The 111,725-nt window shown below is 43.9% G+C and overlaps 12 protein-coding genes, 1 long non-coding RNA gene and 2 pseudogenes across 20 annotated transcripts; 5 read left to right on the plus strand and 10 right to left on the minus strand.

The window, feature by feature from the left end:
* Positions 1–3,599: 3,599 nt before the first annotated feature.
* Positions 3,600–9,433, minus strand: LOC100837424 (CBS domain-containing protein CBSCBSPB3). 2 transcript variants are annotated; one of them, XM_010239594.3, is made up of 14 exons: positions 9,087–9,433; positions 8,829–8,988; positions 8,146–8,278; positions 7,063–7,233; positions 6,697–6,775; positions 6,488–6,601; positions 6,323–6,389; positions 6,130–6,235; positions 5,994–6,052; positions 5,728–5,837; positions 5,527–5,654; positions 5,355–5,437; positions 4,417–4,506; positions 3,600–4,246 (listed from the first exon to the last, which is right to left on the minus strand). In XM_010239594.3, the coding sequence occupies exons 1-14, from the start codon at positions 9,275–9,277 to the stop codon at positions 4,067–4,069; spliced, it is 1,671 nt and encodes a 556-aa protein (XP_010237896.1). In that variant the 5' UTR covers positions 9,278–9,433; the 3' UTR covers positions 3,600–4,066. The 2 variants fall into 2 exon arrangements, with proteins under 2 accessions (XP_010237896.1, XP_014757305.1); XM_014901819.2 differs by having other exon boundaries at positions 5,728–6,052.
* Positions 9,434–15,892: 6,459 nt separating this feature from the next.
* LOC100845115 lies at positions 15,893–17,674 on the minus strand. The gene is made up of 4 exons (XM_010240973.2): positions 17,313–17,674; positions 16,956–17,139; positions 16,494–16,703; positions 15,893–16,347 (listed from the first exon to the last, which is right to left on the minus strand). Exons 1-4 carry the CDS (start codon positions 17,606–17,608, stop codon positions 16,123–16,125), a joined length of 915 nt encoding a protein of 304 aa, XP_010239275.1. The 5' UTR covers positions 17,609–17,674; the 3' UTR covers positions 15,893–16,122.
* Positions 17,675–27,429: 9,755 nt separating this feature from the next.
* On the minus strand, positions 27,430–29,883 carry LOC112268674. The gene is made up of 4 exons (XM_024454608.1): positions 29,593–29,883; positions 28,935–29,478; positions 28,543–28,816; positions 27,430–28,261 (listed from the first exon to the last, which is right to left on the minus strand). Exons 1-4 carry the CDS (start codon positions 29,881–29,883, stop codon positions 27,430–27,432), a joined length of 1,941 nt encoding a protein of 646 aa, XP_024310376.1.
* Positions 29,884–37,076: 7,193 nt separating this feature from the next.
* LOC106866713 lies at positions 37,077–39,982 on the minus strand. Its single transcript, XM_014902364.2, has 2 exons — positions 38,299–39,982; positions 37,077–38,140 (listed from the first exon to the last, which is right to left on the minus strand). Exons 1-2 carry the CDS (start codon positions 39,735–39,737, stop codon positions 37,273–37,275), a joined length of 2,307 nt encoding a protein of 768 aa, XP_014757850.2. The 5' UTR covers positions 39,738–39,982; the 3' UTR covers positions 37,077–37,272.
* Positions 39,983–40,738: 756 nt separating this feature from the next.
* Positions 40,739–43,869, plus strand: LOC112268676. Its single transcript, XM_024454609.1, has 3 exons — positions 40,739–41,023; positions 41,124–43,688; positions 43,759–43,869. The coding sequence occupies exon 2, from the start codon at positions 41,150–41,152 to the stop codon at positions 43,667–43,669; it is 2,520 nt and encodes an 839-aa protein (XP_024310377.1). The 5' UTR covers positions 40,739–41,023; positions 41,124–41,149; the 3' UTR covers positions 43,670–43,688; positions 43,759–43,869.
* An 802-nt stretch (positions 43,870–44,671) lies between these two features.
* On the minus strand, positions 44,672–47,451 carry LOC100836194 (fructose-bisphosphate aldolase, chloroplastic). The gene is made up of 6 exons (XM_003577737.4): positions 47,200–47,451; positions 46,335–46,604; positions 45,834–45,943; positions 45,664–45,754; positions 45,280–45,549; positions 44,672–45,178 (listed from the first exon to the last, which is right to left on the minus strand). The coding sequence occupies exons 1-6, from the start codon at positions 47,344–47,346 to the stop codon at positions 44,900–44,902; spliced, it is 1,167 nt and encodes a 388-aa protein (XP_003577785.1). The 5' UTR covers positions 47,347–47,451; the 3' UTR covers positions 44,672–44,899.
* A 929-nt stretch (positions 47,452–48,380) lies between these two features.
* On the minus strand, positions 48,381–51,069 carry LOC100821552 (integrator complex subunit 3). The gene has a single exon (XM_010239595.3). It carries the CDS (start codon positions 50,727–50,729, stop codon positions 49,263–49,265), a length of 1,467 nt encoding a protein of 488 aa, XP_010237897.2. The 5' UTR covers positions 50,730–51,069; the 3' UTR covers positions 48,381–49,262.
* A 205-nt stretch (positions 51,070–51,274) lies between these two features.
* Positions 51,275–55,744, minus strand: LOC100835577 (calcium-dependent protein kinase 24). The gene is made up of 8 exons (XM_003577735.4): positions 55,162–55,744; positions 54,422–55,063; positions 53,473–53,616; positions 53,230–53,382; positions 53,001–53,116; positions 52,213–52,380; positions 51,888–52,112; positions 51,275–51,778 (listed from the first exon to the last, which is right to left on the minus strand). Exons 2-8 carry the CDS (start codon positions 55,038–55,040, stop codon positions 51,647–51,649), a joined length of 1,557 nt encoding a protein of 518 aa, XP_003577783.1. The 5' UTR covers positions 55,041–55,063; positions 55,162–55,744; the 3' UTR covers positions 51,275–51,646.
* Positions 55,745–55,944: 200 nt separating this feature from the next.
* On the plus strand, positions 55,945–58,909 carry LOC112268767. Its single transcript, XR_002960214.1, has 3 exons — positions 55,945–58,279; positions 58,359–58,436; positions 58,648–58,909. It is a non-coding gene; the product is annotated as an uncharacterized LOC112268767 (long non-coding RNA).
* Positions 58,910–61,505: 2,596 nt separating this feature from the next.
* On the minus strand, positions 61,506–68,096 carry LOC100846336 (FHA domain-containing protein PS1). Its single transcript, XM_010240975.3, has 7 exons — positions 67,670–68,096; positions 67,110–67,306; positions 66,971–67,030; positions 63,588–65,669; positions 63,342–63,492; positions 62,338–62,735; positions 61,506–62,227 (listed from the first exon to the last, which is right to left on the minus strand). The coding sequence occupies exons 1-7, from the start codon at positions 67,956–67,958 to the stop codon at positions 61,952–61,954; spliced, it is 3,453 nt and encodes a 1,150-aa protein (XP_010239277.1). The 5' UTR covers positions 67,959–68,096; the 3' UTR covers positions 61,506–61,951.
* A 283-nt stretch (positions 68,097–68,379) lies between these two features.
* Positions 68,380–91,814, plus strand: LOC100820954 (receptor kinase-like protein Xa21). 4 transcript variants are annotated; one of them, XM_024463085.1, is made up of 6 exons: positions 68,380–68,636; positions 69,727–69,813; positions 70,391–70,436; positions 70,526–73,245; positions 91,334–91,681; positions 91,792–91,814. In XM_024463085.1, the coding sequence occupies exons 4-6, from the start codon at positions 70,557–70,559 to the stop codon at positions 91,797–91,799; spliced, it is 3,045 nt and encodes a 1,014-aa protein (XP_024318853.1). In that variant the 5' UTR covers positions 68,380–68,636; positions 69,727–69,813; positions 70,391–70,436; positions 70,526–70,556; the 3' UTR covers positions 91,800–91,814. The 4 variants fall into 4 exon arrangements, with proteins under 4 accessions (XP_024318853.1, XP_010237898.1, XP_024318851.1 ...); XM_010239596.3 differs by lacking the exons at positions 91,334–91,681; positions 91,792–91,814 and adding exons at positions 73,349–73,720; positions 73,882–74,369 and having other exon boundaries at positions 68,386–68,636; XM_024463083.1 differs by lacking the exons at positions 68,380–68,636; positions 91,334–91,681; positions 91,792–91,814 and adding exons at positions 73,349–73,720; positions 73,882–74,369 and having other exon boundaries at positions 69,654–69,813.
* On the minus strand, positions 77,071–79,912 carry LOC112272407. Of its 4 annotated transcripts, none has more exons than XR_002966173.1 (3): positions 78,372–79,903; positions 78,213–78,295; positions 77,071–77,598 (listed from the first exon to the last, which is right to left on the minus strand). XR_002966173.1 is itself a non-coding variant. In XM_024463086.1 (2 exons), exons 1-2 carry the CDS (start codon positions 79,872–79,874, stop codon positions 77,537–77,539), a joined length of 684 nt encoding a protein of 227 aa, XP_024318854.1. In that variant the 5' UTR covers positions 79,875–79,912; the 3' UTR covers positions 77,071–77,536. The 4 variants fall into 4 exon arrangements, 1 of the variants encoding a protein (XP_024318854.1); XR_002966171.1 differs by lacking the exon at positions 77,071–77,598 and having other exon boundaries at positions 77,722–78,295; positions 78,372–78,501; positions 79,253–79,906; XR_002966172.1 differs by lacking the exon at positions 77,071–77,598 and adding an exon at positions 77,722–78,118.
* LOC100846639 lies at positions 81,490–83,185 on the plus strand (annotated as a pseudogene).
* Positions 91,815–93,166: 1,352 nt separating the features above from the next.
* Positions 93,167–97,136, plus strand: LOC100821135 (annotated as a pseudogene).
* A 7,927-nt stretch (positions 97,137–105,063) lies between these two features.
* LOC104585052 lies at positions 105,064–106,569 on the minus strand. Its single transcript, XM_010240977.2, has one exon. The coding sequence runs from the start codon at positions 106,567–106,569 to the stop codon at positions 105,064–105,066; it is 1,506 nt and encodes a 501-aa protein (XP_010239279.2).
* Positions 106,570–111,725: the final 5,156 nt, after the last annotated feature.

A 111,725-nucleotide genomic window follows, 5' to 3' on the forward strand; every position in this document is an offset into this window, starting at 1 on the left:
CTGGCGGTGAATGAGTGAGAATTTGAGATCAAACTTAATTGGTTACTTAATTACTCCAATCTGATGGCAGTAGCTTTCGCCAGCAGCAGAAAGCAAGAAAGGAATAGTGGGTGATATGTACTCGAAGGATAATGGTAATGTTTGCTTTCTAACAGAAAGCAACTGAAATTAGGTAAATTCCCATGGAAGTTCGGCACTAGTGTACCTGCTATTATTGTCAGACTTAATTTCCATCTCTGGATGGATGCACTGGCACCATATATATATTTGATATAGTACAAAATTAAGGATTTCAAACTACATTTGTGGGTAGTTCTAAGTGTTTGGTCTTGCTAAGCTATGAAATCCCAAATTAATTGTCTCATCATCACTGCAATCTGAAGGTTTTTATTTTCTTTTCCAACAAGGATCACACTGCAATCCGAAGAATTGCCTTTCAAGCTAAGGTATACAGAAGAACCCCAAAAAATTGCAGAAGATAAAGAATTCATCATGAGATTCCACACTTGTTCATTGATCGATCGATTGATTGATTGAGTTGTTGTGTTGCATATGGCACAAGCACAAGAATAATTAAGCAAAGGAAAGACAAGACCACACACACGACGCATGAATAGATAAAGCTCATAGGAAAAAGAGAGATTGGATTCCTTCACTTGCATTGCATGCAACCCCGGCCATGAGAAGAAGGGGACACCTCACCTCCTTCCCATTTGGGCTTCCCGTTTCTCAGCTCCCATCATGTCATTTTGGAAGTGGATTAGTGTGAAGCCCCCCACTCTAATGGCGACACTAAACCTTTTAGGAAGAAGATAGGACTAGGAGAGAATCAATGGAGATGGTGACATATGATCACTGATCTGATCTGATCAGGCACCTTAAAATTGAGGCACCAGCTGTCTACACACTATTCGTATCTCATTATATTAAACGGGGATCGATAATGTATGTAGTTTTCCTTCTAAAAGGAAAAGATGATGTATGTAGTTTGATCTTCTCTTGGCACAACTTATAAAATGTCTTATATTCAGAAACAGAGGTAGTGCTAACTGCTAAGTACGATTGATTACAAGCTGTCGGTCACGGGCCCATTCGATCGACGACTTACGTTGGACAAAATTCTGTGACTTACTTTTTTCATGTGAAAAGAAACACATTTTAGTACTTTCTGAACTAATTCTCGAAAAAAGATCCAGAATTCATGTGTGATGTGTGATGATTACAGGCATGGCAGTTTGTCAGGGAGAAATCAGAGTAGCAGGCTCTTTATGTTAACATATAGTTTTTTTTTGCGCACAAACATATAGTTTTTTCGTGTTGTCAGATACTAAAAGATTGCAAGTTTGAAGGACAATGTCAAGGAAAATTCAGGATATTTAAGGTGCTCTATGTACCTAAAATGCGATACATTTGCGAACATAGGGAGAGTATATACTTGACATGGCAGCTCGAAGGATAATTTCTTCGTGTGATCCATGCACATCTTGCATCTCTAGGTATATCACACCGGTGTTTGTGCCTGTTTATTTTAGGTGTCATGTGGAAGCTAAACTAGCTTGTGTCATACTCCTCTTGTCATGTTGCTACTCAACAAAGAAAGCTCTGCTTTCTTAATTTTGTGCTCTCGAGGAAGGAGAAGAAGACACGCAGTAGCTTCTCTCCTAGGTCTCCATAATTAATCTTTTATTTTTTCTCGAACACTGAGTACTTGAAGAACACTCCAAGTTCATCATCGGATGCTCTTAGCTAGGAGGATCACTTAGTTTTAAGAACAGTCTTCCACGGGAAATTAGTTTTAAGAACAGTGCGTCGAACTCGATAATCTCTTCTGTGTTCCCTTTCGCCTTTATGAATGTTGATCTGCCTCATAGAAAAGGGGCCATCCAAAAAAATCTTGCATAAATATGGTACTCCCGATCCAATTTAATTGTCGCAGGTTTAGGCAAAGTTATTTTTGCAGTACGAAGATAGTATATAAACTACTAGTCTATCTTTACCAGCCAGTTGTAATATCTCTCTTTGTCCTTTGTTGTTAAAAAGGTTTCACAAGGTACATCTATTATTGGTCGATCAATTGTACTCCCTCCGTCCAACAAATGATGTCTCAATGTTGACTAAATTTGAATGCGTCTATACACTAAGTCATGTCTAGATACATCCATATTTTGACAACTTGATACATTTTTTGTTGGACGGAGGGAGTACTAAATCAGAGTACTAATGGAACGGCAACAGATTTCATCTTTTTGCAGTGTATAGTCGTTGTTGGTACCTGGACCCTGGTACCGTAATTGTCCCGGAGCTGCTAACTCATCACAGGAGTCAGGAAATGATGAAAAAGTAGCCAGTCAGCAGCAAAAAAAACATTCTCCAACTGTGGAAACAGATCGAGTGGTACTTAACTGTGGAAACATTTTGATGCGAGAACTTTGGCAATGTATTCTTGCATAGAACAGCATGAACCAGAGTTAGCAATTCACTTATTAAAGAACGTGGAGATAAAGAAGGAACTCAAAATGTTTCAATTTGATTGTGCCCAACCCGGTGGGTATCGACGGGAAAAAGTGAAATTTTAGTTCAACTTTCCTCAAATCCCTCTTTCCGACGGTATGGTTGCAACCAAACACGGCCTTAGGTTTTTTTTCCAGAACATGGGACTTATTAGAGAACGCTTATGAAATGTTATTCATTATGGAATTTCAATGAATTTTAAAATACAGAAATATCAGAATTGGTTCGATAACTTACGGGAAGTGACAAAGGATTTTTGGAGGTATGCTTTTCGAGGAGGGGGAAGGATTACATTAAGCTTCTCGAATTAAAAATAAAATTGAGGTTTGATCTCATAATTACCTTATGTAACTGGGGGCTACATAGATGCATTTTTATGTAACTCCTTTCCTACGGTCCAAAAAACTTGCCCGAAAAATAAAAACAAAAGTGCCTGAACATTTCACATTAAAAGTAGTGCAGTCCAAAAAAGACCTCGTTTAAAATTTTGGCTACTTTTTGGTAACAAAGAGCTTCAATTTATTCGTTAAAAGCTTTCTACTGGCCTCAAACCAAACAAAGCCGTACAACCGCTTTCATGGGGTCCCTTCCAACTTTCCCTGGGCAAACTGTACTAAAATGAAGATGGGGACAAAGTTTTCCATAGTACAGAGACAGGTAGGCACCACACTGAGAAGTGAGGGCAGCCCAGTGCAGAGACATCCTGGAGGAAAAAAAATGTCTCACGAAGAAACCAGGCCAAAATGAAACGGATCAGGATTTTGATGAAAGTACCTTGCATTTTATGCTTCTATGGGGATGTTAAAAAAATAGATGGTGAATTTGGTGTTACTGCAACTCATGATTCAGCTATTTGACATGTTCAACATCGAGATAGGTCTGAAAGTATAAAGTCTAGAAGACGTCCTGTAGAGAAAATGCCTAAATTTGGGCATGCCTCATCACAGAAAAGGGAGCAAATGATCTGATATAATAATATAGAAAAAAAAAGATACTGGTTCCTTTCAGATTTGAAAGAAACATGAGGAACATAATCAACATAGCATTATTGTCAGCAAGAACATAAAAAATGGCAGCAAAACAATAAGTAGAAAAAATTGGGGGCGAATCACCATTTAAGAATAGGCATGAGAGGCATAGGCATTAATCTGACAAGTGACAGCCACAAGGGAGATAAATATATTCACCCGTTTCACAAAGTCGCCGGATCCTTCCCAAGTAATCATCCCTCACCACCAGACTCGGGGTGATCAAGATATAGCTAGCTATAGACAGCACATGTTTCGCCACATTCGTGGAACCGAAATTTAGTGTGCAAAATGGACCGAAAAATATGATAGTACCATGATTCCTTCCTGCGTAGCAACTGAACTCAGTTCAACAAGAACTTGAGGTGTTCAGCTGATTACTTTTGGGACTTCAGTGCATCTGGCTGTATAGGCATTGATCTTCTTTCATCATCTTAGCCAGCTGAAGAGCCAACGCGTCTGAGCATTCTGACCCTATTAATTAGTCACAGAGGTGAGGATTGGAGTTTAATTATTCCTAGCACAACTCAGACTTTTGAGCGTTTTAAGTAAACCGTCACTGCGATGCCTGTCAGGGCAACCACACCAGCCATCAGCCCGTAATGAACAGGCATCAACTGACTTTTGTGAGAAGATGCCAGCTCCGGCATGGATTGCTTTGGAACTTCAGAATTGGAACTCGACTCTTCAATGTGCAACCTCAGGACCTGTCATTTCAAGTTTTTCTCTAGTGAGGCAAAGGAGACAAGCAAATTCCCTATACACCTGCCGGTGACAAAAGCAAAAATAATCCACAGTGCAACTTTACTGAAGATGATACCCAAATGGCAGTATTGGAAGCAGACAGAAAAGTTTCCAAATCAGAGAAAAGAAATACCTTCAATCCAGATGATTTGGCATGGATCACAGCACTGGCAAGATCAGAGTCCGTAGTGAGCAGCACCCTATCACCTTCATCATCATCATACTACATAACAACAGAACGGAATATCATTGGTACTAGTGCAATCTGGATACTGTAACTCAGGGTAGTCTATGTAAGTCACTAATAATACAGTTAAGTATATATTAATTCATGGGACTAAGTAGCTAGAAGTACCACTCAAGGTAGCTAAATGTTTTTCTTTGTGTTCGTCTACTAGTTACAGGCCAAATTTCATATATACTATGTAGGTTCTCAATCAGTGTTGATGGCAACTACAGGTCTTTCGATCTTTTTTGGACTGAGAGCAGATTGCATAGAAGAGAATGGTTTCTTGAATCACAAAGGATAGCACGAATAATGGCCATCGTAATGAACTTTTATTTTTCTCTAACAAGCACTGAAGACTGTCATTTTGTATTAGAAGAAGGCATCGTCATGAGACGAGCCATACATCAAGACCTCACTACCTTATTGCACAAGACGTTGAACATAAAAGAGGCTAATGAAATCATCAGTTAAACATCTTCGCTTCGCCTAACCCGACTGCCTTATTGCACAAGACGTTGACTGACCCTACCTTATATGCTGCTGCCTGCCGCCGCTGCTAGTCTCCACTCTCCACTCATAACCAATCATGATACTAGTATGTGTGAATCCAGAACGCATCACGAATAACATGATATAGAGAATGAGGTGACATGATATAAAGTGGATGCTAACTAGGTACTTCCGTACTTGCTTCTATCTTGGAATCATATCAGCAAATTGTTCCATCAAAGTAACAGAAATTACAAAGCACTCGAATTTTAGGATTAGTCACAGGCTCCTAGGTTCTTCCTTTTGATATGCCAATGAAAAGTTTAAACACAGGAATATTGAATGAAGCTTACCAAAAGTTGAATTGGGCCATTTTCAACACTAATTCCTAATCTCTGGATTGCAGAAGACATAAGCTCATCCAAACTCTCTGAACCTGCAGCGGTGGAACACAAAATGTTGTTAGTTGGCAATTGGTACTGCAACAACAGTTGCTTCTCATCCAACTATGAAGTGAGTACGCACCGCAGGTAAATCTATGCATACGTCCCTTATGATCCTGAAGCTTAAAGGCAAAAGAATTGCCAACAACAGCAGGATAAATGCTACTCCTGCCATCTCCAACCTCTGATGGAATCACTAAAGATATTTCGCTGAGCAACAGAATAATGCAGGTAAGCATTGCATTTGAGCAAAAGGAACATCACAAAGGAAGCATCAACTAACCTGTGGCTATCAAATTCCTCATCTGGAGGCTCCAAAGCAAGAGCTGAATCCCAGAAGTTCTGCATCACTGTGTTCGCCACATCATTTGCAGCTCCAGGACCTCCTTCAGCCTTCAGATAAAAGATGTTAATGATCAAAGTTCCCATGAATATCCACAGGGAAGTGTTCTCTTTTTTTTTTGTTCTCTCAATATAACTAGAGGTAATGAATAAAAAACAACAGTTGTGCATGAAGAACAGGAACGGGGAGGGGGGGGGGGTGGTTACCATCGAAATGGCGGCATGGGTAAGTTGGAGAACATCCAAGCAAGCAACAACTCTACCATCTATTCATGGAGAAGTAAAATTCTGTTAGTTACAAAAAAAAACAAGGAACTCTTAGACTAGAAGAGTCAAGTTTTACCTCCATCAACAACAGGAATATGCAGGAATTTGCCATCATGCATTATATGTAGAGCGTCAAGAATTGAGGTGTCCAATGTAGCACAATCGGGATGTGCAGTCATTACCTTGAGCAGTATGGTAAATAACACTCAGTCTAGAATGAATTACATAAAGCTTCACAGCATTTCAAAACAGGACTGGGAGTTATAAACCTTTTCAACTAGAGTTAATTCAGGAGAAAGATTTTGTGCCACAACACGCATAAGAACATCCTTTGAGCTGAATTCCACAATAACACACCCATTAATAGCTCGGTAAGAAACATAAAAAGAAAACAACAAATAAAAAATTTATAGAAAAATTAGGGCAGTGCTTACGTAAAGATCCCTTGCAACGAATTTCCGTTAGTTATAACAACTGAATTGACGCGTAGTTCACGCATTTTTTGGGCTGCTACATAAACAGGATCTGAAAGTGAAACCGTTGCTACTCTGCAAGTTAATAGAAGAGGTAGCTCTTGTCATCCAAATCACCATTTTGCTAACAACCAACCAAGAAAAATGAATAAGAGAAGACAGATAATTACTTTGTGTTTTCTGTGATAATGGTTGACAAAGAAGGTTTGAACATCCTTTCTCTTAGAGTTTCTATTAAAGCGTAAGGAGCTGTAACCACAAATAGTCAAAATATTAGTTTGGTCAGCAACACATGACTAAGAGAAAACTGCTAATCAGGTACAATTATTAGGAAAAGTACACATATCAACCAAGAAAGACATGGTTCCAACTTTAAAGTTGTTCTATGACATGTAAAAGAAACTTGCTATTATTAACTATGCACAAATATAGTTCACATAGCCACAACATACATGTTCTATTACTTCTTATTTGTGCACCATCATGTAAATCAATAAAAAAGAAAGAGTTAGCCGGCACAGGCTACAACACAAGACCTGTGAAGTTGCCTCCTAATTGGCGCTCAACCCCTTCTACAGCAGCTGCAAGTGCACTTCCTTGTTCTGCTGCCTTTTCCAGTCTTGATATTGCATCATACATGCATTTTGCAATATCCAGCATGGCGATAACCTCACCATTTTCAACCACTGGAAGGTGTCTAAATTTCCCTGAAACCAGAAAATACCATGTTAATTTCCATGAGAGGATGCAAACGTCTCTAGAAGTAAGCTTTATGTGAAGAACATGAGTACACTCATCATCAACATACATACATCTGTCCTCACAAAGCTAAAGAAAATTAGATATGTAACCACATCTAAAACACCCATTTAAAATTTCATCAGAAGAAAAATAGAGCTAGTCCTTTCATTAGGCCACTTTTCAGTTGGAAATTTCAAATATATACAGATTTATTAAGGTGTCTCCAAGTTGTAACAATCAGAACGCACCAAATAGTTCACCTCGAACCATAATTCATAAACATGTTAGTTCCTAATGTTTCAATTACTTCTTTATTAATATGTCAATTAATATTCTCAGTATACACAAATCACTAGGATTTTCTACTGGTCATATTTCTCCCAGTTTCTTTTGTAGAATCTTAACTTCTCGAAAATTATAACTTTGTTGGTTTTTTCGCCATTCATGATATGAGTTTTGAATCCAGATCCATCTTCTTAGGAGTTATGACTACTAAATGCTAATGCATAGGGGATTGAAGCTTTGCATAGGCTAAACCTTTAAAAAAATAATCCTAGAGATTTTTTTTTTAAAAAAGCAGTGAGAAACCAAATAACGAAAAAACTCAGAGTTATTGCAATAACATAATAGGACGAGAAATATGGAATATTTTTAGGTAAAACTTAACAAACTCTAAGAAATGAGAAAAAATGGGAGGAGAATAGTTAATGCAGGGTCTTTGACTCTTGCTTAACCAGTCTGAAAGAGGGAATGCATTGTAAGCTGTGACGCTGAAAGATCTTGCTGTCGATTCAATATCTTAAGGGACTAAATTATGGCAAGTGGAAAAGAGACATGCAACAAGCTGAAAGTTTACTGATCATTATGGCAACAATTACCTTGGACCATTTTCTGCAGTGCCTCGATAGCAAGTGTGTCAGACGAAACATACAGAGGGTTTCTGGTCATGATCTTGGAGATGATTGTGTGCTCAACGCGCAGCCCCTCGGCAATAACCCTTGTGGCTACGTCCTATATCAGAATACAGAAGAAAAAGAAGAAAAAGCAGAGCATGTCATTCATCTCAGAAATTCTAAACTGGCAGTAACCATTTCACATGTAGCAGTCACAGAGACTGCTGAACCAGTTCCAGAAATATGGTTGCACACATTCATGCATCAATGAATCAAATCAGCTTACAGACCTTTACCAGATATAGACTAAAACCACTGTTCCTAAACATCCCCCTTTTAAATCCAAAATAAGTGAAAACAAGCATACAGCATCAGTTTGAAATTCGAAGCATTACTCATTAAACAAGAACAAAGGAACACAAACATAGTCCAGTCATAAACTAAAGCTGTACTATTAAATAACAATCAAAGTACCCTAGACAAGCCATTACTCTAGCCACTCATTGCATGCAGAGTTACAGACACAAGCAATCTTTATTAGGGCACGTAGAGTACAGTTGAAGACAGCCCACTGTTAGTACCTAGAAATACCCTACCATTCCATTCGAGCTCGAAAACCACTAGACAACAACAGGCAACGAGGATCCCCAGACAGAAAAAGAGGTCACCTTGTCTGTGACAATGCCTGAGAGGAGGCCGTTGGCGTCGGTGAGCAGCACGGCGTCGACCCGCCTGGCCGCCATCCGCCGGCACGCCTCCGACACCGTCGTGCCCTCCGGGATCGTCAGCGCCTTGGACAGCCGCAGCTTCTTCACCGTCCTCTCCCCTCTGACAACAACCCCAACATTTTTTTTTCCCGTCAGAACTTCCATGGAAAGGAGAATTCAAAAAGGAGGAAAGAACTTTCGGGGGCTTAGTATCATTACGCGGCGTGGTTGGGAGATGCGGGCTTGGAGGAAGGAGCCTTCCCGTTCCCATTCCCGTTCCCGTTGCCGTTGGCGGTGGTGGCGGCGGAAGCGGAAGCGGAAGCGGAGGAGGGGTCGTCGGACTTGCGGGAGGAGGCGGCGGACGGCGGCCGGCTGCGCGTGCGGCGGCTCTGCGCCACGGCGGTGTTCATGGCGGCGGCGGAGGAGCAGGGGAGCGTGTGAAGCGCTAATCAGGGGTTAGACTGAGGTGCGGGGATCGAAGAGGGAGGCCGGCGGGGAGGCGGCGGCGAATGTTGGAGGAGGGAGGGGAGCGGTCGCTGTAGACTTCTGTGTGGGTATTCGTGGTGGAGGCTTTTTACGTTCCAGACCTTCGATGCTGCATTATTTGAGTTAAGACGTTCGTCGTGTCATGCTTCAATGCTTCGTGCTTGGTGCATAAATGATAAAAATAAATACAGAAATAGGAGTACTACTTGTAAGTACACCGTATAATAATTTCAACCATAAATACTTGTACATTAGTATAACGGAATCAGGAGTAAGTAAATATCATAAAACCCGACCTTTGAGGCTTCTGTATCCCAAAAATCAAATTTACGAGGATTAAATCACATAACCACATTTTTAGGACACAATATAACAACTTACTCAAAACTCAGTATTAAGAGGTTTTATTTTCATTTTTTTGGTGGGGCCAATTGGTGGGCCTTATGTGGAGCTACAAGTTGCTACACTGGCCATCTAACATGGAGGAGACCTAACCTTCATTTTCTTGTTGCACATTTGCCTTTTCTTATGTGGCAAGATTTTCGAAAAAAAATTTGATCGAGCGAAACGATAACATAGATGGCCATAAAACATTAGTCAGAATACTGGACGACGAAGGAGGTACAACTAAAGTAGGTATCATACATGGAAAACAAACACTAGTGTCGAAGGAGAACGATGATGACCCTCGTTTTGGATGGAGTTGTGGCATATTTGCAATTAGTTGGAATTCGTACACCCGGATCTATGTAAAGCCAACGGCTATTTAGTATTAACAAGAGACAGGATGCAGCAAGCATACATCTCATGGGTCGTTTTTGTGATACAAAATCATGATCATTGGATGATCCATGTTCAAACGGCACTTATTAATGGAATAATCATTGGCTCATGTTTTACTTTGAAAATAATAATTAAAACAACATATATTGCAATGGAAGGAGCATTCATTAATTAAAAAGGATGCTATTTTTATCACACCTTGCAAACAATGTTGCTTGTGCACCCGTTCTTCACGAGCTCATAGTGAAGTAGCGAACCAGCCGCGGCAGAAATTAATCAGTGTCCTTGACGCCACAGGGACGTCCTCGTGATAACGTGACTCAACAGGGTGCAAAACGGAAGTTGATGCCATGATGATATCGGTGGTATACGTATATCAACTTGTACGCTTCCCAGTTGACTGCGACCGGCCTGGGGAGTCACCGGACGGTGGAGCCAGGTTCTGACAGCTCTATGGGTCCCTTTCCACGGATTGGCTGGGTGCGCTCGTCCTGGTAGCTTTGTCGCGCCGCATCGAGAGAATCGATTCGAATTCTTCCCACGTGCGTAATATTCAAGCACTTTTTTCTCCTGTTTTTTTTTTAAGAAATTGAAAGCTGCCTCTCGTGTGGCCAATTATAGTTGCCAATGGGCCATCGTTGTAAAGATGGGCCTTTTGAGGCTTCATTTATTTTGCTTTGTAGATTGGAGTGGGCTGAACAACACATATACATGCGTATGCACTGGATCTGTCGGGCCACATTCTGGGCTAAGCCTTAGGCCATCGACCCCTTCGGCCCTGTCTGTCGTCTCATGGCCGTTCCTGAGTTTCCTTAAACAACAGCTAATGGCAGTGCATAAACCCTGTACTAGCCTAATAAACAACTACTACTACGTTGGATTTATGCCGGCTGTCAAAAAAAAAGGTTGGATTTATGCCGATACTCTCGTTTTTTTTTAATGTTTTTGGTTGATTGTATAGAGCAATCCGGGCCAATGCATTTTATGAACGAGGAGTATGTGTGAGGGTGGAATTAGCTTGCGTTCGACAAGATTGTCCAGAACATACTCCGTCAGTTCCGTATTAAATTGATGTTGTGGAAAGCTAAAAAGTCGATCAAATATTTTGGAACAGCGGTAATACTCTAAAAAGCATAGATTAAGCTACTCTAAAATGTAATCTCTATTGGTGTGTGGGTCTTATTTTCTAATTTCCAACATGAAGTTCCATACTGCTGATGATTTATGCTGCGTACAGACCAATCGAGTGGATGTGTCTCTCAGAATTAACAAAGAAGCCCACAATGGTCTTGTCCGCCGGCGCGGTATAGCGAGTAGAAGGTTGGTTCCTCGGTGCTCCATAAGGCCCATACGTGGCCACGTCGGTGATAATTAGAAGTTCAACTATATAATCGTCCAAAGTTGCCACTGATATTTCCTTGACAAACTCGGAAGGGCCAAACTTGATCTGCAGATAGCATAAAAAGAAACAAAACATTACTGAAGCGGTCATGCAATTTGCCTATAAATTAGTTTTATTGAGCTGCCATTTTCTTAACGAACCAATAACATCGAGTGAAGGGGATAAAAATATATATTTAAACGCGCGCACCGTTCATGTACTATAGTGAAAGTCATCGCCCCAATGACCTGCTGTGTGAACCTGCCCATCTTCACCGATGTAAGTAAATGAAATTCCATCAACATTACTCCCACTCCAGATTGTCACCGTTTCTAGACGTTGGGGTTTTCCTTCCATTTCTTGAAGGGAACCGCCAGTTGTACCCCATGGTGAAAGATCGGTATGGTTGGGTAGAGGGGGGTGAATAGACGACTAACAAATTTTAATCTTTTTCTTTTCTAGAAAGATACAGACACTTAACCTAGGATTTACTAAATTCTCTAAAAGTAATGCAACCCTAGGATGAAGTGCAATAGCCGAAGTAATAGCCGAAGCAACTAGATAACAAGAATGTAAAGGATAAGAATGGATACCACACGAGAGACGAAGATTTCACCGGAGTTCCACCGATTGGGGTAGGTGCACGTCTCCGTTTGGAGGAGTGCTCTACCACAAAGGTAGAGACGCCACAAAAGCTCACTCTATTCTCCTCTCACGGCACCACAAAGGTGAGTGAGCTCCACTAATGACTTCCTTGAAGGCGAAGACCGAACCTTTACAAACTTGACCGGGGCTAGCTCCACAACTCAATTGGAGGCTCCTAATCTAATCCTCAAGCTCCACAATCCCCAAGGAAAGAGCTCAAGGCAACCACTTCCGTCTAGGGCTCCCAAATGCCTAAGAGAAATGAAATCCACAAGAGAAACAAGGAGAATCAACTTTGTGACTTAGTGAAACCCTAGATCTAGGTCTTCTCCTTCAATTCTCAAAGAATCAACAAGGAGAAAGCTTTATGGAGGGAGATCTAGTAGAATGAAGCTTAGGGAGTTCTTGGGAGAGAGGGGGCTGTTCTTTGCTTCGTGCTCGGGCAAAAAAACCGTTGGGGACGAAGGGGTATTTATTTGGACTTCACAAAATCTAACCGTTATGCACCGCGATTCCCAGGGGCGGAACTTCCACTGGTCACCGGAAGTTCCGGGTGACAGGAAGTTCTGGCCCTGTTCCGGCTGAACTTCCGGAAATCCACAATGGATTCCAGTAGCGTTGCGGACCTGGTCCAGAGGTTGGGCGGAAGTTCCGGTCTACCGGAACCCCACCGGAACTTCCGGACCTGGGCAAGCAAATGCACATCAGTTAGGCTCTATAGTTGGTTCTCTCTCACTTTTTGGGTAGGTTTTATGTGGATGCAAGATGTTTGTTTGTGTACGTGAAAAGCAATTCACCCATTACCTTCCCATGTGGACTCCCTCTTAATAGTACGGAGTTCCAACGACTCAATAACCGAAAAACCCGCTACCACTACTCTTCGTCTTCCAACTTGAGGGCATCGAATCGTTTTGCGCCATTTGATATCAAATCTGAAATACTTAACGCACGATTAGTCCACACCACACGTTGTCATCACCACCAAAATTAACTAGGAGAGAAATGCCCTTTCACATGACCCCACCTTTGTTGGGGCCGGAAGTTCTATTTGCACATATAATGGAGTGAGCAACCATTGATATGCAACAAATAGTGTGGGAGTAAAAGTATAGACATAGACAAGAGATTATCTACCGAAGTTTTCGTTAAACTTGTAATCAGTTCTCTCCATCAACATCGGGAAGTAAAGAAATTAAAAGAAAATTAAGATCGAATTAACCGACCGACAGTTAACACCGACACACCAATTGTACGTAGTGCTCCACGTACCCTTCATTGTCTATCACCACGGAACATACGCACCCTTTCTTCTTCTCACATGTGCATCTACCACCACATCTCTACCTTGCTCACCCTAGCTATAGCATTCCTCCTAGACCACTCTATATCCTGTAATCCATTGACACGGTGGTGGATGCAGGTTGTCAATACCGGTACGGCAGACAGTGTATGAATTTTCAATATTGGCCGGTGGGCCAAAGACACTGGGATTCTATTAATTTCTTCCTTTTGTGTTGATAATTTCGACCAATGTCTCGTTCCATGCTTTGCCACCTTGTGTTCTTGGGGCTGTTTAGATTTTACTGTAACATGTTCCGTTCTTAATTAGTATAAACCTCACAATCTGCAATTCATATTTTCCTCCATGCGGTCTATAGGACGTGGACAGTACGCAGCTCCACTATGGTTCAACATGGACACGGCTCATATATCCTAGCTAGCGGTTAGAAACTAAGTGCAAAAATAGTTACACTTCAAAACGTCAATAAATGGAATTGTTCTGCATGACTGTTGCAGTCTGAGTCTGTAATGCTATATTAATGACATGTGTTGCACACATCCATGCATGTACTTAGTCACCCGGCCTGATAAATAATCGATCAATCAGTCAACAAGAAGAAGATGGCAGGAAGGTACAGCGAGCCACAGAGAAGGAACAGATCGAGGTCATCACCATGAAAGCAAGAATTAAGATCGAGATGTGAGAGCCATTGCCAGCAGCGGTTGGCACTAGAGACGTGGATGAACCAGCATTGGGGCTATGCATCGACGGAGATCTTTTTATTACGACCTCTTTCATAACATATAGCAAAGGGAAGAAACAACTAACATCAACTAAAAAAGTTGGCACTGTTAAACGTGGGCCAAGATCTAGCACATTTAAATTAGTTTGATCATAACTAAAAAAGTTCTACCAGCCGCTTTCATAAAACATAATTGAAACCAAATGTGCATGACAATTTCTGCCTTGATTTGTTTGTTGAGTCAACTCCATTTCCTTTCATCTACAATTTAGGGCCAACTTGCAAAATACCTTGAGTATTTGTTTGTTTTAGTCATTTAGCCTTGCGTTACACGTAATTTTCTCTAAACTAAGAGTTAATTGTAGCATGACCGTTTTGGTACTAAAGTAGAATATCTCTCCTATTCAATGAAAGATATCTACATGCATCCTATAAATTGCTGCAACACTTTGCGTTGAAAGAATGTATGCTTGCAACTAGCAACATTGCATTGATGCAATAACCACTATAGCCACGCCACAATACTCATATATATGCAACGCCAATGATAGTTGCTTCTATGCCCTATTACTACGTCACATTGATGGCAAAAGCCCCTAGGTTATGGCAACGTTTAAAACATGTATCTGAAATCTATAGCTACGGCACCTTTACCATCGCCTGCCAACACTTGCGTTTTGCTGCGATATCTAAATATTGCAACGAAAAGGGACATTTTGCAACTTTTTTTTCCCGTGGCCTCTGGTGGATTCGTTAGTAGTTTAAATTATGGATCATCCTATTATCATACATCAAGTCATATCCTTCTTATAATGACTAACCTTGAGAATAATATTACGATGAAGAGTTTATTATTGGACAAATGCCGGAGACTTTGCATGCTTTTTTTCTTATGATTTTTAGCAATCTACAATAAAGAGGATTAATCATTTTACTTCATGTGTCTAACCTCATTACACTTCTAAACACATTTCTTTTTTGCATCCTATTTACACAATAGGGTAAGTATCAACCTTGCGGATGTTGATATGTTAAAAACACACATAGTACTTCTTGAAGTTCGATGAGGAGTTTTTCCTAAAACCAATAAAACAAACAGAACCTCGCTGCTCCCCATTCGCTAATTGATGTGAATATGAGATACCGGTGTATGCTATACTGTTGGTGTATGAGATGGATGGAAATAGTTCATATGTATGGGATTCCTTCGATGCTTGTATATCTGTGTTTGGGTCTAGTGTGGATAAGTATAGATGGATGGCAATGGATTTGTTCATTCAATGTGTATTCATATGTATGCTTGTTGTTCATGTATATAGATGGAGCAAGAAAAACAGAACCAACCCAAAGCAAATTGGGATGCAACCTGCTGCCAGTGCATTTTGTGGGACATAGTGTTGATCACTTCAAACTTCACCAGAGCCAGCTCCATCAGGGTCAAGAGCTAAGTATATTGTAGTTTTGTGTCTCGACGCGAAATTAAGAGGATTCATGTTTCCTTTTTACTTGTGTATTTAGGTGCACCTCCACGCCTGCAAATTTATTATCCCCGGCAGACGATAGACTTTTCATTCTTCAAAAAAAATATCTCGTGCCAGTAAATCCTCTCATGGCAAGCGTCAGGAACTCATACAAGAAACTCGAGAAACACAGAAAGAAAGCTCATTCAACATTATCATCACTTTGATGCCGATAAAAACAATGTATGGGATAAATTTATTTTTGATGGAACATAACATACAAAGTGACAACAAATCACTGATGCAAAGATGGCACGGGAGGACCCTAGCCATGCATACATTTTATTCCTAGAACTTGGAAATTAGAAGCACAACTGAAAGAAACATGTCACGGCAGTCCTAGCCATAATACTTGTTGTTCGACTAGTGGAAATTAAATATGCCACAACAACATGCAGTTCCATACTGATGATGATTTATGCTGCGTAGAGACCAATCGAGCGGATGTGCCTGTCAGAATTAACAAAGAAGCCCACAATGGTCTTGTCCGCCGGCGCAGTATAGCGGTTAGCAGGTTGGTTCCTCCGTGCTCCATAAGGCCCATATGTGGCCACGTCAGTGATAATTAGAAGTTCAACTATATAATCGTCTAAAGTTGCCACTGATATTTCTTTGACAAACTCGGAAGGGCCAAACTTGATCTGCAGATAGCACAAAGAAAGAAACAAATTAGACAACACTGAATATGGTCATCCAATTTGCCTATAAATTAGTTTTATTAAGCTGGAACTTTCGTAATGAACCATTAAAATCGAGTGAAGGGATACAAATATATATTTAAACGCACCGTTGATGTACTATAGTGAAAGTCATCGCCCCAACGACCTGCTGTGTGAACCTGCCCATCTTCACCGATGTACGTAAATGAAATTCCATCAACATTACTACCACTCCAGATTGTCACCGTTTCTAGACGTTGGGGTTTTCCTTCAATTTCCTGAAGGGAACCGCCAGTTGTACCCCATGGCCCCACCTTCGTTGGAGCCGGAAGTTCTATCTGCACATGTAATGGAGCGAGCAACCATTGATATGCAACAAATAGTGTGGGAGTAAAAGTATAGACATAGACAAGAGATTATCTACCGAAGTTTTCGTTAAATTTGTAATCAGTTTTCTCCATCAACTTCGGCCGAAGAAATTAAAACGACCAAATATTATACTTTAGGATGCGCATGTTTGTAAATGTCTTGAGCAAAAGTTGATGAGAATGTGAATAAAAGACGAGAATAGGAAAGAATGTTATGCTCACGTTCTTCATGCGGCAGAACGCGTCGATATTAAGCTCTTGCATTTCCCCATTAGTTATGTCGGAATGAAATTTTCTCTCGATGACACCACGTGCCATTGAAAAGGCGCCGGTCCCGCCAACGATAGCCCACTCACCTTGTTTCTTGGCCATTACTCCCATTACCTCAAGCGCGGACTCCTTGAACCTATGTAATTGCACCGAAAAATATCATGCAGGTACCCAAACATATCTAGCTAATATTATAGTGCATGACAAGTTAGTTTGTCGACTAGCTACGTATATATAGCTATCCACGCTGCCTGCCTAGCTTACTACAAGGTAAAAACAAAGTTCAATGGAAACTTAATTTGAACATACCTTTCATTCTGGAACACCATGGTGAATGAAATGTACCAGCCAGCGGCATTCATATGCATGCCTTTTGCATGGGCAACTACCTCCGCGTCTGGACCCACACCGTCATAGAGCGCCCAATTGTTGACGGCGGTCTGACCGAGCCTAGTACTATTGTCTCCCCTTATTATTTCTAACTGGTTGGCACTTGGCCCAGAAATGATGCGGCGCAAGTACAAGTTGCTGAAGTTAAGCCTAGCATTCTCCACAAGATCACCGTAGCAACGGATGACCTGGAAGCTGCTGGAGGATTTGGCCATGGGTGAGTGCTGGGAACTAGCTAGCTAACTGTCAACTAGGGTATGGTCTTGCTAGCTTGGCTAAGTTTGGTTGTTTGCTGTGTAAAATGCAGCAGATGGCGAGGGGTATTTATAGGACCAGAATCAGGGAAGCCCATCCATGCACCACCTTCTCTATTCCTGTTTACTTGGAGTACTGCTGTTTTCATCACATGCATTAGGATTCAGGAGCGGCTAGTTCAAGCACAAGATATGATTAATTAGAACATCCAAGAGAAAGCGCGTGGCACTTGCTTAAAAGAAAAGAACCGACAAAGAGTATCATTTGTTTCAAAGATAAGTGAGCTTGTTAATCACATGATCAATTAAATGGTGACATGGATCGATAGACTTTAGACGATTTTACTGAGGCACGTGATTCAGTAATTAAGATCTCATTTTGTCGGCTATGATATTAAAAGCATATCTACCAGAGATGCCAACGTGAAGTCCCTCTGGAAACAAAAAAATATTTACACCAGCTGCTGTTGGACATTTGGATCTTAAAAATATTTTTTACTAGTGCTAACAATGCTTTCGATATCAGCAGAGCGGCATTGTGGTACGTGAAGCGTGCGTGGCAGATCGAGCACGTTTTCTTAACCGACAAACGGGGCAAAATGGTGTAATTTCCTCGAAGCTTGGACAAGCAACTGTGAAATTAAACTGCTAGCCTATACCTCCAAATAGCTCCCCTATTTTTTTTTTCTAGAATCATTTATAGAAAGGAGAAACTCCAAACAGCTCCCCTATTTTTCATAGCTAGTAGCCGACGATAGGTATATTTATATCAAAATGGTTCATCAATGACATAAGGGCATCTCCAATGGTGGTTGGTACTAAATTTGTGTTCTTCATTTTTTTTAATGTGTTTCCTTTTTCTTATTCATATTTTTTTTTGATGAACCCACATGTCATCCTCTTTTCTGTCTTGGTATCCGTATAGTACCTGTTACTTTTTCAAGTAACCACTAATTAGTTGTGGTATTTATCTCTCCTCCACATTGACCACTATCTTTTTGGTATCCGTGTAGTACCCATTGTTGAAGATGCCCTAATACATGAGACACAAGTTATACTTATACATATGAGGTACAATTTTTTTGACTTCCTACGTTTATATTGTGTTCCCACCGGCGGTGGTGATTAGTTAAACAATAACTTAGCATATTGCAATAAACAGACGTTAGAACTCTATCTTAAACTAAATTTTATTATATCACATACAAAATCTATATATGTTGAGTTGCATACACCAACTAATTAATTTTATTTTACTTTACTAGCACATTGTAGAAGAACTGGTGCCTCCTTTAATTAGAGGTGTAGATATCGAAGGAAAGTGGAGCGAGTCGCGGTAGAGGTGGGATGAGTGGATCCAGATGTAGGAGTCGGAGGAGATGATGATAACGACGGGTTGTACATGTGGGCTCACAAGCTTTTTCACAGGTCGAGTGGAAGCCAGGAGACTCCCATTTCTGGGCCGGTCTGATGAAGGTGAAGCGAGATTTTCTTCGCTTCGGATCCTTTCATATCCAAGACAGGTCTCAAGTTCGCTTTTGGGAAGACATCTGGCTAGGTACACGCCCACTTTGCGAGCAATACCCGAGTCTTTTTGGTATCATCCGGAACAAGCACGATACCATCGCCCAAGTTCTCAGTTCACCCATAGGAATGTTTATTTTCAGTTAGCTCAATGTACCACGTGTTGGTCCATAGGCAATTGTGGAAACTAAAAGTGCCTCTCAAGGTAAAAGTTTTCATGTGGTTGTTGCGACAAGGGGTCATTCTCACAAAAGATAATTTGCAAAAATGAAATTGGCATGGAAACCCAAAGTGTGCCTTTTGTGCTCAGATGAGACGATCAAGCACTTGTTTTTTAATTGCCAGTTCGCACGTTCTGCATGGTCCACCATTCAGGTGGCTTCTAACCTTCGCCCACCAAAGCGTGTCAAATATTTTTGGCAATTGGCTAAATGGTATAGGTACAAAGTTTAGAGCTATAATTTTGGTGGGGCGACCGCTCTTTGTTGGTCGATATAGCTGTGCAGAAACGAAATTGTATTTAACAATCGACAATCCACCTCTTTTATGTAGGTTATTTACCGTTCATGGTCGTTGCTTCAACGAGAGGAAGACATTACCTATGATTACGGCCGCATGCTTGCAAGTGAAGCGGGCAGTCAGGGAGGTGTTCACCCACAATGGGTGGCAGCATAGTTTACGTCTGCAGGCTTCTTAATTAGCTGATGTTCGGTTGTAGTTATTTATTTTGACTCTCGGCTTTGTTTGGTTTTCCTTTGGTTGTGTGCATCTTTGTTATGCAGAGGCCGGGTGCATGCGAACTCTGTTTGGTGTATCTTCTTGATGCGACATCTTAGTTCAATAAAGCTTCCATTAGGAAAAAAAACCACGGTTGTTGAGGCGGCGCGTTTCTACGAGCTTGGACCGAGGCAGGAGCACCTGCCTGCCACCGTGGGAGGCACACAGTACATAGTTGGTGACGACACGGCGAACCGTGGCATCACACTATTGGGTCAGCCCCGGTATGTACATCCATACACCACACCACTTATATTCGTTTCTACGTGGAGTATTTATGATCGGACTCCTATTTTCATCACGGGCGTCATGAGCGTGGATCACGGTGTAGATCAATTATCACATTCAAATGAGAGAGCATACCGTTGTATCACATTCTACCGAGAGAGCACATGCATGACGCTTCCACGAAGGTTAAAAAAACCCCGACCAAGAGCATATCATTTGTTTCAAAGCTAACAGACCTATTTAATAATTACTCCCTCCGTTTCATAATTCTTGTCAAAATATTACATGTATCTAGTCGCTTTTTAGGAATAGATACATCCGTAATTCTTGTCTCAAATTTGCCCAAAAATGAATGTATCTATTCCTAAAAAGTATCTAGATACACATAATATTTTGACAAAAATTATGGAACGGAGGTAGTAGTAATCACTCAGATTAGTGCTGGCATGGATGGAATTTAGAAAGTTTTACCGATGCACGTTAATTATTAAGTGTTTCAGGTTCAGCGTCATCTTTCTACAGAGATACATGTGCCCTCTGTTTTTCATAATGATGTTTGTAGTTTTCGTTTTGCATGCCCTGGCTAGGTCAATTTTTCCTCTAACATTCAGTAAGCGTGTAGAAAAATGTACCACTGTCTAAAACACTAAATTAATTTATTCGATCTATATGGATGAGGATATATGCAATGATTTCTCAACATGTTTGAAGGATTAAAGGATGTCCTAAGTGAAACGTGGAATTGTCCAGATCTTGAACAGGGAAAGCATTCCTAATTTGAGCAGCAAGATTGTGGTCCACCTTCTTACTAAAAAGAATAGCAGATTTGTTCTAGTTGGGGGTCTGGCCCGAGTCGCGACAAAAGTCATCAATGATTTGTCGGACATTTTTCGCTTCCTGACAAGTTGCCTGACCACATATCAGAAGATCATCTGCATACATTAAAGAATGAATAGGAGGGCAATGTGGGCCAAGAGAGATACCATTGAGCTGTCTACTCTGCAACGCTTCCTGTAAGGAGATGGATAATTCGTTAGCAGCAAGGACAAAGAGGTACGGTGATAAAGGACATCCTTGTCTTATTCCGCGGCTGACAGAGAATCTCCCAAAAGGTTGGCCATTAATGATAACGGAGAAGGTAGGCAACGAGATGCAGGCCATGATGAGATTAATGAAATTACCATGCAGCCCTTTACGTAGAAGCGCTCTCCGAATGAAGTGCCATTCTAGACTATCAAAAGCCTTGGCTAAATCGATCTTGAGCATGAAAGCTTTGTGATTCCAGGAAGAGAGATTGAAGGAGTGGGCTATTTCTTGAGTTACGATTAGATTATAAGTGATACGCCGACCTAATAAAAGCTTATTGCATAGGGTCAATATGATCAGGAAGATGACATTTGACTCTGTTAGCAAGAGCCTTAGAAATGATTTTAGAAATGACATTACAGAGGTTGATAGGTCTAAAATCAGTAGTAGAAATTGGAACCATTTTCTTAGGAATTAAAGCAATATGAGTTTCATTGAGTTTATGTGGCATTATACCTGAGGTGAAAAAATTTCTTACCACCTTAACAATGTCATCTTCAATCCAATCCCAAGGTGCAAAATAGAATCCCACATTGAAGCCATCAGGTCCTGGGGAAGCATTCTTTTTCATGGATTTAAGAATCTGCAAAATTTCATCTTTATCTGGAATGGAATAGGTATACTCATCAGGGAGCTCCTCATCTGCTTCATGCTCCGATAGTCTATCATGTTCATTGTTAGAGGAGGAAAACAATTCAATTCCAAACTTAATGGTTTCAAGGCCAATCGTCTCTCCCATGCTGGTAGACTCACGCTCATTAATTCGGTTTTTTCCTCCATTCCTGTCCACTATATGTCCAATTTCCTTTTTTCCAGAAAATTCTTAGCAAAGCTCACTGCTATCATAAGGAATTTCTGGTGGACTGATGTCACGGATAGAGATTCAACCAAACCCCTTTGTCTTAAAGCTTGGGATGACATTTGCAAACTCAAGAAGATGGGTGGGCTTGGAACCAGAAGCATCCATGCCATGAATAAAAGTCTTTTAGTCTCTTCAACCTAGAGGATCGTCAATGAGCCCAACAGCCATCTCTCGCTAATCCTTAAAGCCAAATATTTTCCAACAAACTCCTTTTGGAAGCCTAATTGTAACACTCCCAAATCTTCTTTCTGGGCTTCCATTTCCAAGATTAAACACATGCTTTATGACTCCTGTTTTTACCAAATCAGAGATGGTAATAGCTCCATTTGGAGTTCCCCCTGGTTCCCTTACTGGAAAAACATACATGATTACCTTAGAATCCAGAACAAGCCTTTTTCTTACCCGGCTGTAGTTAAAGATCTTTGGCTTGATAATTGTAAAGTCTGGAATGCTAACTTGGTTTTGTAGCTCTTTGATCAACCGGCGGCGGATGAAATTCTCAGAACTGCCATTTTACCAGGAGATGGAGAAGATATCCTTTGCTGGAAACACAATGCTTCTGGGATTTGCACTACTAAAGAGGCTTATAAATTTTGTGCTCAAAGTCTTCAATCCTCTACTTCTCCTACCACTGATTCTCAACAGGTATCTTCTGCCATGATGGAAATTTGGAAAAGCAAAACCATTCTTCCTAGAATAAAGATATTTGCTTGGCGTCTCCTTCAAAAAGCCCTTCCCACAGGTAAAAGAGCAGGTAAATTTCTAAGAACATCTCAAAAAACTGCATCAGGTGTGGAGTGATTGAGGATGAAGTTCGTATTTTCTTTCTTTGCCCTTTTGTCAAGGCTGCTTGGTTTGCTTCCCCCTGCTATGCAACACAACTCTATCATCAATATTCTTGCTTCTATTTCTCATTCAAGTCATCCAAATGCTTCCATTCAAAACATCTTCACCTTCATCTGGTGCATTTGGAAGTCCAGGAACTCTCACCTCTTTAGCAGGAAGGTCACCTCCCCTTTACAGATTGCTTCAAATGTGAATAACTTGTTTGCAGGGTTGGAGCTGGAGTCTACTGCGGATTTGAACAAAAAAACAGGATCTTCCACACTCTTACTCCACCCCCATTTCTACTTCACAAATTTCTCATTTGCAGGGCTTTAACGTCTACTCTGATGCAGCTTGGAAGTTGCCTGGTGATGGCAATGATGCTTCAATTGCAGGTCTTGGTGTCTTCATCGAATCGCTGGGCCCAAACAACAGATGGATAGCCAAGATTCAAGCTACTTCTTCCCCAGTCTCTTCAGCTCTGCAGGCTGAAGTTCTAGGTGGTCTCCTTGCTGAAGCAAAGCAGATCACAGATAATCAAATCCTGATGGTTGCCTGTCAGCTGAAGGATGTGAACAACCACCCTGGTCACTGGTCAATAAGAGCTTATCTATCACAGATCATTGATATCCATTCTAGGTTGAATAACAGGATGATTTTCACTCCAAGAGACAACAATACTTTAGCCCATCAATTAGCTAAGGATGCTAAGAAAAGGGGTAACAACAGCCCTATCATCTCTTGTACCAATGATTTTCAGAGGACTGTGGGTTGTCCTTTTAGACAACGGTGTAACTCCCAAAGTTCTGTTTTATACAGGCTTCGCCATGTACTATGTTGTTAATGAATAAATTCCCTTTCTTAAAAAAAAAAACATGTTTGATTGTTAGACGTCGGTCATTATTGAACCCTCACACGCGGAAAATGTATAGGCCCCCGGCCTCCGACCCAGCATCTCCATTGGGCCTCCGACCCAGCAACAGGGCCCCCGAGGCTGTTCTAAGAAAAAAAAAAGCAGAAACAAAAAACAGGGCCCATCGATGTGGCTGTCCACCGAAAAGGTACAATGCTTGGTTTTGGACGCGAAAGAGGGTGTGGGCTGTCCATCGAAAGCATATCACCGTTGGGCCTCCAACCTGGCTGGACGCACACCTACACCAACAGGGCCAAGGCCCTAGGGGCATATTCGCTCATATTTCACCCTTAAATGAAATATGAAGCAACAAAAAAGCAAAAAAAAAAAAAAAGCCCAAGGGCCATCGGAGCGGAATCCATGGCGGCCGCCGCCTGCTGCTCATCGCCGTGCAGTCCGCCGGCGGGATCCTGACGACGGCGAGAAGATTGGAACGGCCAGCCGGGCCCCGCGGCGCGGAGGAGGGAGGGAGTTCGCTCCAGTCGCGCCGCCCGCGAAGAAAGGCCACACTCCTACCCTGCGGAGCCCGGTGCCTCGATCCCAGGGGCGGCGGAGGGCGTCCTCGTCTCCCATGAGCTGAAGCCGCCGGCGTCTTGCTTCAATGGATCTCGGAGGTATGCAATCTCGCTAGATTATGCCCCTACAGTCCTACACATAGCACACGGCGGTTCTCTTCTCTAATTTATTTTTGCATACAAAATCCCGGCCCAAATTCAACATGGTCGTATAAGGGAAGAACAGTTGCTGTCCATGAATCCATGATCCTACCAATGTAGTAGAACTATACGTACTAATAAAACCATGGAAATAGATAATGCCTGGTTTCTCTTCTCATCTGAATCAAACATCTAAATTGTGGACTGTCTGAGCTTAATTAGTAATTACCGCCTTTCCATAAAAAAGGAGCTTATTACCACCTTCAGAGAATGCAGGCATGGTTAGGAGTTGAGACCACTTGACTTGACCGATCCATGGAGCTTGGATGGACCACCTTGGCTGATCCATATGTCTACTTGTTCCAGCTTGCAATTTCAGCAGCATAATGTACATGTCAGCTAATTTGCCGTTAACTTCAAACCTGCTGCCATCAAATAGCAGCAAGCTGCAGGGAAGAAAATATGGCAAACTTAATCACAATACAAGCTATCCCAAAAGTGTAGTGCGAAATACACTATAACTAATAAAAGACGGCAATAGGAAGCTCTAACAACAACGAATTAAGGGGAGTTTTGTTTGCCCAGATCCTTTGCAAACCGCAAATTCTTCACTAGTTCACTCCTTGCGATTTCAGTTTTGTTTGCCCAGATCCTCTGGACGTCCTTCTATTAAATTAATTTGCCGTTTCTCATTCTGGAAAATAACCCTAACAGCATACTACATTTACATGGTAAATTACATACAGTCATACAGAATTGCGGATACATGAATCAACAAGTAGCATGCACTCACCATGTATAATATTTGGATCATGCTAATTCCTGAAGCTGCTTGGGTGGTTCTTTGCTTCACTATCCTTTTGGTTTTGATTCGCTGTATCTGTCTGAGCATTCCTCTGCTCCCTTTCGCCTTTCGGCCCTATAATTGCTTGTCCTGCACTCATGAGGACTCATTTACGTCCTTATTAGGTTACTCCTGCATAGGTTGAACATTGCTGGTTTTTCTATTATTCTGCTGAGTTGCTTCAGTATTGCCTTCAGGTGCTTCATCCTTGTCCCACAGTCTGCTCTTCTGGATACCACAGTGCCAAAGGAATGCCCAGATGAGGACTATGGATTCACCTCTTGCTTATCAAGGTTGTTCTTGTGATCTGCTGCATTCCACCTGGAGGCGATGTGCACAAGTAAGTCAGCCCAGACTCCAGCTATAATCTACCAACGGCTTTCTTCATTCTCGTATTTGATGAGATCCTTGACTAGAGTAGCACCTTGCTCAATTATGCTCATACTAAGCCTCCATCCACACTGTGGCTTCCATGAGTTTGTTATATCTATATTGAATCAAGTTACAATCTGTGAGTCGTCGGCGAGCATGTCCCACGGTTTCCGAAAGATAACCTCGGGTACAACAAAACCATCTGGAAATATTCCAGGCTGAAAAATCTGGAAACAGCACGGAGCACAGTATTGTGGCTGTTGGAGAAGATTTAGTTTTCAGCCATCTGGTTTGGATATAAACTGCTTTCACGATATGCCAACGATTTTTGTTGCGCTTGTCGTCGGCTCATGCCTTGGAATTTGCAACCATCCTGGAAATCCTGGCCATGTAGAGTTAAGCTACGGTTAGGATTCAAAACGGCACCAGCGTGCCCTTATACATAGATACAAAGGCAGACGATTTTCTTCCATATTATTTGATATTTCTTATAAGTCGTCTAAAATTAAGCATAAGGTGTAACTTCGGGGACATCTGATAAAACCCATATGCTGCATATAATTCGATGAAGACATGTACATATATATCCAAGAAGTTGAAACAAAACGAGAAAAACAGCCATGAATAAATCACACATGCCCACGTGCACGGGATGCATGATGTCTGTGGATCAGGCTGCAATGAGGTCAACAAGGTCTAGCAGCTGCTGGCCATGGTCGGTATCTGCACCGAGGAAGCCAGCATGCGACAGCCGAGAGCAGAGCCCAGAGGTGCGTCGTCAGCTCTCCCTGCCCTTGGAGGTGTATCTGATGATTGGCTGCTCTCGTGGACGCCGACAGGTGCAGGAGAAACCCTGCCCAAAACTTACCCAGGCTCCCTGTCGACAGCACCATATGTGGACATGAGCTCCATCGACAGCTTCGCGCCGATCTTGACAATGGACAGGCCCTTCTGCTGGTCAGGCGCCCACACCGTCGCAACTAGCGTGTCATGGACCTTCCCCATCGTGCGGCAACCCCTCAAATCATAGTAGACCTCTTCACGGCGTCGAACACCTTATTGGCCACGAGGCATTGTCTGGCACCAGCGCCTCCGTGTCCAGGTAGGCGCAATAGTTGGACAGGCTCACCACGCGCCTCAAGGCCCCGAAGAAGGGTGGAGGGCAGGCTCAACGTGTACAAATCACCTGGGGATCCTGTGGCTTCCCCCCAGCAGCAGCAGCAGCATCAGCTTGATATGTCAGAGGCTGGTGGCGACATGCCATACCCAGAACCTTGTGGGGTCACCGGCCTTGAGCGCGTGGTGGATAGCGCTGATTTTGGACTGCAATAATCTCTTTTCGGCGAAGGCCTTCCAATGGTGAGACATGAGTAATTTGTTTCTCTTTTCCTGATCCCAGAACACAGCAAAGAACGACAGAAACAACAGGCGAACACAAGAGGGATTTTGCGACACCTTAACTTGCGCCTTTTCTGACATTTCTTTTTTATTCAATCGCGGAACTCAGCAAAAGCTTGCTGGCCCGACATGTCCGCCATGACCCAACATACACGCCCTCTAGGGCGACCAGATCAAATAACCATATATATCAGCTAGCGTGATCATAACTTTCAGGTTTACAAAACTGACGTGAGACGAAACATAAATAACGTGGTTTGAGATACCACACAACAAGGCTTAACATTAACCGTGTACTCAGGCATTCAGGTCATCTGTGTCAAGCATCTGATGACCATGGGTGGTGTCACCAAGGAAGCCGGCGTGCGACAGCAAAGCCCAGAGGAACGTGGTGAGCTCTCCCTGCCCTTGGAGGTGAACCTGATGCTTAGCTGCCGTGGTGTTTGCCGACAGGTTAAGGAGATATCCCGCCCAGAACCTGCCCAGGCGCTCCCATAGGTCCTCCCCGTCGACGGCGTATGTTGACATGAGCTCCATTGACAGCTCCGTGCCGATCTTGACGATTGACGGGCCATTTTGCTGGTGATCAGGTGCCGACATCTCCGCAACCAGTGCGTTGTGGACCTCCCCCAGCGTGCTGCACTTGCTCAAAGTGTAGGCAGCCTCTTCACATACTGCGTTGAACACCTTGTTGGTGACAATGCCATTGTCCGGCACCAGGGCCTTGGTGGCCAGGTAGGCACAGTAGTTGGACAGGTTCACAGCCGTGGAATAATGCTCCGGCAGGCCTGCCATTGGGCATAGGCTGTACAAGTCGACTCCGGCAGATTCCCTGGCTTTCATCTTCAGCAGCAGCTTTATCTGGCAGAGGTTGGTGGCGACATGCCAGACCAGAATTCTTTGGGTCTCGCCGGAGTCGAGGGCACAGTAGATATCGCTGATTTTGGATTGCAGCTGTCTGTTGTTGCCCAAGGCCTTTCGGTGTTGAGACATGAGTAATCTGTTTCTCCTTTTCTGAGCCAAAGCCGATGATGGTTTCTTCTTCGCATCTTCAGCAGACGCTTCGCTCACGACTTGGTTGAGTGACTCAAATATCACCCTCTGTACGTTAATCCCCAGCTTGACTGATCTGGCAAGGCAAAACGATATTTATTCATCTTGAAAGATGAGACTTCTATATATATTATAAATGGAATCTATATATTCCAAAGTACACATAGCATCTGGCCTGGCATTTTTGGAACTTACTAGCTAGGCAGTGTTAAATCAAGAAGGAAGGAAGGTGTTGTTTGCATGAGTATATACCTGGAGCGAAGTCGTCTATTTCGGGTGGTTTTAGCTCGAGCGGCCATCAATAGGTTGTGCTGTCGTATGTTTTGATGCCACCGGCCCCTTCTGACGAGGCAGAACATGATCCTGGCCACCTTCTCCATCACAAAGCGATGGAGCATCGGGGTCCACCCTGTCGGACTCTGTGGCAGCCGGATGTAGTGGCAGATGATCACCACCTTGGTCCACTGAGACAGCACGTAGACACCCATCTCCCACAGCTCCCTGCAGACCATGATCAAGATGATGAAGCGCGTGACGGAGCCACCGTGGGTAATCCTCGCCAGGTAGCCGCCTTTGGTGACGGCAATGGTTGCTGTGGGCAGGCCACGGACAGCATACGCCAGGTAGGACGCTGCACCGGTCATGAGCAGAGACAGCATCAGCCTCAGCGTAGGGAAGCCGTCAGCGAAGACGACCGGGTGCTTGCTGTAGGACAAGTCCTGGAACAAAGACGGCTCGACCTCCGTGACGCGGAACACCCTCGTAGCCGTGGTTTTCCGGTTGCTCGTCGATAAGGTGGGCGACGAGCTTCCTTGAGGCCGGGTGATTGGCCTCCGGTATGGGGAAGTCGAAGAAGCGGTGGCGGAGAAGCTTGTAGAGTGCGAAGGAGAGGCACATGTCCTTGAACCGGCTGTCGCGGTCGGCGCCCCTGCCCAGCAACTTGTCTTGGGCGTCGTCACTGCATTTCCATACCCTGGCCACCGTGATGAGGTCCTCTTTGTGTGTCTTGTCCAGATGAAACATGAACCTGGGCCTCTGGATCATCTTCACCTGCCATTCTTCCCCAAGGACTAAGTAATCATACCAGGCCATGAATGTGGTCTCCGCCTCGGTGATGGCGCTGGTGTCGTCCTTCTGCTGCCTGGACGCCATGTAGTTGCTGACGAGCTTCATGTTGTCGACGCAGGCGCCGGATGCCTTGTTGGAGAAGTAGAACCAGATGACCCGCAACGCGTGAATGGTCCAGATGATCCAGAGAGGCGCCTTGAGGTACCTGGCTGTTCTTGCCCGGAGCTGGTTGGTGGACCACAGGGAGTTGAGCAGGTCCAGCGTGGACAGCTGCCGGGGCTTTTACGGCCGCCTGATTCGGGCGCTGTCCTGCATGGTGACAATTAGGATGGCCCATACCTGGAAGAGGTCGTTGGTGACGGACCCTCTCTCGGCGGAAAACGGCTGCATCAGGCCGAGGCTGTAGGACACAAAGTAGTGGCTGAGTATCATGATGATCTGGACGCCGAGCTTGACGTTCTGGGACGAGACTGTGAACCGTGGCCCAATGGCGCCCACGGCGAACTTGAGCAGCAGCACCACCACCGACGACACCACCCAGAACTGCACGCTTGCTGCACGGGTCGACGGGTCATGCTGGAACAGTGATCGCACCGTCTCGGGGATGGATGACAGAAACTCCGACGCCATCTTGCTGGCCGGCCCCAGGTGGCAACGCCCTCCTCGGTACTACGTACCCAGCTAGCTCTACTAGCTCTGGCCCGTCAAGGCTCTATCCGCCTCCGTTTCGAGATGTGCGGCAAGTAGGCGGTCAGTAGCTGCTAATACAGGTATTTCTCTTTTTTTAAAGAAGGAGCAAGCTCCAGATTTCATTAAGGAAATCACACAAGGTTCAAGGTTGCTCCTAATACAGTTTACTAGTACTATTTTCTTCGTTATGGACCACAACGACAGGTGCCTGGCGCTTAGATGTAGACCAACCTTGTGCATATGCTAGGAGATATCGAGTGTGAAACTAATGTACTATATATTTCACAATGTGTCATACTCATTACACGCAACAACTGGGGCTTTTCTGCTTTCCTTCGGCCTATTCAGCCCCAAAGCCACCGGCAAGCCACCGGCTGTTAGGGCGAGTTGGCGTGGGCAGTCTTCTTCTTTTCAGCTTAGTAAAACATCGAAGCCCCCAAGCTCTCAATTGTTCGTGCGAGTTGGCGAACTTGGGCGGATAGTTTTCTTGTTCTCTCATTTTAAGAAAATTTACATCAAAGCCTCCAAGCCCTCGATTGTTTAGGCGAGTTGAATAACTCGGACGGGAAGTTTGTGATGGTTCTATAGACTTGTCTATTAAAAAGGTTAGAGTAACATGTCAGAAAATTGAAAAACCCCAACGGAAGCATATGGTGAATAACTTTCCTAAAGATAACCCAAGAGCCTGATATCTTACACAAACTCGAGGTGCGGAGAGTCGTGGAACTTGCAATTAGAAAGCCCTGAGCTTATATGAGCGGGGAAGGGCAGAGATGCGGGCTCGTTTCATGAGTGGGAACAATGTGGGGAATAGACCACACTGGACCTGGTAGACTTTATTCATGATATAAAAAAGAGGCTATACCGATATGATCCACGTTTTTGTATAAGTCAGGGATCTCTTCGTCGTCACACGCAAATCGATATGATCCACGTCGTGGGTTGGCTATACCGTAGTGAAGGGGCCTTCCCACTTAGAGATGAGAGTTTATTTTGTTCTTTGGTGGATTGGATAAGTGGGAGAACGAGATCCCCAACATATATCTGGAGTTCTCTTCTTGGCGTTGTGCTTCAAAATGGCGTCAGAGCTAGTCCTTGCTGGTAGATAACAACTAGTACTAACGACATGGCGCATGTTCTTCGACTGTGTCAAGGTCGTCCTGTCGACACGAAAAACCGGCTTCCTCGTGAAACTAGATTGCCTGAGGGACCTGATCTTGAGTTCAGAGGGCAACATGCATGGTCTCAGCCTCGAAGACCATAGTTAAAGATGTGTCGCTCATACGTCCGAAACATATCTAATCCTTTCAAAGTTTCCATTCATGTTTTTATTGTTTTTAGTAAGTTTTTGGACTTCATTACATTTAACAAACGTCGTCTTCATTTTGTTATTTCAGGAATTTAAACAGGACGTCAGCAAAATGACGGAGCCAGGGCCCATACGAAGGTCTCGGGCGACCAGAGCAGACGTCCCGGACCTTTGGCCTGGGAGCCTTCGTCGCCGTCGCCTTTTGACATATTCTTCGTCCCCCGACTTAAAAGACATTTTTATAAATTCCGTGCACAGAAAAAACCGCCTATTAGAAAGCGAAGCAAATCCATAGAAATTTCTGCCGCCGGAAAAGGACCTGACTGTACCAGCTCGTGATACCTAAGGACCTGGATTCAGTGAAGTCACTTCACCTGACTTTGGGTGGCTGACATGTGGGTCCCATGACCCATTGGCCCACGTGTCAGCCACCCGTTGGATTCAGTGAAGTTACTAGTACCGAACTCTACCGATGGAGCTCTATCCTTCCCGGAGATGCGCAGCAAGTAGCTCCGAATGCAGTTTTTTACTAGTGTGCCCGCTACGGACCACAAAGAAAGACAGGTGCGCGCGGCCGCGCATTCTGTCTATTATATACTGCTCAGCTTATTTTGTATAAGCACTTAGATGTAGACTAAACTTAGCCCAAACTTACACATATGCTAGTGTACTTTGATACTCGTAACGATAATTTAGAAAAGCTGACCCCAGCTTAGCCTCTTGCAAGCAATTTGACATAGACCGCCGTATACATTAATTACTCTATATATGTAACCAAAGGGAATGGCCCTCGCAATTTTGTACACATTCTCTTAGTCTATGGTTTCGGAAATTATAATGAGCTAACGTCTCAGCTCTCCGGCATGCAAACTCACTCATTCGACCCTAACCTCCCTTTTGCTAATTGCATTTCTTCTTCACAAAATAATTAGATTATTAATATAATTACCTTGTTAATATATAATTCATGCGATTTAAATTGATACCATTTTATTCGAATACAAAATACATATTTATGGTTATGATTTGGATCATATAAGTCTCATAATAATGGAGAGCAGTTGCTGACCATGAATCCATGATCCTACCGATGTAGAACTACTAGTAAACCATAGAAATGGATAAGGCCTGGGTTTTTTTTCACCTCTTCTCATCTGAATCAAATAACTAACTACATTGTGGACTGTCTGAGCTTACCACCACCTCCAGAGAATGCAGACATGGTTCGTAGTTGAGACCCCTTGACCGATCCAGAGTAGAGTTGAGACCCCTTGACTGATCCATAAGTTCACTTGGTATTCCAGCTTACAATTTCAGCAGTGCCATCTGAGCAAGCAGGACAGGAAGTATGCCAATTTAAACCACAATTCAAGCTATCCCAATGTGTAGGGTGAAATACACAATAAGCATTAACAGCAACGTCCAGCAGTGACAACAAATTAAGGGGAATTTTGCCAGGATCCTTTGCAAACCGCAAGTTCTCTATTCCAACCGATTCACTGAACTTGTTCAAGTCACTGTTGTGTTTGATCTAGATGTCCTTCCAAGTAAATCTGGCATTTCTTTTTCGAGATCAGTTTATCAATTTCTCGTATTATGTTACGGTTTTGCTAAATCTCAGGCAACTGAGAAATAAGGAAATAGCTTATTTCTTGGTCGATCTTTTTTCAGCCGTCCGATTTGCTGATGCCTCAAGATTCATGCCCCTGGCTGCCTGAGCAACGGGCTGACGACTGCCTGCTGCTGTTTGTATCGGGAATAGATGTTGTGGGCTTTTTTAGGTGTGTGTGTTGGACTTTAGATGTGAGGACGGGTTTGGAAATGGGCATGCTTTTCGTTTTTCTAGGCTCTCACGTGGTTACTGGCACCATCCTGAGAAAAAAGATCGATGGAGGGGAGACGGAAAGTCCCATGAGCAGTGCCCGTCGGTAATTTTTGATTTCATTTTTATTGGCAATGTGTTTTTAGTGTGAAATTTTAGTTCATTTTTATTTTTTACGATACCCCAACTCAGTTGCACATTCGAATGAAAAATGTGCAACTAATATTATTTTTGACTTCTCCCTATATAACATACTAATCCGCGATGTGTTTTTAGGGTGATTCTGAGTTTACTTTTTTTTTATGAAAACCTAGCTTGGTTGCACATTCTAATGAAAAGTATGCAACTAATTTTATTTTTTTGGTGTTTCTCTATATATCAGATGAAATCTAGCGTAGTTGTACATTGGGAGATGTAAGTTAGTAGCCCAGTTGCGCGCTTTGAGTTCTATTGTGAAACTCTCTTTTTTTTGGCATGGGGAACAAGATGTGTTTCTGTGGTGGGGGGACCTTAATAGGTTACGAAGCTCAGTTGCACATTCCGACAAACAATGTGCAACTAAGGCTCTCTTTGTGTATTTTCCTATATGAACTTGGTGCTTTATTTTTGTTCAATATTCTTTTTGACAAATCAGTAAAGATCAAATAATCTCAATTCATGGATATTAGGTAGTAGCCTACTTGCACATTTCAAGTCAAAGTGTGCAACTAGGTTTTTTTCTTTCAACGGGGTGGCGTCGTAAGGCATGCAAATAGGGCTGCTACGGGTGCTTATTGAATGTGTTTTTAGTGTGATTTTGAGTTTCACTTTTATTTTTACGGAACCCACATTCGAATGAAAAATGCGCAACTAATATTATTTTGATTTTTCCCAGTATTTGAAAACCCTATATGAAATCATATATTGAGCGTGATTTAGAACTTAGTTGTTTTAAAACACTAGCTAAGTTGCACATTCCGACAAACAATGTGCAACTAAGGCTCTCTTTGTGTTTTTGTCCTGTATGAACTTGGCATTTTTATTTTTGTTCAATAATCATTTTGGCAAGTCGGAAAGGATCACATAATCTCAACCCATGGATATTAGGTAGTAGCTTAGCTGCACATTTGGAGTCATAGCATGCAACTCGGTTTTTTCTCTTTCAACAGGGCAGCAGCGCAAGGCATGCAAAGAGGGATGCTGTGGGGCGCTTATTGGCGATATGTTTAGTGTGATTTCGAGTTCATTTTAACTTTTAGGAAACCCAACTCAGTTGCCCCTTTGAATGAAATACGCGCAACTAATATTATTTTTTGACTTTTCCCTGTATATTATATGAAACCCTATATGAAATCATATAATTGAGCGTGATTTATAGAGCTCAATTGTTTTACGAAGCACTAGCTAAGTTGCACATTCCTATGTGTGTTTTTATGTATGAACTTGGCGTTTTTATATTTGTTGAACATTCTTTTTGACAAGTCGGAATGGATCACATAATCTCAACCCATGGATAGTAGGTAGTAGCTCAGTTGCACATTTCGAGTCATAGATTGCAACTCGGTTTTTTCTCTTTCAACAGGGCGGCGGCGCAAGACATGCAAAGTGGGATGTTGCGGGCGCTTATTGGCGATGTGTTTTTAGTGTGACTTTGAGTTTATTTTTACTTTTAGGAAAACCAGCTCAGTTGCACATTCGAATGAAAAATGCGCAACTAATATTTTTTTTTGGCTTTTCCCTCTATATTATATGAAACTCTATATGAAATCATATAATTGAGCGTGATATTGAACTCAATTGTTTTACGAAGCACTAGATAAGTTGCACTTTCCGACAAACAATGTGCAACTAACGCTCTCTTTGTGTATTTTCTTGTATGAACTAGGGGTTTTCATTTTTGTTCAATATTTTTTTTCACAAGTCGGAAAGGATCACATAATCATTTCAAGTCATAGCGTGCAACTCGGTTTTTTCTCTTTCAACATGGTGGCGACGCAAAGCATGCAAAGAGGGTTGCCGCTGGGCACTTATTGGCGTTGTGTTTTTCAGTGTTATTTTGAGTTAAATCTTTTTTACAAAACCCAGCTCAATTGCGCATTAGGATGAAAAATGTGCAAGTAATATTATTTTAGGATGTGTCTTGGTACCTATGTTTTTTTGGGTGAGTTGCACATTACCTCTCCAAATGTGTAATTAAGTTTTTTGAGATGTGAATTGCACATTAACTCTTTATATGTAATTGAGATTTTTGTGTGTGGGTTGCACATAACTGAAACTTAATATAATTTTTTGGGTGAATTGCACATCACTTCTCCTAATGTGCAATTAATTGTTTGGGTTAGTTGCACATTAAATATATTGATGTGCAATTGAGGTTGTTAATGTGTGATGTGTGTATGACTGAGATTTAAACGTATTTCTTCATTGCTGAGACTTAAGAGAAATTTTTTTAAGTGAATTGCATATCATCTCTCCTAACGTTCAATTTGTTTTTGTGGGTGAGTTGCACGTTAAGTATATTGATGTGCAATTGAGTTGTTTTATGTGTGATTTGTGCATGACTGAGATTTGTATTTTTTCACGACTGAAACTTGAGAGTATGTATTTATGTGAATTGCACATCACCTCTTCTAATGTGCAATTTTTTGGAGGGTGAGTTGCACGTTAAGTATACTGATATGAAAGCGAGTTATTTTAATTGTGATTTGTGCATGATTGAAATTTAACTGCATTTCTTCGCGACCGAGACTTAAGAGTATTTTCTTAGATTAATTGCACATCATCTCTCCTAATGCGCAATTTATTTTTTCATTTTTTTCTTACATGCTTTTTTTTGGTGTTAATCACAACGGTTGGTGTGAGTTTACTTCATCAAAGTCTTTATCTTCCAATAATTCTCTCTAGACGGGACCCAAGTCGCACATTTGTTTTTTCTTTTTTGCTAGAATTGCTTGGTCCGTTTTTCTTTTATGTGTTGTCTTTCAATCAGAAAAAGAAAAGAAAAAAAAAGCCCACACAAGCAAGCAAAGGCCCAGTCGGAAGGTGGGATTTGGCTAATACACACACGCACACCCGATATACCAGCCCAAAAAACAGCCCAGCTAGCCACAGACAAAAAGGCCAAACATGGCAAGCCCAAATAAGAAAAAGCCTCCTCTAAAAAAAACAAGAAAAAGCCCAAACACTCACCGTACGTGCGCTGAGGAGATCGTGGGGATCGATCCAGATTTGGGCTACGCATTGACCGAGAAACTGTTGTTTGTCTGTCGCCTGAGCGATAGTCGGACCCATTATGTTAACCAAGGTGATCAGTAGCACCTTGCTGAATTATTGCCTCCCATCCACGGTCTTCCGCGGCTTCCATGGGTTTGTTAGGGTGTGTACAATGAGATGATGTCAGCCTTTTCTTAACGATGTCACATAGGATAATTGCTGACGTAGAAAAGAGAGGAATGAAAAAAAAAGGCTTGAGCCTTCTCTTAATTAAAAGATGATCTCTTCACAAGAATGATAAGGCAATTTTCCATTATACGAGATTTCACATTTTTCTTAACATTTATTTAGTTAATTTATTCATCAAAGCATTAATTGTAAAAATGACACTAAGAGATACCTATTGTACAACATGTTTTATTGTCTTTTTTAAATGACGTGTAACACATAAGAAAAGACAGTTTTATCAACCATCGTACATCCCCTTATACCTATATCGTATCAAGTTACAATCTGTGAGTTGTCTGCAAGCATGTCCCATGGTTTCCTTGAAGATCATCTCGGGTACAACAAAACTATCTGGACACAGTGCAGGCTGAAAAACCTGCAGATAAGCACAGTATTGTGACAAGCTGTTGGAGAAGAGTTAGTATTCAACCATCTGGTTTGGATATAAACAGCTTTTACAATATGCCAACAATTTTTGTTGGGCCTGTCAAGGGCTTATGGCTTAGAATTTGCAACCATCCTGGAAATCCTGTCCATAAGCTACGTTTAGGATTCCAAATGGCAGCAGCACGCCTTTATATATAGTTAGAAAGGCCGAAATTTTGCCTCCATATTATTTGATATTTCTTATAAGTCGTCTAAAATGCATAATAGTAGCTGCTTACAATTCGATGAAGACATGTTCATATCCGAGGAGTCGGAAAGAAGTTGAAACCAGACAAGACCAACAGCCATGAATGAATCACACACACAGCCATGAATAGTGCTGATCACTTGATCAGGCAGCGTTGAGGTCAACAGGGTCAAGAAGCTGCTGGCCATGGTCGGTGTCTGCACCGAGGAAGCCGGCGTGCGACAGCAGAGCCCAGAGGTGTGTCGTCAGCTCTCCCCGCCCTTGGAGGTGTATCCGATGCTTGGCCGCTATTGTGGACGCCGACAGGTGCAGGAGGAACCCTGCCCAAAACTTACCTAGGCTCTCCCACAGGTCCTCCTTGTCGACGGCACCATATGTGGACATGAGCTCCATCGACAGCTTCGTGCCGATCTTGATGATAGACGGGCCATTCTGCTCGTCAGGCACCCACGCCGCCGCGACGAGCGTGTTGTGGACCTCCCCCAGCGTGCGGCAACCCCTCAAATCGTAGTTGGCCCCTTCACGCACAGCGTCGAACACCTTGTCGGCCACAAGCCCGTTATCCGGCACCAACGCCTCCGTGACCAGGTAGGCACAGTAGTTGGACAGGCTCACCACCGTGGCATAATGCGCCTCGAGGCCCCGAAGTAGGGTGGACGGCAGGTTCAGCATGTACAGGTCGCCTGGGGATCCGGTGGCTTCCTCTCCCAGCAGCAGCAGCAGCAGCTTGATCTGGCAGAGGCTGGTGGCAACATGCCAGACCAGAACCTTGTGGGTGTCGCCGGCCTTGAGTGCGTGGTAGATAGTGCTGATTTTGGACTGCAACGATCTCTTTTCAGCGAAGGCCTTCCAATGGTGCGACATGAGTAATTTGTTTCTCTTTTTCTGAGCCAGAGATGCAGATGATGAATTGTTCGTCTTCCCATCTTCCGCCAAAGAAGACGCGGCACTCAAGGCTTGGTTTAGTGACTCAAATATCACCTTCTTTATATTGCTTCCCAGCTTGACCGACCTGGCAAAGCAACGATATATGTGTTCATCTTGAAAGATAAAACTACAATCTGTTCCAAGCTACATTTATCTGTACACTTTGGATCAAGTTATGTACTACTCATTTGGGTGGTGGTAAATTAAGAAGGGAAATGTGTTGTTAATTAGAGTTGTATATACCTTGAGCGAAGTCGTCTGTTTGGGGTGGTTTTAACTTGAGCTCCAATTAGTAGGTTGTACTGTTGGATCTTCTCATCCCATTGTCCCCTCCAGACAAGCCAGAACATGATCCTTGCCGCCTTCTCTGTCATCCAGCGCTGTAGCATCGGCACCCACCCTGTTGGACGCTGTTTCTGCCGGATGTAGTTGCAGACGATCAACACCTTGGTCCACTGTGACAGCACGTAAACGCCAATCTCCCACATCTCCCTGCAGACCATGATCAAGATGATCCAGCGTGTGACCAACACACCATGGGTGATCTTGGCGAGGCGGCCGCCGGCAGTGACGGCGGTGGTTTCTCGAGGCAGGTCATGGACAGCGTAGGCCAGGTACGAGGCTGCCGAGGTCATGAGCAGCGACAGCATCAACCTCTGCGTGGGGAAGCCGGCGGCAAAGACGACGGCGTGTTTGCTGTAGGACAAGTCCTGGAGGAAAGAAAGCTCGACCTCCGTGACTCGGAACACCCTCTCGTGGTTGTCATCGAGGATAATTTGGGATATGAGCCGCCTCATGGCCGGGTGGTCGGCCTCCGGGATGGGGAAGTCAAAGAAGCGGCGGCGGAGAAGCTTGTAGAGTGCGAAGGAGAGGCACACGTCCTTGAACCGTCCGTCGGCATCCTTGCTGAGCAGCCTGTCGCCGCTGTCATGGTGGCTCCACACCTTATCCAGTGTGATGAGCTCCTCTGGCCTCGTATTGTCCAGCTGGAACCTAAAGCTAGGCCTCTCGATCTTCTTCACCTGCTCATCTTCGCCGAGGACCAAATACCTGTACCCGACCATTGTCTTTGGGCAGGCGTCGTGGTCAGCGTGCTGCGACGATGATGACGCCATGTAGTCGCCGACGAGCTTCATGTTGTCGGTGCTGGCACCCTCTGCGCTGTCAGATGACACGTAGTACCAGATGATGCGCGAGGCATGGATGGACCAGATGATCCAGAGGGGTACCTTGAGGTACATGGCCGTCTTGGCCCGGAGCTGGTTGGCCGACCACAGTGAGGTGAGCAGGTCGACGGTGGACATCTCCTGTGGCTTGTACGGCCGTCCAATGCTGACGCTATCCTGCATGGTGACGATGAGCACGGCCCATACCTGGAACAGGTCGTTGGTTGCAGACCCTTGCTCGGAGGTAGACGGCTGCATGAGCCCCAGGCTGTAGCTCACGGAGTAGTGGCTGAGAATCCGCAGGATCTGGACGCCCGGGTTCACGTACTGGGAGGACACCATGAACCGGGGCCCCATGGAACCCACGGCGAACTTCACCAGCAACAGCCACGTCGACGCCATCACCCAAAACTCCACGCTGGCGGCGCGGGTCGTTGGGTCATGACGGAACAGCTCTCGCACCGTCTCGAGGATGGATTGAAGGAACTCGAACAACATGTTATTCGCCGGCATCATATATCTCTTGATCGGCGATGACAACGACGACGACGCACTAGCTAACTAGCCTCCTCAATTAGTGAGAAAGCTAAGTACTCATCAGTTAGCTAGCTACTGCCTACTAATATTGTTCTCCCTGACGTACAGGCAGCGCGCCCCTAGACCTGATCAGAGCATCTAGCTAGAGCTCTCTTAGTCAAGATCCGTACGTTTTTCCAGATCACGCAAAATATATTAGCCACTTACTCGAAATACTATGTTCTTGACAATATAATTGTAAGGAGTGACTATCCACACACCGTCGTGGTTCTGTTCTTGTATGCTTTTAGTTAGCCAGTGTTTCTAGATCTGGATCAACCATTTGTTTCTGAATGAATAATATATATGGGGACTTGACTACAGCTTGGCGTTTGTTTAACAAAGGTTTAGCGCAATCCAAAAGATTCCCCTGCATGGAAAGCTTCAGAAAAAGCGCCCCGTGGTTGACATAAAATGTGACATCACACATTCGTCCATGAATTACGTAGCAGAAAGTACGTAGTGGGCAATCTAAAACACTGAGATAGTCAAGCAAGTTAAAAATTCGTGACCAGTAGGGAGACGTGAATTGCCACATGACAAGGTTTGTGAAGGACTTGAGATTTTGGTGTAGTCCGTGTCATTCTAAACCACACATTTGGAGCATCTTCTTTTCCTATTATCATGAGAGTATTGTTTGACCTTCTGTGTTTCCCTTAGCTTTACTGAAGAACCCTATGACTTGTACTATATGCCAATTGGCAACTGCATTTGCATCTGCACGTGACTAACATGACTTCCGGGTCTACTCCATCTGGTCTTGATATTTGTTCTGACATAAAATATTCAAGGCAATACAGGAACAATGATCTTTCAATGTAATACATGCATGTAAGAGGGGAGTTTTTCCCTTCTCTTTTGGTTCTTTTTTATTTTTGCAGTCTCCATCTCCTACACGTGCACTCCTAGACTTGTGTTAAAAACAATGAATTGGTGAAGAATCTTGTTTATATATGGAGCAATAGTAAAATCCTGGTTCGACAGTGGAAGCAGATAAATAATTTTGAATCACTTCCACTTCGCCTACTAGCTAGCTAGCTAGTTGCACTATTTCTCTTTTCTGCTTGCAGGCATCTCACGTGAACAAGAAGACTGTAATTAATTACCTACTCTGATTTGGAGGCCATACGCTGGCTGCAGCTCCCCAAGAAGAAGAAGAAGAAACCCTTTCCTCTACGGGATCAGAGGCAAGAAGGGTTGTTTGGCCTGGGCAGCATTTCAATCAGGTATACACATGTATTAGCTAAATATGTTGTTCTGCTGTTTGCCGAGCCTTAAAATTAACTTGATATTTGAAAATGTTCCATTTCTACATCTTTTGGTCAGTTCGAAACTTCAGCGAGCTTAAAAAGATGAAGATGGTTGACGTCGGCGGAGTGATTGCATCCTTATTCATCATGCTGAAAGAGGACATCTATGTCCTGATCCGCATTGAAATCCTGGTGACACTGGTGACGGCGATGTTCCTGGTGATGTTCATCATGGACTTCTACCGGTGCCGGTCTCGTGGCTCCATCATCATCACGGCCTTGAAGACCGTCGATGGGCTGTCCGATCAGATAGTGGTGTATCTCCTAGGGGTGATGCAATCTGCAGAATTCGATAACCATCTCTTTGCGGTCTGGGCCGTGGTGCTGGTGAGCCTCCGTGCGAGCCTCGGCTACCTCTCCGGGTACGGCATCCCAGACCGCGAGCGGCGGCTCACTGAGGTGGCAAACGTGGCAAAGTTCCTGGCGGTAGGAATATTGAATGGGACACGCCGCTTGGAGTTCACCAAACCACTCTGGTCATTGTGGGCCATTCTGCTGCTAAGGAGCCTGTATAAATTTTTTGCCGGTCAGAAGGCTATATCATCCTTGTGGCATGGCCGGAGCTCGGAGTTCCTCCCTGAGTACATGCGTGCCTTGCCCGACGACAGTGAAGAGAGCAGCACTGACAATGGTCCTCAAAAGTACCTGATTTACGGAGAGTACAGACAGAAGATCGACTTGAAGAGGCCTGGGTATACTCTGCATCTTAAAACCATCGAAGAGAATTCGCTCATCACACTGGACAAGGTGACAAAATGCAAGGAGCAGCTGATGAGATCTGACAGCAGATACAAGGATATGACCATTGCCTTCACACTGTCCAGGCTGCTTCGCTGTAGGCTTGAAGACGTGACGCTGCACAGAGAGAAAGCTCTAACGACACAACACCTAATCACTTCAGAGATCACCGTTGGTGGGCTGGACAGCAACGCAGAGAGAGCATTCAGAATCCTGGAGCTGGAGCTTGCATTCGTCCGAGACTACTTCTACACCCTTTACCCGATGGTCTTCTGGCAAGGTCTTTTTTCTCTTTGTTTCAGCCTCCTCCTTTCCATGGCGACCTTTTCTGTCGCGTTTTGGCTGGCCCTGGGCATCCGCGAGGTCTACCAACCCCCTCAAGAAACACTTGTGCTCTGGGTGCGTGGATGGAACGTGGATGCTGTCATCACATGGGTGTTCTTGTTCTTCATGATGTTCAAGGAGGCCTGGGAGATGGTCACATACGTGCTATCAAACTGGACAAGGTTACTCCTTGTGTGCAAGTACGTGCAGAAGAGCTCGCCTGATGCTCTCATGGAGAATCTGACAAAATCCATTTTCAAGTCCAAAATTGCCAACCCATGGCACGGTTGCATCGACCAGTATGACTTCTTGGAGTCATATACTTACAAGCCATCCTTTTGGAAGCTGGCAAATGCCCTTTCCATGGGTAAGGTTCCCAAGAAAACTGATGGAAAAAAGTGTGGCAAAGCTATCAAGATCCCTCAATGTGTAAAGCCAGCAATCCTAAATGCGCTCCTCCGCTTAGGCCTCAACAGCCCTCAGCTGCCCAAAGAAATCCCATATCTGACGCAGAGTGGCTCACCAGTCGATCAGTTCACACGGTACAGCTGGGCCTACCTTGAGCTGCATACATGCTCTCAGGTCATTCTGGTGTGGCACATAGCGACCAGCCTCTGTGAGATCAAGCTTGCACAAGATCATGGAATTGATTTAACCAACCCTGGGTTCCTGCGGTCTGCCTGGTCGTATCTGTTGTGCCGCTGCACTTCGCAGCCATACCTTGTTGGCAAGAGCAGCAATCTGCATGAATCACTGGAGACTAATTACCATGTCGCGAAAAGCTTGTCACAGTACTGTGCTTATCTGCAGGTTTTTCAGCCTGGACTGTTGCCAGATAGTTTTGTTGTGCCCGAGGTGATCTTTGAGGAAACCGTGGGACATGCCCGCGAACGACTCACAGATTGTAACTTGATACGATGTAGGTATAACAAACTCATGGAAGCCGCAGAAAACTGTGTGGATGAGAGGCTCAGTATGAACATAATTCAGCAAGGTGCTACTCTAGGCAAGGATCTCATCAAATACGAGGATGAAGAAAGCCGTTGGAAGATTCTAGCTGGAGTCTGGGCTGACTTACTTGTGCACATCGCCCCCAGCTGGAATGCAGCAGATCACAAGAATAGCCTCGAGGCTGGAGGCGAGTTCATAACCCTCGTGTGGGCATTGCTTTGGCACTGTGGCATCGAGAAGAGCAGCTTGTGGGACAAGGGCGAAGCACCTGGAAGAAATGCTCCAGTACCTCTGGAAAATAATAGTACTGGAACCAGCAACAGTCAACCCGAGGAGGGGCAACAAGTATCTGAAATCAATGCTCAAGTGCTTCAGGGAAATAATACTGAAACCAGCAGCATTCAGCCTGTGGAGGAGCAACCCGATGAGGATGTTACTGCTGAAACCGACAACATCCAGCCCGTGGAGGTGCAACCCGATGAGGATGTTACATCGAATCAAACTCAAAGTGAGACTGAAGAAATATCTCCGAGCAACTCCACGAATTAGCTTCGCCCCCCATGCTATGGTAAGTCTTCTACCTGTACATTCTTTTTACCATTAACATGTAGTAGTATGCTAACGTTATGATGATTCAGAACAAGAAGTGGCCAATTCGTTGGAAAGACTCCTGGAGCAAGGGAAAGAAGCACCTTGAACAGGTACACTTCATTGGTTCGAAGTGCAAACAAAGGACTAGCGGTTTGTAAATTATACGCAAATTAAGTAGCCTTGTTTGGCCCTGAATTTGTTGTCATCTAGCTGGATGTTGTTGTTAATGCTTCTTACTGTTGTCTTTGATTGCTTGTTCTGTATTATCACCCGGCACTGCAGGATAAGCTTGTATCATGATTTACTTTGCAATATTTTCTGCCCTGCTTGCTGCGTCGGATGGCAGCGGGTTGGAAGTTGATACTCTTTTCTTCTGTTTTCTCTATGGCAAACTTTCCTGCAAACTCTTGTTTATGTTTTTTTTTCCTCCATGAAAGTGGTCCTATATGCCTCTTGCCTAAAAAACTTAGTCCTATTTAACAACTGTGCTTCCAATGGGCGCAGACAGTCCCTCATTTGCAAGTTCACAGCTTGCAGGCCACGGCGTTTTTTGGTCTAATCCTTAACCAATCCAGATTCCTAGTGAAACGCAGTGTTGTGAACTTCGGACCATGTCTGCATTTTCTGAAGGTGGTGAGCTTGCATAGTCCACACATTAGTTTTTTGCTTTCAGATTGCAAACAAGTTGGATTCGGTGTTCTGAGAACCCAACTCTTTCAAGAAATTTTCAGGTAAGAACTTGTCTCATCTCTCTACCTCTATTCTAACCATTGATCGATCGAGGAAGGTAAGACCATGGTACTATTTGTTCCAACTAGAAGTGACAGCTCTATCAAAACCTTCTCTAGGGAACCAGCAAAATTCAAAATAAAAGGGTTTTGCTATCTTTGGTGGAGTATTACTGTAAACCATCAACAGTTACCAGCCTGATCTGAAACAGATTTATTTAAAACAGTAAGATAATCACCATTCCAAAAGTTGTTTACTTAATTAGGGTGGTAAAACACAGTATACTTTCTGATGTCCATCTCCCATCGGAGTACGCTGATGATCTCAACCTGTAATTTAACAACGACTGACACACTGGCTACAGTGCCCTCTCAAGCTCATCAATGCCGGCGCTAGCTAGCAGCAGCACTCTCATCACTGGTTTTCACTCACAGGCGTTGAAGCTTGATGCGATTAGGATCAGTAGCTGTAGTTCTTGACGAACATGCCTTCCTTGGCGGCGGCGGCCTCGCCGTCGCTGGTGTACTTCCCCAGCTGCGCCAGGGAGTTTGCCTTGGCGCGCAGCAGCAGTGCCTCCTGCGCCGCCGCCACGTTCTCCGGCCGTCCTCCCCACGTCTTCAGGCACGTGTTCTGCAGCGCCCTCGCGTATGAGAAGGACACGTGCCACGGGTTCGGCGACTGGTTCATCGCGTTCAGGTTCAGCGTTGCCTCCACCTCTGACTGCCCGCCCGACAGGAACTGAATCCACCAAGAACAAGATATCATTCATGAACAATGGATAACTAAGATGATCCATGATTGTGCATATGTATATGTATAGTGAAGGATTGGTTGCTGACCATGATGCCGGGGACGGAAGGAGGGATCCTCCTCTGGAGGAGCTTGAGGGTGTAGCTGGCGACTTGCTCAGGGGTGGCCCGCTCCTTGCACTCGGCGCCGGGTGTCACCATGCTGGGCTTGAGGAGGATGCCCTCGAACAAGACGTTGTTCTGGGCCATGTAGTAGAAAGTCTCCGCCCACACCTTCTGCGCCACCTCGAAGGTCCTGTCGATGCCGTGCTCGCCGTCCAGCAGGATCTCCGGCTCCACAATCGGCACCAGACCGTTGTCCTGGAACATCAAGAAACCAGAGGTTTACATGTTGTTACAAATTTTTAAAATGTCATACCTGACCATTGTACTGTAAAATGTTTTGGTCTGTCGGAAAACGGCAAGAATGAATACCTGAGAGATGGCAGCGTAACGGGCAAGACCCCATGCAGCTTCCTTGACAGCAAGCTCAGATGGGCCGTTGGGGATGCTGACGACAGTGCGCCTGCAGGAGAACTTCATGTCAGGCATGGAGCTATGACATAATGGAAGGTAAACTGTTCTTGTAGGTACAAGTTTCTCACCACTTGGCGAAGCGGGCGCCTTGCTGGTAGTAGGCTGCCTCACGGGAGGCAAGGCCATCAAGACCTTGGCACCATGACTCGTCGTTGGAACCAACGAGTGGCACAAGACCCTGTGAATGAGCACCGGTTTAGAAGTATGTTATGTTTTCTGAACTCGAAATGAACCCGGGTCATCTGTTTTAGTTGGATTTAAAAGTAAATATGGTTATTCTGATGCATCCTTAGTAGTAGTAGCGGTCTCTATCTTTAATTTGCATGCTTGTTCTGTTTTACAAGTATGCCGGCTATACTTACTTTAGTTCTTATGCAGCTATTGGTACAAAATAATTTGGATATACCTCATGTTTACACTTCCATTTGACTAGAGTGAATTTTCATGCCGATGCTGGTGACAGTGATTTTCTTTCGAAATTATCACAACAATTCCAAATATAGGATTAGTTCTGATAAAGAACAACAAAATCAAGTGTCATTTTGGGGTGAAATCAGTTGACTGCATACCTTGTCAACCTTGATGCCGGGAACGATTCCCTGCTCGACAAGGATGTCAACAATCTTCTTGCCATCAACAGTCGATTGGTAGAGGGTCTCCTCGAAGAGGATAGCACCAGAGATGTAATTTCCCAGGCCTGGTGGAGTGACAAGGAGGGTACGGTAAGCCTGGCGGTTAGCCTCAGTGTTCTCAAGGCCAATCGAGTCAAGTCTCTTTCCACAGGTAGCATTGGACTCATCCATGGCTAGGATGCCCCTTCCTGGTGATGCGATGGTATTCTGTAGCAGGAAAAATAAAACTTGAGAGATCTTCTAAACCATAATAGAAATTTTACTTTTGTAAAGTTGATTTATGCTAGTAAGGATTCAAAGTTCATAAGTGACCAGTTGTGATTTGTTATGACTTACGAACCTTCAGATCGGTCACTGAGCTTAAGCAGGAGAATACATGGAGTTAAATAAAGATGCATCCTGTCTAATCATTACAGCTAGTGGTGGGTAACCTGTGTCATGTATTAATGCAGATCCCTAATTTAGAACATATTACCTATATGTTTTAAGTTTCACAAGCCCTTTTTGGTACAACACAGCAGCAAGTAGCAACCATATCTCTTTAGCTTGCAGTGATAAAGAAGATAGAGAATTTTACTGTACTGATGCAGTATAGACTAGCATACGTTTGAAAATGGAGATTTGGACTAGTGATTTGGTACATTTGAATCGTGATGGAACCAAAACAGCCAAACAATTTGCCTTTGCTGATATTCTCTTATATCTATCTTGACAACATATCTAATTCCCATTTCACAGTGCTACCCATCCAGACTAGACACATATGCATGGAATTTTTTGGCAGAATTGCAAGCAAGCATACCGCGGTCTTGACAAGTTCATCAGCGTATGCGCTGGCACGGACAACCATGGAGACGGTCATCTGCTTGGGAGTGGCAGCCTGGCGGGTGGCGCCCCATTCGGACTTCTTGGGAAGGAAAGACGATTTGAGGATAGTAGCCGAGGCCATTGTTTCTGGCTCCAAAGGCAAGAGGATCAGGTGCTACCCTCTTCTTTGACACAAGCTTGCAATTGCAGCCTTTCCTTAGGGGGGGTGAGAAGTGAAGCGCCTGCTCAGATTTAAGGGTGAGTACCTGAGTACAAAGGATATGAGTTGTGAGGTGGAGGCTGGCCTTCTGGATATGAATGGCTGTGATTTGGTTGCTCCAATCCTCTTGCCACCTTCTGTTTTTGTCCTGGCTCTGCCACATGCTTGTCTCTATGATTTCCTTAGCTTCTCTGTGTACCATGTAAAATCTGCAATACTGGAATTTTATCGTTTGCGCTGCACCGTCCATAAATATTATCTGGACATTCTTGACCTTAAGGATGGTCTTGGCTGATGAACAATTCTGGGTTTCTGTGGGCGCATTTCGCCGAGGAGTAGTGCCCATGAGCATCTTTCGACGGTTGAGATGCCCTGATGTATTACATCCATGAATTTTGCCAGTAACCATCAATTACGTGGAATACACAGTTTTTTCTGTCATTGGTTTGGTGATAACCATTCCAGCTGTGAGTTGTTTGTAGGGTGCAGGGTGGCTTGTGTGGCAGACACCATTCTTCTTGTGCCCCAGTGCCTGGCAGCAGAAGGCATATCCACCACAACTCCCTGCCAAGGATGACATTAAGAGGATACCAACCATGTAGCAATCTTGCATATCATTCCTGGACCTTTGCGACTCCTGATACATGATGATTTAAAATTAAGAAAAAAATCTCTGTTTCTACCCTTACTAAATATTAGAAATTACAAAATTTTATAGAATTTAATTTCACAATGCATTTAGTGGGAACTAGTAGAAAGTATCACACACTGGCTATGGATTATTTTTAGAGAAACATGGATATGAACATGCATTTTTTTTTCAGAGTGAAGATCTTTCAAAATATTAACATCAGAAAAGAAATTAGGCACCCTTGTCACTAATCACCAAAAACATTAACATCACAGAGCAAGTTGGTATATGGAACCTACTGCCCTCAATGAAAAAGGACACAGAGTACCATGAAAGGGATTTTACTACTATTGAATAACAAAAGCTGATAGTTACAAATTGTTCACAAGTACACAAGGTTGGCCTACTTAAATCAGATGATCTCCTATAACTCGGGAGAAATACATCCAAGACTCCCTGCTGTGGTGTATGTGCCTTTTTCTGTAAAGAGTATGAGCATGCCTGAACAAAAAAGTGAAAAACATCCACTATCACAAGCTTCATATGCACCAGACCTTAACTCTGATCACCATCGTTTAATGCATCTACTGTGCAGCTGTATCATTTCTTTCATCAGTTCAGGCAGAAGATAGGTTTGCACAGACAATTATTTCCTTTGCTGCCAGCACATAAATTCATCACATCTGAAGCTAACTTGTAATGAAGCACAGGAAGCACAGTCTATCCTTCAGTTTAATGCATTCTATCCTCCGTAACAAACAAAAGATACCATGTGTTGGGCTGCATATCAATCGAAGGTACCATAAGTTCAGTTGTTTCAACCAGCAGAAATTGAAAATCAAGCATCATGCGTGATCTCCATTTACTCTGGCATTATGTATTTGGTTGAACACAAATGAAGTTAACTTCTGATTTAATCTGACTGTCAGGGCAGCCTCTGATGGGAGTGTTTCTCCATACATACCGGGTGGACCGTGGCTGGTGAGGTCCAGGTTTGTAGCTCCAGAAGGCAAGCAGGGGCCAAGTTCCTTTCTCTTGCTTGTTCAAAAGATGTGTTCATCAATCTCCACTCCTTGTGAATTGTGATACTCGTAAAGCCTTGCGATTCCTCTGCTTATTCTTTCCTTTCCAGGAACATACAAAAGTACAAATTGCTGGGAAACTAGTGCTGGCTGTAGTTCATTCTGGACATAGAAGGTTGTGACATCTAGTTTGAGCAAACTCTCTTCAACTCTGCTGCTTTAGAAACCTCATTAATCTGTTTACCACAAGCTTCTTCAGCTGCTCCAGGACTGCTACTAGATAAAAAAGCCACAAGCTTCTGCCTCAGCAATGGCGATAGCTTCTCGCAGCACATCAACACGTCCAATGAAGGAACCACTCCTTTCTTCACCAGCACTGTAAATGCGCACCTCACGCACTGTGCAATGGCCTCCTTCCTCCGAACCTCATAGTTATCGATCAGAAGAAACAAGAACTCAAGCAGCATGTTTGTGATATCTACATACTGAGATACCGAGTTCACCATCAGGAGCATTGCAGGCTCGATGTTCATGACATTACCCTTAACCTCATCGAAAAACAACCAGTCATAGAACAGTGCCAACTTCACATTGGCCGCGACGTAGCCCTTGCTGCAGCTCGTGAGCAACCAGCCGATGATTGCCCAGCGGGCAATGACGCCTGACTGTATGACCTCGTTCGTCGGGTGGTACCCGCAGCATATGAACCGGACAATGTCCGGTACCCTCTCCTCCCCTCCAGGCACCATCAAGTGCTTCCTCGCAAACCAAAGCTGGTACCTCTTCTGACTCCCCCACTTCACATTCTTCATAAGGAACAGCAGTTGTATCTCCATCTCCGGCGAGATCGCCAATGCTGTGCACCAACCGGGCGTGCTGACCCAGCCAATGTCCACGGCGGCACGCTCCGACATCAGGTCTTTCCACAGTCCCTGGAACTCCGGCACGAGCACCAGTTCATGGAGTGACAGCACGAGGTCCCTCCCGATCAGCGAGCATGGTTGGAAGTGATCCCGGAGCACAGAGACGCAGAAGGACACCAGCTTCTCCCTGCATTCTTCGAGGTTCTTCACGTGCTTGCATTCCTCACAGTTGTTGACGCACTCGGCGCGAGGAGAGGGGAGGACCGGATCGAGGCGGTTCCGGGCGAGGAGGCGGAGGAAGGCGAAGACGGCGGAGGCGAGGAGCTGGGGCTCCTCGGCGGCGAGAAAGGGGGAATTGTCACGGATGATATCGAGGAGGCGGGCGTCGCCATGGAAGGGCACGCGGCGGAGGAGGGAGAGGAGGAGGGGCGCGAACCCCGGCGCGGCGGCGCGGGCGAGCTCGGCGGCCGCGAGGAGGAGGCGGGCGCGGGGGTGGGGGAGGAGGAGCGGGAAGGGGAGCGAGAGGAGCGCGGAGGCGAAGGCGGAGTAGAAGGCCGGGAAGCGGGCGCCGGCGGCGTGGAGGAGCACGAGGAGGCGGCGCGGGAGAGGGGAGGATGGGTCGGTGAGGAAGGAGAAGGCTAGGGCGTGCGGGAGATGCGGGGAGGAGAGGTCGGATGCGGACGGGGTGGGGAGGAGGAGGTGCGCGGCGAGGAGCGGGTGCTCCGGGGAGGACGGGGTCGTCGGGGACGGATGGTGCTCGCCGCCGGCCAGCAGTCGCGGCGGCGCCATTGGAGATGCAGCAGATTTTGGGCTTGTATTTAGGGGTATAGAGGGGATTTTGGATAGGTCATCCACATATAAAACGGCCCACACACAAGACCCTTTTGCCCAAAAAAAGTACTTTTTGCTCTAAAAAAAAGTACTCCTCTAAAAAAAGTACTTTTGCTTGTATTTGAGTAGTAACAAAATTAAATGAGAATCCACCTTTAAAGAAACAAATCCTGTCAAAAAAAATTGAATCATAATTTTTACATTAAGAAAGAAGCAGAATTTTCTTCTAAATCGATATTTTTAAACGGTTCAGTTTTATCTTTTTATGAAAAATATAAATATTTACAGCGTATTAACACATGGCAAAATTAACACCTAATAAAGTTCAGTAAATAATCGTTTTTATTTAGGTGTTATTTTGCGAACTGAATGAAAAGAACATAATGCTAGAACATGATAGTAGAATGTATGCACTAGCAAAAAAAAATGCAATGCATCCATCCTACTGACAGCTGATAAGAATTCAACATGTTGCTTCCTGTTTATAAGGAATTTCAAACCTGTAACCCACACAGAGAAGCAGGATCTGAACAAATTGGAACTACATTGGCATTTAAGGCTTTAGCATGAACCTACTGCACTTGTACTTTGACAGGGAACAGAAACATTGATACTAATCCCCAGCTACCACCAACCATGTTCAACAACCTACAATGACAGGAATACATATAACAGTTGGTTCAATGTTCATCGCATTATAACCTCCACTCCAGCATCTAAGATTTGGTTACAAGGTAGACAGTGCGCCATTTCTCCCCCACTCTAGCTACTGCCACGAAAATCCATCTCTCGGATTAGTCCAGTTGATGAGGCACGCAAAAACTTCCAGAAAATGGCATCCACCGGGCCTGGCATTTCCTTCCTGTGACGACGAGTTAGTTGTTGCTGGGATTCAAGATGTCGCCGAGATTCAGATGCAAGCTGTTCCTCATGGTACGCCTCCCTGTGGCGCCGGCATTGCCCTTCCTCATCATCGCCGTGAACTCGCTGTAATCGATTTGCCCATCCTGGAAACAACAGCAGAGGGGTTAATTGCTGATCGGACAAGTCAGGAATTGAACAAAAACAAGTGCATGGAGATGGGATGGAGTAGATTCAAGTATCAAGAAGACTGACATTGTTCTGATCGACATCTTTGATCATATCCTCAAGGTGGACGTCATCCAGACCGAATTCATGGCATGCTTGTGATAGCTCGTCGATGGTTATGAAGCCACTTCCATCCTTGTCGAAAAATGAGAATGCTGATACCAAGTTCTCCTCCCTCTCCAGTTTGTTCATGTGCAATGTAGCTGCGAGGAATTCACCATAATCGATAGTACCACTGTTGTCGATATCCGCCTTAAACAAATACACAGGTACCATTAAAAACCATAAAATCCACAAGTTGTGGTAATTAGAGTGAAGGAATCATTTATTCAGCTGGTAAAGAAGCACCTACTGCATCCATTAAAGCCTGGATTTCATGTTCGGTCAATTCTGAGCCCACTCTTTTCAAGCCATCTTTCAGCTCATCAAATGTTATGGTCCCACTATTGTCAGTATCAATCATTTTGAACAGCTCCTTTAGGCCTCCAATCTCTTCCTCAGACAGACTTTCAGCAATAACCTGTAAGAAAAATGTCTACAGTATGTGAAAAAGCTCAAGACGACACTGCAAGTTGCGTATTACGTATCAACTATTTGAGCAATTCTGAAATCTTCGTCATGCATCACTGGTCCAATACTGCATATGAACTAGTTTTTTGTAGCCCAAGCTAATGAAAAAAAAAGGATGGGAAACTCGGAAAAAACTGCAATAACTCCTATCGTATGACAGTGTGCTGCTATGGTAATATGGATCTGAACAAAATAGTTCTAGAAAGACCGGAAACCATCTAGGACAAACGAAGTTGATGGACACTGTACCCCAATAGAGGAAAGAAAGCAGGCACATCAAGAGGATTGATCCTTCCTTCACTAAATGTGTATGGTACAGCATAAAAATAACATTGAGTGGTATACTCTGTACTCCAAAGATGCCTGATCTTAATTACTAGAACTAAAAATGGAGTTCCAGCACAAAGAATGGAGGAGACCTGCATAGTTAGTTGGCTTGGGTATATGAAGCCATGCTAACAATGATGGAAACACAGGTATTAACTTAGGTTACTTAGCAGCGACTATATGGTAACCTAAATGTGCAGAATCAGCTACTGCATTTAAAAAGGGATAAGTAAATCTTCATACCCTCAATGCCATCTTCTTGAGCTTGTTCATTGCAGAAAAATGCTTCAGCCGTGACAAAACAGCAGAATCAATAGGCTTATCAGGCGCCACAGCATCATCAACAATCCATGGGTGACCTAACAAAGGGCAGAGGCAATGCCAGTATGAGAAGAAAAAAAATTCAAAATATATCTGTCTGAAACACCTATACTCAGTCGCTTGAAAGAGTCGTAAGGAAGAGTAGACTTACAGAGAACCTCGTGAGCAGTGAGTCGCTTTGTAGGATCCCGACAAAGCATATTACGGACTAGATCTTTAGCACTGTCGGAGATAGTAGGCCAGGGTTCAGATTCAAAGTCAAGTTTGCCTCGAAGGATCTGCCTGAAGATTCCTGCTTCAGTTTCTGAGAAGAAAACAGACATGACATTGGAGAACATGAGAACATGAGAATATGAAGCCCTTCAGTTTGATGATTTAAGGGCACATAGTTTACCTGCCCAAAATGGGGGAACACCACATAGCAAAATGTACAGAATCACCCCAGCGCTCCAGACATCAGCTTCTGGCCCATAGCATTTCTGAAGCACCTCAGGCGCAACATAGTAGGGGCTCCCAACAACATCAGAGAATTTATCACCTAAGGAAATGGAAACACACATTTCAACAAACTTAGTGTGAGTCAAAGAGAAGCTTTTAGCAAAACGTAAGAGTCAGAACATACAAAGTAGCATAAGAGTCCCAGATGAAAATATCAAATCAAGACTGTAGACTAGAAGAATAACAACTAGATTGATGATACTGGTAGTAATGGATACTACCACGCATCTTTCAATATCTTCCTAACATGCAGATGATCTTAACTTGCTTCCCAGGTTCGAACTAGACTTGGCAGGCCATATGAACACACTTCACTTCCCACCCATGAGAAGATTACAGATACTAGAAATGTCAGGATCATCGCAGGATTATATGGTTACTTCCTAATCAGTATCTTGCGACCATCATCGTATCCAAAGAAGACTAGTTTTGACATGCCTTGAAGGTTGCAAGCGGATAAACCACACGATGAGAGAAGCACCACCCTTAGCATTCACTGATACTAGGAACTGTTCTGAATTGTGGCATTGCTTTGGTCAACAACTACAATAGCTCACAGTGATTATCAGTTCAAGAGGATTCCACTATCAAAGACATGCCACATCATGACAAGCATTCTTACTCTAGCAAAAAGAACAATGTATGCAAAACATTATTGCCAGTTTAATCAACTTGATCATGAATGTTACCAACAAAGATCCATATGGCCATTCTAATGTATTCCAATAGAACACAGAGTACTACACATAAGAGGGCATCTTCACATCAAGAACTGCCAATATGCACAATAAAAAAGCACTAACTGCAAAATTAAGCAATATGAAGCAAGGAAACATAGCACATACCAGGCTTGTAGAACATGGAGAGCCCAAAATCGGTGGTCTTGAGCGGCGCGTCCTCAGCGGTGCTGGCGAACAGGAAGTTCTCCGGCTTGAGGTCCCGGTGCATGACGCCGAGCGAGTGGCATCCCTCCACGACCCCGACGATTGTCCTGATGAGCTGTGCGGCGGCGCGCTCGCTGTAGTGCCCCTTGGCCACGATGCGGTCGAAGAGCTCGCCGCCGGCACAGAGCTCCATGACAATGTGCACGAAGAGGGCGTCCTCGTAGGCGCCGCGGATGCGGACGACGTTGGGGTGCTCGGAGAGGTGGTGCATGATCTGGATCTCGCGCCAGGCGTCCTCGTAGTCCTCGCGGCACAGCAGCTTGCGCTTGGGGATGGACTTGCAGGCGAAGTCGCCCCCGCCCTCCTTGGCCACGCACTGGTACGTGGTGCCGAACTGCCCCTGCCCCAGCTTCTTCCCGATGCGGTAGTGGTCGCGTACGTTGGCCGTCTTGTGCGGCAGCACCGACGCCGGCCTCCCGGACGACGCCGCCGGCGCGGCGGTCACCGGCGGCGGCAGCGTCGGCCTCGCAGCATTCGCGCCGCCGCCGCCGGTAGCGTTGCTGCTCGCGTCCGTCTGCATTGGCGACTCCCCCGGCGCTGACCCTGGATCAAGAAACGAAGCGAAGTCAGGAAAATCAGGGGAAAGGCGGCGGCAGGATGCGATTCAAGAAGAACCGGTCAAAAAGGGGAAGCTCATTCACCTCCGATGGGGGATTCCGGCGCTTTTCCCCAGGTATTTCCTACGGATTACGGCAGAACAACACAGAAAGCTCCCTGGATCTAGCAACGGGGCTCCGGGAGATTCTTGGGGGGTTTTCCAACCCAATCGACGAGATTAAGAACCAGCCAGGAAGACAAAAGTAGCTTTGCTACGGGAGGTTTAAGACCAAAAAAGCCTGGAGCAAACAAGATAAGGGAGAAGAAATCTCGCTCTCACTTTCTCAGGTGTCAATCAAATGGGTGGGGGAAGAACAAGAAGATGCAATCTCGCAGAAAAGGAAACCACTGTCGAGCTACAACTGCGAGTTGAAGGGAGCAAGTCAGGTCGCACAAAAGGACAGGATCTTGGTGGTGGTGGCGCTGCTGCTGGTGATGGCTCCGTCCAATTCTTTATAGGAGTTCCTTTTGCGGGGATGGGATATGGATGACGAAGATGGTAATCGCTTTGGTTTCTTGGGGCTGGGAAATGGTAAAAAGGGGCTGGCTGTGGGTTGGTGAAGAAGGGAGGAAGGGGATTTGCTGGGATGGTTAGGTCTAAGGCTTTTCTTTCTCCATTGGCAAGAAGAGGAAGGAAGGAGGCAGGAAAGGAGGAGGCGGCCACGACGCTGGTCGTCGGAACCTCTCTTCACTGTCTTTCCTTTTTTATTGTTTCCTTTTGTTTTCTAGAAAATCTTATAAGATCTGCCTATTTATTATTTTTGAACACATTAATACCTACTCGTTTATCATTGGAATCGATTAAAATAAAATAAAAAATATGTACTTTCATCAGCAAATTAATTTTATTAAATACTCACTCCTTCTTATACTAAGTGACTCAAATTTTTCTAAATATAGACGTATATATACACTAAAATACGTCTAGATACATCTAATATCTCGTCACTTGATATGGGACGGAAGGAGTATGTCTTTTTGGTGGGAAAATTGTAGTAAATTCAGTATAATATAGTTCAGCGAAAGCAAGCTAAACCCTTAGCAATGTACTTCCTAATTCCAAAATAAAGACTTCACTTAAACCTTGCAATGGTCAGCAATAATTTTTGCGAAAACTGAAAAACCTACATGTTTCAAACTTGTTGTTGGGGAGGTTATGACCATCCTAAACTGAATGCGATATTCTTTTTTAGAAGTTTCATGGTAAGTACTAAAAAAAGTATTTAAAAAAAATGAGGCAATTGGATACTGAATGTTTGTTTACTCCATCAACTAAAAATTTGTATAAAATGCATTCTAAAATTTACTTTCGGTTTCAATTTACTCCAATGACGTGCTTTGTACAATTTTCCACCGTCGTGGCTGCCACACTAGCGAAAGAAGCACATACAACATGAGGAACCGAAGTGGCCGGGCATCATGTAATTTTTGTATTTAGGACCAGACATTTTGCAATCTTCACAGCTACGCCTCTCTCATTTTCTTTATCTTTCGACACAAGACGACTAAGAAAGTGGTGAACCGTGAGGGGGCAAGCAAGGTACCGGACACGCATGACTATCAGCCCGACATAGATGGAATCTTGACATCGATGACCTAGCGATCTTAGCCCAACCATCATCAATCCTCCTCCACTTCTCCTTTCGGTCGACCATAGTCTGCTTCCATTTGTCCCCTAGTCATTACACGTTCAAGGAGCAGACAAGAACAAGACGGCCGCAAGCATCGTCTACTATTTGCATGTCGCCGCCTTCTTTCTGTATGATTATCCATGCTGAATTGAAAGATGGTTTGGGGAGAAAAGGGGAATTTTCGAAAACTAGAGATCTGACAAGGGTTTTAGAGCAAATTTGAGACATATTGAGTGATCTTTTGCAAAATAAGCTAGCATGGAAGAAATTTACTTTCTCGCCGTGCATGCGTCATTCGTCGGCATGGCACACCATGGTGGCAAAAACTGTCCGAGATACATAGCTTTGGATTAAGGTGAATCTAAAAGCTAATTCTAGGGTGCACTTTTCTACCGTGTTCAAGTTGATGGAAAGGTGAACTTGCCAAATTCATGTATCCACCATGCAGTTACCTATTTCCTAAATGACCTGCCTTTTTCAGTGACATTTAGTGAAAAATTCAAGAGAAAAAAACAGAGATTGGATGCACAAGTTTGGGTTCAGAGACAGGGCTCACGGGAATTTATTTGTGCACAAGGCTATGACGACAGGGACAGCAGTGAGAATCCCTGAACAATAAAATACTAAAATCCAAGGGTTTGACATGGGGTTCATCAAGCTCATGCCTTTGTTTTCTATGGATTAGTACCTCATTGCCCTTGTTTATTCCTGCCATTCCTCTGCATCTTGACCTTTTCCTTTTTGCACATTCAGAGGTACACGCATCTTCCTTGGCATTTGCTATTGCCTTCCTGGTTCCCTCTTCTACACATTTTATTAATTATTATTAATCAGTGGTTACAACTTGTGATCATCTGGAGATTTGTATAATGGAGCATACATGTCAATTTTATTTCCTTTGAGTTAGATGGATAGGTGATGGTCCATTGCCTCCATGGTGTAGCCGTGGTATTTGTTTTTTTCCAGTGGTGGCCCCTCTAAATAACTCTCAGTTGGTACTATAGACTGTAGCACTAATGAAGACAATTAAGCACGAAATTTTCTGCGCCAACAAGGACCTACTACTAGGCATGAAGATAACACTATCCAAATTCTATCCTAAAAAAATCCCAAACAGAAGTCACTAAACAGGACAGGAACAACATCTCATATTTTTAATCAGCAACCAATCGTGCAACACCTATGCTTCTACTTTGCACAAACCCCACATGCAGTTGCCAACTTTCCATGTCATGAATCCTGGTGATACTTGATGAGATCCAGAGAAAGGCTTGGGTGGCTTCTTCAAGGATCCCATCTGTCTTTCTTTTTTTTTGCGGATATCCCATCTGTCTTTCCCATAAAATAAATAAATCACTTTCCTGTTGAAAGGAAGGAAAACTCATGATAGCTCCCAAAGAGTAGATTCAGGATTGGATCATGGGGCACACAAAATGGGGGTGCTGATGCTGTGCCATTTGCAGGACAGAGGACAATGAGAAGCATGGGGGTGGTGGTGAGGCATCTCCATCCATCAATCACTGTCAATTCTGTGAGCATCTACCAAACCTTTCAAGGATAAGAATTTGTACTACACATATGCTCATTAATTAATGTTGTTGTTTTTTAAGAAGCTTTTCTTCTTCACAAAAACCGGAGATGTTATGGAATATGGATTTTTGGTTCATTAAGACCTTGAGAGGCTGCAGGTATGTGATGTATCATGTATATATAGCCATCTATCAGATTTTATCTGTGAATACAAAGCGTACATTTGATAGTTTTGCATACATAATCTATCTGAAAAATATGTTTTAAAAGGAAATAGCCGCTTTGATACTTTAACTTTGGACGATGTATATGTATATAAACAGTCATTTCATAATCCTTGAACCTTACTCTTGTCTCTTGGTCAAACAGTTGTACGTGTGGAGAGAAAACTTTGAAGTCAAGGGGAGACTAGAAAAAGTTCCAAAGCTTACTCATTCTGCTCTTGAATTTATTTCAGTCGTGTCTTTTCAGTTCTTGGTCAACAGTCAAACCGTGTGGATGCTGCACCAAGATATTTTCCATCAGTGGACAGAACCTTGATTGATGGCGTTCTGTAATTTGTGATAAAATGATAGTAGCTTCACCGGTTTCAGAAGTGCCGCATGGAGATTTACCGTGTGTTAAAAGTTAATACCTCGTTTCATAATTTTTGTCTCAAATTTGCTCAAAAGTGGATGTATCTATTTCTAAAAAATGTCTAGATGAATGTAATATTTCGACAAGAATTATGAAACGGAGGAAGTATCAGTTACACTACACACAAATAAATTACGTTTAGTAATAAGATGATGTAACGAGATGGAAAGTCACCTTGTCAAACAACTTCTGTCATTTAAAAACAATAAAATACAGTAATAAAAAATGATGCACTATCAAGCATAAGTTTTCTTTTTTTTTTTGCAAGAATGCACGAAGCATAATAAGTTGCATGCACACTAACAAAATTCAAATGGAATAGGTGCATTGATTTGATTAGAGGGAATGGCCCAAGAATTTCTTTATCGGTTTTGCTATTTCTCATGCGACCGAGAAATGATTATTTCTTAGCCGATGATAACAACTTTTGATTCAATCATTGAGATTCGTTTAAAATTAATGTGGATCCGATAGATAAGAAAATTTTCATTAGATGGCTACAATTGTCGACTGAAAAATAACTATTTCTTAGGCAACTGTGAAATAGACACTTCCTTTCTTTATTGGCATCTGCTAAAATGAACCGTGATGTCCATAACTAATTTAACAAGTTGATATGCAAACCATGGCTTATTTCTTTTATGGCAAAAATGAGACTATAATCTAACCACTAAAATACCAAAATAAGAACACTACAAAGTACTAGTAGTACTTACCTGAAGCATAAATAGGCGTCCACAACAAAGTCCTGCACAAGAGATCCGACGAGGACTTTTGAATTTGAGTCAAGAACAATACCGCGGCGCGCAGAGCTATTATTCCTTTGTGCACATGGCACCACGGTTTGTTGGGCAGAGAAATATCTACAACTATTATCTGTATGTATGTGTATAATAAATACCTGGTATAAAAATCTGCAGAAGGAAATTGGGAGCCAGCTTTTGTGGTCAAAGATGGCGACCAAGCAGCAGAGGAAGCATGGAGCAAAGCGGGATCCAAGGGGAATTGGTCGGTAGGTTCCTTGGTTGGTCTGCTGCATCATGCACGCACGTTCATGGCACACGTTGACACGTACGATTGACGACCCATTCAACAGGCGATGCTAATTTGAAAGAACATCAAAATGATAATTTTCTTTTCTTTACCATAATTTACTGATGAAAAAAAACCCGTCAAGGTTAACCGCAAAATGCTGGCAACGTTTGGGAGTACTACTTGCTAGCCAGGTCGGTCAGTGTTTGTCCTGTGTGCGGTCATGCTCCATGACGGCATTCTTTGAGACATGTTGTATCGGTTTTTGTCTGGTTTTCTGTAAATTAACTGGACAATTCTCTTCTTCTTAATTAGTGGATTGAGATCCAAATAATTTACTGATGGAAGAAAGAGGAAGGGGAGGAGTTATTTTTTTTAAGTGACTAGAACTTCTATCAACTACTAGCTAAACGTCAATGCTCACATTTTTTAAAAACTTCTGATAAATAAGAATTATGTCAAAATATTATTTTTGAATTTTTTTTATCTTGAAAGTCGTTTGCAACCATTAAGTGGTTGTCTTGTTGGAACGAACTCACCACCATCAACTATGCCATGCCGCGTGAACGAAATGCGGATCTAGAAAATGCAATTCGGCGTGAATGAACGAATTGTTTAAATAAGAATTATTAAATTATTGTCAGTTTAGATGTTTTCTTCAGTTAAAGAGAGCATTTTTGTTGGGATTGACACATTTATCAGGTAATATGCTGATTGCTGACCAACCATTTCATGTTTCTGCTGGTCATGTAATCACTAATCATCCTAGCTAGTGCCAGTCAAGTAATAACGCCACAGGGGTAAAGCTGAGACCAATAATAATCCAGAGATTTTTCTGAGTGTTGCACATTACCAGACACGTAAAAACAGTCTCCACAGGGTACGCACCGTCTCCACGTTTAGCTGTTGCTCGATTTGGTGCTAGTTACATCAAGTCGATGGGGACAGAATACAGAGGACGATCGATCGATCGTTGAACATGCAGATGCTTAACTATGCATGACCAATGCCAAACGAAGCACGAGACTGTAGAAAGTAGCTAGACCCGTGTCCATCCATTCATTGACAAGCAAGGTCCAGACAGTCGCTCGCACGTTCAGCCGTCATAGTGCTCAAGGCTGCGATCACCAGGAGGTCAGCAGTACGCCGGGGCTAGGAATGGAGTCTTCTTCTTCCCCGCGACGGAGGCGGTGTGCGGGCAGAGGGAGGAGCTGTTGTGCAGCAGGGTCAGCTTGAGCCCCCTGGCAGCCACAATGTGGCAGCAGCAACCAACCAGGCTTTGTGGAAGCATAGGAACCGTATCGTCTTCGATCACATTAGTCCCAGTGTGGTGCAGGTGCGAACCGATGTGATTGCTGAAGGGAAGGCTTGGAGTCAGGCTGGACTTTTAGGAGTATCTTTATTTAGTACACTTCCGATTAGTGCTGTAGAGTGGAGAGATTCGGGATGATTATCTTGTAAACTTGGCCTAAGGCCGTTATCGCTGCGTCGCAGCTTCCTTCTTTAACGGATGATACACCATCTTGATTCTAAAAAAAAAAGCAACCAACCAGGCCACGTGTCGAAACACAGCTGCAAGCCTTGGCCGCAGTTTAGCTTAAGGGACATGTAATCATCCTAGCTAGTGCCTGTCAAGTAATATATACACACAGGCCAGAGTAGGCCAGAGTACAGCTGAGATTAATGAAAATCCAGGGATTCGCTTCTTGAGTGCTGCAATATCTCCACGTGAAGCTGCCGCTCGAGTTGGTGCTAGTTACATCAGTCGATGGGAGAAGAGGACGATCGATTGATCGTTCAACATGCACAAAGTAGACTCGTCCATGTCCATCGACAAGCAAGCAAAGGTTCAGACAGTCGCTCTCACGTTCAGTCCTCACGCGTCCCACCAGGCAAGGAAATCATACCTACACCAAAATGTTTCATCCCAGGAGGAAACTCTCATACTTTACAAGCGCCATGTATTGGAGTGCTCAAGGTTGCGATCACCAGGAATGGCGTCTTCTTATTCTTCCCGGCGACCGCCGTTGTGCGGGTGGAGGGAGGAGCTGTTGTGCAGCAGGATCAGCTTGAGCCCCCTGGCAGACTCAACGGGCCTTGGCGTCGGCGTCCTCCGGGATCCATGGTGGTGGTGGCTGTTGTAGTAGTTCTCTGCCAGGGCGGCCTCATCAAGGCGCAACCACGCCGCCCCCCTCGGCGCGCTCGCCGCCCACATGAACCTGCCGGAGCAAGGGTTCATCAGCGTCTCCCGGAACTCCTTGGCCCCCTCGCACAACAAGCCCTGAACAAAAACAAAAGGTGCAGTCAGGAATTTGCACACTGAATACCTTTGGCAGGACTGCCACTGCAGAGATTCAGAGGAGAAAGCGAAAACAGAAACATGAATGTTACCTCTGCCATGGCTTTGATCTTGAGGGCGACGCTGTTGGACAGGATGACCATGTTCTTCTGGCTGCCTCTCAGCTTTTGGAAGAGGAGCGCGCAGTCGAGGACACGGTCTTCGGTCCTCGGGGTAACGATGTCCGTGAAGCTCCTCGGGGAGAAGAGGGCAAACATTGGGTTGAAGGTACCGGCAGCAGCGGCTTCTCTTCCTTCATCGTTGCGTTGCATTTCTGTAGGAGTTGCAGGTGGGGTTGGGGCTACAGGCGACATCTCGGATGAGCTCTGCACGTGGATCCACCAGCTCTCGTTCTCCATGCAATCCTCGATCCATTGGAGTATGGAGGTGGCCTTTGAGGATCTCCTGAACAGGCCTTCCCGCTGTTTCATGCAATCGAGCTCCCTGATCACTGGCAAAGACAGACAAAACAGGGTTTCAGTGGATGAGAATAGAACATCATGCAGATGCAGTCTGTTCAGTTAATTACAAGGTGGAAGATTAGATGCAATAAAATGTACTCCTACTATATAATAGAAAATGCAATGCTGAACACAAGCATATTGGATATGGATGTGCAATGGGGCCTCATTGAGTAAAGCACATATTCAGCTAGTAACAGCATAAAAGGTGGTCAAAACTTGAAAGTTACAGAAGCACAATTCTTTAGTTAATACCAGCATAGCATGAGATGGCTATTGCAAATGAGTATATAAAGTAAAAAAAAGCAAGCAGTATTGTTTAGCAGTTGTTAGCAGGTCGAGAGGATGAAATGAGTATAATCATTCAGCAAAAACAAGTCTCACTGAAGTATGGAAAAAATGATATATGCAGCAACAGAAACATACTGCACACTTTGTTTAGATCATACATGCAAGACTAATACTCCCTCCATCCCATATTAAGTGACTCAAATTTGTCCAAATATGGATGTATCTATATTCAAAAAGTGTCTAGATACACGTAATAGAATGTCACTTAATATGGGACGGAGGGAGTACTATTCTTCTCAACTTACCAATCCTTGGTATGATGAGATGAGTTCCTTTTATGCCTCTTAACAGCATTATAGACTTCCTTGATTCATCATCAAGAACACAATAGGTATCAGCCACCATGGTCCAGACTTTCATCCCTTCTCCAATACTATCAGATTCTTGGTTCTTGTGCTGTTCACCAACGAAATGGCCTCATTTTAGAATCCATGACAAAAGTAAAAGACGTAGAAATGAAAAGTCTAAAAATAATCTTTACGGTTACTTACTGGAAGACTGTTCAGTTCATCTTCCAACCTGAATGACACGTCAGCTGCTCTAGCATTAGGTCTCGAGGGAGAATTTGACACCAGAGTTTGGAAGGGGAACCTCTCTACAACCCGTTTCTTTGTGATGACACTTTCAATTCGTGCACGGTTTTCAGACATAGGAGTATCTCTTGTTTTCTGAGCTACAGAAGATACTGGTGTAGAGTTCTCCTTGTCGGAGTAGAATACCTCTTGATCTTGGTCTACATCCACCGGAAATAGGTTCTTTGGAAGACATCTTCTCGCTTTCATACCTCCTGTTGACATAGGTGTCAAGTTCTCCTTATCTGAATAGAAAGCCTCATCATCTACTGTGTGGAAACCTTTGGATTTTGATGATAGACCATTGCATTCCTGTTTATTGACGCTCCTGTTTGGAGGGTATTCTGCTGACATTGAACTATCCATCCTCGAGCCAAGAACCCTCCTACCGATGGACTTGAGACCTCTGGAGGCAGGTGTCACATTTTCCTTGTCTGAAGAGATGTCTCCTTGTCTCACAGGGGAGATAGCATCATACTCTGATGAAAGTTCACCGCATTCCCGTTTATGGACGCTGATGTTTGAAGTGTATTCTGCTAACACCAAACTGTCCATCCTTGAGCCAAGAGCCTTTCCAGCAATGGGCTTGCGACCCCTGGAGGCAGGTGTCACATTCTCATCTGGAAAAAGGTCTCCTTGTCTCACAGGGGAGATAGCAGCATCATACTTTCCAGAACCCAGCACTGAGTTTTCATTGTATGGAATGATGTCATTTTCAAAATCTAGATGCGACATGGGCATAAACTCTGTTTCAACTGAAATTGATGGGATAACATTTTCAGATATAAGTTCATTTGACTTCATCTGCTTCCCAATGTTCAGCATGGAGTTTTCACTATCTGAAAAGGTGTCATGTTCCAAACTCAGAGGGGAAATGGAGTCCAACAACTCTTGGGATCTGTTAGGCTTCAACAGTAGCTGACTCCTCTCCATTATTATGTTGCCCGAAACAAGGGGAGTGGTGTTCTCCTTGTCCAGTAGGTTGCTCTGTTCATTTTCTTCAGTTCCTTTGATATCCAAATTGTCAAATAGACTATCATAAATTATGCCTTCAAGATCGCAGTCCTGAGGACACACGGCAATCTTATTTTGGGCCATTTTATCCTTGTTTGGGATACTTCCATCCAGTTTAAGATGGGAGAAACCATCATGCTTCATGTCTTTGTGCTTATTTGTATTTCCATCAACTCTGTCTTGGGTGAAAGAATTTTCTGACACATGCTCATGTGATTCCAGTCGTACATCCAGCTGTGGTCCTTTGCCTGCGAAGATCTCATCTTTGAAAAGCAAAGCAGAAACGTAATTCATTGGTTCTGACCTCATCTGTAGTTTTGCATCAACTGAACCTTGTGGGACAGAATTTTCAGAGAAAATGCCATGCTGGTTTGTCTCCTTGACAAAACTTAGCATGGAGTTTTCCTTATCCAAATGCTCAGATTTCAGAGGGTTCGGCACTTGATTCTCCTCCATGGTAATGTTGTCCAAGACATGGGAGTTCATGTGCTCTTTTTCTGGTGCAAACATGTTTTCTTTTTCTTCAGCTTCTTTGACATCAGAATTGTCAAACAAAACCATGCAGGCTGCACATCCTTTCCCACAGTTTTGAGAGCACAAAAGATTCTCATTCTGGGCTTCTTTCTGATAGCTGTTGCTCAAAGTGCTGTTTTTCCTTCCTGTGTAAATACGGAGAGATTTGACTGACTTTAACTTGGCCCTCCGGGAAATGGTGCCTGAAGCATCCTGTTTGTCTGATTGGACTGTTGTTCCAGCATTTGCAATTGTAGCGGGCAATGACGGTATTATTGAGGAGCAAACAGATTGTGTGACTGAATTGTCACTAAACATCAGTTCCTCTATGACCCTCTCTCTGTTCTCATCAAATTGTGTGAGTGAAGATTCTTCCAGATAAAAAGAATGGGCGAACCCAGGCAATGGTGGAGCTGAGGGGATGACTTTGGGAGGATATTCAATTTGTTCAGACACTACTTGATGGCCTGTCTCCTGTGGATTAAATTTTTGAAGTTAGCAATGCATGCAAGGACTAAAATTCTAAAATTGTAAGGGAAAAAAAAATCAAGCAGTAGAACTCACATCAACATGTGGAATCCTCAAAAGAACAATTAAACAACACAAGAAGATATTAGTGAAAACAAAATCTATATACAAACATGAACTAGTCATGCAAGAAAATCAGGGTATGGAAAGAGTTTACAAAATCCAAAGTGGATAGATACAACTTGTCAAAGTTTTATATCAAGAAATTTATGATAAATACCAGCCAAACAACAAGTATCGTTAACCAAGGAAAGTAACACATGATCAATTGTTAGTTGATGTCAGTTCTGTCATGCATTCAACACAAAATACATGGCACTCAGACAAACAGACAAGCAATTCAAACTTGCGCAAAAAATCTGGCATAACTTGAGAACCATATATCCCGACAATACATCTGCCATAAGAAAATCATTTGGCAATGTAAGCAATTGAAGAATATGAGATTAGTGGGAAAATTTAACTAATGTACAAGTGACCTAAATGGCACTGAGCAAATTATATTTATCTAAGTAATTCAAGCCTGATAAGTAATACATAGGTGTGGATGTCATGGGAGTAACTTGCGCAGAGGCCCAACACATTCAGGCTCGTTCAGTGTCAACTTCCATTAGAAAGTACAACAGGACAAATACTAAGACTTAGTACTAGGTAAATTACAGGAACACAATAGGTCACATAAAAGGTTGCCAACTAGTCATAATTTGTAAGCATCTTTACATTACCACTGGAAGCAGTGGAAGCTTACTAAAACTAGGCACCAGGCAGAATTCCAGAAAGACACGGCAACATCAAAACTTTCTAATCAGTCATCATCATTTGTAAGCAACTTGGTGCTTTCAGTAAAGAGAAATGCATCATTAATCCGATTACTGAGTAATTCAATATTCACTATCAGAGTTGGATCGTAAATTTGAGTTCAATGCATTTCACAAAGCAATTAAGGAAAGTGGATCATAAAAGTAAAAAATGGATGAACTACAAACTAATTGAATATCAATGATTGTAAATATTACTATTCCAAATAAATCAAACATTTTAACATAATGCATTTTATGATTTTGGCAGAACAGAAGCAAAGTCAGTGGGCAAGCAATCTGAACTATTTGGCAGAACAGAGGCAAAGTCCGTGGGCAAGCAATCTGAACTAAAGGACACAATTAATTGGTACCCATACCAAATCCGACGACACGAAATGCATCTAAAGTTACATAGAAGTTTTCAGTATTAGCTTGTTGGAATCAAACCTGGTGATTTTCCATGTCCATTGGCTCCGTCTGCGCAGGCACCAACTCCTTGCTTGCCTCCTGTGCATTTCATCAAACGCTTAGAACACAATCAAAGTGGTTACAGATTCTGCACCGAGTGTCAGAAGGAGTTGTCTACCTGATGAGCACAGAACTCCTCCTTATCCTCCTCAATAAGTGGTGGCAGCAGATCGTCCATCTCAAGTGCCTCGTGGAGCGAAAGCCAGTGAAGCCGGTACTCCCTCTTGGAGCCCCCAAGCTGCAGCACGTCACCGACCGCCAGCTCCACCGGCGTGTTCGTCGGGATCCTTTGACCCGAGACCCAGGTCCCGTGCACTGGATCAAATCAAAGCCCAACCATGGGTTGACGCTATGTTAGCTAGTAGCATTCTGCACTGATTTGATCAAATTGCAAACATATTCACTATCACCGCAGGTCCTTCCGAAGATGATAAGGACACGAGGTGGAGCTAAATTCTCACAACGTTGACGGTTCGACAAGCAGATCCGAATGAATCGATCAGATGAACTCCCCCCAAAGTATCCCCAACAAATATCTCAGTCTACACGAATCGATTCACCCAAACAAAAACCTTAAGGTTCCTGTAACTGTAAATCCAGGCAGGCGCAGAGATCGCGAAGCACGGCAGGCGCTCGCAGAGGGTGGGGGGAGTGGAGAGGGAGGCGCGATCTGAGTACCGGAGGAGAGGTCGGTGACGGTGATCCGCCGCTGGCGGCGGCGGCAGCGGACTTCGAGGTGACGGCGGCTGACGCTGGGGTGGTCGACGAGGACGTGGCAGTCGGGGTGCCGCCCGAACAGCACCGGCGGGTCCTCGCCCTCCTCCCGATCCCCACCCCGGCCGCGCCGCGCCTCCTCCTCCGGCGGCGGCGCGTTGAGGAAGATGTGCTTCAGCACGACGCCGCCCTTGGCCACCGCGAACGCCGCGATCGGAGGAGCCGCCCCCGCCTCCACTTCCGCCACCGCCATGCCTGCCCGTCGGGTGCCACGAGGGGGGAGGGGAGGAAAGGATGCTGACGCTGACGCCTCTCTCGCTTGCTGTGTGAGAAACGTTGCTGTGGAATCGGGGGAATTCGAAATGCGGAGTAGGAGGAGCCGGGGGCCGATTTGAGGAGGAGCCGGGGGATCGCAACGGCTAGAATTTTATCTCCATTTTTTTGTTCCTTTGAGAGAATTGGAAAGACGCGTCTGTTCCGCGCTCCTTACCGGGCCGAATGACCGGTGGGCCAACCAAGAGCCTGTGAGTGACTACTGGGCCGAATGACAGGTGGGCCAAGCAAGATCCTGTGAATGCCCGGTGGGCCGAATGACCGGCTATAATCAATCTTGATTTTTTTCAATCTAAACAGCGAAGCAAGAGACAAGCTGAAACCCAAAAAAAAAGCAAGGGACAAGCTTTTTTGGTTACAACGGTTTTTGTCCGCAGTTCATCTTGTAGCGGCCACGGGGGCCCCTCAATCTCTCACTCGCGTGAGCATGGCGGCGGCGGCGCAGCAGCCGCGGGGCGTGGCGCGGCGGTGAGGGTCTGAGGGAGAAGCTGCTGCTCACGGAGGAGGAGCGGAAATCCCGGCTGGTGTCTTCTCGATTTCCTCCCCCGCCTCCGCCTCGGCGCACCGGTCGGCGACGCCGGTGGGCAAGGACCGCGAGGTGAGTGGGGCAAGGAAGGGATAGACCTTCTACATGTTCTGCTTAGTTTTTTTTATTACCGATTCACCGTTCTTTTTTGTTCCTTTTGTGGAATTGTAATTTCAAGTAGGAATTCATCACCAGATGATAATCATGCGTTACATCAGCAAGGTTCTAATGTGAGGTGGAATTTTCTCGTTAGTAACCTAGGTCCTAGATCATGGTGGTGTGTGAACCGGTGTATCCAATGTTTTGTTTAGAGGGAGACATGTGTAGTGCCGGGAATCACGTTCCCACCTCCCTTTTCCTGGGGTTATTAGGGGCACCAACTCCACTATTGCTTGATTCGCACTCGGCCGGCCGGCGATGAGAAGTCAAGCTTTGCTGCCGCCCTTTGTTTGTCCCTTGTCAGAGGACTATCGTGTGATTTAGGAGATCATAATGTCATTCTCTAAGTAGGACCATTTGTTGAAATTAAACCATACATGAGGTCATCCGTCTTAATAATAATAATGTTGGCATGTATGCTGTCTCTTTCCCAATTTTAAAATCTTAATATGTCGATGACACCTCCGAATGTAATTTGCTTCTCCTATCGATTGTCAATGTTACATAATTATGTGATTGTGCAGTACTCTTCCAGTCTTCCTAAGACAAAGAAAGCACATTTCTGTCGTGGCGCTCTGCTGGCCGGTTGCAGGATCCGGAAGTCAAGCTTGCTGCCGCTCTCTGTTGTCCTTTTATCAAAAACAGTAGTGTGATTTAGGAGATCCTAATGCCGTCCTCTCGTTGAAATTAAGTTCTGCTGTCTCTTTCTATATATTCTTTCTGGAAATTGTGTGAGTAGTCACTGCAGAGTACAGGTGCCGTGTTTGATCAGTTTTTCTGGTTAGTTATGCAATTGAATAAGAAAATTATATCCGCTGTGAAAATGATTTTCCATGGATTCAGACTAATGTATGGTGGTAGTTGTGAGCTAGGTAGCTTTTTTCAGATGTAGACATTTGCCATGCCTATAAATAGAGGGTGTAGTTAAGCAGCTAGTTACTTGTAGCTATGGTCATTATACAACCAAATCACCCAGGATTTTAATGCTCTCTTTGCACTTCAGATGACATGATCATGCTGTTTTCGGGGGATCATACATGTTTGTGCAACCACTGAACGCTCGCAAGATGATGGTGTACATGAAGTCAAGGTACATGAATCTCTACTAAGTTTTTTAGTTCTGTAAACAGTCCTCATGTATAGTTAGAGTTTTGAGAATTTGATGTAAGTGTCTTAGCTAGCTTCTTTGAGGACCTCCGCGGTGCTTGTTAGTTGACTCAAATGGCAACACCAACAGGATGTCAGGATGACTCCCACAAACAACTTCCACCTTTCCCCACTTCTTCTCACTCCCTGCTGTAGTATGACTATTGGATGCCTGGAAGGTGGGAAAAGTATATCCGAGATAATAAATTAAATACCGAAATTAATCCTAGTCACAATTGGGATGGATCTAAAGGTATGTGTAATTATTTTCCACCATATGCATAACAAATTAGATCCATATTCGAGTGTAGTTTCTAGCACTTGGTTCAGTAGTTTAGGCAGCAGGTTGTGAATCAAAAGCAGATCAGATAGCAAAACTAATTAGCTCCCACATGATTGCAGGACTCTAGAAAATCCAGATATCTCAAATTTAATCAGATTTGTAAAGACTATGGTTATAGTACTCAATTTGCAGTGGCTGAAATTTCACTTCTATTGAATTGAATCTTTCTTGCTTGCAGAAGGACAGTAAGCAAGTATTGAGGGGAGTGAAGTAGAATCCTTCAGGTAGTTTTCATGACACAAATGAATGCTTGCTGACATTGACTATTGGATATCTAAAAATGCCCTTATTTTTGTGTTTGCATATAATTAAGATCTTCAACAAAGACAGCTTCCAGCCCAGCCATGAGGGTTACTTCTATCATGCAGTTTATCTTGGGGCTCATGGTTTGCAATGGACATGCTGTCATTTGTGACTCCTTATATGGAAATGAGACAGACCGGTTGTCACTGCTTGAATTTAAGAATGCGATCAGCCTCGATCCAAAGCAATCCTTGATGTCTTGGAATGATAGCATCCACTTTTGCAATTGGGAAGGTGTTCATTGCAGGATAAAGAATCCACTCCGTGTCATTTCTCTTGACCTTGCAAATCGAGGTTTAGTAGGGCAAATCTCTCCTTCACTTGGAAATCTAACACTCCTAAAACATCTATTCCTATCGACAAATAGGTTTACTGGGACAATTCCTCCAGCCCTTGGTCACTTGCATCGCCTCCAAAACCTATACTTGAGCAATAACACACTACAAGGAACGATACCTAGTCTTGCAAACTGTTCCAACCTCAAGGCCCTATGGCTGGATAGAAATCAACTAGTTGGGCAAATTCCTACAGATTTGCCTCCTTTCCTGGAAAAGCTGCAACTTTCAGTAAACAATCTTACTGGAACCATCCCTGCTTCTCTTGCCAATATCACATCGCTAAACCAGTTTAACTTTGCTCTTAATAGTATCGAGGGCAACATCCCAAATGAGCTTAGAAAGTTACCTGCGCTTCATATTTTGAATGCGGGTGGTAACCAGTTGACAGGCACGTTTCCACAAGCCATCTTGAACCTTTCTACTCTCGTTAGCCTTAACCTTGGTCAGAATCGTTTAAGTGGTGAGGTACCGTCAAATCTTGGTAACTCTCTACCCAATCTCCAGGCATTCGCTTTAGCCAACAACTTCTTTCACGGGGAAATCCCATCTTCACTGATAAACGCATCTGAGCTAAGCAAATTTGATATATCAAGTAATAATTTCACGGGATTGATTCTTAGATCCATTGGCAGACTTTCCAAACTCACGTGGTTAAATCTTGAGTTCAATAAACTCCAAGCACGCTCCAAGGAAGACTGGGAGTTTATGAGTAGCTTAGCCAATTGTACCAAGCTAAATGCCTTCTCAGTAGAGGGGAATCATCTAGAAGGCGAGGTACCAACTTCATTATCTAACCTTTCCATTCAGCTTCAAAATCTATATTTAGGACGAAATCAATTGACAGGGGGTTTCCCTTCTGGCATAGCAAACCTTCCCAACTTGATTGTTCTAGGAATGAATTCTAATCGATTTACAGGTAACATTCCACAATGGCTAGGAACTCTTAAAAGTTTGCAAATACTAGGCTTAGCTAGCAACACATTTACCGGGTTTATTCCATCCTCCCTTTCCAATTTATCTCAGTTGACATATCTTCTTCTAGACTCGAACCAATTTGTTGGCAGTATACCACCAAGCTTCAGAAACCTTCAAGGCCTTTCAATATTGAACATTTCCAACAACAATCTGAGTGGTAGGGTACCAAAGGAGATCTTTAGCATTCCGACACTAATGCAAATTTATTTATCTTTTAACAACATCGATGGAGAACTTCCTACCGACATCGCCAATGCCAAACAACTCACAAATCTAGAACTGTCATCAAATAGGCTATCTGGAGTTGTTCCTAGCACTTTGGGCAATTGTGCAAGTTTGCAAGATATCAAGTTGGACTGGAATAATTTCAGTGGAAGCATCCCCATTTCAATAAGCAAAATAAGCAGCCTACAAATTCTCAGTGTTTCCCACAATAACATAACTGGGTCAATTCCAGTGTCCCTTGGCAACCTACAATATCTTGAGCAGCTAGATTTGTCATTCAACCATCTTGAGGGGGAGGTCCCAACAAAAGGAATCTTCATGAATGTAACTGCAGTCCAGATTGATGGAAATCAGGGTCTTTGTGGTGGGACTCTGGAGTTACATTTAATGGCATGTTCTGCTACGCCTTCGAATTCAACAAAGCACAAGCTGTTCTTGGTACTCAAAGTGGTAATCCCAGTAGCTTGCATGGTGTCACTTGTTATGATCATACTTGTGTTATTGTTTTGGAGAAGGAAACATAAGAGAGAAACTATGTCTTTGCCATCATTTGGTGGATCATTTGGTAGACAATTTCCCAAAGTTTCTTTCATTGATCTAGATAGAGCAACAGAGGGGTTCTCAACGTCCAACATAATTGGCAGAGGGATACACGGTTCTGTGTATCAAGGGAAACTATTTGAAGATGGAAATGATGTTGCCATAAAAGTCTTCAACCTGGAGACAAGGGGAGCACAAAAGAGCTTCATTGCAGAATGTAATGCCTTAAGCAATGTGCGGCACCGTAATCTACTCCCTATACTAACCGCATGCTCGAGCATTGATTCTAATGGGAATGATTTCAAAGCTCTAGTCTATGAGTTCATGCCTCGAGGAGACTTACATAGACTACTATACTCAACTCAAGACTATGAAGGCTCTGCAGATTTGATACATATTACACTGGCTCAAAGGCTAAGCATTGTTGTGGATGTGGCAGATGCATTGGAGTACCTACACCATAACAACCAAGGAACTATTGTTCATTGTGATATGAAGCCTAGCAACATTCTTTTGGATGACAACATGACAGCTCATGTTGGAGACTTCGGTCTTGCAAGGTTCAAAGTTGATTCCGGGGTATCATCTTCTGATGATCCATACTCAACTTCTTTGATTGCAATAAAGGGAACGATTGGATATGTTGCTCCAGGTAGTCCCAATTTTGTTCTTCTGGTGTCCTCCTCTTTAAATTGAGAATATTACTTCTTTTTATACCAACATTGGGATTAAGATGTCTTGCATGTGAACTGCAGAGTGTGCAACAGGCGGCCATGTTTCAACTGCTAGCGATGTCTATAGCTTTGGAATTGTCCTCCTCGAAATATTCTTACGGAAGAGGCCAACCGACGATATGTTCAAAGATGGACTAGACATTGCAAAATTTGTCGAAATGAATTTTCCTGAAAGCATGTCGCAAATTGTTGAACCTGAATTACTCCAAGATCAACCTGAGTTTACTAAAGGAAGTCCAGTGGTCACAAAGGAAAATGACCTGGGCTCTTTAATTTCAGTGCTAAGAATTGGGCTTTGCTGCACCAAGCTGTCACCAAATGAGCGCCCCAACATGCAGGAAGTGGCTTCAAAGCTGCATGGAATTAAGGAGGCTTATCTCAGAGGGTACTAAGGTAGTAGTAATCACCAGTTTTAGTGTATGGTGCCGTGCTGTGGTTTTTATCTGCCATTCTTTTCCAAATAAGAACACCACTCCTCTTACTGTTGTAATTGTTCTAGAGATTTCTGGCAGCTACGTTGCGAGCTCCGAACTAACCAGATGTTTTTCGTGCAGATTGCTGGCTGTCATGCTCTCAAAACGAAAGCTGGCAGCATATCACAACCTCTTACGGATTATTGGAAGCCGATACTGCAATCTTCTTGGAGTATGCATTGGGCAATGTGCTCTGCTTGTGCTGTTCCTCAAGATAGAGCTTCTTCCTTGATGATGGCCATGCATGCTGTTTAGGTGATGGCTCTGTTTAGTTTGGGATAACCTCTTGGAGTCTTGGTGAACTTCTTTTTGAAGGAACCAGCCATCCTTTATAAGCTTGAATCAAGGTTACATCCATGGCTTGCTGCTATTACGATGATGCCTTTGTTTGACTCTTATTGATGTCTCCTTGATTTCCTTTTAGATTAAGTCTGTTGTACGAACAGTTAACTGTAAACTGAAGTTTTTTGAAAGATCTCCTTGGCTTATACATTCCCTGGATACTCCAGTTTGGAGTTGACTTGTAAATGTCTGATGCTGGAAAACCAAAAATGCTGATTTTTGCTGCAGAAGTGAATGGGCCGCATGAGGCGATTCATAGTTTGTTTTAAGGCCGGACTTGCCAAGTTCTGCAGAGGGAGTTAAGCTTAGGAGTCGTCTTCCTCTGCTTAGTAGGAGTATATTACAAAATCATTTCAAGCGAGTTTTCCACAATATTTATGAATTTCCAGACATATTATCATCATTAAAATTTCCCATAAAAAAACAGATCAGATGTTTTACTTTTTTATCTTTTAAATTTTCCAGATTTATATTTCTTGTTTTTATGCTGACTACGCTGTCACCGCCATTCATACTGATCATCATAAGTATGTATGGTACAGAAAGTTAAAAGATCGAGGGCCTCTTTGATTTGCAAGGTTTCGGAAATATAGAAATAGGAAAAACGCATGAATACAATAGGAATGCATGTGCAAGATCAAGGATTGGAAAACATTAAAATTTTATAGACTTGTGTTTGATTTGCGGGAACATGAGAAACATGGAAATCCTAACAAGCATGGTCAAATTAAAAGTTAAATCGGAAGCAAAAGTAAAGTTACAATGTTATTATGGCATCTTCAATAGTACTAATATTTTATCTCTTTCTTTTTCTTTTTTATTCTCTACTCTTACCCAATGGACCCACATGTCAATCTTTATTTATTCTTGGTACCCGTGCATAAGTTGTTACTTCTACAAGTGACTGGTACTATCTTTTTTATCTATCTATCCTCCACGTAGGACCAGTACCTGCTTAATACCTCCTGTTGGAGACACCCTAAGTACCTTGCCTCGTTCTTTGTGCAAAGGAATTGAAAAGTAGAGGTTCAAGTGGATCATTGAAATCCTACGCTTTTCCTTTAAAATTGAGCACGAAGGAAGAGTTCGGGCTTCTTTGGTTCACAGGAATTAAAAAATATAGGAATATGAAAAATGTAGGATTAGAATGCCATGACATGTTGAATACTATAGGAATAAAAAACACAGGATTTACTTGAATACACATGATTTTGGAATAGGAATAGTGTCGTGCAAAGCAACAAATTATATTCCTATAGTTTTTCTGTGAATGAGCTGCCGAACTTGTCGATCATACATAGTGTCTTTGATTCAAAGGAATTTCATAAGAATATTGTAGGATTCTTGGGCCAAAATTAGTGCGTCTTTGATTCAAAGGAGTTTCATAAGAATATTGTAGGATTCTGTTTGCAGGGTTCAAAACCATATATATGACCTCTTAATTGCTATGGACTACTTTGCATCTTGTTCTAAATAAATTTTTCCATGTAGTCCAATCTCATGGAAAAAAAAATTCTTTATAGTTTTGATTAAAATTTGGCATAACATTCGATGGCAGACTTATAAATAAACCGGACGGAGGAGTATATACGTGCTCAGAATACGAGGTGATTAACGAGATTAAAGATAACATCCTCTCGTATCCACCCGGAGAGTCTAGCTCTACTACCGTAGGAGGAAGCCGAAGGGGCGCATGCCAGTAGTAGTACTACTGCCGAAGGTCCCTTGGCCTCTTTTCTCATTTCACATCCAGCTCTAGCTAGCAGCCTGCCTCCCTTGGCCTCCTCCTCTTCCCGTTCCTCTCCGGCTCCATTGGCAACCACGGAGGCCGGAGCAGGGTTTCATCCGGCATCTGATCTCCAGAGCTTAAGTATGGATCGGTACGTCAGCGAAGCTTATCTTCTCCTCTCCTCTCCTCTTGAATTCATTAAGATGTACTTACTTGTTTCCTTCCATCTATCCCTCGAGCATATATGCATTCGCTACATCTCATGGCTGGGTTATTTCGAAAAAGAATTAACTCGCTTTGTGCATTGTGAAAATCCATCCATGTCATTTCATGTGTGTATGTATCTGCAATCTTGAACCCGGTGGTGCATGGCTCAATTTGTTAGTACGATTTTTGTGAGAATTAACAGTCGCGAGCACGTATGGTTTCTCTGCTTCTTTCCACACTACTTTCACAATAACATGCATGCTATATTTTGATTAATTTCATTAACATACTCTGTTTGGTTGCTTTATTTGAGAACTATATTTGTTTGCTTTGTTTGAAAACTTTGCACAACAAATATTGTATGTGTTGATATGTTATATGACGTGCAATTATTCATTCATGAATTTGTTTGCTTTGTTTGAAAACTTTGCGAGGCAATTAGTTGTGGAAAATGCATGGATATTTGGACTAGCACAAAAGAATTGTTGATATTTTGCTACTAGTGGCCTACTGATACTGATTTATCATATAATTTCAAGAGTTATTATTCACGTTCACCAGTCTACACAAACAAATAAACCAGCCGATACGACCAAAACAATATTTCAACAAATATGTACTGATATGTTAATGATAGTTTTGTAACATACCAAAACGATTGCCTTTATCTGTATCAACCCAATAGTGAGCTATAATGAATTTCTTCATATGTATTTACATGCTTGGTTCGATTTTGAAATTGATCCTGATCTTGCAACTTAATCAACTTTTAAAGTATACATTTTACTTTCTCTCATTACAATAGGGATTTTAGTCAGTGTTTATTTATGTATTTCTTAGTCAAACCAAGAAAACAGGGAATTATAATGCTCGATGATTGGCAGTGTTGTATTTTATTTGGACTAGAAATGACGATCAATACTAGTACCAAAAAACACGAGTTAGGATGGGATAACTTTCCATCAGAGCCATCCGAAATCTTGAATCCAATACACAACTGTCCATCTAATGGTTATGGAGAAAAATATTAGGCGCTCTCTTAGTCACTCTTGTAATTTCTGCCTCCTAATTATATTTACTCAATATCTACATCCAAACAAAGCCTTAGTTATTTACCTATTTCAAATTAATATCTCATGCTTAACAAAATTGTTCTTCATGTGGTGGCATTCTTTACTGACAAAATGCATTTCCTTGTTTTCGAATATCCATGTATAGATATATAAATTTCATCCAAAGTGTACAACTAAGGCAATCCAATTTTTCCAGGACGCCAAACATGATTCTCCCTGTCTACATGAACTCCCCCGAGCTTGCGACAATTCTCGAGATTAATGCTGCTGGGACCGTGTCCGTGTACCTAACTGAGACGAGAAAGGTTCACACTAGGAAGCTACTTAGCGCGTATGCTCATGGATACCCTGTACCACCACAGGCTCTTGTATACATCCGGCAACATCACAAGGCATTTCTCACCGATGAGGCACTAGCACAGCTGAAGGCCGCTGATCCATATGTACCTGGCAGCGCACCAACACGCGAAGATGGTGATGAAAGCCGTATTTCCGCTGACACAGGTACACAAACTGCTGGAGCTTTGAGTTTTCTCCAGCAAAGCATTGCTGAAATGCCCAAGTTCGATCTCGATGAAATTTGTAGGACAGGTCACCCTCAAGTTAAAGTTCACACTAGAAAGCTGACAGAAGATTCAGACATCCTTGAGGAGTACCCGCAGGATGAAGAATTCATGAAGACATTAGAGTCAGTGTTCAAAACAATTGGAGCTCCATGTTATGATAATGAGGGTTTATTGGCCATAGGTTCATTGAGAAAAGCAGAGTATTTCTTAATGCCTGATACCATACAATTTGAGCCATGTGCAGTTGGTAACATCTGCAGAGGATTTGCATTTTGGAAGCCTGACGTGGAGCTAGTTGCTCAGGTATACGCGTTGGCGAAAGCGCAGGCACTGCAGCTTGGCATCTCAGGGCAGAGACAAATTAAATGGGCAGTTTTGCGAACCCAGGCATTTTCTGCTGGCTGGTATCATGGACAGAAATATTCAAGGTTTTGTTTGCCACCAAAGAACTCGGTTGACATTTATGCGGCCGACACGGTAGCAATCGAGAAATACCTTTCTGATGCTTGGAAGCTTGCCTGCTTCCTACCGTTTCTCCATGAGTTTGCGTTCCGAACCACTGGGAGCATGTGGGATTCCTACAATGCACCTAAATATGAAGGTAGAGCAAGAAAGTTTGCTGTTTCAACATCGGTTGGTCATTGTCTGTCTTACCTGACAGGGAAGGATCTCTACGGTCCTGCTCTGCAATGGATCGGTGTTGAGATGCCAATGAAGCTTCTTCAGAGAAAAGTTGGGCGTTATGCGATACCTGCAGTTTTCGCTATCCGAACAAAAGCAGCTCCTGCTGGTAAAGTTCTGATTACTACTACTCAAGCTGTTTTAAAACAGATGATGACTCTGGACTGCTGGGAATCCTTACAGAAGATGTATGATTTCAAACTATACAATTGTTAGTGAAGCGGCAGGCAAGATTCAAGCAAACCCTTGGAGGTACCATGAATCGACAGAGCCTTATAACTTGGAACTTTTAAGTGAAGAAGAACGACTCGAGGTAGCTGCAGCTGGAAAATGTGCTGAAGATTATGCAAAGGTAACCTTTGCGTTTACTCAGACTGTGATGAAAGGCTCCTATCCGTTGCCAGGTTATCATGCACTTAAGAGGCATGCTCATGTGAATGGTTTAATTTATCGGCACCATAAGAAGCTATTTGCTTCAATCAAGAAGAATATAGCCGCTGCCGATATCGGTAAAACGGTTGTAGCTGATGCATCTGGTATTCCTCGGGAGCATGTTACCGGAACACATTTCCCGGGCACTTGAGCGCCTTCATCGGTATCCTGGCCGGATAACCATCGTCTAAACTGGCATGTTTTGGAGTACTTAATTAGATGGCTATGCTGTCATGTTAATTATGTTATGTTTGTCGAACAGCTCGTGTCGTTTGTGAGACGCAGTTGGTTATTTGCTGAACAATTATTGTCTACGGCGACATGTTTCAGATAGAACGTTTCTCCTGTACTACCTAACAGCGAGTATTAAGGAAGGGCATGATGGACTTTTCACATTAAAAGAAAAAGAAAAAAAAACGTACTCCGCATCAGATTTCTCCTTCCCAGAGTTGATCCCGATCCGCCACCCTCTGAATCACCGGCGGCGCCCTCCGCAGTCCTTGCCCTCGTCCAGTGCGCCGCCGCCGAATGCCACCCAGTCCGCGCCGGCGACCTCGGCACCCTCCTCGTCTCCGCCCAGCCCGCGCAGCCGCCGCCGCTCTCCACCCAGCGACGGTGGAGAGGTTCAGGGCGTCGTGCCGCACGCCGGCGACGTCCATCTCGGAGAGCTTCTTCAGCTTCTTGCAGAACTTCCTCGCTGACAGCAACAGGAGGCAGGAGATGGCGTACTCTGTTCCTGGGGCTCGCGTCCAGCAGCTGCGTGAGGTCTTGTCCGGTCGCCGGGCATCCGCTCATCAGCATCGCCGCCGGTGCCACACCTGTTCGGTGGCCGCGGCCGCCGCAGCACCGGACGCGGCGGCGGATGGAGATCGGGAGGCGGTCTGCGGCCGCAGAGGGAGGTTGGGAGGCGGCGGAGGGCCCTCGGGAGACGGTCTGCGGCGGTGAACGTGGGAATTTTTTGCCACACTGGCCCTGGCTAACTTTTTTGACAAATTTTGGCCCCACGGAAAGACTTTCCGCCAGTGGCCTTTCCTTCAATGCCATTAGCGGAAGGGACTAAAAGCGCTTTTCGAAATAACTGCACAAACACAAATACTACATGTGTACCGCTACAGTGCATACTCATTTCATCAATGCCATTGGCGGGAAGTCCACATGTCTCTTTCTGGGCTTCTCGTCAGGCTAGTTTTGTCAATAATTTTCAGAGGAGATCAGTATTACAAAAATGTTGGTCAGGGGCCACTGCTGCAAAAAATTCTGAACGTGGAGAGAAGAGAGAACGGGAAAAATAAGAAAGTGACGGGAAATTGTTTACGTTTTTACCCCCGTCGGTCAGTACTCCGTCCGCTTACTCCACAATTCCAGATTAGAATATCAAAGAGTAGCAATTCATTCGAGCCCTTAGATCAAAACAAACGATCGGACCTAATTAATTTCGGGTTACCGTAAAAAAACTCTTCAGAGATATATAGATGTTGCAGGCTTGTGCGTTTAAGATATGTTCCGGACATGGTGGTGCTTATTTTGAGTTAGCTTGATATCATATATCACGCATGTTGTTGCAGTTTTGTTGTTTGCTCTGACTAGCACGGTGTCTCACACAGTCCCACAGTAATGTCGTTAGTCATTTTTGTGCCTTTAACTTAAATATATATGAATGCAAGTCTAGTATATATAAATAATACAAACTTACGTTTCAAAAGATGGTACAGTTTTGACATGTACGTCATATTATAAAAAAGAAGAAAAGTGAATATGTTCCAATGCCACTAGTACTACATTTTTGTAGAGTATAAAACATGTTTGCTAGTTGTCTCAACATAGTGCGGGTATAGCTCTTCACGGTGAACTTTAATTCCTCCAATAAAACAGGTGCGGTTATTAGCCGTCGGCTAGTTGTCTCAATCGTAGCCTTAGCATAAAACAGGTGCGGTTATTAGCCGACGGCTAGTTGTCTCAATCATAGCCTTTAATTTGTTTTGTAGAGTTGATGCAGACTTCTAAAATTTCTCAGAGAGGATAAATCAGGTGCGGTTATTAGCCCGCCGGCTAGTTGTACTCTCAATCATACATAGCCTTTAATTTGTTTTATAGAGTTGATGCAGACTTCTAAAATTTCTCGGAGGGGATAAAACAGGTGCGGTTATTAGCCGCCGGGTAGTTGTCTCAATCATAACCTTTAATTTGTTTTATAGAGTTGATGCAGACTTCTGGAATTTCTCAGAAAGCATAAAACAGGTGCGGTGGTTATTAACCCGCCGGCTAGTTGTCTCAATCATAACCTTTAATTTGTTTTGTAGAGTTGATGCAGACTTCTAAAATTTCTCAGAAAGCATACTATTGAAATATCATCTCTTCTCTTTTTTGACACTATTTACGTCTGATTTGTCTTATTTTTAAGATGGATTGGATTTAATTAGTTTGAAATTTCTTAGAATTATAAGCGCATATCTTGTTGACTCTCTCGATTTAATTTCATCAAAAAATACCCCCTCAAATCCTAAAATCTTTGAACTAAAACAACGTCGACAATAATTTAGAACCAGAGGGAGCAACTTTTTATGGGTGTTACGCACACCGTAACATCCAAAGGAATGGAAGCACTGCACGCATCCTTAACTAATTAAGTTGGTTGTTACGTGTGGCTGGCTGGCTCTCGTACATGATTTGCGTGATATAAAATGGAAAGGAGCGTGAGAGCAAGGGTTGGTACTACACAGCAGCTAGCTCTCTGTCGTCCGGCTCTTCCTCCGCACTTGACGACGCCCAACTTCCTACAAGGAAATAAGTAGATCTCTAATGGGCGTGGACGAGGTGAAGTTGAAGGTGGTGGAGTCATGCATCGTGACTCCAAGCGAGGAGACGCCTAGGCATGCCCTGTGGCTCTCCTCGCTCGATGTCACCATGTCCAACACCGGATACACTCCGACCGCCTATTGCTACCGCCCCGAGTCCGGCGTCCACGACGACGACTTTTTCGACGTGCCTAGGGTGAAGGCGGCCATGGCCAAGGCTCTCGTTGCCTTCTACCCACTGGCGGGCCGTCTCGGCATGGATGGCAACGGCCGTCTAGAGATCGACTGCGCTGGCCAAGGCGCGCTCTTCGTCGTCGCTCGCTCCGATCTCACCGTCGACCTCAGCAACTTTGAACCGTCGCAGGAGCTAAGGAATCTCCTTGTCCCCCCCGCCGAGGACTATCCGGGCTTGCTATGCGCCATTCAAGTCGCCTTCTTCAAGTCCGGCGGGGTGATCTTAGGGACCGCGCTGCACCATTCCGCCATAGACGCCGTCAGCGCGTTCCACTTCTTCCAGACGTGGTCTGCCTTTTGCAGGGATGGCGATAATGCCGCCGCGGTGCTCGGACTTCCATGTCATGACCGCACGCTCCTCCGTGCACGCTCCCCGCCCATCGTCCACCCAGATGCTCTCAATTGTTCTTCCCCAAGCTAGATCCATCCGAGCTGCCGTCATCGGGATTACCCGTGGTCCGCAAGGTTTTCGACTTCTCCAAGGACCAGGTTACCGCCGTTAAGCGTGCTTGCGGTGGTGGTGTGAGCACCTTCTGTGCCCTGAGCGCCCACGTGTGGCAGTGCGTGTGCGCCGCTCGCCGGCTACCGGCGGACGCCACGACGCTACTCACCTTCCTTGCCAACATCCGGAGCCGCCTGAGCCCGCCGCTCCCGGGCGCCTATTTCGGCAACGGGATCATCACGATGGGCTCTTCTTGCGAGGTGCGGGAAATCACCTCGGAGGCAGTGGCCTCCGTTGCCGAACGGATCAAAGGCGTGATCCGTCGGATGGATGACGAGCTAGTCCGTTCGGCGATAGACTACTTGGAGCTGGACATAGGAAATTCGCCGCCGCCGCCGCAAGCTCCAGGTCTGGGTGGCATTCCAGGGACTGGGCTGAGTGTGGTCAGTTGGCTAGGCATGGGGATGTGCGACGCGGATTTCGGGTGGGGGAAGCCGCTAGGGATGACGTCGATGCGTGCCGGCGAAGGGCGCGCCGGGTACGTCTACCTCTTGGATAATGACGGGGACGGGGGCGGCGGGGTGCGTGTCCTCGTATTTCTGGAGGCTGCATTTCTCGACGATTTCCAGCGCCTGCTATGTGCTGACTTCCTCTGACCAAAGCCTCAATTTACATGATTAATAAGATTTGAGTTAGCGAATCCTTGTGGTGAAACCGGCACACCCATGTTCAAGCCTCCGATTTGACATGGGTGCTTGCATTTCCCTGTAGGGGTAGGATGTGCGTGCGTGCGTCATAGGGGTGAGTGTGTGCGCGCTTGTGAGCGTCTGAGTCTGTACTGTGTTTCCTCAAAAAAATAAAAATAAGATTCGAGTTATCTTCCAGCTCCCTGCTATGTATGTGCTGACTTCTTCTACCTTTTGTTGTATTTTGTTCTCAAATTTGATAATGAATTTATTGACCATCCTTATAGTTAGTATTAATCTTGATTCGTGTATGCTGCATGTTTTAGTTATATTTGCATGTAGTTTAATTAGGAGTTTGTTTTTGGGCTAAAGGGCAACGAGACAAGATGCCGAGGGGTGTCGTGCCATGCCACACGGAGGAGCCGTCGTTGTGCAATGAGAAACGGTGTGGGGCGCTGCTGTTCTGGAGAGATTCCAGGAGCAATTAGACGTGAGTTAGTAGTGGTGTATGGCTTGAGTATGACGACGAGGTTAACGTATTAGTGGTGTATGGCTTGAGTTTAGAGATTAGTGGCCCGAGATTGGTTACAATATTATCACGTTGGTTTAACAAAAAGAGAAGAGAGAGGAGAAAATGCGTGAGGAAGTGCGTCACCAAAACCATGCAAGTTGTAGTGAGAGTATCTATTCGGTCTTAAAATAGATGACATTTTTCTTTTCGACTCCGCAGAGCCTCAAAATGATTAGTCCTAACTAAAAAATCATGAACAATGCAATTTGTGTGAAACTACTTTTTTGACACATGGATGTACTTAAAAAAATCCCGAAAAGTGCTTTCTTAATCTGTGGTTAGAAAATAGTGTAGGGAGATTTTGACCTACACATAACTCATCTATCACAATTATTTCTACCGCAGTGACATCTAATTTTCACCCACCACTACTGGAGACTTGGCCGGGCCGGCGATGGAGATGGAGAAGAAGAAGATAAGGTGTGATGCATTAATTTATCTTCTTCTAAACCATCTCCCAGAGGGAGGTGATCGATTCTAACCTATGACTTCTTAAAAAGAAAAGTTGGTCTCAAATATAAAAGGGGTGATGCCACTAACGTCTCAAAGGTAAAAGTTTGACTCCACTAACTATTAAAGCAACGACTCCTTGCATTTTCAACGGAGATCGACCAAACCATCAATCCGTCATGACCGGAGTTCCGAACCATCCTAGAAAGAGGAGCTAAAAAGCATCCGGTTTAAGAAAACATAGCCTATAAGGCCCTGCTTTGTACTCAGAGGATTGGTACAACAGTTCAACTTTGAAGGGAGCTGAACTAAATATCATTAGTCCCTCTTATAAAAATTATACAACATACAAGCGGGACCGAGAGGAGAATTTTACAATATCATGGGATATATCAAAAAGATAATCGAACTGTTGGCAAAACATTTTTGCTATTTCTTAGACGACTGAGAAATAACTATTTCTTAGTCTACGATAACAACATTTTGATTCAATCATTGAGATTCGTGTAAGATTAATGTAGGTTCAATGGATACGAAAATCTTCATTGGATGGCTACTATTGTCAACAGAGAAATAACTATTTCTTAGACAACTGATAAATAGACATTTCCTCAGCAAAATCATTTAGTCCTTTTAACTCTCTTTTTTCATGTATCTTGGTCATGGTTTTAAATAGCACGCTACTTTCTCGCTAAAGCGTCGCTATAGCATATTTGAAAATCTGACGCTACGTTTAAGCAATTTTTCTCGCTATGCCGCTATTGTCGCTATTAGTACGCTAAATGGAGCTAAACGCTATTTGCTATATGGTCGCTAAATATTTTAGCGTCCAAAACCCAAATAGTACCACGTGGACCTAAAGACCAGGCTCGAAATCTCTCAGTCTCAGTCTCTCAAATGTAACCGGCTCCACCATGATGGCGGAGGGAGCAGATCCTCTAGCTCGTGACCGGCAGTGGTGGCGACGACTTCTTCCTCCAACTCGCAACAGGCCTCCTTTCCTCCAGCTCGCGAACAGCGGCAACACCTCCAGTGCTCCGATAATGCTTCATATTTTTGTTTCTGTCATGGATTTGGTCTTGTAAATGATTGGAGAACTTTTTAGTACGTTGTTATGATGAAACTTTTAATTTTGGGCTATATTCGATTCATATATTTTACAAAACGCTATTTGAAATAGTGTGCGCTATAGCACTCTATAGCGTTTATAGCATCTGGAGGAGACCGACGCTAAATGTCATGGGGCTATTTAAAACCATGATCTTGGTCCCTCGGTCTTCCGAAACCGGGCAACTTCGGTCCCTCACACATCTTGAAGTGCTTTCGTCAATGATGTGGCACAGACCATAGTTTTGTCCCAAGCTCGTTGTCTCGTCAGTTTCTTCTTCCTTTATTGCTTTTATTATGGCACCGGAAGCAAAAGAAAGTACCAGAAACTCTGCCCAAGCACCCAATGCATGTCATCTGCAAAAGAAAAAAAAGTTTTTTTTTTCTCCAAGCACTCATGCACCAAGCAAACAGCTGATCTAGGCAGCTTCGAGGGAAGCTCCAGTCCAGCCATGAAGCCACCAAGGCACCAACCAGCCATGCGCACATTGCCTTTGTAGTTGTAGTCCTGTACTAGGTACGTACTCTGCCCGTGCTGTTTACATGCATTTCGTCCATGGAGACGAGACGGAGAATGGCCTGCTCTTCTTGATACATATTGAATGGTGACCCAGAATGTCAGAATCATATAATGCAAGTGGCCTGTACTAGTATGTATGTACGCATGCATCTCCAAGATATGATGGATTACCCAACAGAAGAAGAGAAAGTGGAGAAGAGAAGACGAAAGGGGAAAAAATCTTGGCTGCTGCAGTACTGCTAACTACACCGCGCGGGCAGCTTCGAGGGAAGACAAAATCCCCGATTCCCAAGCGAGCATCTTCTTCCTCAGGGCACCAAGCAAACAGCTGATCCTAGCAGCCAGGCAGCTTCGAGGGAAGCTCCAACCAACCAACCGTACTAGGTGCTCTGCCGTGCCGTTCACATGCATTTCGTCCTTGTGAACCAACCCAAGGAGACGAGACCGAGAATGGCCTGCTCTTCTTGGTGCATTCATTGAATGGTGACCCAGAAAGTCAGAATCATGCTAGTGGCCTGTACAGCTATGTATGTACGCAAGCATCTCCAAGATGGATTACTGGCGAAATGGAATGCAACACGAGGCTTAGCTTGACTGGCGGCTTGGCTTGCAACCGGCATTATCTTTCTTACACACCAATCATGACCGACCGCGTGCAGCAAGTTGCCGGAAGAAAGCAAAGCAGCATGATTATCTGAAAAAGAGGTAAATGCACCGTCAGTCTATTAACCTGGCGCGTACGTGCAGATTAGTCACCGTACTTGCAAAATGCTAAATTCAAGTGTTATAACTTGACACGTATGAGCACGTGAGGTCAAAAATACGAATTCATATGTTTCTACGCTGACGTGGACTAAAACAATTTGACTTATTTACAAAAAAACACCTTGAATTAATATGCGAGGGGTTAATTGCAAAATCACGACGAATGAAAAAAAAGAGGTTTCATTTTCTTCTTCCTCTAAATCCCTAGCCAGAGGCCTCCCAGGCCCGAGGCGGCTGACCTCCTGCAGCGCGTGACCACCGTCTTCACCACCCCCGGTGACGCCTACCTTCCTCCCGCGCCTCCTGAAGCTCCTCCGCTGCATCGCGCGACCTGCATCTCCCGTCGCACGTACTGCAAGGGCGGGCAGATCCCATCAGAGCTGTGCGTGCCGGGGAGAGGCAGCTGAGCCTGACGAACAAGCTCCTACCAGAGCTCTCCTACCTCGACCTGTCCACCAACCGCCTCACCGGCATCATCCCGGTGACGCTCTTCTACAACTGCTCCGCGTTGCAGTACATGGACCTCGCCTACATCTCCTTCGTCGGCGACATCCCCTATGCCGACAAGTGCCACCTCCTTAGCCTCCGGTATCTCTGCCTTTGGTCGAACTACCTCTCCGATCCGGCCCGATCTCACCAGCGATTCCCAACTCTACGGCACTTAAGTGGGTTGCCCTCAAGTTCAACTAACTCCGCAGCATTGTGTTGGCCTACATCTCCCGACGCAAGTAATGCAAGCTCAGCGAGTTCGTTGCCGGCGTTGGGCCCCATCGTCGAAATGCTGGCCACCTCTCTGGAACCTCTACCTCCTCTCCTTCACCGCCAACTTCAAGACGAAGTTGCTGCAGCACACCTTCCTGGAGATGCCCGCCCGATGGCTCGGCGGCGGCAGCCCCGATGAGCCCGCCGTGGCCGCGGACAGCCTCGTGTTTGAGGATGTGGTGAAGAGGATGTGTTCCATGTTGAGACTAGAAGAGAAGGGGCTATTTGCAAACATTACATGGCGGCATGTCCATGTGGTTGTCCACGTCAGCTTCGAAACCTACATATTCGTATTTTTGACCTCGTGTGCTCATACGTGCCAAGTTATAACACTCGAATTTAGCATTTTGCAAGTACAGTGACTCACATACGCGCCAAGTTAATGGACTGATGATGCATTTACCTCTCCGAAAAAACAGTTAATGAACCACTGCTGCAGGAGCCGCCGGAACCAGCAGCTATATGCCGAGGAAACGTTTGGGTCTTCAGTAAGCAACAGCACGCTAGTCTCCTCATCCTCCGTTGATTGCTCAGCCCTTGATTGATCTCTTCGCCCTACTGGAACTATCGAGCTGTAAGCATCTCGGTCGGTCATCTTGTTTGTATATTTATATGCTTTTCCATCTCCATTTAATCTATGTGTTTCCGGCTGCAATTTGTGATACTTGGGGAGTTGGGGCCTTTCTGATCTGATCAGAGTGCATCTCATCCTTGTCTGAAGGAACTTTATATTCTGCATTTTCCTTGAGGATATATAGTCTGAATTTCTTGAGAGAGAGAGAGAGCGATCGTGTCTTGTTCTTGCCACGTCGGCTCAGTTTGGCATTCTTGAACCATGTTGTGCTGAATTTATTTTATAATTTGTTCTGAGAAAATACACACAAAACAGGCAAAAGTTGGTTAGCCAAACACAAAAAAAAAGGACAAGGTGGTTAAAAAAGTTGGATTATCATGATCCACCTCAATGCCAAACTCACCCTTAGAAAGATAAACTGGATTCCATTTCCAACTCGTGAGGGTATTAATTTTGGTGAAATTTCGCTATGCCCCAGAATTTCAAACTAATTTAAGCCTAACCCAAAAAAAGCTTATGTAAACTCGCTATATCCTAGAGTCCAGTATCTTGTTCTTATTTATTCAATGGGAACCCAGTAATTAACTTGTGCTGGACAAATCCTGCTACAGTTTCGATAAATTTTGGTGGAATTTCAAACACCCACCACTAACTGTTTCTGAAATTTCGATCATTTTGGTGGTTACCGAAATTTTACACCTAGTAAACCACCCTTCAAAATTGGACAGAGAGCTATCTGATTTGGTTTTGGAAAATCAGATTAGAGGGTATATTTCTTGGTTTTGGACAGAGAGCTAAAGTACTTGCTTGTGAGTGCCAACAGGCTGACAGGTAGGTTTCAACAAGCCATCTTAAATATTTCTACTCTTGTTGATCTTGGTCTTGCTGCTAATCAAATAACTGGGGAGTTACCGTCTAATCTCGGCAACCATCTACCCAATCTCCAACGTCTCTTTTTAGCCGCCAACTTATTCCAAGGGTATATCCCCAATTTGTTTATAAATGCTTCGAAGCTAACCCTTCTTGATATGTCAAGAAATAATTTGACAGGGGTGGTGCCAAGCTCCATTGGTAAACTAACCAAACTGTCCTGGTTAAATCTAGAGTTCAATAAAGTCGAAACACATAACAAGCAAGATTGGGACTTCATGGACAGCTTAGCCAATTGCACAGAGCTACGAATATTCTCGATGAGTGGAAATCGTCTTGAAGGCCATATACCAGCTTCACTGGGTAACCTTTCTGTTAATCTCCAGATTCTATATTTGGGACACAATGAATTATCAGGCAATTTTCCGGCTAGGTTAGCCCCTCTTCCCAACATGAGTAGTTTAGGACTCGAAAGGAACCATTTTATGGGTGTACTTCCTGAATGGATCGGGAATCTTAAGAATATACAGAGCATGCAATTACAAGACAACAAATTTACTGGTTTTGTTCCAGAATCAATTTCAAATTTGTCTTTGTTGGGGCTAATCTATCTAGACAATAAGTTTCGTGGTCACCTACCCACGAGCCTTGGGAACCTCCGAATGCTTCAAACATTTTCAATTTTCAACAATGGCTTTACTGGTGGAGTACCAACTGACATCTTTCGAATTCCAACACTATACGACATTGATTTATCTTTCAATAACCTTGTTGGACAACTTCCTACCGACATTGGCACTGCCAAACAACTCGTAAATTTGGCACTTTCGTCAAATTATAAACTATCTGGAGATGTTCCAAACACTCTAGGTAATTGTGAAAGCTTGGAAAATATTCTGTTGGGCTCAAATATTTTCAGGGGCCTAAAAGTTCTAAACTTTTCAAACAATAACCTAACTGGGCCAATACCAGCATATCTTGGAAACTTAAAACTTCTTGAGAAACTTGATCTGTCATTCAACCATCTTGAGGGGGAGGTCCCAAAAAATGGAATCTTCAGCAATGCAACTTCCATAAAGATTGATGCAAATCATGGGCTTTCTGGTGGGATACAGGAGCTACACCTACTTGCTTGTTCGGTTATGCCTTCAAATTCGTCTAGGCACAAGCTTACCTTTGTACTTAAACTAGTAATCCCAGTGGTCAGCATGGTGTCACTTGCTATGGTCATAGTTCTCCTATTGTTCTGGGGGAGGAAACAGAAAAAGAAATCTCTGTCTTTGCCATCATATGGTAGGGAATTTCCTGAAGATTCTTTCATTGATCTAGCCAGAGCAACAGATGGGTTCTCAACAGCTAAGATGATTGGCAGAGAGACATATGGTTCTGTGTATGAAGGGAAACTATTTCCAGATGGAAATTATGTTGCCATAAAAGTCTTCAACCTGGAGACAACGGGATCGCAAAAAGCTTCATTACGGAATGTAATGCTTTAAGAAGTGTGCGGCACCGTAATTTGGTCCATGTATTAACTGCATGCTCAAGCATTGACTCGAATGGGAATGATTTCAAAGCTCTAGTGTATGAGTTCATGCCTCGAGGAGAGTTGCATAAACTACTGTACTCTATTCAAAATGAAAGCACTTCTGAGTTGAGCCATATTACAGTATGTTGGAGAATACAATGCAAGCTTCTAGAGTGTTCTCAATATTACAAGAAAGAAGACATTACTATGGAATACTCTAGAATATAAAATAATAAAAGAGGGAACCTTCTAGTATTTAGATATGCATGAAGAATTATGTAGAAGCTTTGGAATACTCTAGAATAGGAGTTTAAAATAAATAAATAGGAAACCTTCTAGTACCTAGATATTTATGTACAAGTGTGTGGAAGGCTTTAGATATTTTGTATCAATGGCTAAGATTTTGACACATGTCAAAGATCCAATGGCCATGTAGTCCTATAAATAGAGGCCCTTACCTCACACCTTGAGTAGTAAAGAATAAGGAAGTGAAGAAGGTGGAGAACAAGGTGTGAGCAAGTGTAAGGTGTGTATGCTCTCTCTTGTACTAATATTCCTAAAGCAATATAGTATTACTTTGTTCATATAAGTCTCCCGGTTAGGCTTTGTTATTTCTAAGTACTTAGTGCATATAAGTTGTGATTTAACGTGAGCGGATTCGCCCGGAATCACAATGGTCTTGTTTCAACGTGAGTGGCTCTGCCGCCCGGATTCAAGACTTGCTTTAACGTGAGTGGCTTTGCCGCCCGGAAGCTTGCACTAAGTAAGTAGAAATAAAAAGAGACTAATCAACTACACCAAAGTAGTTGGTATAGGTGAATAGGCCCTCTCGTAGTGTGTTAGGTCCACCTCGAAATCTCTACACAGTATCTCAAAGGCTAAGCATTGTTGTGGATGTAGCAGATGCATTGGAGTACCTACACCATAACAGCCAAAGATTAACAGCCTAGCAACATTCTTTTGGATGACAATTTGACAGCTCATGTTGGAGAGTTTGGTCTTGCAAGGTGCAAAGTTGATTCAGCGGTGCCAAATCCTGCTGACTCATACTCGACTTCTTCCATTGCAATAAGGGGAACCATTGGATACGTTGCTCCAGGTACCATTGATTTTTCAGATCACATTATCCTACTCATTAAATTGGGAATGACTTCTGTTCATGCTAACAATTTGATTAAATTTTTCTTGCGTGTGGACAACAGAGTGTGCAACAGGCGGCCAAGTTTCGAGAGCCAGCGATGTCTATAGCTTTGGAATCATTCTACTTGAAATATTCTTATGGAAGAGGCCGATAGATGATATGTTTAAAGATGGACTGAACATTGCCAAATTCGTCGAGATGAACTTTCCAGCGAGGATAGCACAGATTATTGACCCTGAATTACTTCAAGATCCCATGGCCACGAAGGAAAGTTACTGGGAATTTTTAGTCTCACTGCTAAACATTGGACTTTGCTGCACCAAGTTGTCGCCCAACGAGCGCCCCATCATGCAGGAAGTGGCTCCAAGGCTGCATGGAATTAAGGAGTCATATCTCAGAGGGAACCAAGGTACACACTAGTTTGGTCTTTGGTGCAGGTTTAACACCGGTTACACATTTTATGATTTGAGTTGCGTACAAACTGTAATACTTCTAAATGATTGCATTGTTTGCTTGTAGCTCTCTAGCATCCGCACGGAACCCTTTGTGGATGAGTTTCATTCAGTATGTGGGGATGGTTTAGATTTTAGAAAAAATAAGGTGGTAACTATCATCAACTTCAATTGGAACACAGCATTGAGGTGCAGCTAGTGTCTTTGTTGTTAAGGAAATTAAGGTTGTTCCATCCACACAATGCTAATGGTTACCCCAAGTTTGGTTCCATTGGATGCACCTGGTATTCAGAAGGCAGACCTTTTGTTTCCTCAAGATGCTGTGGAGAATGGAAAATAATTCTCAGCGAGTCCAATGCTGCTGCAACCCAGGCATTTCATTTAGATGTATTTGCCAAGTTTTAGCCTTTTAGTTGCGAGAAACAAATCGAGTTAATTATGGCCCTATCTTTGTAGCATTGTAGCACAAACCTGCCTATGGATGCATTGTGACTGCCGTGATAAATTAATTTTGTATGCAACATGGAAAACTAAAGGCTGGTAGATATACGTCCTTCTAGAGATTTATTGTAATGCTATCCGCTTTTATAAAACAAAAGCCTGCCCTTTGCTCAGCAGTGCTTTGTTTTTCCTGCATAGTTCTACACCTAAAAGTGGCAATAATTCCTTTCCTCAAGTGTCATATTCTTTCATGGTCATGTACTCATGTCACAGGGAGGACATGTTTGCGAGAGGTTCTGTGGTCTATGGTTTGCCATCTAATTGAGCAATAGTCCGTGATGATGTGGGCTTTTTTTAAGGAAACTGTGGGAAACCCCAGATGGTAGTATTACACATCCAGTCCCCCAACCTTACTTCCTGATGATGTGGGATTACAGGAAGCCGAGCTAAATTTGCTTGTAGTTTTGGGACCTGCTATTTCCGGTTTCTTTAGCTTACAAAGTAAAACCTAATTAAACATTTTCTTCCCACTTAAGGAAAAAGCAGAGCACCTCTTACTTCCCGTAAATAAAGCAGAGCACCTCTTCCACCGGCGCGTCCCCTCCACGCAGCTTTCCCCTCTCCATGCAATGATGCAGGTTGTCCCCTCCTCATAGTTGTAATTAACTGTAAAATGGATGCTAAAATCTGTCTTTGCTTCGTCTCAATTAACTGTAAAATGGTTCGGTGGGACTTGGAGGAGGCTGCTTATAAAATGACTTTGGTCTCAAAGATGTGAAGTTTGATTCCACTAACATTTAAATTAATTAACCCCTACACTTTCCGGATGGAGAGTTGGTGGCCAGACCATTCTGAATTTAAGAGATTCTGATGACCTGAGTTCCAATCCAGCTTAAAGGGAAAAATTGCTTTCTGTAAAGCTGGGGCAAAAAGCCTTATTTCTAAAATAAAAGCAGCCTATAATGTGGAACATTTCAAAACACAAAAGGTCAAAAGCTAGCATGCCTTTGCTTAATTTTTTCAAGTCACTGACTCACTGAGGCATGAATCAAGATGCACAAAATTCGCTAAACTGGTCTTATTTTACTACTTCAAAAAGGTCCCGGATTAGGAGCGGTAGACCCCTATAAATCAGATCCTGTAAATCAAGGATGAAGCAGTTCTCAGTCTGGTAATTAAGCAGCAAGAAGTTTTTGCTATCAATTGATTGATCCCCAATCAGGCAAAGCAAAAGAGTTTCGATTATAATCAAGGTCAAGAAACTCAAGTAGCAGAGAACCATATAAGGTACGTCTTTCGACATATGAATATGTGATTATCTACCAATATTTGTGTAATTCTGAACCTTCACGGTTCTTTGGGAAATTTCAGTTGCACGCATGCAAGTACATAAGGCCGATCAGAACTATTTGTGTCCCAGCTGCTTCAAGAACATAGATGAATCTTAGCTAACATTAACAATATATTCCCTTCTTTATGTCTGATATTTGATATTTCCCTTTTTTAATCCAATTTTTTCTTCGTTTTGCCCATGCATAATAAATAAAGGAGACAAGCATGAAGGTTGATACAACAATCAATTTGCTTGTCATGGTGCTGATGGCTGCCCGTGCATATGGTATCACCTGCAGCTCCTTGTTTGGAAATGAGACAGACATGTTGTCACTGCTTGAATTCAAGAACGCAATCAGTGCCGATCCACAGCAAGCCTTGATGTCATGGAATGAAAGTACCCACATCTGTAATTGGGAAGGTGTTCGTTGCAGGATGAAGAATCCACATCGGGTCACTAGTCTTGACCTTGAGCACCAAGGTTTGGTAGGGCAAATCTCCCCTTCACTTGCCAACCTAACATTCCTGAAAACGCTGATCCTGTTGGATAACAGCTTCACCGATCCCCCCTTCCCTTGGTCGTCTGCGTCGCCTACGATATCTATTCCTTAGTAACAACACATTGCAAGGAGGGATACCTAGTTTCTCAAACTGTTCCAGTCTCAAGGTTCTTTTGCTGAATGGCAATCATTTAGCTGGGCAAATTCCTATAGGTTGGCCTTCTAAACTTGAAGATATGAATCTTTCAGCTAATAATCTTACCGGAATACTACCTGCTTCTCTTGCTAATCTCACAATGCTGAATGATTTTAGATGTTTATTCAATAATATCAAGGGTGTCATACCGAATGAGTTTGCGAAGTTCCGCAGGCTGCACATCTTCTATGTTGGAATCAATAGGTTGTCAGGGAGGTTTCCACAAGCCATGTTGAATCTTTCTACGCTTGTTGATCTTAGCCTTACACAGAACAGTTTCACCGGAGAGGTACCGTCCGACATTGGTAACTATCTACCTAAGCTCCAAAGACTCTTTTTAGCTAGTAACTTCTTTCAATGGCATATCCCCCCTTCATTGGTAAATGCTTCCAAGCTATCCCAGATTGACATATCAAGAAATAATTTTACCGGGGTGATGCCAGACTCTATTGGCAAACTAAGCAAACTTTATTGGTTAAATCTAGAGCTCAATAAACTTGAAGCACATGAGAATCAAGATTGGGAGTTTATGCACAGCTTAGCCAGCTGTAGTCACCTACGAGTTTTCTCGTTAAATGGAAATGTTTTCAAAGGTCATGTACCATCTTCATTAGGTAACCTTTCTGTTAAGCTTGAAACATTGAACTTGGGAGCCAATAAATTATCATGGAGTTTTCCTTTTGGCATCGAAAATTTTCTCAACCTAATTCACTTGACATTGGGAATTAACCAACTTACTGGAGTGGTTCCTGGCTGGATTGGGAGTCTAAAGAAGTTACAATCAATAGATCTAAGTGACAATAACTTTACAGGGTTTATTCCAACATCACTTTCAAATTTGTCTTTGCTAGGGAATCTCTACCTATCCCATAATAACTCTGATGGTCCCATACCCCCAAGCCTGGGAATCCTCCAAATGCTTCAAGCATTTTATGCCTCCAACAATAATCTTCATGGTAGAATACCAAAGGAGATCTTCATAATACAAACAATAATTGCAATTGACTTATCTTTCAACAACCTCGATCGAGTTCCTGTTGACTTTGGCAATGCCAGACAACTCTTATATTTGTCACTTTCATCAAATAAACTATCTGGAGATATTCCAAACACTCTTGGAAATGTTGAAAGCTTGCAGTACATCATGTTGGATTCAAATATTTTCAGTGGAAGTATCCCTACATCATTAGTGAATATACGAGGGCTAAAATTTCTTAACTTTTATAATAATAACTTAAGTGGGTCAATACCAATGTCTCTTGGCAACCTACAACTTCTTGAGCAACTAGATTTGTCATTCAACCATCTTGAGGGAGAGGTCCCAACAAATGGAATCTTCAAGAATGTAACTGCTATGTGGCTTGGGGAAAATCAAGGGCTTTGTGGTGGGATTTTGGAGTTACAATTGCAGGCATGTTCTATCATGCATTCAAATTCAACAAAGCACAAGCTGTTTGTTGTGCTCAAAGTGGTAATCCCAATGGTCTTCATGGTATCACTTGCAATGGTAATACTTATATTATTGTCGAGAGGGAAAAAGAAGACAAAATCTATGATTTTGCCATCATTTCATAGAGAATTTCCCAAAGTTTCTTTCCTTGATATAGTTAGAGCAACGAAGGGGTTCTCACCATCCAACATAATTGGAAGAGGAAGATACGGATGTGTGTATGAAGGAAAACTATTTCAAGATGGAAATTTTGTTGCCATAAAAGTTTTCAACATGGAGACGAGGGGATCAACAAAAAGCTTCATTACAGAATGTAATGCCTTGAGGGGTGCGCGGCACCGTAATCTAGTTTCTATAGTAACGGCATGCTCAAGCATTGATTCTAGTGGGAATGATGTCAAAGCTCTAGTGTATAAGCTCATGCCTCGAGGAGACTTACATAGAGTACTATACTCAACTCAAGACTACAAAGAGTCTTCAGGTCTGATACATATGATAGTGCCTCAACGGCTGAGTATTGTTGTGGATGTCACAGATGCATTGGAGTACCTACACCATAACAACCAAGGAACTATTGTTCATTGTGATATGAAACCAAAAAACATTCTTTTGGATGAAAATATGACCGCTCATGTTGGAGACTTTGGTCTTGCAAGGTTCAAAGTGGACTCCGCGGTATCACCTTCTGATGACTTATACTTGACTTCTTCGGTCGCAATAAATGGAACGATTGGATATATTGCTCCAGGTATGTCTAACACTGGGATTAAATTACTCTTGGCATGTGAAATACAGAGTGTGCAACAGGTGGTCATGTTTCGATTGCTAGCGATGTCTATAGCTTCGGAATTGTTATACTTGAAATATTCTTAAGGAAGAGTCCAACCGATGGTATGTACAGAGATGGACTGGACATTGCAAAATTCGTCGAAATGAATTTTCCTGGAAGGATATCACAAATTGTTGAACCTGAATTACTCCAAGATCAACCTGAGTTTCCTAAACAAACTCCAGTGGTCACAAAGAGAAATAACCTAGACTGTTTAATTTCAGTGCTAAGCATTGGACTTTGCTGCACTAAACTGTCGCAGAACGAACGCCCCAACATGCAGGAAGTGGCTGCAAGTCTGCACGGAATTAAGGAGTCATAGCTCAGAGGGAACCAAGGTATAAGAAATACAAACTCCTGTTGCAGCTGTAATTGTACATGAAGAGCGTACGTATTGATTAGTGCTGATGCTTATTCTGTAGATTGAAGAGAGTCGCCGTTCAAGAAAGAGTTCCCTCCCTCCCGGATGATGGACACCCATATTGTTTGGGGTGACAACGGTCATGTTCTGCGATAGTTCTTCTTTTGCCTGTTTTTTCTTCTTCCTTTTTGTGGAAGAAATGGACTGTCTCCTATTTTCTACTAGTGCCTTCGGTGATGGCTTCTTAAATTCACGGAATATGTCTTCTTGATATTTCTTTCAAAATTGGTTGACTGTACGAACAGTCGATGGATCCATCTAATGTAACCTGTTTTTATCACTAGTTTTGGTTAATGCATAACCTCTTCTAATGTGTTTTGCACTTCTTAATACTCCCTTCGTTCCTTTCTATAAGACATTATATCTTTGTCCCAAGTAAAACTTTTTAAAGCCTGACTAAGTAAAACCACAACTCTAAATGGGTACAGAGGTCGCAGCTGGAGGCAGGAACGAAGCCAGAAATTGGAAATTGGAGATTGGAGGCAGGAACTCCGTAGTAAGTTGATGTAGAGAGCATTTCCATTAGGATTGATCCAAGAGATCGAACCAATTGGTTGGAACAACTTGTGGATCGGAACTGTTTCTATTCCTCTTTACGCCTACACACAAACATGGTTGCAAAATCAAACATGTGCTTCCTAATTTGATTTCTCATTTCTGCATTGTTTGTACGCATGTAGTTTCTGTTTCCACTTTGATTGAAAATTAGAGATCATTACGAGGTGAAGTAAGAAGGATTTGCGCAAAACACAAAGTAAGAAGGATTAACCGTGCGCCTGTGAAGCCGTGGATCACCCCCCTTGGCGGATCTCCGCTTGGATACTTGAGCAGCGCGTGGAGGCGGCGGAGCGAAATTGGCCATCGCGCGTGGAGGCTGCAGCAGCACTTGCCTTCGGATGTGGGCTGCACCTGGGCTTCTTTTGTGCCCATATTGCATTCGGCCTGTTCAAATTTGGGCCTTTCGGCCTTATCAACGTATTGGTTGGGCAAGGCCCACGCCCGCAGCCTCAAGTTCTATTGTTCATGGATGATGCCCGCATGTTGTTACGGAAATTTCCGGTTGAGTGAAACTGATTAAAACAAATGCATAGTTTGAATTAACTAATGGGAACAAAAAGATAAAGTTTTTTTTTCATTTTCAGTTTGAAATTAATCTATCAATTCAAACCATGTCACCTCATCAATTCAATCATGTGTTTTTTTTAATTGATGAGATGGCATAGTTTGAATTTATAGATTAATGTAAAAAATGTAAATGAATACATGCAAGGCTTAAAAAAAGATATGCATGATTTGATTATGGTGGGCCTAATGAAATGGCATGCTTGCATGTTGAGAAAAATAGCCAGTGTGAATCTCCTATTTAGGTATAGAAGCTAGATTGCCGTCCAATTTATTTATTTATTCTTTATTTATGCTCAGATGAATGATGAACATTTTATGTTGGTCTACTTAAATGTCTTTTCATAAAGTGATGACCATTGTTTAAAATATACGCTTTACTGGAGCAAGTATTCATATATCAAGAAAAACGTTCGTAGTTCTAAGAATTAGATGGTCATGATTTTTGAAAAAAAAGGCTGATATAAACAGAAAAAATAAATGTTTATGCATTTGTATACAAATATAAGAAAACAAATGGTTCCATAAAACCAAAGGAGAGAGAATTTTTATTTTAGAGGAGACTTATGCTCTTTTAGGTTCCCGATAATTGATTATTTTTTAGGGCGCCGTATCCCGTGCATCCGGTGCCTTCATGCATCCGTGCATCCTGGGCCTATCCGCCGCCCTCGGTACACATCCTACGTCGTGGATTATATTGAAAACATGGGAAAATTGCAAGTGGACACCATAAGCCTCTCCGTTTTAGTCCTCGATCCTAATTGTCGAAAAACCCTTGGCTAATACATTCTCCCAAGTCCAATTAATTTCTTCCTCTGCGCGCAGCTTGGCATCCTCGAGATGATCAATTATCCCGGCGAGCTCATTGGCGCTGTTATGCTGCGCTGATGACCACGTCCTTATGAATGGGTGTACTGAACCTATGTACATTTTATGCATTCTGAATCTTTAATCTGCATGCTGACCTCCACTGATCTACAAACCGACGAATGTGGAAATAGATATCGAATTTGGCTCCGATAGATGCAAATGAGTCGCTAGCTAGTTGATGCATATGTACACCTCTTCAAATTGATCAGAATTTATTCACATGTAGAGGAGTACGTACATACAGGTTGCTCTTGATCATTTGCCTGCAGAACCTCTGGATGTGATGCCGTGCCATCGGAGAAAATAAACAAACAACAGGGGCTGCTGTTCTGATGGATCTGCGCACAGGAACACCCTTAATTGTCGTCGATGCCGGTGTGGCCGTGTGGCTTCCCTAGCTCGATTGTTGGATCTGGCCAAGGTTGTTTTCCCTTGTTTTCAATCCACTACGTAGGACGTGTATCGGGCCGTGGACAGGTGGACAGGCCCAGGATGCATGAACGCACCCAGATGCATTAGATACGACCGAAAATGACGATCAGCTCTGGCATCGCGGAATCCTGGGCACGAGGTTTGCTTCGTGATCCAGACTACAAGGGCCCACGCCATGTATTTCAGTTGGCCCAGCCCGTATTCACAACGCCAACGGCCATCCAGCCCATGTGCGCAGTCCTGTCCGGGGCCGTTTCTATTCCAGTGCCAAGATATCTGCATCTTCGGCCATACGAACGAGCAGGGGGGGGGGGGGGGGGGGGGAGATGCTGGGCCGTCAGCAGCAACGGATATATGGCCCATAAACCTAAATGCTTAATTGGACCGTTTTTGGGCACCGCAACGGATATATGGCACAGAAGCTCTGCGATTTCAACAACACCATTTTTCGATCATTTCTGGGGGCACAACGTGGGATGATTGTCACGAACAATTTTTGCCACTGTGTCAATTTCTTTCTGTGCCACATCCTGCTGGGCGCCCATATATCCCGGCTTGTTCGGTCATTTTTCACCAATATATCAGATCTTACCACGCTAATTACACTTTTTTTGGGCCCCCTGCACCTTCCTTCTAATGGCCCATTTTCCGAACATGGGCCTTCACATACATGCACCTCATGCTTTTCCACGAACGTAACGTCCTATTCTAAAAATCAAAAAGTACGTCCAGTTGTTTCGTACGAGACCAGCATAATTGCGACATACATGCTCTGCCACGACAATTCATTGCGCAATTACCAACTACGCATTCACTCCCCCCAACGGCACATATTTGAAGAACTCAGGAATTGTAACAGTGCTGTTGTAATCGTACTTCCCAACACATAGGAGCAAACACGATGCAACAACATGAAACCGAAAAACAAACCTCTGCGTCCACCCAGGCACCTGTTCTTCATCTCGGGGATCAACCTGACATGCTTCAAAAGACGCTATTCTGGACGCCCACGCCTTCATCGCAGACTCAATCGCCGTCAACATTAAGAGAAGGGTCAACAACCGCACCGTCCACTGTGCAAACAGGAGAAACACCTGGAGGTCCACCGCGTTTTCAATTGGCCCAGCACACCGGTAATCCGGCACATCGCTGGGCCGGTCTATCCACCATCGAATTCAAAATGGCCCATACAATACAAACCAGCCGTGCCTAACTTTTGAACCGCCGTCTCTAAATCAAAATGGCCCATCCAGACAAGAGATCACAACCAGTGCCGGATACCTCGTGTTGGGCCTGAATCCTGTTTCCATGGCCCGTATTCGCAATAACCGGAAAAGGAAAAGTTTGGAGGCCCACCTGCATTCAAGAGCGTCGACCACTACTACAAAACGGTGCATATGTGACGAGACATCAGTGACGGACCTTTCGCGCTCGTCACTGATGATCCTCATCAGTCACGGGCCTTTCGTGCCCGTCACTCATGTCGCGTCCACGCCCGTCAATTATGACCTCTCATCAGTCTCATCAATGACGGACGCGGTACGCTTGTCACTGATGACCAATCATCAGTCACGGGCCCGGAAGGCCCGTCACTAATGGTTCAATGCGAAAAATAACAAAATTTAGAAAACACACATCAGTGGCGGGCTCAATATCAAGGCCCGCCACTGACGAGCCCTGTAGACCTTTGAAGATTGGAAAAATCATAACTAATTCATAAATAATCAGAAAAATGTGATTCTTTTTGCTAAAGTCTTAGTTTTTTTTGCTTGACATGATTGAATAATAATATCATATGTTGACATTTGAAAATGACTTGTGTGGTACAATTTTGTAGTTTCCCGCGGTTGAGTTTATGGTTTAAGCCAAATGATCAAAGTTTTGTCCATTTCCATGTCCTAATTCATGATAATGTATCCATTTTTTGCACATAGGTGTTATATTACCATGCCAAACAGTGTTGCCAAAGAAATGTACAAATGTTTGGTTGAAAAACGTATTCTTGTTATATCTAAATGCAAAAGGTAAGGTGTTTTGTGAAACAACTACAATTAATATGGTTCAAATAACATCTATCCAATTTTCACATAAAGTAGACCATATTCACAAATTTATAGGCCAATTATAAGTTATAAAATACTTGTATTTTATACTAAGCTAGAAAATACAAAAAAAAAATCATGTTCGGGCCATCAACGACGGGTCCTATAGCTACGCCCGCCACTAATGCTTATATGGGCCAGCCCAACTTATTTGAGGCCTAGAACCAACCCCAAATCGTATATAATACAACCTAACCCTAACCCCCACCCTTGCCTCTCTTTCTCCCTGCCGCCGCCACCTCTGCCCGGTCCCATCTCATCTCCTCTATCTCCCGATTTCTCCTCCTTCCTCTCCCCAGTCCACACGCATCCATCTCTCCATCTCCTTTCTTCTCCTTCCTCTCCTTTCTTTCTCCATCCCGAGATGTTGCCGCGCTTGGCTGTTCCCCTCTCTCCCAGCCGGTTCTCCTACTTCCTCCCAGAGCGCCCGATTCCCCTCTCTCCCAACTCGGTTCTCCACCTCCCCGTCGCGGATCCGGGCCGGAGGCCACCGGATCCCGCCTATCTTCTCCTCCCGCGCGTGTCCCGCTCCCTCGAGCAACTGCAGCAGCGGCCGCGGAGGACCATGGAGCAGCGGTGCTTGGAGGCCGTCCACCGGCGCCGCCAGATCCAGCACCCCCGACCCTGCCCACATCTGGATCTGGCGCCCCCGCTCCCGCGTGCCGTCGGTTAGTCTCTCCCACTACTAAAAAACAGTGTATATGTGACGAGTCATCAGTGACGGGCCTTTTGTGCCCGTCACTAATGACCATCATCAGTAATGGGCTTACCACGCCCTTCACTGATGACACATCATGAGTGATGGTCGCGTGCTCAACCGTCACTGATGACCACTCATCAGTGACGGGTGAGCAGGACCCGTCACTGATGACCAATCATTAGTAACGGGCGCGAAAGACCCGTCACTAATGTTCAATGTGAAAAATAACAAAATTTGCAAGAACACACATCAGTGGCGGGCTTTACATTTAGGCCCGCCACTGATGTCCACTCATCAGTAACGGGCGCGGAAGGCCCGTCACTAATGTTCAATGTGAAAAATAACAAAGTTCGCAAGAACACACATCAGTGGCGGGCTTTACCCGCCACTGATGACCACTTGGGCCCAACCCATTTGCGGCCCAAACTGTCTAACCTATATAAACAACTCTCACCAAATCCCCCAAACCTTAAGTTCATTCTCCTCCTCTCAGCCGCCGCTCTTCTCTCTGCCGAGCGCCCCTCCTCCCCCCCCCCCCTTCTCTTCTCTCCCGATCTCCCTCTTCTCATTCCCCTTCCGATCTCCCTCTTCTCTCCCTCCCAACCTATCCCCCTTCTTTCCTCCTACAGCAACAGCAGGCGGCCGAGCCCGGCAGCAGCAGGCGCCCGAGCCCGGGGCCTCAACCACGGCCGCCCCCGGATCCGGAGCCCCCGACCAGCCCCACCGCCATGGATCCGACGACCTCGGCCCCCGGCCCTTCTCCTCCTGCAGCAGGTGCCTCCACCACCCTCCCGACCCCGCGCGCCGCCGTGGGAAGCTGCAGCCGGATCCCGTCCCCGGTCGCCTCCCTCGCGCCGCCGTGGGAAGCCGCCGCCGGATCCCGTCCCCGGCCGCCTGCCTCCTGCCTCGCGCTGCCGTGGGCCGCCGCCGAATCCCGTCCCCGGCCGCGTGCCTCGCGCCGCCGTCCGGATCCGGGCTCCCCCGTCGCCAGCCGCCGGTAACCCCCCCATCTCTCTCTCTCTCTCTCTGTGTGTGTGTGTGTGTGTCTCGTTCTCTCTCACAGGCCCCGACCATCGCCGCTGGATCCGGCCTCCCGTCGCTGTGTATAGCAGATCATGGACATCGGCTTTTCTTTCGTGATTTGTTTTTGTAATCTCTATTGTGAATGGATGCGACCATGTAATTTTTTATTTCTAATTCTATTCTGCTGTGAATGCACGCAACTTGATTGCTAATTATCTTCTGCTGTGAATGCATTCGACGTTTGATCTTGATTTTCCCGTACTGCTGCTACTATCTCTACTGCAAAGTTTGTACGCAATTAGAAAAAGAAAAGCATGGCTAGCATAATAATATGCTAGCCATGAGCTTTTTTTTTAATTTCGCTCAAAACTCATCACTGTCGGTCACCAAGTAGGCTGACCGCCACTGATGATGTACATCAGTGACGGTCAGAGCGACCGTTACTGATGATACCCATCATCAGTAACACGAAGTTAGTAACGGTTGCCCTGACCGTTACTGATGTTGTTTTTCGACCGTTACTGATAAACCTTTCTGTAGTAGTGTCCCTCTCTCGAATTTCTCTCACTCTCGGTTTTCTCCAGTGAGCGAGCAGCGGCGGCGGCGTCTGCAGCGAGCGGCGGCATCTCCAGCTAGCGGCGGCATGGGTTAGGTTTGGGCTGCAGTGGGTTCCGTTCGGGACTAGCTAGGGTTCTTTTTTTTCTTGTGTTTCATCCAATTTGTTGATGTTGATGTGAAGCAATGCCATATTTCTTGTCTGATTTGTGTCCAAGCTAGGGTTCTTGATCTAATTTGTGTCCATGTTGTGTGTTCGATCATCTCTATTCATCGATTCGTTGTTGGCTGGGGAGATCTCCGAGTTTTGGGCTGCCTGCAGATGCCGGCGACGGGGAACGAGCAGGGATGCCTGCTCCTGAGGCATGGGCGTGGCGACGGGAACGTGCGGGCTAGGCCAATGCCCAGCTTTTTTCTTAAATGTGAAAAATGATATCAGTGTCGGTCTTTACAAGGTCCGCCACTGATGTACCCCACATTACTAGTAGGAAGTTAGTGACAAGTAGTGGACTATGATGCCTGGACGAGATTACGAGCGGCCAGAGTAGCCAGGGAGCCAAAAATTCACGTCCAGATACGACGCCTTTTTTTACCATCGATCACATTGACGCAAGGTCCACGCCAGTCAATCACTCTTAACTTTTTTTGTCGCCTTACTTTTCCCCACGCCTGTGCCTTATTATATAGGCCCAGGCTCATAGTCTAGAGTAACCCATATATAGTTTAGAGTAAGTTCCAAACCCATATACTAGCTTGGATACTTCTCTTCCTCTCAATAGAGAAAACTGGTTCGGAATTTTCTCTTTCTCCTCTCACGAAACAAGTACAACGGTATTGGTGCTTTTATTTGTCTCCGGGTCTCCTTCGGAAGCATAATAATATCAACTAGTGGCTAACGGCCAAATAACTTGAGCTTGTTTGTACATTGATCGTGATACATGCACGACCCACATGGTTGGTGGTTCCAGCTAATTAACTCTCACTCAAGACAAGTACAGATACTGCCAAGGCACCTATCATATTCATATGGTTACGCGAAGCCTCAAAGGAAACGCACAGTGCATTTTGGCAAAACAACAAAAGTAAAATACCCAATTTATTGATAAAAACCACGACTGCCTCGATCACCTCCTCCGCTTGAGTTTCAGTAGGGAATCAACGGCCTAGAGATTCAGAAGTTTAGACGGAGAGCGAAGATTTTACTGCAAATTAACATGGAATTTGGATACAAGGAGGGAATCTTTTACAGGGTACCAATGCAGAAGCAAAAGATACAGGAACATCATGCACATCGATCATCGCTGCTAAGATGATGTCGGGGCAATGCAAGCTCTTAATTAGTAGGCAGGCAGGACGGGCGTCCTAGCTAGCCTTTCTTGAGAGACACGAGCGTCCCAAAGAGGCCGAGGGCTCCAGCAATGGTGGTGACCACGGTGACGATTTTTCCCCAGTGATTGAAGAAAAACTTGTGCGCGTTGACCCGAACCGGCCTTCCTTTATCATACATGGAAAGTTTTATCATCACATCCCAGTAGCAGGGCCCTTTGCGCAGGTGTTTGCCAACAGTGGTGAAGAATTGGAGCGCCTCCTTGTTGGTGAGCCCGACTCCATCTCCTGTTGTCAGAAGATCCCTGGCTCGCAGCTCCTGCACGTCCTCTTCACGTTCCACAAACATGGCAAGGAGGAGGAGGTATGAGCATACCGCAGAATTCTGATAGTATGTATATTCATCCTCCCCACTGTCGTCAAAGAAATCTGGGTTAGTGCATAGCTCGAACGCCGCCATGTTGACGAGCCTGGCAGCAGCCGTCTCGTTCAGGTACATCGGCGGCAGGCAAAGCTTGCCGTGGATGGGACCTGTTGGGACGGCCAAGTCCATGTACCCTTCTGTTTTGCTGGGTGTTATCTTGACGCCCATCTCCGCGAGCTTTGTGGCAGTGAAAGAAGTGCCAATTAATTTCTTGAGTTTATTGGCTGAGGCGGGCTTATATACTCCGCTTCCTTTTACCATGTAGTAGCGGTAAAGGCCAAGGAGATGCGGCGGCGTGTAACCATCCCACGCAAAATCTTGGCCTTCAAATTCCTCCTTGGTGCTTTGGAAACCGACTCTGATGCAAACAATGAACTCCTTGACGAGCCCCGGGCGAACTAAATCAACGAGGGTATCAACCACCGGCCAAGGAAGCTGGTTCTCCAGCAGCAGGATGTCGTTGTCGATATCTAGCTGGTTGGATTTGAAAAAGCTGAGCAGCCAGGTATCCATCTCGTCTTCGTCGACATACCATAACATATACTGCACCAAGAAGCAAGCATCATAGAACATCATAGGCCAGAAGTCGTCGTCGACGATACCTGCCATCGCTTCCTTGTGGTAGAGAAGGCGCACAACGTGTGCGACGGAGACCACCGCATCGTACAGCTCCTGGACGGGGCGGCGCGAGAGCTTGATGCAGCGGTATGCAGCCAGATGCTTAGCCTTCTCCGCGGGCTGCAGGTGGCATCGGTAGTGGTGGTACGGGCCGATGGCGATGGTCAGAGGGACGGTGTACCGATCGTCGAGATCCACTATGCTTCGAGGGTACATGTGGATCTTCGTTAGTATCATGTCGATGTCGTCGCCGAACGCTCGTGCTGATTTCTCAAACACAACAATGGGGCTCCCGTAGTTGGGTGTGGCTGCAGCGGCATACTCAACCAGCTCCTGCTGCAGCTGCCCTCCGCTAGAACTACTAGTGCTAGTGCTAGGTTGTACAAGTGTTTGGAAACATGACGACATCTCGGTGGACACAGCTGGGAGACCAGGAACCCATGAAGCAGGTTCCGAGGACCAATAACCGGCCTGGAACTGATCGCGCCATGCTTGTTCCATCATGCTAGCTCGTCCTCCCGATCGAGGGGGTCGGAAGAATTTGGAATTAAACTAGCTCTAATGTCAAGAGAAAGGATTGCAATATATGCATGCCTTGGGCAGAAGAAGCATACTTCTCCTCTTATAGCCAGCCCAACCAGGTAGCCGCTTTAATCTATTCTGTATGTTCGTGGTCAGGTCCGAATTCGGCCTTCCACCGACGGATGCATAGCCATGGCTCTACTGTTGCCATGGTAAAAAGGTGTATCCTGTTCATCCTTAATTTGGTCCTTCTCTCAAGATGTACGTACATGAAAAACAGACAAATGTCAACAGATTCCTACCTAATCCTTCTGTTGTAATTTGGCATATTGTAAGACAGGTAACTAATTAATAGTACAATGTGGTACGTAGTACGTAGAAGATGAAGGCATTCTGTCATTTCATCAGTTGCGCTAGCTAGCTCTTCCCTAATTTTGGAACAAGCTGACAAAACGGCTAACTAGATGCATGGCACGTCGAGTAAGAATATATATGGAGCTGATCTGGATAGGTTAATATGAAGAAGCATCATACTTGGGCCAGCGAGTCAATTTATAAAACCAGCTAGCTGCATTTGATGCTATTAAACGGTTAGATGGTCCGTAAGGCATGTGAAGAACAGCTAACAACTATCCAAACTATGTTGCATTATAGTGAGAAAGCATGGATATAGTAATATTACTCACTAAACGATGTGTCGCATCTACTGGTGTGACCTGATCCTTGGAAACCAGCCAAATTTGATGCGACACAAGTTGAGATGCCACATATAATATGGTTGTTTCAGCGATCGATGAGATATACGACGAGCGGCCGCCATAATATATATAGTAAAATAGCTCTTCTACACACAAAAAGGCAGAATAGCCCATGTTCCATCGTGCCCCAGTTTCAAGTAAGGCAAGCAGAAACAGTAGTTAGACAAGAATTAATAAATGATATTTAGACTAGCAAACAAATCATTAGAGCAGAAACAAAAATTGTTAAAATGGCAGGAAAATTGCTAGGCAGCAGCAAATAACGTTAATTACACAGAAGAAAATCATTAGACCAGCAGGAAACTATTGTTAGAGCATGAAAACAAATGTTTGTCAGAAAAGTAAAATGGTTGGACCAGCAGGGAAAAATCCTTAGAGAACCAAAAAATAAATATTAGATCAGGAAGAAAGATGGACTGTGACGCCCTAGAGATGCTGATGACACAATTACTTAATTTTTTGGAACATGGCCTAGAGAGGAGCAGTTAGTATGAAGTTAATTCTCAGCATTTTTTAACAACTCTCTGGTCTCAAAATTAACTTTCATAAGAGTGAAATCTTCTGTTTTGATTAAACCAATGAGGAAGCTAGCTATTGGCATCTTTTGGGGTGTGAATCGGGAACACTGACTTTTCACTATCTTGGTATCCCTATTCATTATCGGAAGTTGCTCAACAAAGTGGAAACTTGTTGAGGATCGATTTGAAGAAGTTGGGTTGTTGGCAGGGTAAACAGCTCTCTTATGAAGATCGGCTTACGCTGATTAATTTTGTGCTCAACGTTATGTCTATGTTTATGTTTGTCTTTTCTCGAACTGCGCATCGGGGTTCGTAAGAGATTAGATTTTAACCGATCCCATTTCCTTTGGCAATCTAATGGCATATATAAGCGCAAATACAGATTGACAAAATGAAACATTATTTGTTGTCCAAAGGATAAGTGTGTTGTCGGTATTGAGCTTGTAGAGATTAAAAATGAGTGTTTACCCAACAAGTGGTTGTTTAAACTCCTAAATGATCGAGGAAGGTGTGTGGCAAGAGTTACTACGTAATAAATACTGCATACCAACACCCTTTGGCATGTTAAAAGTCCTACTTCTGACTCCACTTTTTGGAAAGGTAGAGTCAAAGAAGAGTTTTTTAGTCAGGGTATATATGTTACGTTTGTCCCTGGCTACAGAAAGGACATACCATTTTGGCAAGAAACCTGGCTCGGGGGGTTTGCTTTCGCCCATCAGTATCGGATTGTACAACAGAAAAACGTGAAAATACAAATATTTTTCACACCATCCAAAATACGTACTAAGAGCTGAGAGAGCACCGGAAGACACAAATATTAGCATGCCTGCATCTGCTCCAGAAATCAATCAATTAAGGAGTAATGCCGCAGCCGAAACCTACATCAAAACCATGGAGCGTTGATCATGTACTGCCACCAATAATTAAGGGGGAGTTTGCATTTCCAGATGAAGGCCAGGTCAGGACCAGCCATATTGATAGGATGGGCTGCACTCCAGGCTGAGGCCGAAGTTTTCGATGGTATAAGGCCGAAATGTTTTTCTATAACCCAGGGCATGGCCCCATTATTTTTTCCTTTTTATACTACAAGACGCCGGCGCCAAGTGAACATAATAAGATTTGAGTTATCTTCCACGCTTGTTTTAAGCATGGCTTTAGTTGTAGTATTTTGTTCTCAAATTTGATTATGAATTTATTGCTCGTCCATATTGTTAGCATTAATTTCGGAGTTCCATTTGCATGATTTAGTTCTTTTTGCATGTAGTTTGGGAGTTCCTTTTTGGGCTAAAGAGCAAACGAGACAAGATGCAGAGGGCCGGGGAGACATCGATGTGCCGTGAGAAGCGGTGTGGGCGCTGTTCCCTGCTGGAGAGATTACAGGAGCTAAGGGTCTGTTTGGTTGCTACCATGAGCAACATGTCTGAGAATTTCATGTCTGAGAATGGCCCGAGTCCATTTCACAAATTGCTTGGTCAGGCACATGCAAAATAGAGCGATGTGTTTAGTTGCTAACCTGAGCAACATGCATGTGTGGCTAAAACTCCAAGCCTTATTTGGACGAATCATCTGCGTGTGAGTATGTTCACCACTTGTTACATGTGACGAGGTTACCTTTCATCAACATTAATGAATACTAATACCAAGTCGAATATTAAAATCTCAGGGTTGCAACCAAACAAAACTCAGGCTAGTCACAGGCTAGGCATTTTGAGTCAGGCAGCAACCAAACAGGCCCTAATAGACTTGAGTATGTTGTGTGGCCGAATCGTTAGGATTTGGAGAGAATCCAGGGATGACGAGGATTGAGGTTGAGTACTAATTAATGCTTTTTTTTTTGGCAAAAGGAGATTTTATTACAATTTCATAAACATGTCACTAACAACAATGTGCAAACCTGCACATTTAGAGAGCTGATAACAGCTTTTACAGGGCAAGATGAAGAATTATGTGCTAACCCTGCACAACTATAAAAGCAAGCATGAACATTGTGGATTTTGTAAGCATCATGTGCTTGCCTGTGAGCAATACTGTTGTTTTCTCTTCTAATATTGATAACTCTTGCATCCAAATTTTGAATATAACTGAGAATCTGGTGCAGATTTGGTCTTATAGACCAATGTCCTGGATGCTTGATCGACCTTTTAGCTTCAGCAAGGATATGGCTATCAGTTAAGAAATTCGGCTGATGAACTCTCATGGCTGCTCCAATCTGTGTTGCCAGCTCCAGCGCTTGAGCCTCCGCTTCAAGTGCTGATCCTGCAAAAGAAGAAGCCTCCACGAAGACAGCGTACTTTTGATCACCTCCAATCCAATGCATAAAGATACCAATGCCTGCTTTACTCTTTGTACCTGCAAGAAAAGACACATTTGGGGACAAATTTGAAGCCGGGAGCTTCCAAGCTGCATCAGAAAAAATATTAGGTCCTTCAGCCATGCGATGCTTGTGAAACTGAAAAGAAATTGGTGACACATTTTCCTGCACAGGAATTGGATTGCCTTGCCTTCGCTCATCAATGTTTTCACCTGTATTCAATAAAGCACTAGTGGCAAAAAGAACCTGCAAGGGGTTTTTATCTTTCCTTTTGAAAACAAAGATCATTTCTAGATTTCCAAATATTCCAAAGTGTTATGAAGATGAGAGCAACAGAACCATCTGATTTGTGAGTGTCCATCATGTGATGTATGGCATCCTCGGTTTGGTAGATTCCCTGTTGTTGGATGAGCCCTTCAATTCGCAAACCTAGAGGGGAAGCAAACCAAACTGCATGCACAAACTTACAGTCAAAAAATAGGTGAAAATCAGTCTCTTCCTTTCCACACCTCACACGTCTAGGATCAATATGGTTTGATCTAGCCGATGCCCTGACTCCGGTGGGAATAGCTTTTCTAAGAAGTCTCCATCCAAAAACCTGCACTCTTGGAGGCATTTGATTATTTTTCCAAATAGTTTGTATCATGTTCCGCACTTGAATAGAGAGACCAGATTGATTACCTGCACGCAACCGTAAAAGGAGGGATGGAAATTTTGGTAGGCACTTTTAGTAGAACAAATTCCTGAGGGAGTGTACTTCCAAACAAGGATGTCATCATTGTCATTATTGAGAACAGGGATTTGGGCAATTAAATTAGCATTCTCAAAACAAAACAGATTAGTGATAAGAGGCATATTCCAGTTTTTTGTTCCAGGAATCCAAAGATCGAAGATGGAAGCTGGATAGTTGTAGCTGGGATTTTGAATATTAAGCTTATCATGAATGTTTTCCCAAAACTGTACCAGGGGGGAGACCAAATGGAGGAGTTACCATTAGAAATTTGTAGAGTGGTGGCGTTGATGAGGGGTTCTCTAACTTTCAGAATGGCTGTCTAGAAAACAGATTTTGAAATATTTTTTGGGGCTTTACAAAAGGAGGTATTAGGAAAATATTTGGATTTAAGTACTTTGAAAGTGATGCTATCTGGAGAGGTGACAATATTCCAAGCAGCATTAAGAAGCAAAGCTTTTTTGACAGCCTCGAGATTTCTGATACCCAAACCTCCTCCTTTCTTAGATTTAGAAATCTCAGTCCAGGCTTTCAAATAAAGCGGTCTAGGGTGAGTATCGTGTTGAATACCTGTCCACCAGAAGTCCCTTATGACCGCATTCATCTTGTTTAACAACTTCTTGGAGAAAAGAGTATTAGACATGTAATAAACGGGCAAGGAAGAGAAAACCGATTTGATAAGAATTAATCTACCAGCATGCGAGAGTTTATTTGCCTTAGCAATTTAGTTTAGACTTTAATTTATCAAGGACAAAAGCATAAGCATTAGATCTGTTTTTTGCAGGCATTATGAGAGGGTGACCCAAATGAGTAGTGTGATT

The sequence above is a fragment of the Brachypodium distachyon genome, chromosome 4 (assembly GCF_000005505.3).
Source record: "Brachypodium distachyon strain Bd21 chromosome 4, Brachypodium_distachyon_v3.0, whole genome shotgun sequence".
Taxonomy (NCBI): Eukaryota; Viridiplantae; Streptophyta; class Magnoliopsida; order Poales; family Poaceae; genus Brachypodium; species Brachypodium distachyon.

Bases quoted from the DNA above. Each gene is read 5' to 3' on its own strand.
- LOC100835577 (XM_003577735.4), bottom strand. From the start codon at position 55,040: ATGCAGACGGACGCGAGCAGCAACGCTACCGGCGGCGGCGGCGCGAAT. The intron at 53,117-53,229 runs GTAAGTCTACTC...GCCCTTTGTTAG, and splicing joins CACTGCTCACGAGGTTCTCT to GTCACCCATGGATTGTTGAT. The intron at 51,779-51,887 runs GTCAGTCTTCTT...TGTTGTTTCCAG, and splicing joins AAGATGTCGATCAGAACAAT to GATGGGCAAATCGATTACAG.
- LOC100821552 (XM_010239595.3), bottom strand. From the start codon at position 50,729: ATGGCGCCGCCGCGACTGCTGGCCGGCGGCGAGCACCATCCGTCCCCG.
- LOC104585052 (XM_010240977.2), bottom strand. From the start codon at position 106,569: ATGATGGAACAAGCATGGCGCGATCAGTTCCAGGCCGGTTATTGGTCC.
- LOC112272407 (XM_024463086.1), bottom strand. From the start codon at position 79,874: ATGGCATTGAAGGAAAGGCCACTGGCGGAAAGTCTTTCCGTGGGGCCA. The intron at 77,599-79,252 runs GTACGTTTTTTT...GTGCGCTGCCAG, and splicing joins AAGGAGAAATCTGATGCGGA to GTACATATGGATCAGCGGCC.
- LOC100845115 (XM_010240973.2), bottom strand. From the start codon at position 17,608: ATGGCCAAATCCTCCAGCAGCTTCCAGGTCATCCGTTGCTACGGTGAT. The intron at 17,140-17,312 runs GTATGTTCAAAT...GCAATTACATAG, and splicing joins ATGGTGTTCCAGAATGAAAG to GTTCAAGGAGTCCGCGCTTG. The intron at 16,704-16,955 runs GTGAGCATAACA...TTACATGTGCAG, and splicing joins CGTTCTGCCGCATGAAGAAC to ATAGAACTTCCGGCTCCAAC.
- LOC106866713 (XM_014902364.2), bottom strand. From the start codon at position 39,737: ATGATGCCGGCGAATAACATGTTGTTCGAGTTCCTTCAATCCATCCTC. The intron at 38,141-38,298 runs GTATATACAACT...TTGCTTTGCCAG, and splicing joins AACAGACGACTTCGCTCAAG to GTCGGTCAAGCTGGGAAGCA.
- LOC100836194 (XM_003577737.4), bottom strand. From the start codon at position 47,346: ATGGCCTCGGCTACTATCCTCAAATCGTCTTTCCTTCCCAAGAAGTCC. The intron at 46,605-47,199 runs GTATGCTTGCTT...TTCCTGCTACAG, and splicing joins ATGAACTTGTCAAGACCGCG to AATACCATCGCATCACCAGG. The intron at 45,755-45,833 runs GTGAGAAACTTG...GTTCTCCTGCAG, and splicing joins GGCGCCCGCTTCGCCAAGTG to GCGCACTGTCGTCAGCATCC.
- LOC100837424 (XM_014901819.2), bottom strand. From the start codon at position 9,277: ATGAACACCGCCGTGGCGCAGAGCCGCCGCACGCGCAGCCGGCCGCCG. The intron at 6,053-6,129 runs GTAAAACTTGAC...CTCCATGAATAG, and splicing joins TATTCCTGTTGTTGATGGAG to ATGGTAGAGTTGTTGCTTGC. The intron at 5,655-5,727 runs GTTAGTTGATGC...TCTGTTGCTCAG, and splicing joins GAGGAATTTGATAGCCACAG to CGAAATATCTTTAGTGATTC.
- LOC100846336 (XM_010240975.3), bottom strand. From the start codon at position 67,958: ATGGCGGTGGCGGAAGTGGAGGCGGGGGCGGCTCCTCCGATCGCGGCG. The intron at 67,031-67,109 runs GTAGACAACTCC...TGAAATGCACAG, and splicing joins AGGAGTTCTGTGCTCATCAG to GAGGCAAGCAAGGAGTTGGT. The intron at 63,493-63,587 runs GTAAGTAACCGT...GTTGGTGAACAG, and splicing joins ATGAACTGAACAGTCTTCCA to CACAAGAACCAAGAATCTGA.
- LOC112268674 (XM_024454608.1), bottom strand. From the start codon at position 29,883: ATGGCGTCGGAGTTTCTGTCATCCATCCCCGAGACGGTGCGATCACTG. The intron at 29,479-29,592 runs GTATGGGCCATC...TCCACCAACCAG, and splicing joins TCACCAACGACCTCTTCCAG to CTCCGGGCAAGAACAGCCAG. The intron at 28,262-28,542 runs GTTCTGCCTCGT...TTGCCTTGCCAG, and splicing joins GAGAAGGTGGCCAGGATCAT to ATCAGTCAAGCTGGGGATTA.
- LOC100820954 (XM_010239596.3), top strand. From the start codon at position 70,557: ATGAGGGTTACTTCTATCATGCAGTTTATCTTGGGGCTCATGGTTTGC. The intron at 73,246-73,348 runs GTAGTCCCAATT...TGTGAACTGCAG, and splicing joins GATTGGATATGTTGCTCCAG to AGTGTGCAACAGGCGGCCAT.
- LOC112268676 (XM_024454609.1), top strand. From the start codon at position 41,150: ATGAAGATGGTTGACGTCGGCGGAGTGATTGCATCCTTATTCATCATG.